The sequence below is a fragment of the Sminthopsis crassicaudata genome, chromosome 3 (genome assembly GCF_048593235.1).
Source record: "Sminthopsis crassicaudata isolate SCR6 chromosome 3, ASM4859323v1, whole genome shotgun sequence".
Lineage (NCBI taxonomy): Eukaryota > Metazoa > Chordata > Mammalia > Dasyuromorphia > Dasyuridae > Sminthopsis > Sminthopsis crassicaudata.
The window spans coordinates 567921064-568065242 of NC_133619.1; positions in this window are offsets into that span (position 1 = coordinate 567921064).

The window sequence follows — 144179 nt, forward strand, 5'->3', positions numbered from 1 at the left end:
AGAGCAAGTGGGCTCAAACTTGAAACAATTGCTCCAAAGCATTTATCCCACAAAATTAACTTTCCAATGTGGTACAACCTCTGAAAGACTTGTTTGCTTGCTCTAGAGCATAGTTATTGGGTACAGGCCTCATCTCTGATAATCTGGGTCATGTCACTCATCAGGGTCACACTGATGCACAAGGCTCTGTATGGATTTCAGGTCTTAGATCTCTGAAGAACTGCTCTTCTAATCTCTCAAAACTACTAAGATCACAGCATCTCCAATACTCCTTCAACTAAGAGTAGGAAAGAATTGTATGCAAGCAACATTAAGGTCATGGGCTCATTGATTGTAACTCTAGTGGAGAAATAAAGACCTAAGACTTTTCCTTCATCAAGAAGTTTATAGTAGAGTAGTACCTTGGTACTTGTTAATTGGATTTCAGAAGGCACAACATGTGGCAGAAATGATGACTACCAAATGAATTTTTCCCTTAGGGAGAGCATCTCCAACTTAATCATCCTTCCTCACCCAGTTCCCCAAAGGAGCAAATGGGTCTTCCAACTTGCAGAGAAATAAACCAGCTCCAACCCAGTCCAGCCAGGCTCCTCTTTTCTTGATCCAGTTCACTTTCTGAGAGGAATCATGACCTTTATACCCTCCCCACATACCATATCAGCCAAGCTTTCTTGAGGGTATGAGCAAAGCTGGATATAAAGGTGAAGACTACAGTCCCACACCCTCACCCACCCACTGGTCTGGTCACTGCCCAGGGCTCAAGGCTGTCAGTAATCCTGAATGCTATATCACCACCTCCACTTGGACTCCCTGCCACTGCTGCTCCCACCACTATCACTGCCCCTGCTCCTGCTCCTGTTAATCCTACTAACCACTCCAGTCCCTTCCAGTACTACTGTTTTGAATGCTGTGAAACTATAAGCTGCATCCACATCATCCTACAGTAACTGTCCTGTGACTTGCCCACCAACATTCACAACCTCAGCATCATGGATTCCAAGCTGAATGTCTTATATCCTGCTGCTTTCCCTGCCTTCAGTGGGGTGGAACTACCCCGTGCAGGAAATAGTAATAGCAACAGGGACTCTTCAGTACACCTGGCCAACCTCACATACTTACTACTCACTCAAGACAATGTCCAAGGAGGAGTGCCAATCAAGCATCTAGTCCTGAAGCATTCTTTTTTTCTCAATAAAATTAATTAATACCAGATTCAATGAGTTTTAAAGCAGACAAGTGCTAAGGGGCCATTTTATTTCAACTTCTTCACTAAAATGTAAGATAAGAAAGAGATAATAAGCACACCCAGTTCCAGGTGAACACCTACCCAAAAGGCCCTCAGAAGGTAAACAGATAAGAAACACTCAGAGAATAGGAGACAGAGAAGTTACATCAGACAAAACAAGCTACACATATTCATAAGGACTGGGCTCCCATTGACCAGTCCCCTACTGCACTCACAGATTAAAATGTAGAAGATATAGAAAATTTCAGCTCTGTGTGTGTGTCTGTGTGTGTGTGTATGTATGTATGTATGTATGTATATAGATACTAAATCTGATGTTTTAATCTAAAATATTTTTTTGGAATAAATTTTGAATAACATCTTTCCTTTTCATGTGCTTCTTCCTATTTACAGAAGAATGAGATCTTTCTACTTATTTGAAGCTATCTAGTAGTGGGATCCCAGCTAATTCACATTTCACCGTTTATGACTACTTTAAATATGACCTCATGGAGTAGGAGATAGGATGGGACAAGATAGGGAGGGGTTACATTTCTAATGACTAGGATACTTATGTCTGCACTCAAAGAAATACCTGCCTGGACTCCGGTACATGGCCATCTCAATTAGTTCATCAGCAAGTTCCTTGGTGAGCTGCAAGTTATAACAGAGTTTAAAACTCTTGAGAGATATTTTATCCATGCCATGGCAAAGACCTATGAACTCTCATTGATCAGCCCTAGAATAGACTTTTCAATCTAGAAACAAATCTGCTGCAAGCCATCAGATGCAGAGTCCCTCTACCCTGAAGAGTACTTGGAAAAGGCTGCCAGACTCTTATTTTTGAAAACTCCTTTGTTTGGGCTCTTTACAGACTGCCATCCTTTTGTTTATATTTATAGTTGCCTCACCCTCCTTCATTTCAACAACCTTTCTTAACATGCTACAATTCCCATGTTTACAGATTATTTTTCAATGTTTGCATTTTCCAGTTGACTGCTTCTTGATGAGTTATTAGGAGGCACCATAGTCTCAAACTATCTCTAAATCTCATCTCAAAAAAAAGGGACTTCTGGAAAACTTAAGGAGACAAGAAATCTGGTTCTTAGTGCATGAATTCTCATTATTAGTTTTAGAGTCATAGTGTGGCCCTTCCCAACCTGGCCTGTATGATTTGGGGTTCATTTTACTTTGGTGATGGTGTTAGTGAGAGAAAGAATGCACCCTTCTATACGTGATGACATTGCAAATATCACTAAAATTATAATCACCTAGACCCTACCAAGTTGATACTAGATGGGCTACTTGGAAGGAATTCCTGGTTTTTGAAGGTTATATCAGAAGACCACAAATTATTGCAGACTTTACTGTAGTGGGAAAGACTCATATATGGTCCTGGCAACAGACTAAATCTGCTTTTTGAGAACAATTTTAACTAAGCAAAGAGAGGCTCACTGCCAGCAAGTGGATTATTGAGTCACTTTGGTGATTTATTCTTTGTTAACTCATAGAATAAAACACAAAAAAGAATATCCCTTCTTCTGTAGCCCAGGGATAATGGCAGAAGGTGTAAAGAATTGTACAATATTTTATCTGTTTCCTCCTGGGAAGATAGACATGTACCATGACATTTCTTTGGGAAGATACAGGAAATACCTCTGGTTCCCAAGTGATTAGGGTTTCCTCCAGAGTACTGAAAGTTAGGGAGAAGGATAGACACCTGTCAAAAGATCTGTAAGATGCATTTGAATTTTCTCTTTATAGAGAACAGGAAATGATTGCAGAAAAAGTTGGTGAAGGACTTCTTCCACATACCCAATTTGCGAGATAATTACATCAAAGTATGATTTCTCTTGTGCAGCAAGAGAATTGTATAAATATATTGATATATTTTGGATTTAACATATAGTTTAACATGTTTAACATATATTGAATTGTTTGCCATCTAGGGGAGGGGATGGGGAGAAGGAGGAGAAAATCTGAAACACAAGATTATACATGGATCAACGCTGCCAAATTATCCATGCACATGTTTTGAAAATAAAAAGCTTTATTTAGAATTAAAAAAAAGAGAGAGAGAGAGAGAATTACATCACAAATCTAAAAGGGGAATCCCTAAGCCTCCAGGGAATTCATATGCTTGTCTTCCCAAAACCTTTCCAGCACTATTTCTACCTTTTGTCCCATCTTCTAATTTGTTAGGTGCAGTTAAAATCTGTTTTAATGTGCATTTCTCATCATCTTGAGCACATTTTTTATCCTTTATAGTTTTGTAACATTCCTTCCTTTATCTATTAGGAAATAGTTTTTGAATTTTGTATTTGTATCAATTCCTTAAATGTCTTGGATGTTAGACCTTTAGCAGAGATAGGTGATGCAAAGACTTTTTCCAGTTTAAAATTTCCCTTATCTTAGATACATTGATTTTGTTCAGGATGTTTTTCAATTTCATGGAGCTGAAATTGTTTTCTTTTATCTTTTTTAAACTCTCTATATATATTTGGATAAGACATTTCCCCTAGCCATAGAAATGGAAAGTGTTTTATCCTATTTTGCTCTATTTTTATTATGATTTTTTATATTTATATGCCATTTCTATTTGTCATGAATCCTTTCTTCAAGATGAGGAAGTATTAGATAAGAAAAGCAATATCACTAAATATAAATTGATTGTATTTTAACAGATAGGAAATGACTAGTTATCAAGGTGTAAGTGAGTAATTTATACATTAGATATCCATAGTCATATTAGGGATCTATTAGGAAAAAAGATGAAATTAAGTATCAGACTAGAATAAATAAAGATGAGGAAAAGAAAATGCAAAGAGATGAATTACTATCCTTTTTTAAACATGCTGTTGATATCAAGAAATGGAAAATGAACCCCCAAAAAGATATAAATATAAACTAGAACTTTTTTACAATGAAGTTTAACAAATATAAGTCAATACATGACACACACACACACAAAAAAAAAGGACCTCAGAAATCACTTCACACATTAAATTCATGATCTCTTTCAAGCAAAAAGATAAAGGAGCCAAGGTTAACGTTGGTTTAGAGCAAAATGTCAAACTCCTGGCCCATGAAACTCTTGCATTATTAACCCCAAAATATAATTGGAAAATATTTAACAAAATAAATAAAAATGCAATGCAACAAAAATAATGTAAATTTTCATTTTTCTAAGTCAATATGCAGCATATGTGTGTGTGAATCTGTGTATATGTGTATGTATACATATGTATGTATATACTTTGTGATGTCTCCAACATTTGATATGAAAATAATCTACAAGTACATTGAGGCTATCTTTAAAGGAAGTATGAGAAGGTTAAAAAATAGCATAACATTTATAAATTACAATCTATAGTAGACCACATATACTAATTCCATTGAGGGCAAAGGGCAAGGAAAATGGGATTTCATTGCTAGTCTTTGTTGACTATGAGAAAACATTTGATTCTTTAAAGTAAAACTTATTTTTAATGACTTTTCTCTAAGAGATTTTCACTGAGTTGTATATTAAAACCATACAAAATTCTATGAAAGATAAAATATTTGTTAAATAACCTGATTCTCAATATCAATCAAGATAAAAAATTAAACATGTTAGTTTTTTAAAGTGTTTTATTTTTTCTTCAGTTACATGTCAATAAAATTTTTAGCATTTATCTCTTGCAAAATTTTGCATTTCAAATTTTTCTCTCTCCTCTCCCTTCCTCTGAAGATGGTAGGCAGTTTTATATAGTTTATATACATAAAACCTATTTTCATATTAGTCACAGTTGTGGAAGAAGGAACAGAGCATAGGGGGAAAAAAGCAACATGAAAAATAATAAAGTGAAAAATTGCTTTAATCTGTATTCAGAGACCATCAGTTCTTTATCTGGATATGGATAGAATTTTCCTTTGTGAGTTCTTTATACTTATCTAAGATCATTGTGTTGCTGAGAAAAGTTGAGTCATTCAGAGTTGATTATCACATAATATTAATGACATTGTGTGCAATGCTTTTTTGGTTCTGTCATTTCAATTTGTATCAGTTCATACAAGACTCTCCTAGTTTTTATGAAATCTGTCTGTTCCTCATTTTTTGTTAAAAAATAGTATTTAATTATATTAATATATCACAGGTTGTTCAGCCATTTCCTCATATTCTCTCAATTTCTAATATTTTGCCACCACAAAAAGGGCTTTTCCACATTTAGGGCCTTTTCCCTTTTTATGCTCTCTTTGGGAGACAGACTAGTAGTGGTATTGCTGAGTGAAAGGATATGAATAGTTTGTTTTCTCTTTGGGCATAGTTACAAATTGTTTTCTAGAAAGCTTGGATTAGTTGATAATTCCAACAATAGTGAATTAGTGTCCCAATTTTTCCACATTTTCTCCAACATTTATCACTTTCCTTTTTGTCATATTTGCTATTCCAATAGAGGTGAGGTAGTTTCTCAGCATTTTTAATTTGCATTTCTCTAATCAAAAATGGTTTAGATCACTATTGATCCCAGAAATGCAAATTAAGACAACTCTGAGATACCACTACACACCTATCAGATTGGCTAAGATGACAGGAAAAGATAATGACAAATATTGGAGGGAATGTGAGAAAACTGGGGCACTGGTGCATTGTTGGTGGAGTTGTGAATGGGATCCAACCATTCTGGAGAACATTTTGGAATTATGCTCAAAAAGTTATTAAACTGTGCATACCCTTTGATCCAGCAGTGTTACTATTGGGCTTATATCTCAAAGAGATATTAAAGAAGGGAAAGGGACCTGTATATGCAAAAATGTTTGTGGCAGCCCTTTTTGCCTTGGCTAGAAACTGGAAATTGAATGGATACCCATCAATTGGAAAATGATTGGGCAAATTGTTTATGAATGTCATGGAATATTATTGTTCTATAAGAAATGACCAGCAGGATGAATACAAAGAAGCTTGGAGAGACTTACATGAACTGATGATAAGTGAAATGAGAAGAACCAGGAGATCATTATACACTTCAACAACAATACTATATGAAGATATATTCTGATGGAAGTGTATATCTTCGACAATGAGAAGATTCAATTCAGTTCCAATTGATCAATGATGGACAGAACCAGCTACACCCAGAGAAAGAACACTGGGAAATGAATGTGGACTACTTGCATTTTTGTTTTTCTTCCCACGTTATTTTTACCTTCTGAATCCAATTTTTCTTGTGCAACAAGAGAACTGTACAGATGTGTACACATATATTGTGTTTAAGATATACTTTAACATGTTTAACATGTATGAGATTGCCTTCCCTGGGGGGGAGGGAGGATGTAAGGAGGGAAAAGAAAAGTTGGAACAGAAATGATTGCAAGGGACAATATTGAAAAATTACCCATGCGTATGTTCTGTCAATAAAAACCTATAATAAAAAAGTTATTTAGAGCCCTTCTTCATATGCCTATAGATAGCTTTGATTTCTTTATCTGAAAACTGTCTGTTCATATCATTTGACTATTGAACAATTGAGTAATAGCATGCACATGCATTTTTATAAATGTGATGAAGTTCTCTATATATTTGAGAAATGAAGCCTTACCAGAAACATTGACTATAAAAATTGTCTCCCAGATTTCCATTTTCTTTCTAATCTTTTTTTTTTCTTGCATTTTCTTTTCTTTTTTTTTTTTTTATTTATTTTTATTTTATTTTATAATTATAACATTTTTTGACAGTACATATGCATGGGTAATTTTTTACAACATTATCCCTTGCACTTACTTCTATTCAGATTTTTTCCCTTCCTCCCCCAAACCCCTCCCCCAGATGGCAAGCAGTCATATATATGTTAAATATATTACAGTATAATTTAGATACAATATATGTGTGTAGAACCGAATTTTTTGTTGCACAGGAAGAATTGGATTCAGAAGGTAAAAATAACAGTTTACATTCATTTCCCATTGTTCCTTTTCTGGATGTAGCTGGTTCTTTCCATCATTAATCAATTGGAATTGGATTAGCTCTTCTCTATGTTGAAGAAATCCACTTCCATCAGCATACATCCTCGTACAGTATCATTGTTGAAGTGTATAATGATCTTCTGGTTCTGCTCGTTTCACTCAGCATCAGTTGATGTAAGTCTCTCCAAGCCTCTCTATATTTCTCCTGTTGGTCATTTCTTACCGAGCAATAATATTCCATAACATTCATATACCATAGTTTACCCAACCATTCTCCAATTGATGGACATCCATTCATCTTCCAGCTTCTAGCCACTATGAAAAGGGCTGCCACAAACATTTTGGCACATACAGGACCCTTTCCCTTCTCTAGTAGTTCCTTGGGGTATAAGCCCAGTAGTAGTATAGCTGGGTCAAAGGGTATGCACATTTTGATACCTTTTTGGGCATAATTCCAGATTGCTCTCCAGAATGGTTGGATTCTTTCACAACTCCACCAACAATGCATCAGTGTCCCAGTTTTCCCACAGCCCCTCCAACATTCATCGTTATTTGTTCCTGTCATCTTAGCCAATCTGACAGGTGTGTAATGATACCTCAGAGTTGTCTTAATTTGCATTTCTCTGATCAATAGTGATTTGGAACACTCTTTCATATGAGTGGAAATAGTTTTAATTTCATCATCTGAAAATTGTCTGTTCATATCCTTTGACCATTTATCAATTGGAGAATGGCTTGATTTCTTATAGATTAAAGTCAATTCTCTGTATATTTTGGAGATGAGGCCTTTATCAGAACCTTTAACTGTAAAAATTTTTTCCCAATTTGTTACTTCCCTTCTAATCTTGTTTGCATTAGTTTTGTTTGTGCAGAAACTTTTTAATTTGGTGTAATCAAAATGTTCTATTTTGTGATCAATAATGGTCTCTAGTTCTCCCTTGGACACAAACTCCTTCCTCCTCCACAAGTCTGAGAGGTAAACCATCCCATGTTCCTCCAATTTATTTATGATTTCGTTCTTTATGCCTAAATCTTGGACCCATTTTGATCTAATCTTAGTATGTGGTGTTAAATGTGGGTCCATGCCTAGTTTCTGCCATACTAATTTCCAGTTTTCCCAGCAGTTTTTGTCAAATAATGAATTCTTATCCCAAAATTTGGGATCTTTGGGTTTGTCAAAGATTAGATTGCTATTTTTATTCACTATCTTGTCCTGTGAACCTAACCTATGCCACTGATCAACTAGTCTATTTCTTAGCCAATACCAAATGGTTTTGGTGACTGTTGCTTTATAATATAGCTTTAAATCAGGTACACTTAGACCACCTTCCTCTGACTTTTTTTTCATTAGTTCCCTTGCAATTCTCGACCTTTTATTCTTCCATATGAATTTTGTTGTTATTTTTTCTAGGTCATTAAAATAGTTTCTTGGGAGTCTGATTGGTATAGCACTAAATAAATAGATTAGTTTGGGGAGTATTGTCATCTTTATTATATTCGCTCGGACTATCCAAGAACATTGAATGTCTTTCCAATTATTTAAATCTGACTTTATTTTTGTGGCAAGTGTTTTGTAATTTTGCTCATATAATTCCTGACTCTCCTTTGGTATCTTTCTAATCTTGATTACATTGACTTTGTTTTCACAAAGGATATTTAATTTAATATAATAAAAATGATCAATTTTGCATTTTATAATGCTCTCTATCTCTTGCTTTGCAATGAATTCTTCTCCTTTCCATAGACCTGACAAATAGACTTTACCTTACTTTTCTAATTTGTTTATGATGTCAACCCTTTATACCTACACCACATGCTCAATTTGACCATTTTTTGGTACACAGTATGAGATATTTATTTATCCCTAATTTGTGTCCTACTGTCTTCTAGTTTTCCCAAAATTTTTGACAAATAGTGAGTTCATATCCCCAAAGCTAGGATCTTTGAATTTATCAAACACTAAGTTACTCTGATTATGGACTATTATGTGTGGTTGTGTTGATTTCATTTATCCAGTTTCAGTTTTAATGATTACTGCTTTACAATATAGTATGAGATTTGGTATGGCTAGGCCTCTTTCCTTTGTATTTTTTTTTCATTAATTCCTTTGTATTCTCAATTTTTTTTTCTTCCAGATGAATTATGTTGTTATTTTTTCTAGCTTAATCAGATAATTTTTGGTAGTTTTATTGATATGGCACTGAATAAATAAGCAAAATTGTCATTTTTTGAGCCACTGATATTTTTACAATTGTTTATATCTAACTTTATTTGTGTGAAGAGTGTTTTATATTATATTCATATACTTTTGGCATTTGTCTTTGGGATTTTCTCATTAATGGCTTGTTCAATTTCTTTTTCTAAGAGGAGGTTATTTAGGCTTTATATTTCATAAGCTGTAAATCTAGGTTACTTATGTTTTTGTAAATATTCATAGATTTCACTCAGATTGTCAGATTTATTGGCATATAATTGAGATAAATTGTTCCTAATGATTACTTTAATTTCTTTTTCATAGGTAGTGCTTTCATTCTTTTCATTTTTAATACTGAATATTTGGTTTTCTCCTTCCTTTTTAATCAAGTTAATCAATAGTTTATCCATATGATAGTTTTTTTTTCCTTCTAGATTTTATTAGCTCAAAAATAATTTTGTTTTATTTTTTTTACTTTCAATCTTATTAATTTCACTTTAATTTTCAGTATTTACAATTTGGTGCTCAATTGGGAATTTTTGATTTGTTCTTTGTCAAGTTTTTTTTTTTGTTGTTTGTTTTTGTTTTTTTTTTGTTTTTAGTTTCATGCCCAATTCATTGATCTATTCTTTTTCCATTTTGTTGATATAAGAATTTAGAAAACAAGTTTTCTCTATTTGTTAGAACTGCTTTGACTGCATAGCATAAATTTTGGTATATTGTCTCATTATTATTCTCTTTAATGAAATTATCATTTCTGTGATTTGTTCTTTGGCACACTTATTATTTAGGATTAAATTTAGTTTTCAATTAAAATTTAGATTATCTTTCCACTATGCCTAATTGATTGTACTTTTTATTGAATTATGATTTGAAAGAACACATTTAGTATTTCTGTCTGTTTACATTTGATTTTGAGGATTTATATCCTATTACATGTTCTATTTTTGTGTAAGTGACATGTGCAACTGATATAATGTATATAATTTTCTGTTTCCATTTATATATTACTTCTCTAAAATTCTACTTACCTTCTAAATTTCTTTTTTTGTTTATTTATGGTTGGATTTATTGAGTTCTGAGAGGGAACAGTAGAGCTCTCCCTAGTTTAATTTTGCTACTTCTTCCTACAATTCATTTAACTTTTTCTTTAAGAATTTAGATGCTGTACTCTTTGATACACATATGTCTAATATTGATATTGCTGCATTGTCTATAGTGCTTTTTTGTAGAGGGATAGAACTGAACAAATGCACTTGGATAATGGAGCACGTGAGGCTAATTGCCAATTGGACAATTCTCTATTGCCACATGTTTGGAGGATGACCCTCCCCAACTATTCTGTGCTGGCTGGATCAGTGGGTGTGGACAAAGAAAGGGAAGTGACATGAGTGGTTGGAGTAGGAGGAGGAAATTGATTCATTCTCTTGGCAGTGGAGTGAGAGGAAGGAGGTGTGGAGATTGCTAGATCTAACCCCCTGACTGGGACCACCTTTTATCGTAAGGTAGTTTCCTTTCTTATCTCTGTTAATTAGATCTATTTTTACTTTGAGATCAGGATTGATGCCCTTGCATTGTTGTTGTTGTTGTTTTTTACTTCAGCTGAAACAAAATAGATTCTACTCTACCCTCTTACTCTTTTGTGTGTGTGTGTGTGTGTGTGTGTGCGTGTGTGTGTGTGTGTGTGTGTGTGTGTGTATCCCTCTGCTTCAAGAAACACTTCTTGTAAACAGCAAATTGTAGTATTCTAGTTTTTGATTCATTTTGCTATCCACTTCTGTGTTATGGGAAAATTCATCAATTCACCTTAAGTGTTTTACCTACAATCATACAATTATTAAATATTGGAGACTGGATTTCATTTCAAGTCTTTCTTGACATCAAGATCAATTCAGTATCCATTAGACAAAAGTACTTGCCTCAAAAGGAAGGAATTATACAAATATATGTTAAGTACCTACTATGTGCCAAACACTGTGTTAGATGCTTTAGAAATATCTCATATCCTCACCACAACCTTGGAAGGAGGTTGCTACTATTTTCAACCCTATTTTACAGTTGAGTAAACTGAGGCAGGCAGAAGTGAATTATACACAACCAAAAAGTTTCTAAGACTCAACTTAAGTTCAGATCTTTCTGACATTCAGCCCAGCATTTTATTGATTGTACCGCATAACTGTTTTCAACAATTTATAAAAACGGGCTAAATTATCTTTGGAACCCAAGTTTCCTTCAAACAAAGGCTCATTTTAAAAATAGTATTCCTCAATAAATATCATATGGTTTTAAGATATATAATGACACAGCCTCCTAATAAGAAAAGTTAAGGACAATCCAAAAGGAAAAATGAAGTATAAGATGCAACAAACTACCAACATGAATTGTTCAAATGAAAAACTATAAAAGATATTAGAGATGTATACAAGTTGAAGATAATATGAGGCAGTATTGTCAGAAAATGAAACTTAAGAATAATTGATGTATTACCTAAATACTAAACTTTTGTTATGCACAAAATTTATAGAAAATTGGAGGAACGTCCTTAAAGCATTAGGTGAATATCTGTGGGGGAACATAAGGAGGACTATTGAAAGAGATATATCTATTATAAAATGTCTCTTGAGTATTCATAATAAAAGTTGAATTTATGGGTTGCAATTTGCATCATGCTAACAAGGCAATATTAAAAAGTCCTCTCTGACCTTATGGAGCTTTACATAGGTAACACTGAGATAAAACATTATTTACTATACCACTAATAATAACAACAGACAATACATAAGTACATAAAAAAGGAACAAAGTGCTATATGAATACCAAGGGGAAAATTATTATTGCTCAGAGGGATTGAATAAGGCTTCATGGATAAGGTAGCCTTGAATTTGGGCTTTAAATGATAGTAATTCAATAAGTCAGGAATGGAAGATGGGTACTGGGAAAAATAATATAGTCATACATAATAATATGAGCAAAGGAAGATGCAGAAGTGGGACAATTGGTTTTGTTTGTATAAAAACTTTTTAAGTTAATATAATTAAAATTATATGTGTAGTTTTACTGTTTAGACAATACATGCAGTATCTAGGGATTGTTATGAAGTAAGGTTTAAATGAGGCTAGAAAAGTAGGATGAAGTCATATTATGGAGGAATATGAAATTTATTCATTAGACAATAAAAAGTTCTCAAAGCTTTAGAACGCACAAAAGACATGGCCACATCTACATATAATTATTAGAATTCAAATGCCTTTACTATTTTTTTCTCACCAATTCAAAATATTTAGTTTGGCTGGAAGAAAAGGAAGCATTTTTCAAGAAGAGTCAACAATTGCATTTTATTTTCCCTCCTTAGCCAACTCAGTCACAGCCATGGCTTCAATTAGTAATCTCCTTCACAAATGACTGCTAACTCAGTCTATATAGCCCCAATTTCTTCCTTGAAAGTTTCTGTATTTTCAATTGTTTTATGGACATCCTACCTTGAATGTCCCCAGAAATATCAAAAATTGTATGTCTGAAGTTGAAGTCATCATCTTCACCTAAACCTGTGTTTTCTCCCAGTTTCCTTATTTCCATTTATAGGAACATTATTCCAATCACTCAAGTCTGAAATATTGGAGTCACCTTAGACTTTTCCTCCTTCTTTGCATTCAGCTTTCAATTAGCCTAGTAATTTCATTTACAAAATATTTCTCAAATCTATCCCATCCCATCCCTTCAAGTAGAATTCACTCTAGCTCAGACTTTTTTTCTCAGTCAAATAGCTGCATAAGCCCTTTAAGTGGTCATTCTAATTCCAATATCTTCCCTGCAAGAATCCATCCTTTACCCAGTGGGTAAAACAATCTTTCTATTGCATGTATGACTCCATCACTCTTTTCTTCAAAAGTCTGCAGTGAAAGTTTCAAAGAAACATGTGAAGACATATTAATTAATGGAGAATACAATCACAGTAGAAATAACATATAATAACCACATTATAATTCAAACAACTCTGAGAAACATCAGTACAATGATCAATCATCATTTTACCCACCTCTTAAAAAAATGTGATAGATTCAAGATCCATTTTGAGAAATAGACAATGTGGATATTTGTTTTGCTAAATTATTCATACCTTTACAGCATTTAAAAAAATCCTTCCCAGTGGAAAAGGGAGAGGTCATAAAAAGAAAAAAAATGCTTGTTAATTTTTAATAGCTTTTAAGAACTTCCAGAGGCAAGCCAAAATGGCAGAGAGGACACGTGTTCCTTTCTGACTTTCTCCTACAATCCTCACAATAATTACAAATCCCAGCCTCTGAATTAGCTCTGGACCAGCACAACCCATAAATATTGGGAGGGCAACAAATTTACCAGCAGAAGATAAGTTCAAAGAATGGCAGAAAAGTTTTGTTTCAATTGGAAATGGGAGGGAGGCAGTGAAGCACATGCAGCTGAGCACAAATGCCAGCACAGACAGCTTGGATCCTGAGGTGATTCTAACTCCTCAGGGTATAGTGGACTCCACATGGTGGAGAATCTATGGGGAAGACATTATAGGAATCTACAGCAGTGCTGGCTACACTGCCCTGGTTGCAAGCTAGCAGATCAGCAAAGAAGTTATAAAACATCCAACACAAATACAAAAGGTAAATAGTGAACCCCAAAAAGCCAGAATCTCATGGGACCTGGCCATGCCCACCCAGCACCAGGAGTGAGTCAACTGACCCAACATAACTGTGGCCACTTACAGAGGAAGCCACTGCTTATAGAGGAAACTTGGAAAACCTCCCCTGACCTAAAAGCAGACCTTAACTTTAAAAAAAAAATTAGTAAAAAGTAAAGAGAACTCTGATCATAGACAGCTTTTATGGTGAAAGAGAAGAACAGATTTTAAAACCTGAGGATACTAAAGGCAGATTATCTCCAAATAAAACCCCAAAAGATGATATAACCTGGTCCCCATCACACAAGGCTCTCCTAGAAGAAATTAAAAAGGATCTTAAAAGAGAACTAGAAGAAAAATGGGGAAAGGAAATGATAACTTTGCAAGAGGGTTTGGAAAAGGCATATAACTCATTAAAAGATAAAGTTGATAAAATGGAAAAAGAAAGCAACTCCCAGAAAAACAGAATTTGTGAAATAGGAAAAGAAAATAACTCCTTAACAAACAGTATTTGTGAAATGGAAAAAAATCCCATAGAACAAAACAACTCATTTAAAAATTCAATTGGACAAATACAAAAAGAAGCTTAAAAAAAAGTAAATAAAGAAAAGGATTCACTAAATTTCAGATTTGAACAAATGGAAATGAATGACTCAATGAGACAACAAGAATCAGTGAAGCAAAACCAAAAAAAAAAAAAAAATAGAAAGAAATGTAAAATACCTAATTGGGAAAACAACCAACCTGGAAAATAGATCTAGAAGAGACAATCTAAGGATTATTGGATTCTCTGAAATACAGGGTGAAAAAAGAGCCTAAACACAATTTTTCAGGAAATCATCAAAGAGAACTACCTGGATATCATAGAATCAGAAGGTAAAATGACCATTGAAAGAATTCATTGAACACCTACTGAAAGAGACCCCAAAATTAAAACCCCAAGGAATATCATGGCTAAATTTCAAAACTATCAGACTAAGCTAAAAAATATTACAAGCAGCCAGGAAGAAACAATTCAAATACCAGGGAGCCACAATAAGGATTACCCAGGACCTAGCAGCTGCCACTATAAAGAATCAAAGGGCCTGGAATCTGATATTCCAAAAGTTAAAGGAACTTGTAATGCAGCCAAGAATAAATTACCCTGATAAACTGAGCAATTTCTTTCAGGAAAGAAGATGGACATCCAATGAAATTGATGAATTCCATTTATTTTTGATGAAAAGACCAGACCTAAATAAAAAATTTGACCTCCAAATATAGAACTCAAAAGAAGCATAAAAAGGTAAAAAGAAAAAAAAAACCTTAAGAACTGTATTTCTGTTAGGGGTATATATAGAGAGTACATGCATAATCTGATTTTACTGTTATAATATAAAAAAGAAACTAGAAGTGGAAAGGGGGATTGTAACAGAAAAAAAAAAGTTCAGTGGAGATTGCTATAGTTATTGACTATTTTGTCCTGTAATCCTAACCTATTCCATTGATCAGCTTCTCAATTTTTTAGCCAATACCAAATGGTTTTGATGACTGCTGCTTTATATAATATAGTTTTAAATCTGATACAGCTAGGCAACCTTCATTTGCTTTTCTATTCATTAATTCCTTTGAAATTCTTGACTTTTTGTTCTTCCTAATGAATTTTGTTATTTTTTTCTAGGTCAGTGAAATAGTTTTTGGGGAGTTTGATTTGGGAGCACTAAGTAAATAGATTAGTTTAGGTAGTATTGTCATCTTTATTATATTTGCTTGACTTATGCAAGAGCATTTGATATTTTTCTAATTGATTAGATCTGACTTTATTTGTGTGGAAACTGTTTTGCAGTTTTGCTCATATAGTTCCTGACTTTCTCTTGAAAGATACATTCCAAAAGAAGAATAAAAGATCATTATTGATCGCAAAATAGATCATCTTGATTATATTAAGTTAAAAAGATTTTGTACAAACAAAACTAATGCAGACAAGATTAAAAGGGAAGCAATAAATCAGGAAAACATTTTTACATCCAAAGGATCTGATAAAGGCCTCATTTCTAAAAAATATAGAGAATTTACTCTAATTTATAAGAAATCAAGCCATTCTCCAATTGATAAATGGTCAAAGGATATGAACAGATAATTTTCAGATGAAGAAATTGGAACTATTTGTAGTCACTATTAATCAGAGAAATGCAAATCAAGAGATTTACAACTCTGAAATATCATTACACAACAGTCAGATTGACTAAGATGACAGGAAATGATGATGATGAATGTTGGAGGGGATTTGGGAAAACTGGGATACTGATACATTGTTGGTGGACCTGTGAACAGATCCAGCCATTCTGGAGAACAGTTTGGAACTATGCTCAAAAAGTTGTCAAAACGTGCATATCCTTTAATGCAGCAGTGTTTCTACTGGGATTATATCCCAAAGAGATTTTAAAAGAGGGAAAGGGACCCACATGTGCAAAAATGTTTGTGGCAGCCCTCTTTGTAGTGGCAAGAAATTGGAAACTGAGTGGATACTCATCAATTGGAGAATGGCTGAATAAATTATGATATTATAAATATTAAAGAATACTATTCTGTAAGAAACTATCAGCAGGATGATTGCAGAGAGGCCTGGAGAGACCATCATGAACTGATGCTGATTGAAATGAGCAGAACCAGTGGATCATTATACACAACAACAAGACTATATGATGATCAGTTCTGATGGATGTGGCTCTTTTAAATAATGAGATGATTCAAACTAGTTCCACTTGCTCAGTAATGAGGAAACCCATTACACCCAGAGAGAGAACTGTGGGAACAGAGTATGGACCACAACAGAACATTCTCACTCTCTCTATTGTTATTTGCTTGCATTTTTCTTGTGCAGCAAGATAATTGTATAAATATATGCACATATATTGGATACAAAACATATTTTAACATATTTAACATGTATTGTAACACCTGCCAGCTAGGGGAGGGGGTGTGGGAAAGGAGGGGAAAATTTGGAACAAAAGGTTTTGCAAGAGTCAATGTTGGAAAAATTACCCATGATGCATATGTTTTGTAAATAAAAAACTTTAATGAAAAATAAATAAAAAATAGCTTTTAAGGAGTAGCTAGATGATATAGTGGATAGAGCACTGGCCCTGTAATGAGGAAAACTTGAGATCAAATAACGGCCTCGGACATTTAATATTTCCTAACTTTATGACACTGAGCAAATCATTGAACCCCAATTGCCTCACACACAAAAAAAAGAGAAAGAAATTTTCTTTATATCAAGCTAATGTTGAAATGGGTTCATGATCTAGACATAAGGAGTGATACTATTGGCAAATTAGAAGAAAAAATGATAGTCTACCTTTCAGGTCTGTGGAGAAGGAAGAAATGTATGGCCAAAGAAGAACTAGAGTTCATTATAGAATACAACATGAATAATTTTGATTATATTAAGCTTTAAAATTTTTGTACAAGTAAAACCAATGCAGATAAGATTAGAAGGAAAGCAATAAACTGGGGAAAAATTTTTTACATTCAAGGGTTCTGATAAAGCCTTCATTTCTAAAATATATAGAGAATTGACTCAAATTTATAAAAAATACAAGCTATTCTCCAGTTGATAGAGAAATGCATATTAAAACAACTGAGGTATCACTACACATCTCCCAAATTAGTTAAGATGACAAGAAAAGATAATGATGAATGTTGGAGGGGATGTGGGAAAACTGGGACACATAAATTGTGGTGGAGTTGTGGACTGATCCAACCATTCTGAGAGCAATATGGAGCTATGCCCAAAGGACAATCAAACTGTGCATACCCTTTAATTCAGCAGTGGCTTTACTAGGCCTGTATTCCAAATAAATCTTTCCTTTTAAAATTTTTTTTCAAGTTACACTTTAAAAAAAAACAACATATTTTTGTTACATGTGTACAGTCATTTTTTAAAACATAATTCCTTAATTATGTTTAAAAATCTAATTTTAATTTATTTTTCAACAATTTATTTAATTATTTAATTTATAGTTTTCATTTTTAAATTTATTTTATTTTTAATAAATTAAATTTATTTTAAATTAAACATTTAACATTTAACATTAAACATAAACATTAACATAAACAATTTAAACATTAAACATAAACACATAAGAATGTGATTATATTCCTAAGGAGAGAAAAATCAGAACAAATAGGAAAAACCATAAGAGAAAAAGAAAAACAAACAGAAGAAAAGCAAAAGTGAATATAGCATGTGTTTATTTCCATTCAGTCTCCATAGTTCTCTCTCTGAATGTGAATGGTGTTAGTTTATTGAAATTGTCTTGGGTCATTAAAGTGCTGAGAAAAACCAAATGTGTAATAGTTGATCATAGCACAATCTTGCTGTTACTACATATAATGTATTCCTGATTTTCCTTGTTTCTCTCAGCAATGAATCTCTCCTTTATTCTTATTAATAACTAGATAGTAAACTTTTTAAGGGCAGGGATTGTGTCATATTTCCTCTATCATTTTATCCCCTAGCACCCAGAACAGGGATTTTCCCACAAGTAGCTTGTAATGAATTCTGGAGGAACAGAAACAAAATGAATTGAATTGCACTAATATGCATTAACAATTCAAGTAGCAACATTCAGGGCCTCTATTTTTCACCTCACTCCTGAATTTTATTTTTACTGAATTAGTGCAATATAAATCTCTCTTGTAAAACTTTTTTCCCATGGGAATACTTTAAGATGAAATGATTTTGGCTTAGTTTTCAATGTGTTTGAATTAGCAACCCAGAAACTAGGTGCTGTTTCTGGAAATATTAAGAGATTGTGAATTATGAATATAGATCATGTCATATGAACTGTCAGACATTGCTAATGTGTTGGCCAGTTTTGTTTTTTTTTTTGTTTTGTTTTTTGTTTTTTTTTGTTTTGTTTTTTTTTAATTTGCTACAAGGAATATCTTGCTAAATGAAAGAAGGGACATATTTAGAATATAATACAATTCAGTAAACATTTATTAAATGTCTGTGTGCCAGGTACTGTTCCAAACATTAAGATATAAATAAGAAAAACAATCCCTGCCCTTGAAAAGCTTATAATCTAATTGGGAAGGATAGTACAGAAAGGAACTTGAAAAGGTGTAAAGAAAGAAGTGCCAGAGAGTACCCCTCAAAGGGACATGATATTGGATTTGAACTCAAGCAAAGCAGTAGGTAGGGATAAAGAGTTGTCTAGAAATTCTGAGCTTCTGGAATGTCTCCAGGTATGTTGTTCTTGTTAAAGAAAAAAGAAAGTTTTTTTTTTTTTTTTGTTTTTTTTTTTTTTTTTTTTTTTTTTTTTTTTTTTTCCTGAGCAAGAGCAATCTTGCACAGAGCACATAGTAAGTTCCTAATAAAGCATTCTCAAAGGAAAGGAATGAGTGGGGGAAAATATTCCTGCCCTCCTCCACAGGTTGGATTTCAATTCCCATGAATGTCTTTTTTGGTTTATATGAGAAAATAGCTACTATGCATATTCCTCCTTGGGTGCCCTAAATACTGACCCTAAATAAATCCTGATTCCTTTCTTCAGTGACTCACTTAGGGGATGCATAAGGGACATGATTGACTTAGAGTTATACATCATACAAACTTCCTATTTTCAAAATTATTTCAATTATTTTCCAGACTCAGGAGGCCAGAAGACTTTTGTATCAAGTCCATCAATTGAAAAAATGGAGAATAAAATGAAAGAAAGAATTCTTTAAAACAACTATAAAAACAATCTTCCTTCAACAACCCTCCATTGATTGCTCATCCCTCAATAGGTTCTCTCTTCATTTCTTGTTTTGCTAAGACCATTTAGTTCTCATAGCTGCTGTTGTAACAAATAAAACGTGATATATATTCTGGGAACATGTCAGAGTATATGTAAAGGTTTTCAACCCTGCTACATAGATTTTGAAAAGATCTGTAAATAATTCTGTATGTGGGAGACACCTCACACATATTTATTGCCAAGGCAGAAGGAAAGCAGAAGCAGCAGCAGGGGGGAAGTAACATTTTATATATGGCTCAAACTTCTCAATCTACACAAAGCCAAGATCCCCTATTGGTGAAATTGCCAGATGCCAAGCAGAGCTGGCTCTTACCTTTATTTAGGTCATAAGATCATTATCATTCCAGTTCTAGATTTAGGAGATTTAAATGTCATCTAATCCAATCCCATCATCATACAGATGAAAAAACTTAGGTCTAGAAAGATAAGCATTTTTTCCCACAATGTCACATAGTTGTAATTAAAATTGTAATTAAAAGTTGTAATTAAAAGCCACTAATGCTGAATAGTTTCCTCAAGAATTAAGGCTCAATTGTTGGTGGAGTTGTAAACTGATCCAACCATTTTGGAAAGCAATTTAGAACTATGTTCAAAGGGCTATAAAATTGTACAAAGCTTTTGATATAGCAGTGTCACTACTGGATTTTGTATCCCAAAGAGTTCATAAAAGAGAGAAAAGGATCCACATGTGCAAAGTTGTTTATAGCAGCTATAAATATACTATCTATCTATCTATCTATCTATACATATACATACATATATATATATATATATATATATACCATCAGCAAACATCATTTGTAATTAGGATAAACTAGAAGTCTTCCAAGTAAGATCATGTGTGAAACAAGGATGTCTACTTCACCAATATTATTCAACATAGTATTGGAAATCCTAGAAATAGAAATAAAAAGAAAAAGAAGGAAACAAAGTAGGGAATGGGGTAATAGAACTATTTCTTTTTGCAGATAATATAATGCATCAGCATTCCTATGTATCACAAACAAAACCCTACAAGAAGAGATGGTAAGATATGTTCCATTTTAAAATAACTAGACAGTATAAAATACCTAGAAATACATGTATCAAAAGAAAAAATCAACCCAGAAATGGTATCAGATTAAAATAATTGGAGATACATGAATAATTCATGGGTAGTCAGGGTCAATATAATAAAAATGAAGAATAGAAAGTTAAGGGTAGCTAAGAAATTAATAAGAAATGTAAAGGAAGGAGGTTTAGCAGTGTCAGAGTTTAAACTATATTATAAAGTAGTAATTATCAAAACTATCTATTGTGAATATGTGCATGTATGTATACACATATGTATACATAAATATGTTTTTCTTAAATATAGCCTGCTTGGGGGCAAGGCAGAGATGAAAGAGGGAAAAAAAGAATAAAGTCAATAAAGTGCACAGCAGGGAATGAAAGAACAATTTACAAAGAAGTAAAGAAAAAAATGGACATTCATGAATTTTTCTTCCACAAATATAATTTTTAAAAAGGAATGTTACAAATTAGTGCTACTTGTAATTGGAGAAAATAAAATATCATTAAAATAAATAATGATGATGAAATAGATTTTATACAAGTTGCTTTTATGTATTAGGTAGTCTATGAGCTTTTATGATTAGGTAGTCAAGTCATAATATCAATTTCTGGATTAGGGCTCTAAGATCTTGAAACAAAGACAAACAAACTATCCATGTTCTACTTTGTGTTCCAAGCTCAAAATGCTGAGGTCTATTCATGACATAGTGACTGAGAAGCATTCCTTCCCCTTTTTTCCTGCTGAACTGGTGGTTATGGCCTTGGTTGTCATCCTATCAGTTACATCATTTGCCGTAGAGCTCTAACTCTAGATGGAATTGTTTGGTTCATGGGATAGAAGTAAATTTCTTTCCAGAAACTCCTCAGATGGTACAGAGGGCCAATTTCTTGCCTGCTGCAAATCCTCCAAAGAATCATTGGGAGTGAACAGTACTGTACACTAATGTAAAGCATTGCTAATGGAGCACGCTGGAAGTTTTGGATAGGATGCATAGCTTTTTAATGGGAGACATTCATCAGACTAAGCTGACCAGTTCATTCTTCCTTCCTGAAAAGCAATCATCCAGGACTGGGAAACAAAGGCTCCTCCCTTTCTCTCCCATCTCAATGAGTTAGAGAAGACCATCTGGACTACATAAGGGAAATAGAAATGTATGCACAATTTTCTGCCATAAATTTAACACTAGAAATTATAGAGATCATTCAGTATTCTTAATATTTTCTCCAATAAATGTTCTGGAAGGTGTCAAACAAATGATGAACCCAGAGCTTTTCTCCTTACTGATTACTGTCCTTATTTCTTAAATAACTAGAAAGCTAAAAATCAATGGATTCCTTGAAAATATATTTTTTTCAAAGGGCTTTTAATTTGTAGTTAGAGCTGGTTTTATAATGAAGTGGCAGTCTAAGGTTAAAGGCATTGAAATTACATAGCAGATGAAGAAGGACACTGGAAGGCACATTATATTACAGATGTTTGAGAAATCTGTAAATGTTTAGCTTGAAACAGAGAAAATTAAGGGACAACTAGATAGAACAGTGAGCACAGGCTTGAAGATTCTGAATTCCAGTACAATCTTAGACACTAGTTCTCTGACCCTAACCAAAAATCGCTTCACCCTGTTTTCTTCAGTTTCTTTCTCTGTAAAAATGATCTGGAGAAATAAAACGACAAAAAAAAAACTCTCTAGAATCTTTGCCAAGAAAATTCCAAATGAAGTAAGGAGACACAACTCAAACAACTGAACAATAAAAAGATTAAGCAAGTCACAATAAAGATCTTCCAATATTTGGAGGGTCATCAGGTCTAGGAAAGAAGAGATTCCTATGTTGACTTCAGAAGATAGCACTAGAACCAGTGGAAAGCAATTACAGGGGCCAAACATTAGGCTAAACATTCAGGAATTGATTTTTACTTCAAAAGGCAGCAAAATGACACAGTGGAGAAGACCTCATATTTGAGTGTGTTTTATATCCAGATAATATGGTAGGTTCATACAACAATGCAATGGACTACCTTTATAAAGTACTGGGCTCCTTGTCATTAGAAATATTCAAGTATAAACTGAAAGGCCAATGGTTAGAACTATGCAAGAAATTCCTGCTTTGAATGAGAGGTTGGATTAAATAGACTTTAAGGTCCCTTTCAACTATTAAGTGTCTACAATTCTCTGATCTCCCTCACTCATATTACATAATACCTGAAACCTCCCTCCTTGAGGCTCATTGTTTTAGATTCTTTTCTCTCTCTCTCTGAAGACATATTTTTTCATTCAAATATTCTTGGGAGAAATAACACATTCCATAATTCACATTAAGGTGTTAGTGATTTACCAGCTTACCCCATTGGACCCAAGAATGAGTACACTAAAAATGGATATAAAGGGATCAAATATTAATTCATCTATTTTATAGTTTTGACCCAAACATAGCACTTATTGAAGTGAACTACAAAGTCCTGAAATTAAGGAGTCACTTATATCTTCTAATTTTTCACACCATTTATATTGTTACTTCAGTAGAATGAAAAGTATACTCTGAGCTAGGAATCTAAATGGGAACTTAGTCCTACATCTGTCACTAACTACATGACCTCACCTTGGAAAAATCACTTCATTCCTCTGGCTCTCATTTTTGCCATCTGTAAAATGGGGGTGAGGTGAAGGGGTGTAGACTAGCTGGTCTCTAAGGTCCCTATCAACTCAAATTTTATGATCCTACAATTCTCGGTGACTTCTTAAAGTCTATTCCAAGTTCAGATACTATGATCCCATAACTTGGCAATTTCTAAGGTCCCCTCCATTCTGATTCTTAAATTTCATGATTTTCACTCTGCTAGGTCATTGTAAAATGAGCATTTCTTTTTCCTAAGCTAAAGCAACCACCTGTTTCCAAGAACACAAGATGAAAAGGTGTGATCTCTGCTTTCCTGACATGTAATTATTCTTCCAGCATCTGATGGAGAGAAAGAAGTACTTGCTGAGCCAAGTAAGCTATTCTTGAAACTGCTTCTGAGCCAGTCCCTCAAATGAAAAGTCTGGGTTTTACATAAGACATATTAAATACAATGAACTTTATCTTTCAGCCATCTCTTCAGTTAAGAAGGATTTTAGCCTGACCTGCTTTTTTTTTGGAGTTTGAATCTGATAGCTTTCAATCGAAACTATATGTTTTATTTTGGTATATCATCCAGCGCCCAAAAAAACAATTTTCTCTGGTCTCTTAACTGCCAAACTCTCACAAGGCATGCATCCTTTTGTGGTAACATATATCATCTGCAGAGGTGTGCTGGAACCCACTCAAACCTGCTGCTGAGATGCAATTGTTTTATTCAGCATGAACATTTAGACTGTAAATACCTGCAAAAGCTACAAATCAAGCTGGATTGATTATTCTGTTGAATGTCTAGACTTAAGAAAGTGATGGAGAAAATGTTAATAATTCAGAATAAACTTTAGAAGTTGTTAAACATTTACCAGCAAAACCCTGGGTTTCTTTTCTCTTCATGGCATCTGATCATTCGTGTTTCTTCTGTCTGAATCTTGAGTCAGAAGATCTGAGTTCAAGTCCAGAAATTCAATGGTTGTCACATAGTATATTTCATTATTTCTTTTCTTTAGCTCTAAAATAAAGCTAATAAATATTTGTCCTAACTGCCTCATAGGGCTGTGGTGAGTAAAGCTATTTGTAAAGCACAAAGTGTAATACAAATATGAGTTGTTGTCATCATTATTATTGTTGTTCATGACTCTATTTGGTTTTGTTTGGGGTTTTGTGGAAAAGTTACAGGAGTAATTTGCCATTTCCTTACCCAGCTCATTTTATAGATAAGGAAACTGAAGTAAACATCGGGAAGATGAGTCTTCCTAGTTCCAAGCTCAGCAGTCTTTCCACTGTGCTATCTAGCTACCCTAAAAACCAAGAGTTCAAATCTCTACATTAGTTACTAGGCACTAGGCAAGCCACTTAATCCATTGGTTTCCATCCATACAATGAGGAAAATGTTTTGGGGATCAAATTTGAGGATCAAATGAAATAATATATGGAAAGAACTTTTGAAACCTTAAAGTATTCCATTAATGTTATTTATTATGATTGGATATCATTATGGTCTCTTGCACTATAATTACTTACACTGTTGCTCAGTTGATTCTTCAGGAACCCATTTGGGGTTTTCTGTGATTTGCCATTTCTTTCTCCATTCATTTTACAGATGAAGAAACTGAAGCAAATAGGATTAAGTGACTTATCCAGAATATAGTTATAAGTGTCAGAGGCTGGATTTGAACTCAATTCTTGCAGACTTCAGATCTGCTGCTCTATCCACTGTGCCACTTAATATCATCATCCCTCAAGTGTTTACTCTGAATTCATTCCCTTTCAGCCTCTTATTTCAAGAGCATTCTCATTTAGGGATTCTTGTCCTAGTAGCTCTACTTGCTAGCAATTTTAGCACTTCTAAGGGTCTTCCTCTCACCTTTTGTAAAAATCTAAAAGAGGTGATTCCTTCTAGCTCTAACATTCTGTGATCTATATGAACCTCAGTTTCCTTATCTGTCAAATGAGGAACTAGGAGGGAATTAGCTTTATAGACTCCTTGCACTTCTAGAATTGTGATCCTACAAATATAAGATTTTTTGGTGAGGCATTTGGGATTAAGTGACAGCTAGAAAGTGTTAAGTATCTGATGCTAGATTTGAACTCAGGTCCTCCTGACTTCCTCTATCCACTGAACCATCTACCTGCCACCTAAGATTTTTCTAAGATAAATTTAAGAAAAATCTAAGATCTAAATCACTTTCCTCCTTGTTCAATTATTCATTTGGGAAGATCTCATCAGATATTCTTTTTATTTAATATTTTATTTTTCCCAATTACATGTAAAAATAATTTTAACATTCTTTTTCTTTAATTTTTGAGTTTCAAATTCTTTCCCAATCTCTCTCCCTACCCTCCATTGAAAAGGCAAGCGAATTGTCAGTCAAATATTCTTAGGAGAATAACAGTTGACTAATTCACATGAAGGTATTTGTGATTTACCAGCTATTTTCCACCTGACTCAGTAAAATGATGTCAAGGGAAATTGTAAGGTGATACAAGGAACAAGAGAAAATATTCACCTATTCTACAGTTTTGTCCAGGGTTGGCCACATTCATAGCATCCAATTGTAACTCACATAAGAGTTAAGTGTAGCCTGTTTCAACCAAAATTGCTTTGAGCCTGTGTGTAGAAATACGATTGACAAAAATTGTTGGAGGGAAGGGGAAAGCCAAAGAGATTGGGACAGCAACGTGGGTGGGAAAGATAGGAACACTGAAGATGTTACTAATTATTTATACACCTCCTCTAAGTCTCAATGTTCTCACTTGTGGTGAGAGCTCAGCTCATCACCTTTGTCTCCCTCCCCAATTGCCTCCTTCTGAGCCTCCCCTCACAATTGAACCCCCTATTTTTGCCTAACCATTTTCTCCAGTCCCTAAGTGAGAGCCAGACTACAGTGAAACCCTCAGAGCACCTTGAGAAGGACAGGCTCTGGAGACAGAGCTCTCATCACAACCACATGTGGTATTGTTTACCCATGTCAGTTTGAATGATTAATGTGGAAAAATTGCTCTGTGGCTAATAAGACGGAGCTGTCTGTAGGATGGTTTCTTTCTATGTGATTTAAAACAATGCCCACACTGTACATGGCTAATCACAATAACACTGTGGCTGGCACCGTGGGCTCTTCCCTTCACTTACTGCCCACTCCTGTCCCCCAAGACTCCATTTCCATCCAGGGAAGGGAGGGTGAGAGCCCTTTAAACTTTGTCAGTAAGTGATCTGTGAACTGTGGGTGGCAAAGGGCTGGGTGAGAATGCTGGGGAGCAGCAATAGCATTGATGTCATTGGTGACTGGCTGGGCAAGCTGAAGGGCAAAAAAGATGGCCCCAAGCCAAAGCGAATTTTTTGTTTGAATTTTTTTCTTTTTCTTTGGAATAGGAGTTTTAAACAATGTTAAATTTCAAATTACTTTTTAAAAATTCTTCATTTTAAAGTGACTGTAATAGGAAAGTTGAGGACCCTATATGTACTAGAATGCAACTAGAAAAAAAAACACAGCATGGCATAATGAACAGGGAACCGGCTTTAGAGCCAGAAGAATACCCTCCTAATCCTGGCACTGTGTGACCTTAGGTAAATAACAACCTCTCTGGATCCTTTCCTTAAAGAGGGTTGCTTTAGAAAGTCCCTTGGAGTTCTAAATCTGGTATCCCATGACAAAGATGATCAGAGCTATGAAAACTTCAAGGGCTATAAATAATTCCTATCACATTTTGCCAGCATTATCTCTGCCCCTTCCCACATTGTTGAAGCCCACTATTCCTTTTTTTGAGGAAAAAAACAATCTGAATGCTTAGAAGATGGAATAAGCCATTTATCACACTGTCTCTTAATTTCATTTGATTTCCTTGGTTTTTCTATCCAGGGAAGCAATTCAATGATTGATTGATTGATAATTAATTAATGAAGGAGTAAGGTTCATACTTTTAGACTTGGTAGAGACCGGAGATGTCATTGAGCCCAGTTCTTTTATTTTACAAATAAAGAAACTGAGACCCAGAGAATTTGAATGACTTGCTCAAGATCATTCAGGTGGTAAGTGGCACTAGGATTTGAGCTCATGTCCTCCCACTGCAGTATAGTTTTCAAAATGAGTGGGAAGATGGTGGAAGGAAGAGCCCAAGATCTTTCAATATGTTGGATACCTGGCAGAGTGTGTTTTTTTTTAGATGATCAATCCAGTGACCTTTACAGACTTCTGAAGGTTTGTTCAACAGAACTCCCATTTCTATAGCATGGGGTGAAATATTTTCCTTATACCAGTCTCAAAAAAAATTAGGTTTTTATCCTACTTCCACAAATAAGAAACTGAGGGATTGAGAAGTGAGTTGTCCCAAGGCAGGATTTTTCAGCACAGATCTCCAGTCTCTAAATCCGATGCTCTTCCCATCACACCATGCAGCTAATAACCAAAGTGAACAATGAAAGAATAAAAAAGTAACATTTTAATATATAAACATGGACTGCAATATTAGTGGTTCTGCTCATGGTGTAATTTGTTTTCCATTGCTTTGACTGGATCAAAGACTCCCCAAACCTCGAGGTATCTGTATTAATTTAAATAAAATGTGAGAATTTACAAAGACCTGAACTCTACTAGAAACTTCTCAGATTGATCCATTACCAAAAAGTGTCCTAATGCTTTGTGGGGGTTCCCATGAAAGGGGGAAACATTACATTTGACATTTTCCATGGCTTCACTCTTTTGGACCCATGACGTTCTAAGTCAGAGTATTTGTTGTTGGCTGTGAGTCATCCTGACAGGATAATCCTTTGGAATGACGCACAAGGAGATGGAGAGAGAGTATTTGAGGAGTGATGACACTGTCAATTCCTCCATGTATTTTTTGTGTGCCAGCTAGGCAGACTGGGACTTAAATGAGATTTAGTGGCTTTTTATTTTTTCTGTCTTAAGTAAAAGCTGTATTTTCAGTTATAGGAGACAGCCAGAGGCAAAAAGCATAACACTGGCTGGGAAGTTCATGAAGCCTGGAATACAAAATGGAAATGTAAATCTAAATATTCAATCTCTCTTTATGACTTGGAATACTAATAAATAGGTCCTTAAGTTAGCTCTTTGTGAAGTTTGGTTTAGTTCTTTTCGGTATCTTGGACAACCTTTCACAAATGCCTCTATATCTTCTAAATTAGTAAACATAAGCTTAGGGAATAATGCCCCCCAAAAAAAATAAAAATTCTAATTCAGCAAGTGTTGATTAGGCATCTATTATATTCTTGGCACTGTGATGGGTGCCATATGGTACAAAGACAATCAGAACAAGAAGAAAAAATCCCTGTCCTTAAGGAGTTTCCATTCTACTAGGGTATACAACATCTAAATGATTAAACATGTACATATTAACTTGAAAAAGGAGCAAAGTCTAACCAGTGACATTCTATCATAAACCTAGATTTCAGTATTAGTAGTTCTGGCCATGGTATGGTCCACTTTTTATTGTTTTTTATTGCTAGAACCTGGGACCACAGCTACCAGAACTCAAGATGCCTGGATTAATTTGATAAAATGTGGGAATTTACAATTTAATAAGTAGGAGAAGGGTGAGATTAAGAAAGACTAGCTATAGAAAATAGCACATGACCTTACCTTTGAATAAAGGCAGAGATTCTAAGAGATGATAAGGTAGAACTATAACCATGAGTAGGCAACTTGAGCAAAGGAACATAAGCAGGAAATAGAATTACAATTTCAGATTTATCCGGAAGGATTTTAGAATTTGTCAAGAAAAATAATGGAAAACCAGTCTAGAAAAGTACAATGGGGAAACATGATGAGACATCCTTACCTCTAAATGCCCAATAGCATCTATTTTATCAGCTCCATCTACTTTTTATTATATATATATACATACATACATATATACATACATGCACACACACACACATATACACATATATAATGAGAGAGAGTTTTATATGGGTTGTTTTCTCCTTTAGAATATATCCTCCTTGAGAGCAGTCATTGTTTTTTACTTTTTCTCTTTGTCTCATTGATCCTTACCACATCAGCCAGGTCAAAGTATTTAATAAATGCTTGGTGATTGACTGATACTAGAGGTAACAAAATATTTGATGTTTTTCAAGTATCTAAGGGTACTTGATTTTGTTCACTTTTTTAAAAATTCTAAACTTAGCAAGTACCAAATAAAATTCACATTTCCATATATATACTGGATTTCTCTATTATTCATAATTTGCTTTTAAATATGTAACTTCCGTATAACTATGTAACTTTCAAACATCTATTTTTTGTCACTCCTTGTAACCTTCTATGTTTTTCTGTCATTTTTTTAAAAATCCGTTTCATTTTTTTTTATAACTTTCCTTCCTCCCCTCCCTTTTACTGGGTTTTAGTTTGGTGGCTCTTAGTTTGTTGCTTCATATTTATTACAAGGTTTTCTTTTTTTTTTTTCAGTTGGGGAAGAGAAACATAATCCCCACATTTCTGTTCTCCACAGAAATTCCTCCTCAGACTTTACATTTTGCACAGAACTTTGTTTGGAAATATCTAATATATTTATCAAGAAATAGTGGGGTTATGATAAAGAGAAGGCAAGTTTATGGATTATGCGAACTTGTATATCCTTGAGTTCAAGTTTTTTAGGGTCTTGAGTTCTAAAGATATGATATAAAAATGAGTTGCCCATCTATTCTGATGGGTATTTTTCAAATTGGCAGTTTCCTAGAACAGTGATATACAGGTTAAATTTTTTTTTTAAATCTTCTACTGATTACAAATGTTGAGTCATATGCTTGCTATACTATAAACTCCATAAATGAGGTCAGAGATTGTCTTATCTAAATTTGATATCTTTATTAGAAATTAGCACAATGCTCTTGACATAGAACATACTTAATAAATGTTTTCTGTATATCATTGAATCATTCCTCAATGATTAACATACTCCCACCCAGTCATACGATCCCCATTCCAGAGATTCTGGACCCTTTGCTGTTATTGTACAAAATCATTCTCTACCCCCAACTGCCCACTGCCTGTTTCTCATTCCTCTCAGTCCAGACTCTCCAACGACCTACCTAAGAGCCACCCATTCACTTCACTGGATTTAATCAGTCCCCATATATTGAATCCAATTATCATCTCTATAATGATTCTCTTTTAGTCATCTGACCTAATGAAACTGAACTCCATCCTTGCATTTCTAACTGTTTATTAGACATCTCACATAGATATCCCTTATACATCTGTAACATAGACTGCTCTGGCCTTCACTGCCTGGAGGCTAAGCAAGCTAGATTTTTCACCTCTCCCCGGATTCTCTGGAGTCTTTAGGAAGACTGGGGAATAACTAGGTGCTCTGCAAATGACTCCGACCCCACAGATGTTTTTCTCTCAGTTATAATGAATGGAATCCTCTGTACCAAAATTCCATTTAGCCACCAACATTTAGATTTGCTTTTTCACAAAAAAGGTATAATCACAAGTATGCAAATTTATCCAACAAGTGGAGGGCAGAATCCCCCTCTCACTTCAGTCTATGAGGGAAAGAGAATTAGGTCTATACCTTAACTCAGTCCCACAGAACAATCCTAGTTTGATGTCCCCAGGCCCCTTAGCTTCCCAAGACTTCTACACCAGTCTGAATGACTGTGGACAAGATGGTGTACCCATCCCACCAAAATCCTGGCTCTAAGGTCTTCATGGGTCAGACTCCTGATCTATGAGGATCACCTCTAGGATCTAAAACTAAGGAATGCAAATAACACACAATAGAACCTATTTTGGAGCCAGGGCAAAAGAGTCGGAGCAGGGCAAAGAAGGTTCCCTTCTTTCTGGTTCAGTTCATGACATCCTGGCTTTGGATGGACTAGAATCTTCTCCCTCTGGATGCAACAGATAAGAAGTGCTGAAAGTGCAACAAAGAGTGAACTTCAGAGTCTCATCAGTTTTAAAGACATGGGCAGCTAATTAAGAGGCTCAAAGACCTTGGAGCCCTTCAGAAAGATAGAAAACAAAATGAGATACCTCAGAGATTGGCAATGGTTGGTGGGATAGGGGTAGGGGCACAAGGAGGAAGGAAAACCCAAATGAGCTAAAGCCAGATTGCTGGCATTATTCAGTCAGGAAATACTGGTTGAAAGTAAAATAGGTAGAAATCTAAGACATGTAGGTATACAACCCTTGCCAGCTCTGCTGAAAAAAAAAAAACAAAAAAACAAAACAAAACAAACAAAAAAAAAAACTATCTGTGTTTTATATAGAGAAATCAAGCACATTTCAGCAGTGTGAAAATATGAATTCTAGGGTATCACCAAAGTCCCAAAGACCTGGATAATCATCAAAAGAAGTGTTGGTCATGCAGCTGATACCTGCCTGAAACACCCTTAAACTTGGGCAAATGTAAAAAAAAAAAAAAAAAAAAAAAAAGTCATTTGTACCAGGACATACTAGGGATGGAGGATGGTCTTCTTCATTGATTAATTAATTAACTAACAATTCAAAGATCAATTAATTAAATTATATCATTCCCTACAGAAGAGCTGGTAAATTCCCTACTGTGCCACTATTGTAGAGGGAAATCCTGGATCTTGATTTTGCAAGATGGGAAGCCCTATCTCTTTGGTTCTAATTATGCAGCAGTTCATCAAACATGTGGAAAGGCCAGGAGCTCAGGAAGCTTCATCCACCATCCAAAGAGGCAGCATTCACACTTTGGATATCCAGAAAAATGGGTCATTCCTTCCCATGCAATGTCCTGCTGGAACCTCCATGCCCTAAGGCTAGAATTTAATGGTTTTCCATCCTCATTTGCAAGAGGCCACTTTAGAAACAAAAAGAAAAATCTTAATCTCCAACTACATTACTTTGTTCTTATCTTTTCCTAAATCCACTTTGCCTTCCAAAGGCACAATTAACCTGAAGCAAGCTCACTCAGGGATTCAACAAGATTTTTTCTCAACTAGAATGACCCCTTCCCCTAACTTGAGCTGCCCATTTAGCGCCCTTAATAAATACAGGGATAATTTAAACCATGTGCTAGCAAATTGAAAACATGGGCTTTTGAACTATGTATTTTCTTTCTCACGTTGGAGCTCTTCCCTTGAGAAAGATTTAGGCCCCACAATTATGGAAAAGGCAAATCTGTGTATATCTTTTGATGAAGTGTTTTGTGATATATATTTATGTATATATATAATATATATATATACACACATGTGTGTATACACACAGATATTATATATATATATATACACACATATATACATATATATAATATGTGTATATACAAGTATTTAATATGCATCTATGCATATAGTATATGTGGATAATATATATGCATATGTTGTTTGTCTTTCATTCTCAAAAAGGTCCATGACATCAGGGAGGTAATGCTATGACATACAAGTGAATTGGATTGAAGTGAGGGAGGGCTGGGCAAGGTCATCAGCAACTCCTGAGCCATCTGGGTCTGGTAGTCAGGATGCCTGGAGATGGCCTTGGATGAAATGAGAGACTTTGACTTTTCTAAGCTAAAGTCTTCAACAAGTCTCAGTTATGTATATGTAGGGTTTATGTATATGTATGTATATGAATAGACATATACACATATAAAATGCCTGTACATATATAGATGTACACATATAAATAGTTAATACACATATACACATATATAGTACATGGTATTTGTAATTTTTTTTTTTTTACTTTTTAGTAGGAGCTGAAGTATAAGAAAGAGAAGAAGGAAAATGAAGGTACATGATTGGAGTGTGCCATGTGCTTTGGAGAAAGGTGTTCTATCAACCCATATTTGGACCTCAAAGGCTTTTTGATCAATCTATCAATGAAACAAGATGAGAAAAAGATTATGTCTCTAAGGAGTCCAATAAGTTTTTTTTTAATAGTTTTTATTTACCAGATATATGCACAGGTAATTTTACAACATTGACAATTGCCAAACCTTTTGTTCTAATTTTTCCCCTCCTCCTGCCCCAGATGGCAGGTTGACCAATACATGTTAAATATGTTAGAGTATAAATTAAATACAATATATGTATACATGTCCAAACAGTTGTTTTGCTTACAAAAAGAATTGGAGTCCAATAAGTTTTAAAGTTGCTGAACTGTTATGTAACCTGAAGACTATTTTCTACGTGAACAATAGAATGAATAAACACATATATTTGGGAACTATGTATAAGAGATACATATTCAAATACACCACATCAGAGCTCACATTGGTTGTGATTTGAAATGAAGGCTTTACATTGTCACTCAAGTCTTCAGAAACCCATCATCATCTATTACTTAAAATTATAACTTTCAACAAAAATAATGTAAGTGGTAATTCACTAATTAACATCAAGAATCTTGATTTGACTCTAAAATGTCCCTGATGTATTAAAGATAAAAATGTCTCTGTATGATGTTCTTTTTCTCTGAATTAAGAAGAAACATCAAAGAGCTTCCCAGATATTAGATGCTTTACTACAGTTTTGCCTCAGGCTTCTTTCATGTGGAGCCAAGGAAGGTTCACAACTAGCTTTCTCCAGGCAGTGGCCCACAAGACACATCTGGCCCCATCATTTTGTCTGTGGTCAAAGACTTCTCCTGTATACTTTACCACAAATTCTCTGGGGTGCTTTCTCTTGGGAGATAAAGGCTTACATCTTTCCTTTCCTTTCTCATCCCAGTCTGGGACAACCTTCCCCCCCCTACCCCAACAACAGCAAGGAAAAAAAATATTCCTAACAATCCTGAAATAGGTTAGTCTTTACTGATTCAGTACTCAAAAAACTCATTCTAAGCACCAACTGGCCTTCCCTTTCTGAAAAAAAGTAATAAATAGGGTGATCTCCTACTGATGAAGGATTCTTGGCTTCTGGAAAAAAACAAAAACAAAAACCCAGATGTCATTTCAAATAAACTGAATCACCAACCCCCCCCCCCAGAAGAAAGAAGAGAAAATTCCTATTAGGCTTTATGAGACTAAAGATCATTAGGTGTTATTCCCTGAAAGATGGTCATTAGATAGACAGATCTTGAGACTCACAATAATTTCTTCCATCTGGACAACTGGACAAGAGTACTTGTTTGACAAATTTGCAAAATTCAAGGAAATTTGCTTTCTGAGGCACTATTAAGGTTCAAGATGCAAGGGAATAGGTTCATCCCTTTGAATTTTATATGTGGCAGCTACCTAAATTCTATGAGACATACTATCTGATGTGGGGAATGAGTAGGATCATTTAAAAGAGACAATCTTTCAAATATAGCACGAGAGTTTTGGGGTTTTTTTTAGCAAGACTTTCAGCTTGTTTCAGATAAGAATCCAAATTCTGCACACAGTGCTCAGTTCAGAATACTTTTCTTTTTCTGATAATTTGCTGAACTAAATTGGATAATACTACGACATAGTTCACTGGCTACTAAATAAAGTTGGGATGTTTCCATTAGCTTCTGTGGTAAATATACAGTTGCAGAAAGCAGCTTCTTCTGACCTGTTTTCCTAATATTGCAAGAAGTCTGTAACCTTTCAAAAACAACTATAATCAGAAAAGGGCCAAAAGATTGACATTTATAAATGACTTAGATATTATAATTGGGAATGAGGAACCTATAAAGTTGAGGAAGTGCCTCTGACACATCACTCAGTCAGTTACTGTACAAAGTGGATTAATAAACACTGGTGGAGCCTGAATATTTTTATCTAGTATCCTTTATTGGTTGACCTGGAAAGTTATAGAAAGTGTACTACTTTTGATAATAAGGTGGTCTCACAACTTCTGCTGACTTTTATACCCATTGATGCTATTATCACTGTTTATATGGTCACCAATACAAAAAGATACTTCTTCTCTTTTCATTTCCTCAAATTGTTTTGCCCTTATTCCTAAAATGCACAAAATGATGGATTCCTAATATATATATATATATATATATAAACTGTTAGTGGTGTCCATAAGGCAATTAAAAATCTTTAGGGTAGCTGCCCCTGAATTTAAGATTATCTGGACTAGTAAATGTTTCTGATTTTCTGTAGGCTAGTTTCTAACCTTTACTTTTCTGTCTATAGAGGCAGAGTCCCTGATATTATTCAATTAGTCACAATTTGGCCAGCCAGCAATTGGCTATACGACCTCAAGAAAGCTATTTAACTTCTCTGAGTCTCAGTTTCCTTTGTATAAAATAATAAAGTTGAACTAGGTGATCTATAAAATCCTCTTAGCTTTAATTTTCAGATGAAGAAATTTGAAACTATTTCTAATCAAAGGCGTTCCAAATCACTATTAATTAGAAAAAATGTAAATTAAGACAACTCTGAGATACCACTACACATCTCTTAGATTGGCTAAGATGACAGGAAAAGATAATGTAGAATATTGGAGGGGATGTGGGAAAACTGGGACACTGATACATTGTTGGTGGAATTATGAACAAATCCAATTATCTGGAGAGCAATTTGAAACTATGCTCAAAATGTTATCAAACTGTGCATACCCTTTGATCCAGCAGTGTTACTCCTGTGCTTATATCCCAAAGAGATCTTAAAGAAAGAAAAGGGACACACATGTGCAAAAATGTTTGTGGCAGCTCTTTTTATAGTGGCAAGAAACTGGAAACTGAGTGGATGCCCATCAGTTGGAAAATGGCTGAATAAATTGTGGTGTATGAATGAAATGGAATACTACTGTTCTGTAAGAAATGACCAACAGGATGATTTCAGGGAGGATTGGAGAGACTTACATAAATTGATGCTAAGTGAAATGAGCAGAACCAGGATATTATACATGACAACAACAAAACTATAAGATGATCAATTCAGATGGACGTGGCTCTCTTCAACAATGAGATGATTCAAGTACCACTTGTTCAGTGATGAAGAGAGTCAGTTACGCCCAGAGAGAGAACTATGGGAACTAAGTGTAGAACACAATATAGCATTTTCACTCTTTCTGTTATTGTTTGCTCGCATTTTTGTTTTCCTTCTCAGGTTTTTTCTTTCTTTCTAGATCTGATTTTTCTTGTGCAGCAAGATAACTCTATACATGTGTACACATATGTTGGATTTAACATATATTTAAACATATTTAACATGTATTAGACTACCTGACAAATAGGGGAGGGACTAGGGAGAAGGAGGGGAAAATTTGGAACAGAACGTTTTGCAAAGGGTCAATGTTGAAAAATTGCCCATACATATGTTTTGTAAATAAAAAGCTATAATAATAACAAATAAAATAAAATAAACAGAAAAATTCACAATCTTATCACAGTAATCATAATAACATTTATGCAATGCTTAAGGGGAAACACCATGTATGAAATTAGGAAGATTCATCTTCCCAAATTCAAATTTTCCAAGTTCAAGCACTTCCTAGCTAGGTAAAAACCCTATTTGCCTCAGTTTCCTCATCTGTAAAATGAGCTGAAGAAGTAAATGGCAAAATTTCCAGTATCTTTACCATAAAAACCCCCAATGAGGTCACAAAGAGTTGGATACAACTGAAAAACAACTGAACAATAATGTTTTTAAGACCTACAAAGTGTTTCACATATATTAGTTCATTTAATTCTCATAATAATCCTGGAGGATGATTTTCTCATTATCTCCATTTTACAGATGAGGAAACTGTGACTATGAAGAGTTAAGTGAATTATCTGACAGTTTGTTTAATAAATGGTAAAACTATATGTATAGCAAATAGTGGTTTTGAACAAATTTCTTTATGATTTATTATCAGTAAATAAGTAAATACTTATTTTTTTACATCTATATACTTGGGATCACACAGATATTTCTTGGGTAAAAAGGGCTCATGAGTGAAAAAAGTTTAAGAAGCCCAGCTTAATGGATGATGAAATAAGCTTTGATCCACTGATGCCCTCTGCCCCTTTACTTAAGATTTCTCCCAGTGGCCTTGTGGTCTAATGAATATGTTTAAAAAAAATTTTTTTAATTAAAAAAAAAAAAAAAAAAAAAAAAAAAAAAACAGAACTGACTGCCCAGTGAGTGATGTATTCTGCATTTAGCTGCAGTTCTGAAATTCCCATGGGTATGGAGAAGACTCTGTTTCATCTCTTGGACATAAAACTATCAGCTTTCTCTTTCAATAAAATAACCTCCCATTACAAAGTGAATGTGCAGACAATGACTAACCGGAGGCAGCAACCACTTCACTAGGACCTGAGACATCTCTAACCCCCAAAGGAAACATATCAAGTTTCAGGAGAGTGTTCTGGCTCCAAAAGGTTGGAGGCTCAGATCAATCTGGTTAGCACACAAATTCCAAAAAAGAAATAAAAATTCCAGCAACTACATTAATAAAGTCCAAATGTCCTTTCTCCAAACAGTAGCCCTGAATCTAGTGGAGGGTCTTATATGACTGTGCATAGTGTTGTGATTGGATTAAAAGCTAAATTAAAGTTGGAATTTTCTGAGAGTCACACATTCCATCACTGCTATTATCCTCCCATACACACACACACACACACACACACACACACACACACACACACTCTTCTTATTTTCCCAAATCTTTGAAAACTCTTGGATTTTACTCAAGCAGTATCTGTGATGGTGGTCATCTGAATGACTAACCCAATAAAATACATCATCATTCTGACCTGGAGATCCATTTAGATTAAGAAGGCTAACTATGGCAAATCCTGTTGATTGGTTCTAATTTGTAGACCATAGTAATTCTTCTGAGAACATTTTTATGCACAGATAATTGGTTTACTTTTTTTATATATTTTTCATCATGTGGTAGTATCAAAGGGACAGCTGAGATTTGGTTATGAATCTTGGTTTAAATATCAACACCTATTATTGTCTTTCATAATAATCTAATTCTTAGCCACAGGATAATTTATAACAATATCTCCAGTGCTTGAGACAGTTCCTTGCATGTAGTAGGTGCTTAAGAAATGTTTCTTGACTGAGTTGTTGAGATTGTTTCTGAATGTGTTAGAGGAAACAAGACTGAATTTGGTGCATTTTGAGATCTTTTGGACTAGATATGGGTAGAATCAATCAATCAATGAGTCTTTATTAAATTCTTGCTTCAATTTAAAAAAAATCATTATAAAATTTTACAAGTAATTGGAAAAAACAAAATAATTTAAATAAAAATGATAAAAATACTAACTTCTTGTCTTTTCAATGAAAAGACAGGGAGGAAGAAAAGAAGGGAGAGAATTTTAAACTCAATACTTAAAAAAACAAATGTTAAAAATTTGTATGTGTAATTGGAAAAAAATAATTAAAAAAATAAAAATACTAATTGTTTACCTTCTCAGTGAACAGGGTATGGACAGGAAGGAGACAGAGAATGTGGAACTCAAAACTTAAAAAAAAGGAATACTACCAATTATACATATAATTGTAAAAGATAAAATATTTTAGTAAAAAGATAAAATTTGGTTCCTACTGTGTCATATACTGACCTATATATACTGGGGCTACAAAGATAAAAATAAAAAAGTCCTTGTCCTCAAGAAGCTTACATTTTACAGGGGGGAGATAACATATTACTACTACTCCTATTAGTAATAATAACAATAACAATAATATCTAACATCTATATGAGGTTTACCATGTGGCAGACGTGCTAAGCATTTTAAATTTATACATATTTGTAAGTGTATTCAAATTCATAAAAAGCAGTTTGGGGATCGCTAATAGCTGGGATGATTAAAGACTTCATAGAAGTTGAAACAAATTGAATTTTAAAGAAAATTAGAAGCAGAATTGAGGAGACAATAGGCTCACTACAAAAGCATGAAGAGAAGGGAATGAAATTTTGTATTAATAAACAGCACAAACTATAGTATGACACTTGGAGCAGAGAAGGTAGGAAAAGTAGTTTGGGGTGCATTGTAAAAGACTTTAAACCACATTGTTTGAGGAATTTATGTTTCATCCTAGAGGTAATTGGGAGCTACAGGAGTTTATTTAGTAAAATGACATAGATCTAGGCTTGAAGAAATGACTCAATAGCCACATAGAGGAAATATTGGTAAAAGAGAAGAATTGTAATAGGAAAACAAAGTGAGACACAGTTATAATAATCCAGTAAAGAAGTGAAAAGAGATGGAAATAGGATGGTGGTCATTTGGGGAAAAAAGAGGAGGTGACAGATAAGTGAAAGATAAGATTTAGCCACTGATTGGATAAGCAAAGTAAAATACAATGAGGAAAGAGATATGATTCCATTGTTGAGAATCTGGGTAATTGAAACAATAGTATTGCCTCACCAAAATAAAAACATCCAGAAGAAAAATGGATGGACAGGAAGGAGAAAAAGAGATAATGAAGTCCAATTTAGATGTGTCGAGTTTTAGTTTTAAATACCTACAAAATTTCCAGGACAAGATGTCTTTAGTTGGTCTTTAGTTGGTCATGAGAAACTAGAGATAAGGAGAGGGACTGGGATGGATATAGTTGATAAGGTAAAAAAAAATAGATTCATGACAAAGTGGGCATAATTCTCAGTGAGATGATAAAATATGATCTTCATACATGAGACATCAGCATTTTAGTTTAAAAGGTAATATAAAAAAGAAAAAAATATATATATATATATCCACGAGGAGATGATGTTAAGCAATGCCAAATGCTGCAGAAAGATCAAGAAAGTTAAAGACTGAATAAAAGGTCATTAGATTTGTCAGTTAAGAGGTTATCAATAACTTTGAAGAAAATGGTTCCAACTGATTGATGAACTAAGTGGTTCTGATATGGACTGAAGAAGAAACTGCTTGATTTAATAGGAACAAAGACTTCCTTCCCTCTGCTTCTATCCACAATTTCTAATTACTTTTAGAAATTTTCACCCTAAAGAGGGTCAAGAGTCTGGTACTTAAAAAACAATACCCTCAACAGAAATTGCAAGATTTATAGCTGTACTCACAAGGTAAAACTTGATAGAATATAATTCAGTTTGAATTGAGCTTATTAGGTCATGGCTTTCTGACAAAGTCTCATTGATTATTTTAACGGATCTCTATTAAGATTTTTCCCTTAAGATACATTATGGTTTGTGAAATAAGTAGAAATGCCATAAAGTAGAGTACCAACTTTTGAATATCTTTTGTATTAAAAAAGAATATTCTAGTGTCTATTAAATGATATTTACAAATACTCAAAAGTTTAGTCTAACTAGACCCACTGGAAAAACAAAATAGTTAAAGGATTGCCTATATCTTTACAATGACATCCATTTGCATAGACAGGCCATTGAACTGGGCCAACAGATTGTGTATATTTGACAAACCAAGCAGATGAACAAATAATTGGAGAAAGAAGATAGTGAATGACAGAGAAAGACAGATAGACAGACAGAGAGACAGATACAAACAGACATACAGAGAGAAAAAGAGACTCATCATTGTCTCCAATAATTCATCATGCAGCAAAATAGAATTAACTGTGAAACGTACTCCTGCTCAGTACTACTGGAACCCTTCTCTTTGTTATCATGATTGTAGAGAGTCTAAAGGGACACATTGGAAAAATGCTCCTAGAACCTCTACTTAAGGAAAGCCCAATAACTTCAGCTACCACATTATCTCCCATCCCCCTCCAGAACTTTATTATGCCCCTATTCTGCTTCCTTTTTTCAGCTTCTTTTTATGTGTTGTCTTTCCTTTAGACTGTGATCTTGAGGCAAGTTCCTGCTTCACCTTTGTTTGTATTCCCTGTATGGCGTGTGATGAGGAGGGGTAGGACTCGAGCCGATGGAAGACCCCACGTTCCCTGTGATTTGCAACAAACTGGTAAGAATTGGGTTCTGAAACACCTTGCTGAAGTCCTCCCCATGGCCCACTGACTCATGCCGCTCTTTCATGTTCATGCTCATATTAAACAAGGTGGTGATGGGACCCCCGGAAAGGTGTTGGTTGGTGTAGTGGTACCATTCATTGGGTTGCTGCCTGTGGTCATGCCATACCCTGGGCTGCTAGCCAGGGACAGGTTCTTTTTCACCATGTCTTCAACTGTTTCTGCAATGAGGGACAGAGCTGGTGTGTCAGCCTGAATGGTTTCAGCTGTACAGTGTCAAACACATAGTAGACCCTTAATGTTTATTGAATAATATATATATATATGTGTGTGTGTGTGTGTGTGTATGTGTGTGTATGCACTTTTATATGTATGAATATAATAATAGTTAGCATTTATGTGATCCTAAGCTATACCTAGCCATTGGACCTAGATGGCACTGGAGGGTAAAGTGAGGCAGGTGACCTTATAGAGCCCTCCCTCAATTCAATCCAATTCACTTGCATGCCATAGCATCATCTCTCTCTTCAAGAAAGGTCAAACAACAAAAACCACAATGTTCACTATAAGCCATATAAAGCACTGTACCAAGTGTTTTTACTCACTATAAGCCATATAAAGCACTATGCTAAGTGTTTTTATTCACTATAAGCCATATAAGGCACTATGTTGATTGTTTTTATAATTATTATCTAATTTGACCATCACAACAATCTTGGAAGGTCGGTGGCATTATTTTCCCCATTTTACATGAGAAAACTCAGGAAAATGAAGTTTGTCTGGTCACATAGCTAATGAATATTTGAGGACAGATTTGAATTCAATTCTTCTTGCTTCAGGTCTAGCACCCTTATTTGCTACACTACCTATGTGCCCTCAATATATATATATGTATATATATCTATATGTATGTATATATATATACACATGTGTATGTATGTGTATATATTTATATGTACATGTATATGTATGTATATATACACACACACACACACACACACACACACAAATATTTAGAGAAGTACATTTTTGTGGTAGAAAAAAAATCTGTCAACAAAGTGGGTATCCATAAAGGCGAATAGTCCTTGTAGTATTAGAATGTAACGTCCATCATGCTGTTTCCTAACACTTGAAAAATAACACTCAAGACACAGACCACAAAAGTCTTAAGGCTAAATTCACAAGGAGCATCTTGACAGGAGGTAATGAATTCTGAATTAACTAAGTAAAGTATTAGGTAATAGGCAATTTCTTTCTTGAATTTTCTGTATACCTATATAGTACCTACTATACTGGCTTGACTGGCACTTTATAGATATTAAATATTTGGGGAACCCAATTGAAATTTAAAGTATTCTTTTTAAAAATTTGTTTATTTTAAATTCACATTGTTTTATGAATCATGTTGGGACAGAAAAATCAGAGCAAAAGGGGAAAACCATGGGAGAGATAAAAAAAAAACTGAAAAAAGAAATGAACATAGCATGTGTTGATTTAAATTCAATCTCAAAATAACTCTGAGGTACCATCTCATACCTCTTAAATTGGCTAAGATGACATGAAAACCAATGATAAATGTGGGAGAGGATATGGGAAAACTGAGACATTAATGTATTGTTTGTGGAGTTGTGAAGTAATCCAACCACTTTGGAGAGCAATATGGAACTATGCCCAAAAAGCTATCAAACTGTGTATACCCTTTGACCCAGCAGTACCATTATTGGCTCTGTATTTCAAGGAAATCATTAAGGAGGAAGGACCCATATGTGCAAAAATGTTTATGACAGCTCTTTCTGTGGTAGCAAAAAATTGGATAAGAAGTGGATGCCCATCAATTAGGGAATGGCTGAACCAAGTTGTGGTATATGAAAAAATGGAATGTTATTGCTTTATAAAAAGGATGAAAAAGCTGGTTATAGAAAGGCCTCAAAAGATTTACATGAACTGATGGTGAGCAAAAAAAGTAGAACCAGAAATACATTGTATATAATAACAGCAAGAATGTGTGTTGATCAACTATGGTTCTTCTCAATAGCTCAGTGATCCAAAGCAATTCCAATAGACTTTGAACAGAAAATGCTTCTGCATGCAGAAAAAGAATAAGGAGCCTAGATATAGATCAGCACATGCTATGTTCACTTCTTTTTTCTGTAATTTTGTCTCCCCCATGGTTTTTCCCTTTTGCTCTGATTTTTTTCTCTCCCAACATGATTCATAAAGCAGCATAATAAAAATAAATAAACTTACCATAATAAAAAAAAGATTTACACTGTCTCCTTAGTGCTGATTTTAGAAAGGCCTGGAAAAAATTTACATGAACTGATACTGAGTGAAAAAAGCAGAACCAGGAATACACTGTACACAATAGCAGCAAGAATGTGCGATGATCAACCATGAAAGATCTGGTTCAGCAATCCCAAGACTTTAGATAGAAAATCTGCATTCAGAAAAGGAACTATGGAGGCTGAGTGTAAATCAACACATGCTATATGTGTGCATACACACACACACACACACACACACATACACATATACACACATATACACATTTGGCTAATTCCAAATTGCTTTTCAAAACAGTTATGTTCACAGCTCACCAACAATCAATTAGAATGCTTCTTTTTCTATATTCTCACTTTTATTGGTTTAGGGCACAGTAAGATCATTAAGAGTTTACTTATAATTCTTTTATGAACTGTTCCTATCTTTTGACAACTTATCTACTAGGGAATAGATCTTCCACTTTTCTAAGAATGGCATCCAGGGGATTCTCCTCACTTTCCATATACCTGCTTTCTCGGACTTCATTATCTCCAAGAACTCATCACTCTCCAAGACTAAATCAGCTTGGAAAATCATGCTTCTTTGGATCACGTACCACCCCCACCTGTGTAACTGTATCATGTCCCTTAAGAAGACCTCTGATTTTGCATCTTTTATTTATGTGAGGCCTTCCCCAATAAATTGTGAACTTTCTGAGCACAAATATTCTTGTTTTTTGGTTTGTTTGCTGAGACAATTGGGGTTTAACATAGGTACGTCCAAGGTCACTTAGCTAGGAAGTGTTAAGTATCTGAGACCAGATTTGAATTCAAGTCCTCCTGACTTCAGTGTCAGTGCTCTATCCACTGTGCCACCTAGCTACCCTTGAGGACAAATATTGTTTTATGCTATATATATTCACATACATATATGTAATGATATATATATACACATATTTAATTACATATATATGTATATATAAACATATATATGTATATATATACACATATTTAATTACATATATATGTATATATAAACATATATATATATATATATATATATATATATATATATATATATATATATATATATATAGCACTTTAGCATATTTTATATCGCTGGCATTTATTTCAGTGTCTGGGACTTAGTAAGTGCTTAATTTTTTTTTTAAAAAATGCTTAGGATTGACTGCTTATTCATTGGGAAATAGTTTTTTTTTTTTAATCTTACATATCTCTAAGTTTTCTATGCATCATAAATATCTTTTTTTAATTTATTTTTTTAATTTTATAATTATAAATTTTTGACAGTATATATGCATGAGTAATTTTTTTATAACATTATTCCTTGTATTCATTTTTTCCAAATTTTCCCCTCCTTCCCTCTACTTACTCCCCTAGATGACAGGCAATCCCATGCATTTTACATGTGTTACAATATAACCTAGATACAATATATGTGTGTAAATCCAATTTTCTTGTTGCACGTTAAGTATTAGATTCCGAAGGTATAAGTAACCTGGGTAGATAGTAGTGCTAACAATTTACATTCACTTCCCAGTGTTCCTTCTCTGGGTGTAGTTGTTTCTGTCCATCATTGATCAACTGGAAGTGAGTTGGATCTTCTTTATGTTGAAGATATCCACTTCCATTAGAATACATCCTCTTGTATTCTGATGGAAGTGGAAATCTTCAACATAAAGAAGATCCAACTCACTTCCAGTTGATCAATGATGGACAGAGGTAGCTGCACCCAGAGAAGAAACACTGGGAGGGGAATGAAAATTGTTAGCACTAATATCTGTCTGCCCAGGTTGCATGTACCTTCGGATTCTAATGTTTATTGTGCAAAAAGAAAGTGATATTCGCACACATGTATTGTACCTAGACTATATTGTAACACATGTAAAATGTATGGTATTGCCTGTCGTCGGGGGGAGGGAATAGAGGGAGGGGGGGTAAATTGGAAAAATGAATACAAGGGATAATATTATAAAATATATATATATATATATATAATAAAAAAAAAAAAAAGAAAAAAAAAAAAAAAAAGAATACATCCTCTACAGTATTGTTGTTGAAGTGTACAGCGATCTTCTGGTTCTGTTTATTTCACTCAGCATCAGTTCATGTAAATCTTTCCAAACCTTTCTGAATTCATCCTGCTGGTCATTTCTTACAGAGCAATAATATTCCATAACCTTCATATACCATAGTTTACCCAACCATTCTCCAATTGATGGACATCCATTCATCTTCCAGTTTCTAGCTACAACAAAAAGAGCTGCCACAAACATTTTGGCACATACAGGTCCCTTTCCCCTTCTCAGTATTTCTTTGGGATATAAGCCCAATAACAGCAATGCTGGGTCAAAGGGTATGCACAGTTTGACAACTTTTTGGGCATAGTTCCAAATTGCTCTCCAGAATGGCTGGATTCTTTCACAACTCCACCAACAATGCATCAGTGTCCCAGTTTTCCCACATCCCCTCCAACATTCCTCATTAATTGTTCCTGTCATCTTAGCCAATCTGACAGGTGTGTAGTGGTATCTCAGAGTTGTCTTAATTAATGCATCTTAAATATCAAACTTTTATCAGATATATTTATATGTTTTTAATTCTCCCTGACTGTCTTAGATTTATTAGTCTTCTTTGTAATTTTCTTCATAAATTAAATTGAAGATTAAAGTACTTCATCTTCCTTCAAAGTATTGCTTATTCCATGAGATCTACCTTGATTCCCAAAGCCATCTCACCATTCAGTTACTAGCACTTTTTAAAAATTCTTCATGAAATAAATCTTGCATTTCTTTCCCTGGAACTCAAATGCAAATACATGCTTGTGCAAATATATGCATGTGCACAAGTTGCACACTACATAGGGAATGCTACTGGGGAGCATGACACTTTGTGGTACATGGCAACCAATCCCTCCCTCATTCAGTCTGGGGTCTTGTCAACATGCTATACACAAACGGTCTCTCATCCAACACTTACTGAACATCTAGAGCTCTGCCGTGCAGAAAATAAGGCCTTTAAAGTAATTCTAGCAAAGGAGCTTTAATAACTGATTTAATAAACTCTTGGCCATTTAAAACACCCTAATGTTTTTCATTTTTCTCAAGGCTCCTACTTATTTTTTCTCCAATTGTAGTGGGTCAGCAGAATGACCTTTCACCCTCAAGAGGCTGGAATTCTGATTCTATTTGGGTCAGAAATGAAATTGAATTCAATTGCCTCAATCTGGTCCCTCTTGGTCACCTGTCAGCCCCATTGTTGGAGGGATTGACAGTTTGGGCTCCGCAGAGGCCCCCAGTGCCGAGAGGAGGAGAGCTGCAGGTCACGCCTGAGTTATTACCCTCTCAGTGAACTTTCCCAGACTTGGCCTGGTGGGTGCATTAATTTTTCTCTACCCTTTCACACATTCCTCAAGTGCTTAATATGTTTTTGAAGGTGAAAATGAAAGAAAGGTCTTGTAATAAACTTCCTGAGCAAATCAAACTAGGTACCTATTATGACTTAAAAACTTATGTCTGCCATGGAGCTGGACCATTCCAGATATTGTCATGATTAGGCTTTCCACAAGAAAGCAAAGGGAAGCCCAGGTTTTTTTTCATTTTGTTTTTGTTATTATTCATTCCTTTTTAAAGAAAAAAAAAGGTTTAGTGGAGAGTAAGATGTCAGCAAGTCTTAATGGTAGCTAGTCCCAAGACCACAGAAAGACTTACTTGTAAGTGATCCCATTTTTAAAAAACAATATGAAACTTCACAGGAAAGCAATATAACATTAAGAAATACTCAGGAGATATGTTTTGTGTCTCCAGAAAGCCAAAAACTGCCTTTTTCACTCATTAGTTCACTTTTTTCCCCCAAGTCCTGCCCAGAGAGAACCTTAATGTATGCTCAAAAGCGGTACACTCTGTGTGTTCTCAGAATTACAAAAAGTAGAGTGGATTTTTCAAAAACATAGAGGAGACTAGAACTGTGATTTCATTCATATATGGTATTCCTGGGTAAAAAAAAATCCCATTTCCAAATATTGGTGGACCAAATCATCAATAAATATGTATTAAGCACATACTAAGTGCAAGGTACCATGATAAGCACTAGGGAGATAAAAAGAGGCAAAACACAGTCCCTGCCCTAAGGGTTTATCATTTAATGATCAGGATTCTTCTGCAATTTGCCATCTTAAAGAGCTGAGGAGAACTAAGAATTCAGGGGGTTTGTCCAAAACTCATAGTCAGGATGTGTCAACAGTGAGACTAGAACACCTATCTTCTTGGCTTCAAAGTCAGTTGAATAGGGACTAAGTGATGGTGTCTCTCTAGAATTTTGGCTTCTCTTCAGATCATGCAACTCTGGCATTTTTTAAAAAGCAGTGCTCAGAATAAAATCTGAAAAGAAAATTTTTCCAAATGTACATGGTAAGAATTATTTTAAGGTGGGAGATGAGAAATATCTTGGGAAACTGAGTCTTGTTAAAAAATAGGCATTTCTATAATGACTGTTGAGGGAAATACAAGCTTCTTTTATCAAGGAAGAAAGAAAGAAAGAAAGAAAGAAAGAAAGAAAGAAAGAAAGAAAGAAAGAAAGAAAAGAAAGAAAGAAAGAAAGAAAGAAAGAAAGAAAGAAAGAAAGAAAGAAAGAAAGAAAGAAAGAAAGAAAGAAAGAAAGAAAGAAGGAAGGAAGGAAGGAAGGAAGGAAGGAAGGAAGGAAGGAAGGAAGGAAGGAAGGAAGGAAGGAAGGAAGGAAGGAAGGAAGGAAGGAAGGAAGGAAGGAAGGAAGGAAGGAAGGAAGGAAGGAAGGAAGAAAGAAAAGTTGTGTTGGGACCTCTAAAGTTTGTGTAAATTAAGTCTCTCTGTCTCTGTCTCTGTCTCTGTCTCTCTGTCTCTCTGTCTCTCTGTCTCTCTCTCTCTCTCTCTCTCTCACTCTCTCTCTCTCTCTCTCTCTCACACACACACACACACACACATACACACACACACACTCAAATGAACTGGCAATCTCATTCATTTGAATACTTTAATATAGATCACAATCCATTCATATCATTGCCCATGTCCTCCCATAATTTTGCCCAAGGGAGTCCACACAAGATGCTGAGGTCTTCTTCACTTTCTCATGATATAAACCTAGATAACAATGGAGAAAGTTGGCTATATAAATGTCATTCCTCACCTTGGTCATATGAATAATCCCATTTTTCTTTTTCTCAGACATTTCCCTAATGATATTTTCTACTTCTTTGACTTCTGCTTCTACTGTTCATCTTTAAAGTGACTATCCCCCTGGAAAAGCAGAAATGGTCTTGCATGATTTTTTGTTATCAAACTAAAGACATACAAAAAGACTTCCTTGGATTTTTGTCACCTCTCCCAAGACTAGGCTCAGAGAATGTTGACTTATTAACAGTATGGAATCTGTAGGTGGTTGTTTTGGTCCTCCTGACCCCTGGGGATTGTTAAGATGAAATGGTACCCATTACTACACATTTTCAGGATTCTGATGAAAAATAATCTAGTATTGGGCAGGTTTGTAATGATATTTCACAATAGCAACCTCAAAAAAGCAACTTGGGACTTAAAAGAGGTTCTTTTTATAGATACTTCCGTAAAATGCAAACAAATACCTTTGGGACAATTTGGGGGTTTTATGATATAGCAGAGCTATCCATCTGAAAACCCATTAGAGGACAATTGCTAGAAACTATATGTAAACAAGCTATACTAATATGTTCCCAAGGGGTATTTTGTCTTCAAAAGAGAAAGAAAAAAGATGAATTGTTTTGAGTACCAAGATTTATATTTTAATTTTTTTTCAGGCATCCACATGATATATAATACAGGGTGACAAATCACTAGCTATACATTGCAATAGATTTTCTCCCAGGGATCCCTAGACTTCAAAGGCATTCATGGATAGATTGGATGGGGAAAATAAATCTTTATTTTCACTAACTTTTAATTTCCTTAGTAATCCTATGTATCTTATTTTATGCATTTAAAAATATTATGTGGATATAGAATTAAATAGCCTGTACCTGGATAAAAAAATTTTATTGTCCCCAGAAAAGATATTTTCATTTCCTAGCAAGCTATATATTTGAAATATAACGAAGAACAATGCCATTTCCCCCATCCATTACAAAAATGACTTCTGAAATGACTGCTGTCTGTCTTTTCCCATTGACCAGAAACTCCACATAAACCAAGCTCACTTGAGTTTTTCTAATTTTTAATTGCCAAAGTACAGGAAATAAGGGAAATACATAACAGATATTTTATGGGAATAATAATTTATACATTTGTCTATGAGTATATATTATACACATGAATATGTGTATTCTATATGTATGCATTACATATGTTCATATAGGTATATATTATTTATGCAAATATTGTGTATATATGTGCATGCTATACATGTATGTTTATGTGTGTTTATTAGGAATAATAGTAGTTGATGCCCCTCTGATGTTTGTCTCCTAGAATCAGAGGATGGGCCCAGCTGCCCCTGTTTCTCAGGTTCTGACATGGTCTGTTTAAGACACACTGGAATCTGAGTCAAGCTAAATTGCCCTGTCATTACAGGGCCGCTGATCTCAGCATACCCCCGCTGATCAGAAATGTGTCAGTTGTTGAACTCCTGAAAACCAAAAATGCTAGTGCTCCAAAATGCCCTTTCATGTGGTCCAAATGCTCCTGCTTGTCTCAGGGCCCATGGTGCCAGGGAAGGGGCAGCAATAGTCACCACCTTTGCCAGCTGTCCCTTTGTGAGAATTCTGCACACAGCAGGGATGGGGAAATTCACTTTATCTACGGCCAAGTGAGTGGCTTGCTTTTTGTAAACATGTCTTAAGGCCCTGCCTCTTATCTTTACGCCATGTTATTCCTCTCTAGGGAATGACTTTAAGAATTATTTCACCAACTTTATAGGAATTTTGACAAGAAACTATTCATTAATCATTTTCTGATCTTTCCTTTGACTGTAGTTGATACATGTGATGCTGCTTGAATGCTTATTCAACTGCCAATAAAATGTATTTGAATCTCCAAAAAGAATTATCCAGAATGAAGACATGGCACATATTTTGATAATTCATTTAAGCAATGAAGGTCATGTATCTGGTCAGTATTCCTTTGTGTTTTTTTTTAGTACAATTATTTTTCACTATTTTATTTTTTCTCCTTTTATTCTTTTTTTTTGCTATTTGGTATTGAGAAGCAAAATAATATCAAATGCACAGATACAATCAAATTAAATACAATATTAAAAAAAAACTATTGACTATATCTAGGCCAGGGCGGAGGTCACTGTAATGGCTGTTTGGAGAAATGTCATGTCTCTCATCAATCCAGTTATTTTGCCTCCTGGGGATTTCAAAAGGACTCCCTCACCAACAGCTAAGGCTCATAAATCTCAGCAACTAAAGAGATATATGCTGTCATCATCATGATCACTTTCTTTTTAGATATTAAAAGTATCTCCACACATATCTATATTGTCTTTATAAGAAGATATGACCTAAAATCCTATACTTGGCAGCCAAATTTTTAATGGTATTTCTCTAAACATATCTGAGGATTAGGATATCATAGTTCAAGAGGCTTTTTCCATTCACTTTAAATTTCTAAATCCTTCCCCAAAAAAGCTACCTTCCATTTATTCTACAAGTATATTGTATATGTTATTAATATTTATTCTGTCTTTCTCATTAGAATCCAAATTTATATACATGACTTAAACATTATGGAAACATGGAAAAAAGTATCTTTCAGAGATATGGTTAAGGGAATGGTTTATGAATCAAGCAAGGATTACATAAAATTTTTCAAGTTTCTGAACAAATGAAACTATTACAAATAAAATTAGAAAGGGATGGGGTAATATTTATGGCAAGTTTCTCTAAGTCACATTTCCAAAATATATAAGGAATTAATTTATAAGTATGAGAATAAGGGCCATTCCCCAATTAAAATGTTGTCAAAGAATATGAACAGGCAGCTCGAAATTACAAGATATTTCTAATCATGTTTTTAAAAGCTCCAACTCACTAAAAATTAGAAGATGCAAATTAAAGCAACATTGATGTTTTGTCTCCACCCAAGTTTCTCAACTTGACCCCCCCCCATAAAAAAAGAGAGAAAATGTCAAATGTTAGATGAGATCACAGGAAAACAGAAACATTCATTTACTACTAAAATGAAAACGTGAATTGGTCCAATAATCATGAAAAGCAGTTTGAAACTATGCTTCTAAATTGTGCCCACTTTTGGACCCATTGTTGCACTATTGAGCTTATGCTCCAAAAGAAAATAGAGAAAAAAGAAAATTACCTATGTTCACAAAAACATTTGTAATAGGCTTTTTTGTATTGGCAAAGAACTGAAATCTAAGAAAGTAACCATTGCTTGGAGAATAAATGAATTGTGGCATGTGAAAGAAATGATAAAGGGAGTATTTTCATAGAAACCCGAGAAGCCATTTATGAAATGATGCAAAATAGTTGAGGACTAGGAGAATAATTTATATTGCAACAACAACATTATAAATATAAATAACTTTGAAAAAATGAAAAAGTCTTACCATGTAATAATTATCCAGAGGACCAATGATAAAATGCTTTATGTACCTTCTGACAGAGGTACAGAATAAGATTCAAGGTACAGAATAAGATGTATATTTTTTGAACATGGCCAATGTAGGGAATTCATTTTGCTTGATTACACAATTTGTTATGGGGGTTTTGCTTTGCTTTCTTTTTAATAAGGTAAAGGGTGGGAGAGTAAGAAAATAGATTTTTGTTCATTGAAAAAAATAAAAGAAAATAATTAGAGAAAAATTAGGTTTCTTGAGGATAAAAAGTGATTTTAGGTGGGTTTGAGTATCTTTATGGCCTTAACTAATAGCACAAAATAAACTCTTAATGAATGCCTATTGATTGATCATCTGACAACAGAAATAGTCCATCACTAGAAACATATGCAAAGCCTTTCCAGTTTGAAAGGAACTGCCAGAGTTGGTGCTTATGGAGAAAGACCACAAATAAAGAGAAGCTAGAAAGGAGAAAGGAGGTCTATTCTCTTGGGTTGTGGGGAATAGAGCTAAACCTCTGGTGAGGAGATGAAGAGGGAGTATTTTTTAACTTAAAGCACTATAAAATGTCAATTATTATTATTATTATTTAGCCCAATAACAGTAGGTTACAATCCTAAACCACAATGTTTTATTATTCCCTAGTCATTGGGTATATGGATTATTTCCAGTATTTTGTTTTTGTATTAGTTATTATGAATAAAGCTGTTGCAACTATTTCTGCATAACTAGACCAGAAGAACAATATAATTCCTCTTTGCTAATTTCTTATATGCTTTGCAGACATTACTAAGTGGAGATTATCCATATATTGGCTTCCAAATATATTCTTCCATTAGGACGCCATATACATTTTATACATACACACACACATACGCACACACACACACACACACACACACATACACATTTACATATTTCATTGATATAATGAAGATAAGGACTTTATGGTTTTAGAGATTTATTTATAACATTAAGGGGTTATATAGGATCATGATCCTATATATTTCACAAGGAACTTGAACCTAGATCTCTCTAGCTATGAAGTTAGCTTTCTGTCCACTACTCCATTCTGCTTCTCATATTGAATTTTAAAGTTTATAAAGAGCTCTTATATCTCTTTCTAAAGATAGCATTATCTCCATTTTACAGATGAGAAAGCTGAAGTTCAAAGCTGTCACCCAGGTGAGCAATGGTAGATAAAATCAGGTTTCTTGATTCCAAATGCAAGGCTGTTTTTGTGAAATCCCATTGCCCTCATGAAAGTCAAGAGCATAGAATGAAATAGTGATGATAATTAGGACTGAGGGGGTTTGGGGGAAATAGCTGAGCAACTGTGCTACAATTCTACTGGTCAAGTAGATATTTTCTAGAAATATGGTGGCCTCTGGTAATTTTTTAAATTGTTCTTTGATTTTGGGTTCTGATCTGGCAGTTAACAAAAATTAAGGTGGACATTTTTTCCCCATTCATGTTCACAGACCTCTGAAATCCTCCCACAAACTCATTAGGATTCTTGTTGCAGTCAGAAAATCAGTATTCACTATAACATCTTGATATTTCGATGGTATTTTGACTTGCACATGAACTGGATGTAAGAAAGGCAGAGTTGCACAAAGCTGGCAGTCTCACTCTCTCTTCCAAAGTCATCAATATCCAGTGGCAAGACAATTTACACACACAAAAAAATGTCCATACCATAGAGACTCACAAATATAAGTAACACATTATTTACAAGAAATAATGATTTCTTATCTATGCATTATTCAAGAAAACTGAGATTATGTGGAAGAAAAAATGAAGTTAAAAGTAAAGCTTGAATTATCATTAATTCTCCAAACAAAATGCTTCACAAATCTCAGCTGTCTTCAAAGTCTATCTCTCTCTTTCTATCCACAATCCCCTGGTATATTGTCTCAGACAATCCAGAAATTCAGTCATGTGGGGAAAATAGCCAGGCCTTTGGTTCTGAATAACTTGCCTCCTGCTCTGGAAGATTAAGGGCGCCTCATTTCACATTGACTGAAGTTCACACTTGGAATCAGTATATATAGTATTTCATTGAGCTTTTTCTTTTTTCCTTTATGTTCCTTTTATTTTAAATTAAATTTCGTTTAGTCTACTTATATCTAGCCAAAAACCCTTCAGCAATAAATGGAATGGACACTGTTCACAACTCTTCAAGTGCTCTTATCAAATCTCCAAGAGCCTCAGCTCTGCCTGGGACAACTCTCAGGGGAACAATGTTCTGGTCCAAGCCATATTATCTCATAGAGTCCTTGCCTCCAGATGATTAAATTCTATTCCCTGCTTTTCAATGATTTTATTCAACAAATATTCATTAAATGCCTACTATGGACAAATGAAATGGATGAAGGCTATTTGCTGTCCAGATTGTGACATGCAGTTGGAAGGGTAATCTATAGAACACATCCATAAGTTACAAATACCTTGAACAGAGACTATAAATAAATGAGTTGGTCCAAAATTGAAGAAGTATAGATAAGTATAGACCAGAAGACATTTGGAGAATTATGCAGTGCTTTCAATAACCCCTAGTTTCTTCCTAAATTAAAAATCCACTTTGTTAATGCCAAAATTCTTCTAATAATATTATAGGACTATAGTTGTAAAAGAAGAAAACTCTAAAAAACCAAATTGTGAGTGATCTCTATGCTTGAGTAAATCCCAGGGCTCTAACCTGGTTTCTCTCTTCATTTTTTCTCTATTCTTCTTTAGCTCCCTACTAGTTCCAGTAACATTCCTATGCAAATGAGCCCCCAAACTCCATATTTAGCCTAGTTTAAAGCCTTGAGGTTCATCTACAGAAAGGGGGAGAGATATAGATGATGAACAAACAGAGGGCAACCAAGAAGTAGCAGAAAGTCATTTAAAGTAAAAAAAAAAAATTGGAGAGAATGATATCAGGAATGACTATGGATTTGATTTAACATTGTTTAGATTCCTTCCAACTCTTAAATTCTGTGATTCTGTGGTTCTACAAGAATCTAGAGATAAGAGTAACTAGGAGGAGATGGTCAATAGCATCACATGTTATGGAGAGGTCAAGAAGGATGTGCACTCAAAAAAGAGAACATATTTTTCAATTAAGTGATTATCTAGAGAGAATTGAATAATCAGAACAGGTTTAATTCAAGGTGGCACTTGGAAAGAGTTTTCTTTTTTTTGGGGGGGGGAGAATTTTGAAGGAAATGACCAAGGGAAGATGATGGAGAAGTCAGAAAATTCCAAGTTCTCCAGATTCCTCTTCCTCCCCCCAAAAGCACACAAATACAAAATTATGCCTCATAACAAATATAGATCAGTAAAAAACAAATAAGACTTGGGACAGAACATGGGTCCTCCTGGGATAACCTGAGAAGACCAGAGGAACGACCCCATGACTAGGGTTTAACCAGTTTAAAGTGTAAACACCTCCAGGCTAGCTTTACATCAAGAGCAAGCAGGATACCCTGGAAATAGCTGGGTTTGGAGGTAGTCTCTGTATGAACCACAGACATTCTTACCACTCAGACAGCAAGAAAGTAACCGAGAAACAGAAGTCTAGCATTCTAAGCATAGAGCTGCCTACCTGCTTTAAAATTCAATGGAAGAAAGATGGTGGGCTAGGGGAAGTCACCCCACTAATTTTCCTAATATTCCCTTCAGAAAATTTTAAAATAACTCTTCAAATCAAATTTTGGAGAGGCAGAGTCAACAAAAGGTCAGAGCAAAACATATCTGTAGCCTAAGACAATTTATAAGGTTGACAGGAGATGTGGGAGATGGCCCATAACATGATAGCAGCACCAGTCTAAAGCTTTGGAGGCAAGTACAACAGCAATAGCAGAAGGTTTGGGAGCTCCAAGACAAAACAGTGAGAGGGTTAAACTACTCATCAGGAATACTTTTGGTGGACCTAAGTGCTGCGGCGCTTATTGGCAATTCTATTGTCCATATGCAATTCTGGTCATAGTTCCAGGAGAGAAAGGAGTGTTGGTGATAAAGCACAAGGCAACAGGGACCTTGGTCCCAGTTCCAAATCAAAGAAGAAGACTCGTACTTGAGGCTGCAGCAGTGCAGGGGAGTTGATCACTATTCCAGTTCTAAGAGTTGTGCTAAGCCTGTGGCTTCAGAAAAATACAACCTTCGAAGTCCCAAAAATTGCTCTCCAGAACTATCTGTGAATAAAACAGCAGCATGAAAATGCCTGAAACTTGTAACAATGTGTCCCCACCCCCAGATAAGCAGAATCCAACTTCAACTAATGTTCAAAACCTAAAAGTAGGCTGAGGAAATGAGCAAACAACTAAAAAGTAACTTGGTCTTTAAAAAGCTATTATGATGGCAAGTAAGACCAAGACATAAACTTAGAAGACAACAATGTGGAAATTGCTATAATGGAGTCTCAAAGAAAAATACCAATTGTACATAAACCCAAAAAGAATTTCTGGAAGAGTTAAATAAAGAAATAGGAATGATGGAGAAAAGAAGTGAGAAAAGATTGATGCTAGAAAATAAAAGATACTAAAGAAAATATCACCTTAAAAAGCAAAAGAGGCACAAAATTCACTCAAGCAGAATAGGCCAAATGAAAAAGAAGATACAAAAGTTCACTGAAGGAAAGAACACCTTTAAAAAAAAAAGCAAATTTCTCCAAATGAAAAAAGAGGTATGAAAGCTCACTAAAGAAAACAATTCCCCCCAAAATAGAATTGGGCAAATAAAAGCTAATAATTCCACGAGACATTTTGTTCACATAGAACAAAATAATAAAAATGAAAAAGAAAAGAAAATGTGAAATTTATCATAGGAAAAACAACTAATTTGAAAAACAGATCAAGAGAGAATTTAAGAATTATTGGACTTTCTAAAAGCCATAACAAAAGAAAGATCTCACCTTTCAAGAAATAATAAAGGATAATTACCTTGATATCTTAGATCCAGAGAGTAATATAGTAATTAAAAGAATCCCCTAACCATCTCCTGAAAGAGATCCCAAAATGAAAACTCTTAGGAATATTGTGGCCAAATTCCAGAGTTCTAAATCAAGAAAAAAATATTGTAAGCAGAAGGAAATAATTCCAGTATTAGGGAATCACAGTCAGGATCACACAAGATTTTGCTGCTTCCATGATAAAGGAGCAGAGGGCTTGGAATATGATATTCCAAAAGGCAAAGAAAGTAAGATTACAACCAAGAATAATTTAACCAGCAAAACTGAATATAAATTTTCAGGGGGAAATTGGTGTTTAATGGAATAGAGGACTTCCAAGTACAACTGATGGAAAGACTAGAGCTAAATAAAAAAAAAGTTAAAATTCAAACATAAGACTAAAGAAAAGCATTAAAAACATAAATATGAAAGAGTAATAAGGGCCTCAATAGAATTAAACAGTTTACATTCCTAAATGGGAATATGATACATATAACTCTCAAGGACTTTATCATTATTAGGGCAGTTAGGAGTCTATATAAAGATCATGGGTGTGGTCAATTATGTTGGGATAATCACAGAATAACAATTGATAATGATGATGATGATGATGATGATGATGATGATGATGATGATGATGATGTAGTGGTTAGAGTTATGCATTGGGAAAAGGAAGAAGGAAAAGGTAAAATGTGGAAAATTTTCTTACATAATAGGACATGCAAGGAAGAGCTTTTATAGTAGAGGGGGAAATTGGAAAGGGGGCATTGTAGGCAATTATTGAACCTCACTCTCACTGGAATTGGTTCAAAAAGGGAAGAATAAACACACACATTCTGTTGGATATAAAACTCTATCTTACCTAATAAAGAAATAGGAAAAGAAGAGATAAAAGATATAGGGCAAGGAGCGGGGGGGTGGGGTGGAGAATAATTAAATAATAAAAGAGAAGGAAAGGAGAGAGAGAGAGAGAGAGAGAGAGAGAGAGAGAGAGAGAGAGAGAGAGAGAGAGAGAGAGAGAGAGGCATAAACAAACAGGCTGGAGAGAAATAGTCAATAAACATAGCTAAAAGTGAATAGGATGATATCATTCATATAATGGAAATGGTCAACTATGAAAGACTTGGCTATTCTGATCAATATAGTAATACAAGACAATTCCAAAGGAATCATGATGAAAAAATACTATCTACCTCCAGAGAGAGAAGTGATGAACTCTGAGTGCAAATTGGAGTATAATTTCTTGCTTTGTTTTACTTGTTTTTTGTTATATGGCTAATATGGGAAAATGTTTTACATGATTTCACATGAATAATTAATATCATTTTACAAACATTTCACATGTATAGTAAATATTATTAGTGGGTGAGGGAGAGAGAGAATTTGGAACTCAAATTGCAATAAGAAAAGAATGTTAAAATAATATTTTAAAGACAAAAATGATCATTAAGGAGTTTCAGTTGAGTGATGGCAGAAGACAGATTGTAAAAAGTTGAAAAGGGAGAGGAGAGAAAGGGGAAGCAAGGAGTATAGTTTTGGTATGTTTTTCCTGGGCTGAGAAGAGAGGTAAAGTGATTATTTGATGTAGTAAGGAACTGTGAAAGTATTTAAAGTTAGGAGATACTTGGGCATTTTCAAAGTCAAGAAAGAAGGAATCAGTAGATAAAGAGATTGCAACTTGGAAAAGTGAGGTATAATTGGAGAAAGTGGAAGAGGTTCAGACCAAGGGCACATATGGAGGAGTTTTCCTTGGCAAGAAGGCCACCTCATTATCTGATACTAGAGGAAAAGAGAAGTGAGTGAGTCATGATGTCAAGAGATTTTAAGATAAAGGAGAGGAAGTTTCAGAAAGAATGACCTTAACTTTCTCAGTAAAGTATAAAATGTGGCCCCCAGATGAGAGAATGATGATAGAGTAAGGCATAGTGGGCTAAAGTAGAGAAGAGAAGGTTTAGAGCCTCTGTGAAAAGTGAGATAGTGATTCAATTAGAAAGAAGTGAAAAAATGGACTTCTTGTAATGAAAGCTCTCTTGAGTTTAATAACAAATTCTTGTGCACTCACTTGGCTCAACTTCCAAGCTTCCTCCAACTTTGTATAACAGCACCTAAATAGAAGTGGTGACCCAGAATTGAGGTTCAGAAAAGAGTTTTGACAACAGGACAAGGGTGAGAGGAATTCAAGAGTACATGGAAATATAAAAATGAAATGGTAATCTATATGGTCAAGAATGAGAAGGAAAGAAAGTAAAATCAGAACAAAAGTAATGACCTGAGAAATTAGTAAAAAATGTAGAGACTGAAGATTGCTATTAACTTATTACTGTTATTAAATTTATAATTAAAATTATTGTTATGAAGAGTAAGTTTAAGAGGGACAAGGTATAAGAATGTAATAATATTACATGATTATGGTCAGCTAGGGGAATATCAGAGTATTTGATCAAGGAAATAGAACCCCAATATTTAATGGTAACAATATCATGACCATCTTTCTTTCCTCAACTACTTTATATTTAATTATCTTATGCTTATCTTACATTTATTTGGCATATATATATATATATATATATATATTGCACATTTAGATAGATATACAGATAAGTAAATACATACTATTTTATATATGCATATATGTCTGTGTATGCTCCCTTGATTAAATGTGAGCTCCTTAAGAGTGAGTTCCACTTTTTTCTTTATGCCTAAACAATATATGACAAACAACAGGCACTTAATAAATGCTTATTGGTTGATTAATGTGTTGTCTCCTCTTATTAGAAAATAAGCTCCTTCAGAGAATTTCTTTTGCATTTATATTGGTATCTCTGATATTTGGCATATAGTAATCACTCAATAAAAGTTTTTTCATTCAGTCCTCTCCAATAAGACACCTGAATATTTCATACACGTCACCAAATCAATCTATCTTCCAGGTAACTTAGATGGAAATTCTCCCCTTAAATTTAAATCTACTACCTAAATTTTCCTCTTTATTTCTTACACCACAATCCTATCAGTCAATCAGGATTAAACCTAGGAGTCATTCTTATTATTTACTTTAACTAACCCATCTTATATTTAATTAGTTGCCAACTCTTATTGATTCTACTTCCACAACCACCTTTACATCCTCTTACTTGGACTATTGCAATATCATCCAAGTTGGTCTAGATTGCACCACTTTCCTAAGGAGGCTGAATATAAATCAACACAAGCTATGTTCACTTCTTTTTTATTCTGGTTTTTTTAATCTCTCCCATAATTTTTCCCTTTTGCTCTGATTTTTCTCTCCCAACATGATTCATAAAATAATTTATGTTAAAAATAATAATAAAAAAAAAGATTCCACCATTTTCTCCCTTCACCACCAATCCTCCACGTCAACTGCCAAAGCACATTCCTAAAACATAGTTCTGATTTTGCTTTGAGAAACTTCAATGTTTTCCTGTTTTCTCTAGGATACAATATATAAACCTTGATTTTGGCATTTAAAACCCTTTGCAATCTGGCTCCAATCTCTCTTTCCAGATTGAATACACCTTATCGAATTTCATGCACTTAAAGTTCAGGCCAAATCAATCTATTTGTTTCCTAAATGAAACGTTCCATCTTTGGAATCTTTGTCTTTGCATAGGCATCTTTGCCTTTGCATTAGTTGTTCCCACGCTTGAAATGTGCTCCATCTTCATCTCTGCTCCCTAGAACTGCCAGTATCCTGCGGGCTTGATCAAGTGACACCGAGAGCCCTTTCCCGATACCCCCTAGTAGCTAATAAGTAAAAACAAACAAACAAAAAACACCCTCAAAATAACTTTGTACATAGTTAGCTTTTATTGATCTGTGGCCACATTGTTTCCTACAAATAAAAGGTAAAGTCCTTGAGGACAGGAAAATTTGGTTTCTGTCTTTGTAACCCCAGAACTCCCCAGAATTCTTGACACATAGTAGGCATAATAAATGCTTACTGAATTGAATTGAATTTACTAAAAACAAACAAATAAACAAACAAACTAGAGCAGGCATTCAAAAGGAAACAATGTACTAAGAGAGCAGAGGTAGAGATAGACTGTGGAGGGATAGAGTGTGAGGTGGACAGGGATGGAGTTATGTGGAGACATAGCAGGGAGGGAATGCTTGGTGACTCAGAGAAGAAACAGTGGCTGAGAAAGAATGGGCAGATTGTAATCAATATAAAGAGTACTCAGAGGGGCAGCTAGGTGGTGAAGTGGATAGAGCACCAGCCCTGAATTCAGGAGGACCCGAGTTCAAATCTGATCTCAGACACTTGACACTTCCTAGCTGTGTGACCCTGGGCAAGTTACTTAACCCCAGCCTCAAAAAAAAAAAAAAAAAAAAAAAAAAAAGAGTACTCAGAAAAACAATGAAATTGCTAATCCATCAAAGTATCTCTCAAAGTTTGGAAATCACCTAATCTGGAAGGAGTTAGAGGTAGATAAGATGGAGGAGAAGCATCACTGATAAATAAAGACAGGACCAAGATAAATTTCAAAAAGCCATTCGTAAATCTGTCTTCTTGCATTGCTCCCTCAGATGGAATCACATAATATCTAAAATTGTTACAGACATATCTATTGATAGAGCCTCACAATTCATCTGTTACAGATTAATGACAAATCACCACACCCTTTTTTAAAATCGATTTTGTTCACTCATGCACCGAATTTAGATTCCCTAATCTCCTGAAATGGTCACTAGTGTATTTTCTTTCTGGACTACATTCCTTCCTAAGAAGTCTAATCAAATCCCACAGACAGGTGGGGTTGTATTCTCTTTGCTATACATGCAACACATGTGAACCTTCACTTGTAATCAGTCTCATCCCTTATGATCTTTTTTCAGGTATGTAGGCACCAGTCAAAATCTTTATTTTGCTGTTATTTTATTCCAGATATGTATATAGGCTGCTAAATCAGCTGGCACACTGAGCCTTTTTATCCTTATCAATAACTGTATTCAGCTCTTCTTCCTCTGATTCAGCCAGTACTGTGAACATGCAATTTCCATCAGCATTTGGGCTGCAGATAATTTTTCATTTCTGTCCAGAAGGCCCACTGGAATTGGCCATTACATTGGAACCTTCATGTTTGCTGGCAGCCAGGAGAATAAAATTTATAGCAGTAAATGGAAGCTGAATTCTTCCATTGGCTTTGTGCTGAACAGCTCTGTGTTGGCCCTTTCTTAATTGTGAAAACAATATGTATAAAATTCTGCATTCATCAGCATTTTCTTATAACCATTTCCACCTGGACAAAAAGACATGTGGGATGCCTATTTACATAACTGTATTGTCCCCTAAATAAAAATGTAATGTGCAGAAGATGACCTAGGATGACATGAGAAATCTGTACTAAATGAGAGATAGATAGATGATAAATGGATGAGCAGATGGATGAATGGCAGGACAGAGGAAAAGAGGAAGAGGAGATGGAGATGGAGAGAGACAGAGATAGAGAGGAAAAAGAGAGAGAGAAGAGAGAGACACAGAGTGACACAGAGAGTGAGAGAGGAAGAGAGAGAGAGAAAGAGATAGAGGAGTAAATCGATTGATAGATGTAAAGACATGAATAGATAGATGAAGAGAGGGAGGTAAGGATGAAGGAATGGAAAGATGGAGGGATGGAGGGATGGATAGATAGATGAATAAAAAGAGGGATGGATGGAGGGATGGATAGATGGATATATATAGAGAGAGACAGACAGATAGATGGACAGACAGACAAAGGACAGATATATTAAACTCATTCAAAAGCTAATTTTGAAAAATGGGCCAATGTAAGTAATGAGAAAATCCTCAGCTGTTGGCTTTTGCATCTTATGCCCTTTGTACCTATTAAGTTCAGTCAATAGTTAACATATGCTTGTTTAATTGAATTGACTAGAGCAGAGCGTCTAGTGAGAATAGTGTTCCAGGAAAGAATATAGATCATGGTGGGACAGGACTAGCTAAAGTGAATAGCTCTATTAAGGCAGAGATTCTGCCTTGTATTTCTCTTAACACTTAGTATACCTCTCAATACACCAGGTCCTCTATAACTCTGTGGTGAATTGAATGATCTTCCCTCATTTCTACTTAAGAATAAGATCTGGTAGGGACAGCTAGGTAGTGCAGTGGACAGAACACTGGCCCTGGAGTCAGGAAGACCTGAGTTCAAATTCAGCCTCAGACACTTAACATTTCCTAACAAGTTATTTAATCCCAATTGCCTCACAAAAGGAAAGAAAAAGGAATATAAGTGGACCTAAGATTTCAGTGGTATAAGGAACTCTTGGATGAAAAACAATCACAACACTAATGTAGGTCATCCCCAAGTCTATAATTTATACATTTTTAGAGGGTAGCCAGCCTGGACCCTTGAAAGGTTGAGAGACTTGCCTAAGATCATACAGTCACTTTATGTCAAAGGCAGGACTTGAATCAAGGTCTTCATGGGTTTAAGATAGTTCCATTTACCACATCATGCTGCCTCTTATTTCCAAAATGAAAATACAAAATAGTATTGGAGAATGGAAGAAATACAGTGAGATTGTTTCTGTTTCACATCATCCTAGATTCAGAAAGGGAAGGGAACTCAGATACCCCATAGTCTGACCTCATATTTTATAAATGAGGCAATTTAGGATGCAAGGAGGTTGTGACTTGTTCACCAGAGGTGAGTGTTCATTTTATTTGAATCCAGATTTTTTTGACTCTAGGTTCCTAGTGTTTTTTTGCCTGTACCATGTTACCTCTCTTATTGTATAAGTTGAAGAAAATGAAAGGACAGGAAATCTATATGCTTTTCATGGATGTCCATTAAGAAGCAGTGGGACAATTTCAAGCAGTGAGACAATTGGAAAAATGTAGAACAATATCCTCCTCATCTTCTTCTCTCTTACTTCAAGCACTGATTAATAGCATTTTTCTGTCAAATTTGATTTTATGCATGCCAGAATAGTAAATTTAATTAATTCGTTAATTGATTTAGTCATCAAAAGCATTTATCAATCATCTACTATGTACTAAAGATCAAAAAGAAAAAAAAGAAAGGAAAGGAAAAGAAGAGAAAGAAGAGAGAGAAGAGAAGAGAAGAGAAGAGAAGAGAAGAGAAGAGAAGAGAAGAGAAGAGAAGAGGAGAGAAGAGGAGAGGAGAGGAGAGGAGAGGAGAGGAGAGGAGAGGAGAGGAGAGGAGAGGAGAGGAGAGGAGAGGAGAGGAGAGGAGAGGAGAGGAGAGGAGAGGAGAGGAGAGGAGAGGAGAGGAGAGGAGAGGAGAGGAGAGGAGAGGAGAGGAGAGGAGAGGAGAGGAGAGGAGAGAAGGAGAAAAAAAGAAAGGAAAGGATAAGAAACAATTTCTTCCCTCAAGGAGCTTCCATTCTATCATTAGCTATAAAAAGTTTACCAGCATTGAATTGTGTCAAGCTATTTGAAATTGCTCAGAACCTTCATTCTGTGTGTGTCTCTCTGCTTCAAGCACATTTCTTGCTAACAGTATATTGTAATATTCTGTTTTGGGGAGAGTTCATCCCATTTACATTTCAGTGATTAGTAATAACTTTGTACATAATGTACATGATGCATAACTGTAATTCAAGGTACCAAGAAGACTAAAGTTTGTAAATCTCTGGAGTTTAGGAGTCCTGAGCCACAATGGCTTAAGCTCATCAGCTGTTCTGTCCACTGCACCACCTAGCTGTCCCCACCAGTTCTTATTCTTAAGTAGAAATGAGGGAAGCTCATTCAATTCACCACAGAGTTATAGAGGACCTGTTGTATTGAGAGGTATACTAAGTGTTAAGAGAAATTCAGGGCAGAATCTCTGCCTTAATAGAGCTATTCACTTTAGCTAGTCCTGTCCCACTATGATCTATATTCTTTCCTGGAATTTAATAGGGGGGAGCCAAAAGAGCTGGTGGGAGGGGATATACCAGGGTTTCTAAGGAGGGACAAAACAATCCAGTTCAGAAATGGAGTAAGACAAAGCTTCCTTGCCAATCAGTAGAGAGATTGGGCCACTAAGTAGCCCAATATTTTTAGGCAGGGTAAGATAGGGAACCCAATCTTTTGTTAATTAATTAATTAAATTTTAAAATAATTAACTCAAAAATATGAATTACTACAATTCATATTTTTCATAATACAATTAATACATTTACTACTATGGTTATTTTAGCTTGACCATAATAGCAAAATAATAGAAACAAGTTCACTTAGTAAGGAAAGTACATGTTGTCTCTCATCTTGGACATTAATAGTAAAATCAAGTTGAGGGATTGAAATAAATATTTAACTAAGTGAAGCATACTCAATTGTAAAGCTATGAAGTTTCTATTAAAAATATTTTTGTTAATATTCTGTAGAAGAATATATTCACAAGTATTTAACATTTTAATAAATGTTCCTTGGTTAAAGGAACTGATTGACTGATCCACTTGGGTATCCAGACTCTGTTCTTAGAACTTTGTAGAAGCTGCTAGATTTTTTAAAAATGAATTATTTAATTTATATAACAATTCAGAGTATAGAAGTACTGAACAAGAAGGAAAACATATGGCCTGGAGCAATAAACTGAGTGTCAGGAGAGATGAAGGAATAAATCTTCTGAAACAGAAGGCTAAAGGAACCTTACAATTTTGTAAAGTAATATATGTTTCCTAGAGTCTTCAGGTAGTTGATATTTATGTATTTAGGGTATCTTAAAGCTTATATGTGTACAAATATATATATATGAGCTTTATGTTAAGCACCTTTGAGTATCCACATCTAGAGATAAATCATACAAATTAAGAAGTATGTATATGAATATATAATATATACTATATAAGTGTATTTCATCTCTATATATACACATGTGAATATATGTACATATATGTATACATACATGCATGTGTGTATATGTGTGTGCATTTTTCTTGCATTTTTTATTTATACTTCATGAAATGTCAACTTTATGAATGCTGAGTTTCTTCTACTCCTATTCCAAATTTTATTTAGAATCACATCATGTTTTACACTGTTATCTACCAAATCTGAAGGATGCAGTGTTTTGTTTAAGAAAATATTCTGGATTGGGGTGGGGGGATAAAGTAGGGAAAAGGAAGCACAGGATCTCCAGGACTCAAACAGTAGATATATTCTGGCAATAAAGTTAAAGATATTTGAAGTGGGGGATGGGGGTGGGGGAGACCTCAAAGCAATAACTCAGACATGAGGGTTAGTAGCAGAGAAACTGTTGCTCTGTAGTGAGTTTCTACCAGAGAAGGAAGCTGGTAAGACAGAGACAGGGGTGAGACTGAGAGAAGCACTCTTAGGCAGGTGTCCCCAATTGCTTTTCATATCAGAGTTCTTGATTCAGTCTGCATTTCAATATGGGTCACATAGGTAACTTACATTGCCACTCACCCTGGGCACCTCCTAAAAAGTGAAATGTGAATCCCTAGGAAACTGAACTATTAAGAGTGCAGAAGCTATTCTGTCACATTGGGAAAGGGGATGCCTGTGCCTTGAGAAGTCTAGTCTGTGTCCTTGCTAAAAAATCAAACCCCTCCATTTCTTTTTTTTTAATAGTTTTTATTTACCAGATATGTGCATGGATAATTTTACAACATTGACAACTGCCAAACCTTTTGTTCTAATTTTCCCCTCCTTCCCCCCCCCAAGATGGCAGGTTGACCAATAAATGTTAAATATGTTAAAGTATAAATTAAATACAATATATGTATACATGCCCAAATAGTTGTTTTGCTATACAAAAAGAATCAGACTTTGAAAAAGTGTACAATTAGCCTGTGAAGGAAATCCAAAATACACGCGGACAAAAATAGAGAGATTGGGAATTCTATGTAGTGGTTCATAGTTATCTCCCAGAGTTCTTTCGCTGGGTGTAGCTGGTTCAGTTCATTACTGCTCTATTGGAACTGATTTGATTCATCTTGTTGTTGAAGATGGCCACGTCCATCAGAATTGATCATCATACAATATTGTTGTTGAAGTGTATAATGATCTCCTGCTCCTGCTCATTTCACTCAGCATCAGTTCATGTAAGTCTCTCCAGGCCTTTCTGAAATTATCCTGTTGGTCATTTCTTACAGAACAATAAGATTCCATAATATTCATATATCACAGTTTATTCAGCCAATCTCCAATTGATGGCATCCACTCAGTTTCCAGTTTCTGGCCACTACAAAGAGGGCTGCCACAAACATTCTTGCACATACAGGTCCCTTTTGCTTCTTTAAGATCTCTTTGGGATATAAGCCCAGCAGTAACACTGCTGGATCAAAGGGTATGCACAGTTTGATAACTTTTTGAGCATAGTTCCAAATTACTCTCCAGAATGGCTGGATGTATTCACAATTCCACCAACAATGTATCAGTGTTCCTATTTTCCCACATCCCCTCCAACAATGAGCATTATCTTTCCCTGTCATTCTAACCACTCTGACAGGTGTGTAGTGGTATCTCAGAGTTGTCTTATTTGCATTTCTCTGATTAATAATGATTTGGAGCATCTTTTCATATGGCTAGAAATAGTTTCAATTTATTCAAGTGAGAATTGTCTGTTCATATCCTTTGACCACTTATCAGTTGGAAAATGTCTTGGTTTCTTATAAATTAGAGTCAATTCTCTATACATTTTGGAAATGAGGCCTTTACTGGAACATTTGACTGTAAAAATGTTTTCCCAGTTTATTGTTTTCCTTCTAATCTTATCTACATTAGTTTTGTTTGTACAAAAACTTTTCAATTTGATATAATCAAAGTTTTCTACTTTGTGATCAATAATGATCTTTGGACATAAATTCATTCCTCTTCCACAGGTCTGAGAGGTAAACTATCCTATGTTCCTCTAATTTGTTTATAATCTCATTCTTTATGCCTAGGTCATGAACCCATTTTGACCTGATTTTGGAAACACCTCCATTTCTTAGAGAAAATGTAAATGAAAGAAAGAGCAGACAGAAGAATAGGAGTAGCAAAAATGGACCATAGGAAAGCAGTATGAAAATCACAGGTCCCTTGCATTGTTGGCCCCCCTAGATAAAGGGGCAGGAGCAATTGCATTGTAGTTATGAGTCTTGGAAATGATTATCTAACAAACGGGATTGGCTGGCAAAGAATGTGCCTCCCTCATAGGGACCAGCTATGTATCTGATCCATCAGTTATTCATATTTTCCAAAGGAGTATAAAGATTGTTAGCATCCTCTCTATTTCTATAGTTATGCTATTTACAAATACTAGTTATTAGTTACAATTAAGGAAATTGAAGGCCAACATTCAAAACCTGATTTTGCAATTATGTGACAATAAGTGAATTTAAAGTATTCTAATTTATAAAATGGGGATGAAAATACTTGTCCTGTCTGCCTTAATGTGATTATAAGAATTAGCTAATTAGAGCATTTGTTAAACACTTTCTATGTGCAAGGTACTGGATTAAACAAGGAAAAATAAGTATAAATACTTTGAAAACTACAAGATAAGATAAAGATAAAAACAATCATAGAGATTGTCCATGTTTCCCAAAATGAATGATCAGTTTTTTTTAAAGAATTAGAACAGAACAAAAATATTATTTAATACTAAAAACATATGAAATATAATACGATAAGGAGTTTCCCTTGAGTAGCATCCAATGTTTGAGTAGCAATTAAGGGGAAATAAAAAAAAAAGATACAGTATAAGAGAACTACAGAAGTTACATTATAACAATTCCAGCATAGACAAAATGAACAATAGCCAGATACATGTTTTGGGTATGGGATGAGATGATGACATCATAACATCTCTAGGTAATAAGCTCTGGTCCCAGCGACTCGATTCTGAGAAGCTGCTCCTAATACCAATCCCTCCCATTGGATTTTGGTTTTCACTGCCACTTACCTACCCCTCAGTGGAAACCAAGGCAAATGGACACAAAAGGAGGCTTCTTACTGGGGACAGCTGCCTGCTCTTAATTTAAAGCTTCCTAGGTCTGTCTGGTCCATAAAAGACCAGAAGCCAAATGAAAGGCAGAGCACAAAGAGGAACAAGTATTCCTGCCCTTGAGTGTTTATTTCTTCTTGGAAACTTTATCAAAGAGAGGCACTATAGTATAGGGGATAGAGTGCTGTGCTGGTCTTGGAATTATGAAGACCTGGATTATACTCCTCCTTCACACTGGTCTTGGAATTATGAAGACCTGGATTATACTCCTCCTTCACACTAGTTGTACAGTAAATAGAATATTGAAAATCAGGAATTCAGGAAGACTCACTTCATGAGCTCAAATCCATCCTTAGACATTTACCGACATTTACTATTTATTGACACTGGGCAAGTCTGACTCAGTTTCCTCATCAGTAAAATGAGCTGGAGAAGGAAACAGCTAATCACTTCAGAAACTCTGCCAAAGAAAACTCATGGGGTCATAAAGAATTATGGAAAATGACTGAATAACAACAACTCTGACTAATTGGGTGACCCTGGCAAGCCATTTAAAATCTCTGAGCTTCAGTTTCCACACCTATAAAAGGAGGGTGTTGCAATTTATGGCACCAAAGGTCCCTTCTATCCCTACTTTTTTTTAATTATACGCACCTATGAAATGGATAATAATATATGACCTAGGCTTCTCTGGGTATGCAGAGGCTTCTTGGGCAAGCCCAGTGTGCCTCTTGTAGAATCTGCTGTGTTCCCTACCATGTCAGGGGAGCAGCCTCCTTTGGTTGACTCCCTGGATTTTAAATGCCTTAAAAGCAGTTTGTCACTCCTTTCCACCATTCTCTCTTCCACAGCTACTCTTATCTTCTTATCTTGATTTTTAACATCTCTGAGGCTATACTTTCCTTAGATTTCTGTAATCATAGTCAGTTTTCAGATATTACAGTGATGGGAATAATGCCATTGTTGTCACCATTAATGTATTCATATGATGTTATATCAGCATGCCAGAACTCTCATATTAATCATGATTGTACTGCAGACAATTTTACAGACAAGAATGGAAAGATTCAAATATGGTGTTTTAAATTGAAATAATGTTTTGTGTTTCCAATGTTCCAGTGGGACTGATAACTAATATGTAGAAGTAGGCTAGAGCAAGCAAATGCCAAAAAATTAAATTCTTTTGGTTCCTACTTACTGAAGTAAGAGTAATTTAAAATTTTCACTTTCTCCTTTATTGCCTTATTATTCTTTAGATAGAATAAATGAGTGAGACAAAGATAGAGACAGGGAGACAGAAACAGACAGAGACAGAGACAAAAGGAAGGGGGAAGAAAGACAGACAGATGGACAGAGACACAAAGATAGAGACAGAAAGATCGACAGAAACAGAAGCAGAGACAGAGAAATATTTTGAAATTAATAGTTTTAGAGTATCCACTATTTTGGTAAAAAGAAGATTTAAAAAATTTGTAAAACAAAACCTAAATAAATGCTTCAAATTCTGAGGTGTTTTGAATACATTTTATTCATAAAATTTATTCTCTCTATAACCCATTAGGGGGTAGCTAGGTGGCAAAGTAGATAGAATGCTGAACTTAGAATCAGAAAGGGATAAAGTCAAATCTAGTCTCAGACACTTATAAGTTGTATGATCCTGGGCAAATCATTCATAATTCTGTTTACCTTAGTTTCCTTAACTGTAAAATGAATTGGATAAAGATTGGAAAACTATTCCAGTATATTTGCCAAGAAAATTCCAAATGAGGTAATGAAGAGTTGAACATAACTGAAAACAATTGAAATAACTGAAAAAGAACAAATTACCTTTGAATATTTTGGATTAACCAGTTATTGATTAATCAATCTTACTGCTTTCCAGAAAAATCATAATTTCTTTAACCTTTTCTCACCTAAGTCTAATATTCAATGTTTGAATATTTTTATTGCTTTCTTCTCAATTTACTTCTACAAGTAGTTATTAGGTACTTGCTATGTAAGTACTAAGTGGAACAATGGATAAAGTGATGTTCCTGGAGTCAGAAAGTCCTAGGTTTAGATCTGGCCTCAGACACTATGTGACTCTGAGTTAGTCACTCAACCCTTTTGACTCATCTATAAAATGAGATGGAAAATGAAATGGCAAACTTCTCGAGTATTTTAGCCAAAAAAAAAACAAAATAACATAAAACAAAACCCAAAAACAAATGAATATGACTGAACTACAATAACAAATGTACCAGATACTGATATATGCTGACATAAAGAATTTAAGAAAAAGAAAGAGAGGTAGAAATAACGGGTTACATTTAGGACATTTTAATTTTCAGATGAAATATGATATATCTCTTAAAATGAAGATATTCATAGGGAAAAGAGGACTGAAGGGAAGCTCTTGACATCTATATTACTTTTATATTTTTACCTCCAGGATCCAATTCATTGCCTAGCACATAGTCAGGGCTTAATAAATGCATAGTGCTTAATTATTGGATGAATTCATAACACTGAATTCTATTGTGTTTTCTAGAGCCCCCAAGTTTTTAAGGTGCCAAATGTATTATGCACACTGGGGTGCCCAAAAAACCATCCAGACTAGCTCTTTGGAGGATCTCAGGACCAGCCCAAGTCCTTGGTCTTAGTGGAGGAGTAAAGAAGGCAGAACCACAAGACTGGTCAAAGATGAAGTTTATTTCAAGTCTTCTCAGCCCCTAAATACCTTAATATGATTACATCCAGATAGCACACTGAGCATGTGCCAATTATAGAACCATTATATCACTATATCACCACAGCACATTGCACAAGTGTTAACTATAAGCACCCTTCTATTGATATGTAAATGCATCTTTATTGTAAGTATCCCTTGCTTCAAGTAGAACACAGATGGTCAAGCCCTCCTTGATTTCTCAGGAAAGGTAAGAGGAACCAAAAGGAGATGGGGAGCTGAATCAGACATTGCCAGCAGTTCCCTCTGGGTTAAAGGGTCTTATACCTTACCCAGAATTCTTCCACTATCTGTGGCCCTCTTAATCAATGCATGTTGTTTAACTGGTGGATAGAAAAAAAATAGCATTTTTATTCTTCTATTCTATCTTCATACCTCCTCTTCCCTGCAACCAATCTAGAATACTTAATAATTGCAGAGTTTAATAACTGTTTTTCCATTCATTTTTCTTATTTCAGAGAAACAAAATAGCTTAAAAGTCAAAATTTTTCAGGGGTTTGGACCTTTGAATCAGTGTCTGTTTAAAAGATCGGCAAGGTTTAGGAGGACCAATAAGTCAAAGTCAAGTGTTGGCCTGGATCATCTCTGAGAAGGATCTGAGTGCTTTCAAAACTAAGGTTCTCTCTGAACCTCTTGGGCCTGTGGCTAGTCCTTTAGACATTCTGCTCTCTCTTCATTCTGCCAAAGTGAATAGAAACAAGAGATCTATAATGGCAGAATTCCATATTTACCTCTGCTACCAACTAGTTGTTGGTCATATATTTCACTTTCCCTACCTTGGTCTTTCTTTACCTATTAAAAAAAAATAAAAAATAAAAAAGGCTCTGGGTTGGATAATCTTCAAAGTGCCTTCCACCAATAAAATTCTGACTGAGTTAATAAATAATAGGGGGATGGCTTTATATAGTGGAAAGAACATTGGTTTCCCGTTCTCAAGCTTTGGCCCTATGACTCTATGAATCATGGATGGCCATGAATGCTGTATATTTGCAAAATACTTCATGAGACTGTATTATTTAGTATCTCAGACATGACCAGGCTTCAATGCTGCTTGCCTGCCTGCCTTCTACCCTCCACCCCAGTCTTATCATAGTGACAGTATTACTTCTCCCCATGTTTTTAAGACACAAGAGAATTACCCATCCATGAGATTTTCACTGAAATGCATTATTTGTGGCAAAAGTTGGAGCTCTTGTTAGCATCTGAAAAGAACAACGAGAGAAGAAAGAAAAAACATGTTAAGGTCAGAAGGGGGTAAAATTAAAAAGGCAGGATAAATCTCAGACTCCTTCTACATGGGACTGCTGGTTTGGCTGTTCTAACTTTATTTGACCAATCAATTTAGTCAAACAGTTTCAGTATTTTTTCCCTTCACTGAACTGTTGTTTGATGAACTAACTGAATCAATTCACTTTTGGACTTGGAATTAAGAAATTGTCTCAGTCAGAACGATCAGAGTTCAAATCTTGCCTTTAACACTCAGTGGCTAGAAATCTAGAATCAGAGATAGCTGGTAACTTAGTAGAGAGAGCACTAAGTTCAGAATCAGACCTAAGTTCAATAGCAATGTGATCTTAGGCAAGTCACTTAATTAATATCTGCTTCCTCTACTGTTAAAATGGAGATCCTAATAATACCTACCTTGCCCAGTTGTAAGGATCAAATGAAATAATATTTATCTTTTAAAAAGGCACTTAGTATAATATCTGGTACACAGTATGAGTTTAATAAATGCTCATTTCCTTCTATGGACTATTTATTTATCCTTCTGAGTTTCAAGCTTATCTGTTAGAGAAAGATAATAATGGCTAAAAAGTAGCTATAAATATCTATCTTACAGGTTTCTCTTGGAATATCAAAGTGAGATAATTAAAATGATTAGAATTTAAATAGAACATGTAAGTTTGCAAAGGGTTTTGCATTCTCTAATTTGAGATATAACAATCTATTCAGATTGAAAATGGATTTTTAATCCCTTTTTATACTCAAATTGATAATTATAAATGAAGATCATATTTTATAAGTATTAATAGTGAGCAAATATGTCACAATTAAGACAATTTATTTCAATTATTTAAATAAGAAACTGAAATTTTAAAAATTGGAAATGGAATGAAAAAACAATTAAAATTGAAAATTTTAAAATGGGAAATCATTGATTTTGGTGTCAATTAAAAACTAACATAAATATCAAGTACAATAATTTTATTCAGAAGTTTAACAAAAGTAAATATCCAGCCACAAGACCAAAAAAGCCTACAGATTGTCTTATTCCACAAATATCTGACAACTTACTAGAGATGGCTACCAAAGGCAACACTAGCTTAGCATATAAACTTTTCAGTAAAATCTTCAATGATGACAAATAATCATGAGCAACATCATCTCATAAATCAGACACAAACAGTGAAGGAAAAGACCAGCTTTAAAAATGTGTCAAGATCCAAATAAGCAAAATCACTACAGAGCATTAAAGGATAAAAATGGAAAAAGCACTACAAATAGAAAGTAAGTGGAGAGATTTATCTTCAAGCCATTTTAACAACTTACTTGCTCCATCAAAAATGACATAACCACAGTACTGTACCACAAAATTATAATTCCAAAGAGTTTAATTGTAGAGTGCCAGAACTCTGGAGAAGTATACTTGAAACAAGGTGTTAACACAGTGGAATTGATGATATGATGGTTCTCTAGTTCACGTATATATTTAGTACTTAGTATGGTGATGTAATGGCTCTCTAAGTTCACACATAATCAGTATGCTTTAATGATGTAATTACAATAAGCTATATAAAGTCCAACAAGGACTGGAAGATAGACATTTCATCTTTGACCAGCTTCATGGTGGCTGTCCTGCCTCCTACACTAAGATAAAGACTGGACCAGAATAAAGACTCTATTCTTGACCATTCTCATGAGGTCTATCCGGCTGAGACCAAGACCCATCCGAAGGACCTCCAGAAAACTAGACCAAACATTACATTTAATGAGCATGGTCTATCTTCTGTTACTAAAGGGACAAAAGATTAGAATAGCAATTGAAGAATTTTGTGCTGGCAGCATTAAAATTGTGAAGACACTGAGCAATCAATATACAAGGCAGCTGAAGGTAGAGAAAATATCAAAAGCATGGGGTAAATAATCTCAGACCTTGTTAATACTAAAAAAAAATGACTAAGAGTATACCAATAACTACTAGTATATAAATATGTATTACACACATAAATGTGTATAATATATACATATATCTGTGTATCTATATATAGATATAACACAGATATTATATATATATATATGCCTATTCATCATCTGTACAAAACCTTTAAGAAAGTTACCCATACACAAATTGAGGGTATTCCTAAAGAGGACATTACTAGGGAACAAGCTGGTTTTTGCAACAATCAATAATAGACTACTTTTTAAAAAACATTTTATAAGTAACTGAAAAAAAATTGACAATCTAAAATGCCATTGTAACTATTTATTAATTACAAAAAGGCACTTGATTCTTTGGAACAAAAAGTCATCTTACAAATTCATCTATAGCATTGTCTTTCATCCATATCAATATCAAATAGTATTTATTGAAACACATTAAAAAGAAAAATAATATTGTTCAATAATCAAATGATAATAAACATCAGGCAAGGCACAAAATTAGGAAGGAGTAAAACATGTTTGTCAAAAGCCCAGGTAATAGGAGAATCCAGGTCAAGGACAGAGTCCCTAAGAATGGTGATATCCTCTAAAAGCTCCTATTATTTGAAATAGTATTTTACTTTTTCACCAATTATATGTTAAAACAATTTTTAACTTTTTTAAGTTTTAAGTTACAAATTCTATTTCTCCCTCACTCTTTCCTCTCCTTTCTCCCTGAGACTGTAAGTAATCTGATATAGGTTCTACAAGTGTAATCATGTAAAACATTTCCATATTAGTCATTTTGCCCAAGAAGATTCAAAAAGAAAACAGAAAAATAGCATGCTTCAATCTGAATTAAGACAATGTCAGTTATTAAGAGCTGCTCTTATTTTTCAATGATATTCTGATTGTCTTAAGCCATAGAATATCACAGAGCCTCCTTGAAGAAGTCTACAATCACTGAAAAAAAAAATGGCTTGCCCATTCACAATGCAATAACTAAATGGATGAAATGTGTCCATTATACATATTAGGTATAAATTTGGATCTTTTTTCCCAACAATATCTGTGTCTAGGACAGACAGTACAGATGGAAAATGATTTCAGCCTAGAGCTGAAAAGGAGGAGAAGAGCTTAATGAATTTCTGTCAAAAAAACAGTTTTATTGACCTCAGGTTTCCTATGAAAGCAAAGGTTTATCTTTTCAATGTTAACATTTTATTGATGTCAGTTAGATATGTAACAGTATTGCTTGACCTCAGCAAAACTAAATCTGAATATCATGCAGAGATCAATGGAGAAATGAGTGGTGGATTATGTAGGATTCAACAGTTAACAATGAGGTATATCAAAGGAGACCAGGAATCAATGATATCATCAAAGAATTAATTAGGTCTTTCTGACATTATTTTTTCATAAAAACAAAATAAGGATTTGTATATAATATGAGAGAGACAGACAGACAGAGGGGAGGAGATAGGGAAGGGGAGAAAGAAAGGGAAAAGGTGGAGAGAAGAGGACAGGACAGGACAGGAGAGATGACAGGTGGGCAAATCATTTATCAGCCTCCTAAAGAAATCAAGGAAGACCTCTAGCATGTTTGATGAAGACTCTATGATGAAGTTTTGGAAGAACATAGATAAGATTTCATGGAATATTTTAGAAACAATCTGCATTGCTAGAGAGAATTCCTGAATTGATAAGATCACAAATGTTTTATTTCAGTGTTTTGCTGATGAAAAAAGATGAAATAATATAGATAATATAAAACATTTGTAAACTCTAGAGAGTTATATAAATGTTAGTTGTTTCTTCTATTCAGTAAGAATGAATTAAGCACCTACTAGGTGCCAAACACAATAGCAATATACAAAATATACAAGATGAAAACAAGATAGTTCCTTGCCCTTAAGGAAGTGAAAAGGCTTTTATAGAAGTAGCTTAATCACACATGAACAATCAACTTAGTCGATGAGACATTCCCTCACACCTACCTAAATCTACCTAATTCTTGAAGGGTGGTATGTCATTGATAAAATGGACTATTGTGCTATTTTTATCTTCCTTTACAATCAAACCCCTGCCTCTGGTACAACTATATAATATTCATACGGTAAGCTGGCAAGCCACTGTTGCTTCAGTTATCACCTAGGAAAATTCCCAAAGTGCACATTACAATCCAAGTTATTGACATCTCCCCTAATCTGAACATCCATTACAGTTAATTTCAATTAATTCCTGCCACACCCCAATCTCTTTAATGACTGGTCAGGTTCTAGTTATTTTTAAAGGGGGAAAAAAACGGCACAAAGATTACATGATTTTTCCCTTTCAGTTTTTGTGTGTAGTACAGGCTTCCACTTACTTAAAAAGACATGTTTTCTTACTTAAATTTCCCCTTGAAAATACACAAGGGTTTAAATTAGAGGGGGAGGGGTGATACTATTTTTTTCTTTTTTTCTTCAAAACACAAAAAGCTTTGCCAAAATCCAAAATGTTTGAAAAATAGGTCAAGGAGTTTTGCAAAAGCACTGGGTTTTCCCAAATGCAGTTAGAACTGTTGATCCCATGGAAAGGTTGTTCCATACAGATTTCTTCATTTCACATCCCTCATTGTTATGTGTTTGATCACTAAGGAAGAATGCTATTTAGCTGGGTAAGGAACAAGTACTTGTGAGAACTAGGCAAGGGATCCTGAGTCTGTAACTTTGGACAGATCCTCTCTTCTCCAAGACCTCAATAAATTAGAATAGAATTAACAACCTATGTCAGAGCTGGGAGGGAGGGAAGCTTAATATATGTCTCAAAGGCTGATCTTTATCCTATTACAGGATTTTTTTAAAATGCAAGTGCAAAATAGTATTTCTCCAATTCTTACTGGCAAATTCAGGCACTCAATTTTCAAATATGTTATTCTCAGCACTATGCATGATCTATGTACAGTTTTGAAAAGATGAACTTAATTTTCTGATGGCTAGAATTACTGCAGTGTTCATAAGGGCCATTATGATTGTTTGCCCATAATGCACATAATATGCTGGTAAAGAAGGTATGGGAAGGGGAAAGTAAGAGGAAAAGAAAGAGGGATAAATGGGACCAAAAATAAAGTAAGTGAATATGCATCATAATCGGATATCTACAACTTAAAAATTGTTTACTCTAACCTCAGTTCATAGAGGAGGGATTAGAGAATGACTTGGCTAAGATAACAAAGCTAGTCTGTGCCTAAGTTAGAATTTGAACTCACATCCAACACTTAGCTATTGTGCTGCTTTTTCTCCTATAAATGAAAAAGACGTGTAGAATGGGACTTCTTAAAATTTCTCCACTCAGGACCCCTTTTTGTCTGAGAAACTTTTACATGAACTGATCTCAAATCTGAGCCAAGGTGTTTCTGGCAGGTTTGTGCATGTGTAAAATGTGCATGTTATATGTTCAGAAACAAGGCTGCAGAGACATTTCATGATGCAACACAGGCAAGTGCTGCCAGAAACACCTCGAAATCATTATGCTTGATTTTTAATTAATTTTTGATCATTGCATTCAGAAACCTTTCTCTATTACCAAAGTTTTTCACAACCCTCACATTCAGTTATACCTCAGGATTGCAATGAACAGTTTAAGAAACTTTGGTGTAAAAGAAGAGGGACTCTTGTTGATAATGATAGCAATGATATAGTTAACATTGACAAAGCACTTGGATATCTAGGTGACACCACAGTGCATAGAGTGCTGGATCTGATGTCAGAAAAACTCTTCCTAAGTTCAAATTTAGCCTCAGACACTTACCAGTTGCATGATCCTGGGCAAGTCACTTTACCCTGTTTGCATCAATTTCTCATCTACAAAAAAGAGCTGCAGAAGAAAATGGCAAACACTACCGTATCTGCCAGGAAAATCCCCAATGAAATCATGGAGAGTTGAACATGATTGAAACAACTGAGCAAGAAGACAGAGTGATCACTGTGCTAGGCATTGTGCTAAGTGCTTGATTTTTCCACCTCTGAATAATCAGGAATACCCTCCATCTTCTTTTCTACTCACTTAATTCCTACTTGTTCAGCTTCCAACTTAACATTCCCATGAGTTCTCTATCATTGGCTTTCCTGCCCAGACTGCTGTATCCCTCATCCAGATTTTCAAAGTATTCACTATCTTCACCACTCATGGAATTATGGATTTGAAAGTTGTCTTGGGGATCATCTATCTATTTCCTTCATTTTACTAATGAGGAAACTGAGAACCAGAGAAATTGACAATTTTCTCAAGGTCAGCTAAGCCGAAAGTTATAGAATCTGGATTTATATTGAGATCCTCTGCAAACCAGGGACTTTTTCCACAGCACTGTGATTTTTTTTGGCCTTTGTTATACAATGCCTTGTACTATTTTTGTGTGCATTTGTGCTTTGTGGGGCCCCCTCTCCTCCCACCGATTTATAAACTCTGAGAACAAGAACTGTGTCCTATTCCTCTTTGGCACACCTAATGTGGGGCCTCACATACAGCAAATGCATGCTGATTGATTTAACCAAATACAATATATACTAAAATCATAAACCGGGAAACTGACATGGTTGGAGTTTGTCCTCTCAATCCCTTGAGGACATCTCTGCATTCTGGGTATATTGGATCAGAGAATTTATTTTTGCTACTTTCCAATCAATACAAGTATCTATAGGTTTGATCCTTGGGGATTACTGACAATCAAGATGAATGAATGGGCTCAGCTGCCAATCATTCATTCTATGTTTAAGACCTTGCCAGAGATTCCTTCGCCTCATTAGGTCTGGCATTCTCCTGACTGAGTAGTTGGCTCTCGACATTTGAAAACAATAAACCTTCGAACAATAACTTGGAGTTGGTTTTTTCTGGGATCCTTTTCCTTTGAAACATCCAAATAGCTTTCCATCATATCAGGGGTCCCAGAGCAGAGTCAGAGAACGCTTCAGCAGCATTGGCTAGCCTAGCCAAGCCATGCTCCAGAAAGCACAGGTCAAGCTTTTCATACCTGCCACAGAGGCTGCTAGGTTGCAGGGAATCAATGAGCTAGGCATGTGTGCTGTGAAGGCTGCTGAGTTTTCCAGCTGTGTTGTTCACTGTTATGTGTTTTTAAACACAGTTTCCATTGTCCCAGACTTCTTATTTAAGAATCTTCATTGTTAACCCATTCCCTTCACAGAGTTTCTGCCTGTTCATAACAGGAGGTTTACCCCTTCCTCTTGTTACCTTCAGAGAGCCAGAAAGATGTTCCTGTCACTTGAAATAATTGACTAAATTAAAAGATGCTTTCACTTGTCAAGCTAAAAAGAGCAAAAAAATTAGCATTTATATTTATAACATGGAATAAAGAATAGAAATATTTGCAGAACATTCCTAGAAATTCTCAGTGGGAAAATAGCAATGATCACAATTGTTTGCAACTTCACAAATGGGAATAAATGATCACAGGCAAGATCTATAATCCAAACCCAATCAGGAAACCACATAAAGCCCAATACCTCACCATGCCCATTCAGAAAGTTAATAATAATAATAATAATAATAATAATAATAATAATAATAATAATAAGTCAGTTCAGTCAATGAAAAAAATTATTAAGCATTTACTCTTTTGAACCTCTTCTCTCCAGGAACCAAGAAGGTAGAGGAAAAGTAGCACCTCCAGTTCATGGGAATGTGTTTGGATTTTTGTTCTTGTTTTATTTTCTCAATAAACATCCCATTATAAAAGCTAGTTAATGTTAAATACTAAGCAGTGATTTCAAGGAAATACCAACTGATTAATTATATTGGGAAAATACTGAAACTCATAAATGATAGTACAGAAGAACTCATTTGTGATTGATATCAGAGAAAATACACTGAGTGGAAGCTCATGCCAGTAGCATTAGAAATAATCTAGTAATCCCTTAAGAATACTACTAAAACTCCAAGAAGGTATCATAATAATAGCTAGGTTATTAGTAATAGTATTAGCTGAACTCTGGAGATCCAACTTGCCTGTGCTAGTATAAGATGAGTAAATTGAGGGCCTATAAATAAAATCCTTTAAAAAATTGAGGATTATAATGTTTGAAAAGGCTTTCCCTGATCCAATCATTCTGGAGAGCAATTTGGAACTATGCCCAAAGGGCTATAAAACTATGATGCAGCAGAGACACTACTGGGTCTGAATGCCAAAGACACCATGAAAGAGGGAAAGGATCACATGTAGCAGCTCTTTCTGTGCTGGCGAGGAATTGGAGACTGAGTGGATGCTCATCAGTTGGGGAATGGATGGCTAAACTATAGCCATATGGATGTAATGGAATATTATTGTTCTATAAGAAATGGGGAGCAGGCTGATTTCAGAAAAGTCTGGAAAGACTTACATGAACTAATGTTGAGTGAAGTGAGCAGAACCAGGAGAACACTGTACACAGTAATAGCAAGATTATATGATCAGCTAGGGTAGACTTAGTTCTCAGCAATACAGTGATCCAAAACAATTTTAATAGACTTGGGATGGAAAAATGCATCTGCATCCAGAGGGAGAACTATGGAGACTGAATGTGAATCAAAGCATAATATTTTCACCTTTTTGTTATTTGCTTTTTCTTTCTCATGTTTTTTCCCTTTTGTTCTGATTTTTATTTCCCAAAGTGCCTAATATGGAAATATGTTTAAAACAATTGTACGTGTATAACATATCAGATTGCCTGTTGTCTTGGAGAGGGGAGAGATAAGAGGAGAAAAATTTGTAACACAAAAATAAATGTTGAAAATGATTTTGTATGTAATTGAAAAAATAAAATATTATTGAAGGGGAACTTTTTTATCTATTATGTCAGAGGATTTTCTCAATACTATTGTGTGAGGTAGGCAAAATAGGTATTATTTCCACTTTACAGATGAAAACATATAGGTTAAGTAACATGATTACCTAACTAGTCAATGTCATTCATATTTTAAAACTTAGTCTTCTTCCCAAGTTCAAGGGAAGAAATGGCCAGTAACTGGCATTAGATCATTTTCAGAAAGCTTGGATCAGAGAGTAGGAGAACTTGGTCCTTCATATTGGTCAACATGTTACTCACTCCCATTTCCCCTGATAGTCATGCTCTGATTTTTAGAAGATTTGTTCAATTTTGCATTGCTAACAATTTATTATACCAATTTGCTAGGGAGGTGAGGGAAACAGATTCCCTGGGACTAGAAGAAACTCAAAGGATTATTGATTAATTACTACAAGGGACCTCAAGGATCCTTTAGCCAAATATTCTCTCTGCCTTTTACCAATAAGAAAACAGACCAATTGGAATACAGAGTCACAGAAATAGAGCCAGAGCCAGGATTCAAACTTCATCTTCTGACTCCAGATCTGGCAAGTTGCCCCCTGCCCCCTGCTCACTTTATCTTTTGAAGAGAAGAAGGAAATAGGTGTTTCCTGATCCCTATAGAAATCGATTGATTTTTATTGTTTTTGTTCAGAGGCATACGCAATAAAGGAACACAGGAGCAAAAGGAGTGGAAGAGATCAGATCTGTTAAACTTTCTTCTTTCCCCAAAGATTGCCAAACAGGAAACACATTTCTGGTTTCTCAGAGTTATTTCCTGATAAATTAGTCCTTTGCAGAATTTTCAGAAATTCTCAAACATCTGGATGTTAATATTTAAGTGTTTTTTGTTTTTGTTTTTGTTTTTTTGTTTTTTGTTTTTAACAAATGTCACACATTTCTTCCAGGTAACAATGCTGAGATGCCCAAAAAAATCCATGTCTGTTCACCCATATAATATATTAAGAGTAAAATGTTATACCTACTTTTATGGGAAGTTGGAAAGAACACTAATAGGAAAGAAAGAGGAAATTTGGAAAGAGAGAGATCTATTATAAATATATATATATATATGCATATATATATATAACATACATACACATCTATACACAGGTTTATATCTGTATATATGTATGTATACATGCATATACATATACATATGGGTATATATACATATATTCATGCTGTAAAAGAGACTAAAACATACAGAAATTGCATCAGTGTGTTTGGCTGAGGGGGCAGAATAAGCATTTATTTCATGCCAGACAAACAATTTATAAATTTTATTTCATTTGATCCTTACAACTCTAAGAGGTATTTGCTATTATAATCCCCATTTTACAACTGAGGAAACCAAGGCAAACAGAAGTTAAGTGACCTGCCCAGGATCCCATAGCAACGAAGTCTCTGCAGCTAGATTTGAACTCAGGTTTTCCTTATGCCGGATCCACTACGGTACCACCTAATGGCTTCTGGGACAGTTGTGTTGGCGTATGATGGAAATACTTGGGGAGACATGATAATCTGTAACTGGCTCCAGCCAGCTAACCACATGGGGAGACAAGGCTTTCAGAAAGGCATGAATCATCTCTGGTTTAGTTCTTTCAGATGCTCTGTTTGTAGTTAGACTCCTTCACTCACATCGTCTAGTGAGAGACAGTACTGTAAGGGGAAAGACCTTGGGGCTGCCTTCCCACTGAGACCACATGAGAAATAAACCTAAGCCCTTGGCGTCTGCCGTCTCCATCCTGGACGAAGCGATCCAGTCTCATTTGTCCAGGAAAGCTTCCCAGCATCCCATTGTTTCTAAGTTTGGATTTTAAGATCAGCACAGAATGCAAGCCTGAAAAACAAGGAATGATCTTGAGAGTGACCCTAAGGACCTAGCCCAGAGGTAACTAAGACAACATATATATATAGAAAAGACACCCACAGACTCTTAAAGTATCTTAGAACAGTTATAGGCCTACAAGAGTGCATTAGAGTGCAAGAATACGTTAGAACAAACTCCCTACAAAAGGATGACAAATCTATTTTTTCCACTGGGGATTATTCTGGTTTTTGTCTGTGTGTCCCCAATTCCTAACACAATGACTGATAAATAGAAGAAGAAAATTAGGACCAAGAAATGGAAATGATAACGAGGATGGAATTTCTTTTCTCTCTCTTTTTTTTAATGTACATATGCAAAAATGCAATGAATTAGCTTAGAATATAGTGAATTCCTTATGACATAGGGAACAGTAATATGCTTAATAAATACTTGTTAATTGATTGAATCTAAATTTCTTGAATGCAGAGAGATTATTTCATTATTTATATCTGTGTCCCCAATGCCCTGCACAGGGCCTAGACCATAGCAGGTGCTTACTAAATATTTATTGATTGATTAATTGTGTATCACTTCTTGTAAAAACCAGATGCCTTGATTTGGCTAGAACTGATGTCAATCAACAACTTGGGAAATATCTTGGGAATCGGAGTTTTAGATTGATAAATAGGAGGAAATCCATCTGGATAAACGATTCTCCAGAGGACTAGATGAGAAACCACAAGGCTTTGTTAAGAATTGTCAAGGATCTTTGTTTTAGAGGAGCTGACCAGAGGAGCGGTCACATTACACCCAGACCAGACCAGGAGCTCAAACAGTAGAGTCACATCACCTTTTCACCTACACAATACCTAACCCAGGTTATTATTATTCCCGTGGTCTTAAGCATTTATCTTTAAGTAGCCAATAGTCTGGCTATTTTGTAATGTCTGGCCAAATAAAAAGAAAGAGACTGTGGGAGATAAGTTTGTGTGTGTGTGTGTGTGTGTGTGTGTGTGTGTGTGTGTGTGTGTGTGTGTGTGTGTTGTATTGTGTGCTAATTATAAAAGCAATAAAAGGGAGGGAAAGCATGACTTTTTTTAGGAGAGCATATTCCCCTGCCCTCACCATCTATGGAGATCTTATCATACAAGTGCTGGTGTGTCTCTGAGAAGGGGCTTTGTGACTGCTTACTGTGTGTATTTTCATGTATTGTTTTGGTTGCCATGGCTGCTGAACTAAGCATTCTTATAAAAACTAGGCTGGCTCAGCCAGTGCCTCCTCCCCCCAACCCACACCCCAATGCAGGCTTAACTCACTTTAGAGTTTGTAAAGCAGACTGATTTAATGGAAAGTGTGTTGGACTCAAAGTACTAAGTGCCAGGCACTGTGCTAATTCAGAGATACCCAAATTTGAATCTAGCCTCTTATACTTATTAGTTATAATGGTCAAGTTATTGGGTTAATCAACAATGATTTTTTACTCAAATAGGACATGGTTTATTGTGTCTTTCTATGTCTCTCTGTCTTTCTCTCTCTTTCCCTCTTTGTTTCTGTTTTTCTCTTTGTCTATCTCTCTCTCCCTCTCTTTCTCTCTTCCTTTCTCCTCTCTTTCTCTTTCTCTCTCTTTATTTTTGTTTCTGCCTCTGCTTCTGTCTCTCTGTCTCTATCTGTCTGTTTCCCTGTCTCCCTCCCTTTCTCTCTCTCTTTCTCTCTTCCTCTTCCTCTCCCTTTTCCTCTCCCCTCTTCCTTTTTCTCTCCTCTCTCCCTTCTCCTCCCCTTCTCCCTCTACCTCTCCTTCTTCCCCTTCCCCCTCCCCCCATCTGTATGCATGTCTCTCTGTGTGTCTCTCTCCCGACCTCAGAAAAATCTCTAGTTTGTTAACTTAGACTTCACATCTAGAGCTTCCATAAATGAAAGTAATGATCCCATGTCACATGGGTATGCAATGTACAATATAGTTACCAGATATAGGATGGACTTTATTTCATCCCACAGAAAATGTTTAAAATGTAAAGAACTCAAAAGTACATGAAAAATACAAAAACTATCAAATATAACTTATACTCATGAACTTTTAAAATACAGCTTGTTTATAATTTAGAGTTATCTTTATGCTATCTTTGAAATATAGGGATGCCTTGATGTTTAAGTCTTTGAGAATCTATCCCTTTGAAAACATTGTCCAGAAATGATTTCCTCACTCTATTTGGCTCAGCAGACTCTTCCCTCAAAGTAATCCTGCATTTTTTATTTATTTTGTTAAGTATTTCCCAGTTACATTTTCATCTGGTTCTGCCACACTTGGAAGTGTTGCATGACAAATTGCAGGTGTTTTATATTTCTGGTTTAATAGATTAAGTGCCAACCTTTGGAATTAGGAAGATCTGAGTTGAAAATGACCTCTCAGTGCCCCACTCAACACTATAATAACTAGAAGCTGGGAGGGTTTCCTCATCATGAGATGGAGAGCTTATGAATATTTATCTCCAGTTTGCAGTTGTTGCAACTGAGCAGCACTGCAGTTACAAGTAGGATAATATATTCTCAAAGAAATATTCTGAAGAGAATTTTATGGAAATAGCCACCAATGCTTGGGTCACCAATTTCTGTCACCAAGGAGAAAAGGAGGTGCCATTTTAAGAGATCTCATCAAAAAGAACCAAATTAATAGGTATTTGCCAAGATAACTGATTAGCAGCTACAAAAAAAAACTCCTCAATATCAGCTTAAATGTCACTAGCCCTTATTATAAAGCAAGTAAAGCAGAAGTGAAGCAAGAAATGAACTAGCTGCTACTTGTCATAATGAGGAGGAAAATAGCTTAAAAACTCTGCTTCCAAGAGACCCACCTATTTGTGTTTGAGGAGAAGCAATCAGTTGTAAAAGAAACACTGATCAGGGAGTCAAAAGACATGAAGTTAAGTTGATTCTGTTACTAACTATCTGTGTTACCTTGGAAAAGTGACTTTTAAGTGACTTTAAAATTATAGTGCCTCAGTTTTTTTCATCTATAAAATCAAAGGTTTGGGTCAGGTAGATCTCTAAGTTCCCTCATAGCTTAACCACTATTACTTTATTATGTATCTTAGGGCTGGTGGATAGCTATTATTTGTGCTTTGTCATCTGGAAGTTAAACACTAGTAGGAGGTGTGCTTTAATTATTATTTATCCTACTCCACTGCACAAAAGTTTGAACTGTGTACTTGGAAATACAAAATAGTCATGAACTCATTGGGTAGCCCATACTTGTACCTCCCAAGGAAGTGAAGAAGAATCATACTTTAGCATTTTAATCAACTATAAAATGGGGATAATAATAGTATCTACCTCACAGAAGCAAATGTTGTGAGAAGCAAATGAGCTAAAATTTGTAAAGTATTTACCACAATGCCTGCATGTAGTAGGTGCTTAATAGGTGCTTGTTCCATTCTTCATTTTACCCTTCTTTATTTGGTTAAAATCCCAAATAATATTAAAATGATTAATATGGGAGTAATTATGAAAAATGAATACAATAATATGTTGTTGATTGATGTGTGAATTCCTACAAATGTTACTTAAAGAAGCTAGGAATAATGCCTTTGACACAGATTCTAATGCTAGGCATAATAACTCCACAAAATCACTGATAAAAAGATAAAGACTCCACATATACAAAAATATTTAGAATAGTATTTTTTATTATACCAAAGAACTGGGAACAAAGTTGATGGCCATCAATTGGAGATTGGTTAAACAAATTTGATATATAATAGTAATGGAATATTATTATGCTAGAAGAAATAACAAATATAATGAATACAGAGAAGCATGGATGCAAAGGAAAGTAAACAGAGCCAAAAATAATAAAATTTACACAATGACTACAACACCATATATGGAAAAAACAATAAACACAAAAGAATCGAAAATGAAGGCTATAAAATTACAAAGAATAAGTTTGGTTCCTCTCCAGCTGCAGGTTCCTGACTAGTACAATAAGGACAATTAGATTAACTGGGAATTTAAGTGTTGTTCTGAGGCCCCTCCACCACTGATATTCAGTGTGCTAAGGGCCTTACCAGTTCTGACATTCCATGTTCTAAGCTCCCTCCCAGGTATAACATTCTATGTTCTAAAATCTCTCCCAACTCTGATATTTTTCTACTTCCTTCTAGCACTGATACTTCATGACCTATTTATGGGAAGAGTTACTTGCCTTACAAAAGAGTACAAAGAAAAAAGTCAGTCTCTCTCTGACTGGTCCACTACAGTATAAGCTCTTTTTGCTCTGTGACCAACAAGGGAAGTAGCCAATGGCTTCATAATCCTCAAAAATCCCAAGGCTGAACTAGTTAGTACAATATCAGTCAAAATCAGGAAGGGAAACTCTGAACATAATTTGTACAACTCTGTTATAGTCATCATGTATATTGTTTTCCCAGTTCTCCTCTCTTCACTTTTCATTTCTTCATATGTCTCCTCAAATAAAAACTTATTTTTAAATGAAACTAACATACAATAGTCTGCACAAGGTACCATCATTTTTTGCCTTAAAAATAAGACCAAATAATCTAATTGTCACTAAATTCCACTATGTTGTTTAAATATTTTAAAAGTTATTGATATACTGTTTTATATCATTTACCTTTCCATTTGTATCTTTTCCTCTCTCTCCCAGAGAGCCATTCTTAAAAAAAAAAAAAAGACTTTTTAGCTAAAAAGGAAAAGAAACAAAAAATAACTGCAACCAATTCTCTTGAGAAAACAAAAGAAATCTGATTTTTTGTGTAGTGTTATATGATAGTGGACTCCTGATATCTAAAATGATTCTGAGTTTGGGGTTACCTCTTCTGAGTTTTTTCTATCTAGTCTTGGAGGTCACTTTGTGGGTTTGAAAAGTTCGGCATTCCTGGGTTCTTTGGTCAAAGATGATTGGCAGCAGAAGAAGGCTTTGGTTTCCAATAACTAACCTGGATCTCTTGGAGGAGATTGTTACCAACAAGAGGAGAAGAATTCCAAGCTTTGTCTCAGCTTCAGAAAAGATATATATCATGCAATAAAGCCAATTCAGCAATCTGAGAAACTTTTATGTTCTGAAGAAGTTGAAGCCTCAAATTCTTTGCTGTATGTTAATATAGTTGTTGCTGTTTCTTATTTAATTAACTATTTTAAGTCTGTCGATGTACACTTGGGTTTTATATTTATTATTATTGATCCCAAATCTGATTCTGAGTATGTTGAAGGAGATTCTAGATATGAGCTAAAACTAAAGCTTTAGTTAAATCGACCAGCCAGAGTAGGGATGTGATTAGTCAAAGAGTATAAGAAAAGAGTCTAATCCCTTTTATGATGTCAGACATCACCACCCCCAGGTCTGGACCCAATATACATATTTCCAAAGAAGAGAAGTAAGAGAAGGGGTACAGAGTCCAAGCTCCTCAGATCCTGAAATGTTTTTAACGTTAAATCCACAGCACTGTAACCACAAAGATTGCTAACAAACTAAAACTGAATAAAACAAAACAAAAATTGGATGCGGACTATTATAACAATCAAGTTTATCCTTCAAGAAGAAAAATGATATCTCTTCTTTGCAGAGATGGGAGTCTATGTGTGTGGAACACAGCAGATGCTGTCAGACTTGACTGATTTTTTTTTTTGTTAATGTTGGTAAACTGCTTTTCTCTCACTTTAAAAAGTTCTCTGTTACAAGCAATAACTTATTGAAGATAGGATATGGACATATTTGGAAATAAAGTTGATATTAAAACAAAAGATATCAATAAAACTTTAGAAAATGAATAGCTCTTACAGATACACATTTCTTGTTACAGTTTCTTGGTACTCAAAGAAATATAGATGTGTCTTTAGTTACATAAAGACTTCTAAGGACTCTAAATAATAAAGAATGGTTTGATCTCAGTGAAAATCCTTAAAGTTATCTTCCTGCACATCCATTGATCTCTTAGTACATTCCATTCTGATGATACAAAAATATGAAAGGCTAGAATTCTACAATGAAGCATAACTCCAAACTCATAATAATGAAATATTTGGCTATTTGCTCCACATCTGGAGCCCTGTAGACAAGCATCCTAATAAAACAAATAAAGGAGTCTCTTTAAATCTACATCTTTTCAGCAAGATTTGCATGAGTATTCCCTTAAACCTTATTGTTGGGAGTTTTTCTGCATTCACTGACCATTGAGTTCACAAGAAATTTGTAAGCGAAAACAAAATGAAAAGGCAAGTAGATGGAGCTCTGTTTTATTGAGGATCCTCTAAGCACTTCCATGCTCAGCATCTTAGAATTTCAAATCAGGAGGCACTAGAAATGTCACCTTGTTCGACTTATACTCAAACAACAATCCCTTATATAACATCTTGGATTTGCTTAAATCTCCTAAAATGAGGGGAAACCACAATATAACAGTAACAATAATAAGAATAACAATAATTATAGCATTTACGTAGCACTCTAAATTTTATAAAGTGCTTTATCCACTACCACCTTTGATCTTCAAAAAAAAGCTATGAAGTAGGTGTTATTATTAGCCCTTTTTAATACATTAGAAAGCAATGACTGAATGAAATTAAGTCACTTGTCATGGTCCTAGAGCTAGTAGGACTCTAAGGAAGATTTCAGACTTTGGTTTTCCTAATTTCATTTACACAGTGTACCATGTCCTTGTCACCTGGATAGCTACTAAGTAGGAAGTTTATTCTCACAACAAACCTAAATCTGCCTTTTTTACTTCCAACTATTGATCCTAATTCTGTCCTCTGTGACAAAGGAGAACAAATTTAATCCTTCTTTCATATATGAGCCCTTCAAAGATTTGAAAACTCTTATCACTCCTGCCCCAGACTTTTTTTTCTTCATATTAAATATCCTTATTTTTTTTCTCTCATTCTTCAGAGGCTATATAGACTTCAGTTACCCAACCAGCATATGGAGCAGAGCAGAGCACATAGCAGGTGCTTAATAAAGGCTAATAGACTGATTTTATTGTCCTTGTAATCTGGAATTGTTATTCAATCAGTTTCAACTTTTTGTGACCCCATGTAGAGTTTTCTTGACAAAAATACTAGATTGGTTTGCCATTACCTTCTCTAATCCATTTTACAGATGAGAAAACTGCAGCAAACAGGATTAAGTGACTTGTCCAGGGTCCCACAACTAGTGAATATCCAAAGCTAGTTTTGAACTCAGAAAGATGAATTTTCCTGACTCTAGAAGGCCCAGCACTTTAACCACTGAATCACCTACCTATCCTTGTCTGGATTTATTCTGAAAATAGCAGTGTCCTGCCTAAACTGTGGCACCATAATTGAGTGTATTTATTCAGAAGTCACCTAATCTTTATCCCTGATTTTTTATAAATCCTCTGGTCTCTAGACTATAATTAAAAGTCAAATAAAAATAGGATTTAGCACACAAATATTTACTTTACATGCAATTTCCAGAATAAATACAATGGTAAAACAAGGTTGATCTACATTTGCTTTCATACTAAAAAGAGCAAGTAGGTCAATATAAAGATATTTTATTTCTTCTGTCCAGCCTTGCAAGACTCTCTTTGTAGAAGGGGTATAATGATAATAAAAATAATAATGATAGCACTAGAATGTAACAGTCAGAAGGGTCATGAATTCCAAGCCCCCACCCAATGCAGGAATTCCTTGTATGACATTTCTGACAGGTGGTCATTTGGCCTCTGCTCAAGATCAGGCAACACCTTCCACATAGATGAGGAATGCTCTGTTCCTGGAATGAGTAATATTGCTTTAAACCTGGCTCAGCAACCTGTGTTCAGAATTCATGGTTTACAATTCTCATTTAGTGCAGCCCTGATCTTCTTTCCTGGGGGCTGTCTGAAGTCTCTGAACCAGAAGAGTCAGAACCAAAGAAAGAAACAAAACTGCTGTCCTCGGTGACATAGAAGATATACTCCACTGAGCTGAAGTCGCTGCTAATAATGACCATGATATTATTCTTATGAGGAAAGGGAAGAGCTGGACTGAGGGTATTTAAGAATGGACAGGTGTTTTCAGGACATTGTGGGATACATTCCAAAGTGAGTCCAAACCCTCTCCTCAATAGGGAAGATATTCTACTGTTCTCTACAAATCCCTGACTCCTCCAGTGACAGTCCAAGATGGTCCAGAAAAACTGGCCTCTTGCTGTTCCACACATAAGACATTCTATCTTTCTTTTGAACATCTTTGCATTGTCTTCCTGCTTTCCAAGTACATCCTCTCCTGGAACTCAGCTCAAATGCTACCTTCCCCATAGAGACTTTGTTCATCTCTTCTTTCCTGCTTGAACCTGCTAATGCTAAAAGAATATTGTTGTACAGTTGATATTCAGTCCTGACTGACTTTTCTTGGCAAAAATATTGGAGTGGTTTGCCATCCTTTTCTACTTCACTTTACAGATGAGGAAACTGAAGTAAACAAGGTTAAGTGGCTTCCCTAGGGTCACATAGTTAAGAATTGTCTGAGGGCGAATTGGAACTCAAGAAGAGAAGTCTTCCTGACTCCAGGCCTGGAATCTATCCACTGAGGCACTTAGCTGCCTAAAACAGTACCTAGCATTTCTTTTGACTGAACTATACAAAGATAGTTTAAAAGAACTAGAGATATTTGACTTAGAGAAGGAATTTCTTAGGAGGAAATTACAAGTGTTTGCAGCAATGTCATGTGGATGAGAAAGGGAGAGACGGAAGAAGGAAAGGGAGGGGGAAGGAAGAGAGAGAAGAAGAGAAGAAAAAAGGAAGTAAGGAGAAGAAGGAAAGAAAGTGCCTTTGGGCACACAACTCTGACATTCTTTCATTTGCCTCTCCAAGGAAATCTTGGGAATGTCCCTTCCGTGCAGTTGCAATTTAATTACATCTTCTGGTTCCATTTATAATTTAAATGTTAATATGACTATGATTCAATAGTGTATGGGATCACTGGTCATTGGTCAAATATTTCATATGTAACTGGACTTGCCTTTGGAGCACTACCAGTTTATCCAAATGGAAGCTTAGCTGAGCATGGCATGCCTCTATTTGAGATACCTCCATGTGAGGAAATCTTGAGTATGTCCCAAAGGCAAACCCATATAGAAATACACCCATATACATACATCTGTATATACATACATACATACATATATATGCATATATATATACACACATATATATTGTATAAAAACTAAATAAGTTTTTGGAAAAGGTCCATGGATGTCCCTTTTAACTCTGAGATTATTTGAATTGAATTGAATCAATTGAATCAAACTCAATGAGCAAGATGACTTTAAGAAAAAAAAACCATTTAAAATTATGAAATTTTCAGATCAGCTAGGTAGTGCAGTGGATAGAACATCAGCCCTAAAGTCAGAAGGATCTGAGTTCAAATGTGTCCTCAAACACTTAACACTTCTTAACTGTGTGACCCTGTGTGACACTTAACCCCAATTGCCTCAGCAGAAAAAAAAAGAAAAGAAAAAAAAAGTAGAATTATGAAATTCTCTTTATCATCTACTCCTTTTTTCTGCCATTATGTAATCATTTGGAAGTAGAATAGGGCCTTAGAACAACAAAAGTCTTCTGATCTTCATAACTTCTCAAACCTCTCCAAAAGCGATAAAGCTATTTCTACTATCTCCATGGAACATGTTACCAAGAACTCCTATGCGGTAATAACCATATGAACTAAGAGCAGAGAAAGCTTACCTGTAATTATTAATATGTTCATTCAGCATCCCTTTCCCTACTAGTTACCATGCTCTATCAGGGTTTCACAAGCTAACCTATAGCAATAATTGAATTCTACCCCCTGTTTTCCTCCCCTCACTGCAGAAAACCAATAGAAGTTTTCTCTGAAAGAAACTACAGAATGGAGAACTAAGGAACAAAAGGAACTGCAACCAGATGATTGCATATGTGTATATAGTAGGTCCAAAGCATAAAGGCCCAAAGTAATAGAAAACAAAAGAGAACATTGTCATGTGCCCAGCAGAATATCATCAGGGAGGATTCAAAATTCATAACAAAAAATGACCAAATCAAGAAAGTATATACATATTTTCGTTAACATTATAACATTATACAATTTTCATTAACAGAAAAAAATTCTATTTATGAGTGTCCATCTTTACTTCCTTGTAATTGTTCTTTGATTCTCTGCTGTGCAATTTTTTTAATTTTACATACACACACATACACACACACACACACACACACACACACACACACACACACACACACACACATTTTTCCTCTCCCTGCTGACTCTTTCCTTTAATTCTGCTCCTTAACTTGCCTTGCCATTACTTAATCTCCCCCCACTCAGGGATCTCTCCCTTGTCTTCTTCCCTCACATTTGCTTCCCCAAATGTAGATTTTGGAGGGTACTATATCTTTCATAGTATACATGTAGTGTTACCTATAAACCCATTGTTGATGTGAGGAGTTTTCAGGATTAGGAGTCATCTACCCCCCCTAATATTTTTGTGTCTGTTATTCCTCTGCACCTTATTTGTATAATCTGATTACTATTTTAGCCATTATTCTGCCAATCTTTCTTTTGAGTTGTTGTATTATTGGTGTCAATCTTTTTTTTTTAAACACATTCAGTCTCCTTAAGTCCTTTTTTCTGGATGCAGATGGCATTTTTTGTCCAAAGTCTACTGGAATTGGTTGGAATCATTGAACCACTGAGAAGAACCCAGTCTTTCATAGTTGGTTAATGAACATTCTTGCTGTGGTTGTGTACAATATGTTCCTGGTTTTGCTTGTTTCACTTAGCGTAAGTTCATGTAAATCATTCCAGGCCTTTCTAAAATCAGCGTGTTCATCATTTTGCATAGAACAATAATATCCCATTACCTTCATATGTCACAATTTGTTCATCATTACCCAAATGATGGACATCTACTCATACTCACTTTCCAATTCTTTGACACCACAAAAAGGATATAAATACATAATTTTCATATGATGAAACTAAAGTCATCTATAGTCATATGAAAAAAAAAATGCTCTAAATCACTATTAATTAGAGAAATGCAAATTAAAACAACTCTGAAGTACCACCTCCCACCTCTCAAATTGGCTAAGATGACATGAAAAGATAATTATAAATGTTGAAGGAAATGTGGGACAACTGGGACACTAATACATTGTTGGTGAAATTGTGAAATAACCCAAACATTTTGGAAAGCAATATGGAACTATGCCCAATAGGTCTTTTGCACCTCCTCATGTCTCATTAAACCCTCCCTTTCCTTTTTTTTCAGTACAGACCAGTATCCACCCCTTAATGTCTTTTTCTTTGATTCACATCAGAATCCATTAACAACCACACCCTCATCCATGTGATACCTCTCTCTGTCTGCCCCAGTGACAGATACAGTTCTCAAGAGTTAAGATATTGTTTTATCACATAGGGATGTGAACAGTTTAACCTCCTATTTATTTTTCTGTGCTTCTCTTATGCCCTGTGTTTATAGATTAAATTTTCTGTTCAGTTCTGGTGTTTTTCAAAAGAAATGATTGAAAGTCTCTTACTTCATTAAAGATTCATCTCCTTCCCTGAAAGATGATGCTGAGTCTCCCTGGATAGTTAATTCTTAATTGTAACCCTAGTTCCTTTGCCTTCTGGAATATAGTATTCCAGGCCCTCTGATCCTTTATTGTAGAAGCTTCCAGATCCTGCGTAATCTTGACTGATGCTCCTTGATATTTGAATAGTTTTTGTCTGGCAGCTTGCAATATTTTTTCCTTGATATTGTAGTTTTGGAGTTTTTCAACATTGTTCCTTAGGGTATTCTTCTTGGGATCTCTTTCCAGAGGTGATTGATGGATTCTTTCAAGGAGTAGTTCCCCCTCTCTTTCTGGAATATCAGGGCAGTTTTCCTTAAGGAACTTTTAATGAATGCTATCCAGGCTTTTTTTTTTTTTTTTTTGGTCATGATCTTCAGGTAGCCCAATAATTTTTAAATTGCCATTTCTAGATCTATTTTCCAAAGCTGAGATATTTCACATTTTCTTCCATTTTTTCATTCTTTTTAGTTTGTTTGATTGATTCTTGCTGTCTCACAGTCATTGTCTTCCGTTTGCCCTGTCCTGCTTTTTCTTCAGTTTGCTTTTATCTATCTTTTTTCATTTGGTTTATTCCACTGTTTAAAGAGTTATTTTCTTTAGACAATTTTTTTCCTTTCTTTTCCAAACTGTAGATTCTCTCATGCATAGCTCTCATTTCTTTTATCAGTTTTTCTTCTAACTCTCTCATTTGCCTTTTGAAATGTTTTATGAGCATTTCCAAAAAGCCTCTTTGGGCTTGAGAGCAATTTATCTCACTGTTTGATATTTCTTCTGTGGATATTCTGTCCTTGTCTTTTATGTTTTAGTCTTCCCTGTCACCATAGTAGCTTTCTATAGTCAATGTTCTTTTATGTTTCTTCCTCATTTTCTTTTCTTTTATTTTGGTATTTCCTCTTTTTTTTACCTTTGGGGTGGAGCTCTGCTCCTTGAGTAAAGATGGTGCTGTCCCAAGTTTCCTATGCAGCTCTGAGCCTTTGCTTTGAGTACAGGGGCCCCTTGGGTCTGCAGGGGATAGCTCTGCCTGCTCTGTTCAGGAAACAACCAGGTTTCCCAGAGTATGCCTCCTGAGCTGGGAGGCTGTTCCACTGATTTTTCTCTTCTACTGAACCAGGACTAAGAGTCTTAGTTGCTGATTTGCTGTGATGAAGATCTTCTCACAGGCTTTCCCAGAATTTCTTACCTAGGTGAAACACCCTTTCACCCCTGTGAGACTGACCTTTCTTGAAGTTTTTCAGTCTATCTTGAGTTGGAGAGTGGTTTCATTCTATCAGACTCTATTCAGAAACTTGGTTTTATGTGATTTTTGAGGGAAACTCAGTTCTCGCTTTTTCAATGGAAATGACTGAAAGTCTCTTACTTCATTGAAGATTCATATCCTCCCCTGAGTGATGATTCTGACTCTTCCTAGGTAGTTAATTCTTGGTTGTAATCTTAAGTCCTTTGCCTTCTGGAATATGGTATTCCGGGACCTCTGATCCTTTACTGTAAAAGCTGCCAGATTCTGGGCAATCCTGACTATCACTCCTTAATATCTGAATTGTTTTTGTCTGCACCTTGCAGTACTTTTTCCTTGAGATTATAGTTTTGAAGTTTTGCAACAATGTTCCTTGGGGTTTTCCTTGTCGGATCTATTGCCAGAGATGATTGATGGACTCCTTCAATTAGTATTTCCCCCTCTGTTTCTAGAATATTGGGGCAATTTTCCTTAAGGAGCTCTTGAAGAATACTATTCAGTCTCTTTCTTTGATTATAGTCTTCAGGTAGACCAGTAATTTTTAAACTGTCTTTTCTGGATCTATTTTCCAGGTTAGCTGGGTTTTTTTTCTATGAGGTATTTCACATATTCCATTTTTTTTCATTCTTTTTAATGATTTTTGTTGTCCCACAGTCATTAGCTTCCATTTGCCCTGTTCTGGTTTTTAACATGTGATTTTCTTCAATTGGCTTTTGTATCTCCCTTTTAATTTGATTAATTCTACTTTTGAAGGTGGTGTTTTCTTCAATGGATTTTTTTTTTTTTTGCATTTGGCCAATTATATTTTTTTGAGGAATTGTTTTCTTCAGTCAACTTTTCCTTTCTTTTCCAAGCTGTTGACTCTCTCATGTATACCTCTCCTTTCCTTTCTCATTTTTTCTTCTACCTCTCTTATTTGCTTTTTAAAAAATTTTTATTAGCACTTCCAAGAAGACAATTTGGGCTTGAGACCAATTAATGTCACTCTTTGAGATTTATTCTGTAAACATTATGTACTCATTTGAGTTTGAGTTTTGGTCTTCCCTTTCTATGGTCAATGTCTCTTTTCTGTTTTTTATTCATTTTCTTTCCTTTTCTTTTAGTATTCCCTCTTTTTTCACTTCTATGGTTGAGTTCTGCTCCTGGGGTAAAGGTGGTGCTGTTCCAAGCTTGCTGTTCAACCCTGAGTCTTGGCTTTGAGTACAGGGGGCCCTTGTGTTTTCAGGGATCTGTTTGCTCTTTTCAGTAAGCAGCCTGATTTCCCAGAGTTTATCAGAACCTTTAACTGTAAAAATGTTTTCCCAATTGTTTTCCCAATTTGTTACTTCACTTCTAATCTTGTTTGCATTAGTTTTGTTTGTACAAAAGCTTTTTAATTTTATGTAATCAAAATTTTCTATTTTGTGATCAATAATGATATCTAGTTCTCCTTTGGTCAAAAATTCCTTCCTCTTCCACAAGTCTGAGAGGCAAACTATCCTATGTTCCTCTAATCTATTTATGATCTCGTTCTTTATGCCTAAATCATGGACCCATTTTGATCTTATCTTGGTATATGGTGTTAAGTGTGGGTCAATATCTAATTTCTGACATACTAATTTCCAGTTTTCCCAGCAGTTTTTGTCAAATACTGAGCTCTTATCCCCAAAGTTGGTATCTTTGGGTTTGTCAAACACTAGATTGCTATATTTATTCACTATCTTGTCCTGTGAACCTAATCTATTCCACTGATCAATTAGTCTATTTCTTAGCCAATACCAAATGGTTTTGGTGACTGCTGCTTTATAATGTAGTTACTAATATGTTTTGCATCCCAAATAAATCAAAGAAAATGGGAGAAATCCTCTGTGTACAAAAATATTTAAAGCAGCTCTGCCCATGGTGAATTAGAGAACTGGGAAAGGGTTAAACAAGTTACAGTATATACTTTGATAAAATATCACTAAACTGTAAGAAATGAAGAAGTGGATTTTCAGAACTGATACAAAGTGAAGTGAGCAGAATAAAGAGGATGCTGTACAAAGTAATTGCAACACTGTAACTATAATCAATTGTGAAAAATTAACTCTGAGCAATACAATGATTCAAGACAATTTAAAAGGACTCATTAAAAAATACTATCCATATCCAGAGAGACAACTGATGAATTTTGAGTGCAGATTAAGGCACATTTTTATTCACTTTGCCTTTCTTGCTTTTTTATTCTTTCACAGCATGGCTAATGCAAAATATGTTTTTTTCATAATTCCATGTATATAATTAGTACAATATTCCTTGCCTTCTCAATGGGTGAAAAACAGGTAGGAGGAAAGGAGAGAATTCAGAATGAAAATAAGTTTTTAAAATTTTTAAAAATTTAAATGGGAAAGAGAACCAGTGGAAATAGAGTTTGGCTTAAAGAAAATTACTCTTTAAAAAAACTGAAGAGATGAAATACTGAATTTAAAGAAAAAGGAAAAAAAAGTATAATTCAGAAGAAAAACTATTACAGATACATGGAGAAAAATATGAATCTTAGTCTTATAACTTTAAATATGGATGATTTAAAATTTGAAAAATGACAGTTTGGATAAGAAAACAAATCTCAAAATCTCATAGGAAATATAATGTTAAGATTACAAGGTGAGAACTCAGGTTGTCTAAACAATTCTCTAACTCAGAATTCACACCTTTGGTTGGGGCCTTTGAAGGGAGTTTACACCTTTGGATTTTTGGGGGAGAGTTTACATGTTTAAAATAAGTTTGCACCTTTAAGAGGAGCAAGTTCATTGGTTGAAGTATTTCTCTCAGGCCCCGCTGAGTTCTCACATGCCCATTCTCTGGGAGAATAAAAGAGGCAGCATTGAGCCTGGAGTTAGTCTGACTAGGAATTTGAGTTTAGACAGTGGTCTGGAAGAAGAGTCTGGCTGGAGGCTCCAGAAGCTTCCTAAGAAACCTGCTCACAGAGGAAAAGATTTTACAAAAAAAAAGATCTCTTCCCAGAGAAAGATTATAATTGAAGAAACGACAGGACCCTTTACAATATAAAGATCAAGGCATCCAAAAAAGAAATATGATGGAGCAGCTAGGTGGCACAGTAGTTAGAGCCACATCCTCAAATCAGGTAGACCTGAGTTCAAATTTGGCCTCAGAGACTTAACATTTACTGGTTATATGAGCCTGTACAAGTCACTTAACCCCAATGACCTCAGTAAGAAAGAAAGATGAAGTAATACAAAATTTACTATGCATCAGATGAATACCCCCCTAAACAAAATCAGGAGTTGGAATCATAATATCAAACAAAAACAAACAATTATAATTTTAAAAAATAAATAGGGAAGTCACACTATGCTGAAAATAACCATAGACAACAAACTAACACTTAAATATGGATTTTCCAATTGCATTAGCATCCAAATAAATAAAAGAAAAATAACTTGATTACATGATGACAGTAATCATAGAGGCATAAAACTAGCAGATTTTAATGGCTCTCACATTTTTTAACAAATTTAAAATAAAAATAAATAAAGGTAGGAGAAGACTATCTAGGGAGGAGAGAAAATGACCAACAGTGTAGAATGTTGCAAGAGGTATCAAAGATGATCCAGATTGAGAAAAGGCTATTCAATTTGACAATTAAGAGATTACTGATATTTTTAGAAATAACAATTTCAGTTGAATGATGAATTTGGAAGTTAAATTATATAGAAGCAAATGAAAGGAATAAAGGTGGACTTACTAAGTGTTAATTGCTTCATTAAGTCATTTACCTTCAAAACAGAGGAGAGATATAGGAAAATTATTAACAGGGATGGTCAGATCAAGTAAAGGGTCTTTGACAATTGTAAAAGAGAATGGTGTGTTTATAGATAGCAGGGAAGGAACTAGTAGATAAGGAAAGACTGAAGAATAGAAAATAATTGGAAATAATAGCAGAAGCAATTTGCTGAAGAAATTGAGGGAATTTTTTGAACAGTTATGAAAGAACTGTTGTTTGTACAGCTCTGGGTGGATATCAGAGGCAGCACAGGTTTAATTCCCATAACATGTGAGTGACCAACACTTGGTAATGAGGATAAGGGTGAGGCTGATACATTACATTTAAATGGTGTTAGTGTTTTATAAAGGACTTAAGCTTACATTTTCTAATCTGTTCCTCACAGAAACTTTGTCAAGTAGTCAAGAGAGGAATCAAAGGAACTGAGAATTGGACCTTGGAGATCATTTTATCTATCTCCTCATCTTACAAATAAAGAAAGTGAGACTGAGCCAGGGATCTAGCCCAAGTCTTCTGTGTATTCAGTGTCATGCAAATAATAGGCATTCAGTAAATGAGTCTTGAGTTAAACTGAATTGAAATGAATTCTAGCTCCAAGTTCATTGTTCTCTTCACTAAGAGCCCAGAAAAAATTATTGTGCAAGCTAAGTTTGTCTTTGGCTCTCTCTTACCTTCCATTATCAGTATTCCCTTCTCATTCCCCATCTCACAAAATCCCTTGCAGTGAAATTTTACTCAAAGTTGAAGGTTAACTAATTCCTGTGATGGTGTTCTTGGTAACTAAGTCTTTACATAAAAGGACTAAATGGAATATTCCAGTTGAATGATGAATTTGGAAGCCAGACCACACAGGTTTTATAAGCAAATAAAAGGAATAAAGGTAGAAAGACTGAGTGTCAATAGTTTTATCAGGTATTTTACCCTCAAAAGGGAGGCTAGATGAAGGAAAATTGATAGTAGTCATGGCCAGATAAAGTAAGGGCACTTTTTTCTCAATCATCTTATTTTGATGGATAGCTCCACTTTCATGATGTTGGGGGTGACCCTAAAAGATACTTCTTCTATAAGACAACTTTTCAAATACTTGAAGACAACTGTCATGTCCCGCAGAAATATTCTGGCAAATGTTTTAACAAATGACCCTCTGAAGGAAAAAAAAAAAGTATGTATGATACATTTTAAAGTTTAACCTATATTATTCTTGATCTATGTTATGATTGTGTAATCTATATTATTATTATTTAATTATATGTTCTCTCCATCTCTAAAAAAGAAAAAAAAAGTATGTCACCCTTTAAAGTTTAACCTACATTATTATTATTATTATTAATCTATATTATGATTATTATTCTACATTATTAATTATATGTCCTTTCCAACTCTGAAAAATAATGATCCTGGCTGTCCTCTTCTGTGTTCCATCCAGTTCATTAACAAACATGAAGTAGATAGAACCTAGCACAATAAGACTACATACACACACACACACACACACACACACACACACACACACTGCTTTCTCCTGGATACAATGCTTCTCTTAACACAGACTTGTTGTTCAGTCATTTTTTTTTTGGTCACATCCAATTCTTTGTGACTCCATTTGGAGTTTTCTTAGCCAAGATACTGACATCATTTGCCATTTCCTTCTCCAGTTTATTGTACAACTAATAAGTTGTGTATTAGGTCAGTTAGGACAGATTTGAAATCAGATCTTCCCAGCCCTAAACTCTCTCCATTGCACCACCTAGATGCCCTAATGCAACAAATACATGTCCTAATGATAATTCATATTGTACAATAGAGTTCTTTTAACCCTCACCCCCTTTAGGGAAAACCTGAAAAGTTAGCTAATGCATAAATTTTAAGTAATATTTCCTTGAAGCAGGGTGGGAGGACTGAAAAAAAAGTGGAAAAGGGGAGTTTAAACCTTTTCATTAGAGACCAAACTCCTCCAGGATTGAATTCAGTACATGGGCATCCAGAGTATATAAGCTCTTTAATGGAGAAGGGAGTACATGAAGTATTCCAGCCTTTTTTTTTTTTCACAGTAATGGTTCCTTAACATTATTGAATATAGGCATGTATGGTATCCAGAAGTGTGTGTGTGTGTGTGTGTGTGTACCAATTCCAAAAATAATAGAACAAATGTCAGAAGATACTCAATTCACAAGAGAGGTAACTACAAAATTCTGGTAAGGGAAGAATTCAGAGGATGAACTTTTTGAACACAATAGTATTGGGGAAATTGACAGTAGAGGGAGGAGCTTGAAGGAAAGAAAAAAGTCATTTGCTTTAAAAAAGTCTGTCTATTTAAATTGCATGATTATTGATAAATGTAGTACTCCAATAATTCCAAAAAGCAATTCCATTCACCTGCTGCATATTGTGCATTTGTCTTTGCAAGAATATCATGCTTGTGTACACATTATGATCCTTCACCAACTCCTAGCAAGTATAGCTTGACAAATGACTAGAGCTGGGGTGTAGTTTTGGATTTGCTGAAGCCCAGGTGATCATTTTAAAACCTTAGATCTTTGGATAACAGAGTTTAAGTTGAGGAGAAACTTAGGTATCAGTAATCAATGGAAAACAGAGATGTCCTTGTTAATAATCTTCCAGTAAAATTGAGATTCAAAAAAATGCAATGTAATTAAATGGAAGAACCAAACAAAAATCATGTGTGTATATGTTACCAATTATATCTTAAGAGTATTCTCCTGAGAAGAGTCATTGTTAGGGATGAAAAAGATGCTAATCATAAGATTGTAGGAGCAAAGACTTAACATTAACAGAGAAAATATAGATCATGTAGTCAATCCCCTCCTTTTAAAAATGAGGGAACCCAAGCTCTGAAAGCCAAGGGATTTGACCAGGGTCATACAGTAGTAAGTAGCTGAGTTGAATGTTAGGTTAATTTACCAAATTATGCAGCCATAAGGAGCTCTTAACATATTGTCCATCTGTATTTTTTGGCGGGCAATTAGCTCTGTGCTCACAGTGTGCATTGTAAATTTATATCCATCGCATCAAAAAAAAAAAGGGGGGGTGGGAATCTGTGAATTCATTCAATGTGAAAATCCCTCCAAGGATAGAATCTAGCAACTTCTCTGGGATTTATAGTCTTAAATGGAGTCCTGAAAGATTAAATGAAATTGCCCACCATGGTCAGAAACACGATTGGAACCCCATGTTTTCTTAATTTTAAGTTCAGCTTCCTATCTATTATGTCCCTCAAACATATACATACACACATATATTTATTATGTATATAGATATATACACACAGAGACATAGATATGTATTTATATACAGCACACATGTGGGTATTACATATACATGTAAACATACATATATGGGTGTGTACTTATACATGTTATATGCCTGCAAAGCAGTAAGCAGAAATATATTCTTGTGTGTATCATTTAAATGGAGCAGCATAATAATAGGGATCATTAGAAACATACAAATTTAGAATATTTCAGCAGCATAAAGTAGTAGAGAGAGAACTGGCTTAACAGTCAGAAAGTCTTGTTCTCTGGGTTCTGTGTTCAAATGTTATTTCTAGTAGTAACCACATAAAGACCACCAGCCCTTCAGTAAAGCACCTAAGTTATCACTTAAGTAACTTTCTAAATTAAAATCTTCAGAGCAGGTGCCGTTATTCTTTGATGAAGGAGTTTCCTCAGTAGAAGCGCCCTCTGCTAACAAATCTAGTCAAAAAGCGATTTTAGAATTCAGCCACAGAAAAAAAGTAGTCCCAGGGCGTTTAGCTACTGGGTAGCAGAGCCCAGGCAAAATCTTGACTCTTAAATCTAGTGCTTCCCCACCACCGCCCCTCCCCCCAAGAGTGCCTCCTTTCTAAACCCTTGCATCCCAACAAAGAAAGCCATCAATTCCTCGGGAGTGTCAATGCCCCTATTGATTCCAGGAGTGACCATACCCGGTTCACGCTCTTCATGTCAATTCCAGCTGGAATGATAGAATGATAGGAGCCCCAAACTTTGACTTATGCAGCTGAATAGGCTATTGTTCCACGAAAGTGTGTGGGCCGGGAGGACAACAAACCGCTAAGTGTCAGCGGGTGGAGCAAACATTCTCCCTTTTCCCCCCAACGTAATTTTTGACGTAAGGAGCCTTGCCCCCAATTTTCCTTGCAGATAGGCACACTGGTGGTCATGGCAACTGTCATGCTCAAAAGCTGCCCTGTCAGGAGCTCTGAAAAGCCTGAAGACATTTGTATTAGAAGGCCATAGCCATGCTAGTGGAGGCTTAAATGCCAAAGCAGCCGGCCTTCATCCAAATGAAGAGCATCGACATTTGTGTTCCATTAAACCAAAATTAATAAGACTCCAATAGGAAGAAAGCAAAGGGGACTGGGTTTTTTTTGTGTATACAGCTGTGTTATGAAGTAATACGGGGAAGGCTCATATGAATAATGATTACACATGTGTGTTCAATTTATTTCTTTTACTTTCCTATATAGTCGCCTTTAACCCTTTTTCTCTATAGGTTTTTGAGGAATCAATCACAGATTTCACAGCTGGCCAAGACAGGGGTTTTGACTATTCCTTTCACATTACAGGGCCCCAATACACTTCTATATTTAAAAGCCACTCTGGGTCACTGGTAAGTTATACTTTGAAAAATGGTCTCTTCCTTGCTGACTAAGTACATGGGTCTGGTGGTTTGACTTTACCAAGGGGGGAAATAAATTTTTTTTTAAAAAATCCATGTCTATAAACAATGAGTCTATGAATTAAAACATAACATGAAACCTGCTTTCAGTCTAGTGAATGAGGTTGGGGGGGGGGGGATTGGAGAGATCTCCATGAAAAGGGCAGATTCTCCTCAATTGATAACTCTTTATTCCCTCTTTTTACTGATCTTCTGACTCAATTTTGTATGATAGAGGTTGAATCATGGTTCTGGTGTATGTTTTCAGATGAAAAGAAAAAAAAGGAAAGAAAGATAAAGAGAGAGGGGAAGGAAGGAAGGAAGGAAGGAAGGAAGGAAGGAAGGAAGGAAGGAAGGAAGGAAGGAAGGAAGGAAGGAAGGAAGGAAGGAAGGAAGGAAGGAAGGAAGGAAGGAAGGAAGGAAGGAAGGAAGGAAGGAAGGAAGGAAGGAAGGAAGGAAGGAAGGAAGGAAGGAAGGAAGGAAGGAAGGGAGGAAAAAAAGAAGAGAGATAATTAGTGATCCCCAATCTAACAATTTATCACATGAAACTGAATGAAGCTGGTTGTATGGGTTTGTATCACTTATATTTGCTCCTGCTTTCTACCAACAAATTTACCTTGTTTATTTTAAGAGCTAACAACAAGGAGAAATGGGGGAAATAGGTCAGATTCTAGTGTGCTCATATCAATTTTGACTCTACTCTATCTTCATTCTCCATAATTCTTCAGCACTTACTCCCCCACTCTGCCATTCTTGTTTGAAAATCCTCCATAATATTCTTCACTGCTTTTTAGTACTACACAGAGTTTGGGGGTTCCTCTACTTACTTCCATGGAGGCTGGATTCCCATCTTCCTGAGAACTAAGCTTTTTCCATCACCTCTAGTCCCCAGCCTTTCCCTTTCAGTGTATCTTGCATTCACCTGTAAAGTGCTTAGTACAGTTTCACAACATAGTAAAGTTTCTGCAACATAGTATAGAAACAAATGCCCCTTCTCTCTCTCTCTCTCTCTCTCTCTCTCTCTCTCTCTCTCTCTCTCTCTCTCTCTCTCTCTTCTCTCTCTCTCTCTCTCTCTTTCTCTTTATAAAGCTCTTATTATCTCCACTGACTTCCATCTTTCCAGGCTGAATTGAATGTTGATCTTAGGCTTGTTGACTCGGTAGAGGTAGAGAACAGAAAACATTTATCTTGCTAGATGTAATTATAAAATAATAGTATGTTATGTTGTCTACACTCACATGTCTAATTATGGAAGCCTAAAAGTAAAAAAGTTAGCTTGGTCATTATGTGGAAGGATATCACACAGGGGCAATCAAAATGTAGTTTTATTGACCATTCAGGCAAAGGGAAGGAAAAAAGAGAAGAAGAGAAATCTGTGGATCCAAATAGTGAAATAATACTCAGAAATATATAGATATATAGATAAACTCAGAAATTCTTAGTTTCCTCTAGATATTTTGGGAGGAATTTATTCCTCCTTCCAACTTTATAATCAAAGGGGAAAGGCAATGGAAGGGGATAACTGATTTGTATCAAAGTAGAATCAGTCCTGGAAGTCCTAGAAAAGGCATGATGTACAGGATAGAAATCAAGCAGAGGATATGGGAAATTTTAAAGAAATTGTCAATAGGATATAGGGCATATATTATTCTATTAAATATATTATTATGTTATTCTATTAAAATATTCCCTAAGTAAGAGCATTATCAAAAATAATACATACTGAATAAAATTTTCTTTATAGGAAAAATCTTTTGAAAAGTTTCTCCAAGATATATACAAGTCAATATGCTGTATATAAGATATAATATATATATATATATAATATACTATATATATGTAAAATAAGCTATAAAAATACTTCTGGGGAGGGAAATTTAAAAATAATAAAGGGAAAGCTAAGAAGGAGAAAGAGGAAAGGGAAGCAAATGATCATAACAAGAACCTTTATTGACTTACCCTGTAATGGTTTGTAGGCATTGAAGCTTCCTGACCTCTTGCAATATGAGTCTTTGCACTCAATATGGTTGTATGACTATCCTGAGTAGATCTTAACCTTCCACAACTGCAGCAGATGATGTGGCTTCTGATTCTTGAAGATTGAGAATTATTTTGGTCTTGTTTTGTTTGTTTAGTCATTTTTCAGTTGTGTCTGACTGACTTTCCCGAAATCTTAGCCACTCTGAGATGTGTGAAGTGATATTTCAGAGTTATTTTAATTTAAATTTGTCTAATCAATAGTGATTTAGAATATTTTTCATATTGCTGTAGATAGCTTTAATTTCTTCATCTGAAATTGTCCATAACTTTATCAATTTATCATTTTTCAATATATCATCATTTGTCAATTGGGGAATAACTTGTATTCTTATGTATTTGACTCAGTGCTCCATATATTTTACAAATGAGGCCTTTATCAAAACTCTTGGGTATAAAAATTTATCCCCAGCTTTCTTTCAATTTTGGCTGCATCGATTTTGTTTGTGCAAAACCTTTGTAATTTAATGTGCTTGAAATTATACAATTTACATTTCAAAATGTTTTCTAAATGTTCTTTGGTCATAAATGCCTTCTCCACAGATCTGAGAGGTATATTATCTCTTGTTCTCCTAATTTGCTTAAAATATAAACTTTTATGTCTAAATCATGAACCCATTTTGACTTTATCTTGGTATAGAGTGTTAGATGTTGGTCATTATCTAGTCCCTACCATTCTATTTTCTAGTTTTCCTAGCAATTTTTATCAAATAATGAGTTCTTATTCCAGAAGCTGGAATCTTTATCAAGCACTAGATCACCATAATCATGAACTATTGTGTCTTGTGAAACAAACCTATTCCACTTATCTACTACTCTATTTCTTAGCTAGTACCAAATGGTTTTGATGACCATTGTTTTGTAAAACAGTTAAATGTCTGATAGAACTACACTAACTTCCTTTGTTTTTTTGTTGTTTTTTTTTTCATTAACTTTCTTGGAATTCTTGACATTTTGTTCTTCCAGATGAATTTTGCTGTTATTTTTTCTAGTTCTATAAAATAAATTTTTGACAGTTTGATTGGTATGGTAATAAATAAGTATATACATTTAAGTAGAATTGTCATTTTTATTATATTAACTTAGTCTACTCATGAGCACTTGATATTCTTCCAGTTGTTTAGATTTAATTTTATATTTGTGAAAACTGTTTTGATATTTTTCCTAGTACATTTATTTATTTATAATGTACATTACTTTATGAATCATGTTGAGAGAGAAACATCAGAGCAAAAGGAAAAAACCACAGGAGAAATAAAAAATAGAAAAAAGAAGTGAACATAGTATGTGTTAATTTACATTCAGTCTCCTTACTTCTTTTTTCTGGATGCAGATGGCATTTTCTGTCCAAAATCTATGGAGATTGCTTTGGATCACTTAACAACTGAGAAGAACCAATGATCATACATTTTTGCAGTTATTGTGTACAATGCATTCCTGGTTCTGCTTGTTTTGTTCAGCATCAGTCATGTAAATCATTTCATGCCTTTCTAAAATCACTTGTTCATCATTTTTTACATAACATTCCATTATTTTCATATAATATAACATGTTCAGGCATTCCCCAATTGATGGGCATCTATTCATTTTTCAGTTCTTTGACATCACAAAAAGAGCTGCTACAAACATTTTTATTCATGTGGGTCCTTTCCCTCATATAAGATTTTCTTGGAATATAGACAGAGTAATGGCACTGCTGGGTCAAAGGTATGCACGGTTTTATAGCCCTTTGAGCATAGTTCCAAATTGCCTTCCAGAATGTTTGGATTATTTCACAACTCTACCAACAATGCATTAGTGTCCCAGTTTTCCCACATCCCCACAACATTTATCATTATCTTTTTTCTGTCATTTTAGCCAATTTGAGAGGTATGAAGTGGTACCTCAGAATTGTTTTAATTTACATTTTTCTAATCAATAGTGACTCAAAGCATTTTTTAATATGACTATAGATGGCTTTAATTTTATCTGAAAATTGTCTGTTCATATCCTTTGACCATTTATCATTTGGGGAATGACTTGAATTCTGATAAATTTGACACAGTTCTTTCTATATTTTAGAAATGAGACCTTTATCAGAAACACTGGCTACAAAGACTTTTTTCTAACTTTGTTTTAATTTTGTTTCTATTGGTTTTGTTAGTGTAAAAACTTTTAAATTTAATGTAATCAAAGTCATCCATTTTACCTTTTTTAATGTTTTCTAGTTCTTCTTTGGTCACAAATTCCTCCTTTCTCCAAACATCTGATAGGTAAATTATGCCTTGTTCTCCTAATTTGTTTATGGTATAATCTTTTAAGCCAAAATTATGTACCCATTTTGACCTTATTTTGGTATGGTGTATGAAATGTAGGTCTATGTCAAGTTTTTGACATATTATTTTCCAGTTTTCCCAGCAATTTTGGTGAAATAGTGAGTTTTTATTCCAGAAGCTGGAGTTTGGGGATTTGTCAAATACTAGATTATTATGTCTTAATTATTATTCCAAGTATATCTAATCTATTCCACTGATCTACCACTCTATTTCTGAGCTAGTACCAAATGATTTTGATGACTGCTGCTTTATAATATAGTTTAGGTTTGGTATTGCTAAGCTACCATCTTTTGTATTTTTTTCAATTAATTCCCTTGATATTCTTGATCTTTTGTTTTTCCAGATGAATTTTTTAAATTATTTTTTCTAGTTCTATAAAATAATTTGGCAGTTTAATTGATATGGCACTGAAAAAAGTAGACTAATTTGGGCAAAATTGTCATTTTTACTATATTAGCTTGACCTATCCATGAGTAAATATTTTTCCAGGTGTTTAGATCTGACTTTATTTCTGCGAGAACTGTTTTTTTAATTATAGTTCTTAGATTTGTCTTGGAAGGTAGACCCCCAAGTATTTAACTACAGTAATTTAAAATGGAATATCTCTTCCTGTTTCTTGCTGATGGGTTTTGTCTGTAATAAATAGAAATGTTGATTATTTGTGTGGGTTTATTCTATATACTGTAAATTTGCCAAAGTTGTGAATTGATTCTCCAAAATCTCTGGGCTACTAGGAACCTCTCTCATTTCTTTCTTGTTTGTTTTGTGGTTAAATTTGTCTGATTCTGAAAGGGAAGTTTGAAGTCCCCCACTAGGGACTTCCTATTCCCCTCTAGAATAGTATTGCTGTCTATTTCTTCCTGGCATATTACTTGATGCATACATATTTAGTATTGTTACTATTTCATTGTACCCCTGCTTTTTTACTTCATCTGAAACATAATAAATTCTGTTCCAGACTTTTACTTTTATCTGTATGTGTTTTTCTGTACCAAATGTGTTTCTTGTAAACAAGATATAGTAGGATTCCGTTTTTAATCCACTCTGCTATTCATTTTCATTTCATACTATTTTCTCTCCAGTATATTCTTTGTTTTCTTTCTAACCTGTCCTTATTGGTTTTTTTTAACCACCCTACCCACTACCTTATCTCCTATCACCCCTCCCTCTTCTCTTAGTAGTATTTTTGTAACTCTCTCCATCCACTATCTAATCTTTTATTACCCCTTCTCCCCTTTCTCTAACCTTTTCCCCTAATGTTTCTGTCCTCCCTTTTATCCTCTCTTTTCCTTTTATTTTCTCTTCTTCACCAACTTCTTTATAGGTAAATTAGATAAACTTCCATAACCAAATGAATGATTAAATTATTCCTTTTTAAAATCAAAACTGATAAGATCAAGCTTCAGACAATTCTTATCCCCCTATCTTCTTTTCCTCTATTGTAATAGGTCTTTTGCACCTCTTCATGTTAACTAATTGTCCCATTATACTTTTCCTTTCCTTTTTTCTAGTACAGACTTCTTCCCACCCTTTAATGTCTTTGTCTTTGATGTCATCACATCAGTCCATTCACAACCACACCCTCAGACCCCCCTCTATCTGCCCTAGTGACAGATACAGTTCTCAAGAGTTAAGATATTGTTTTCCCATTTAGAAATGTGAACAGTTTAGCCTCTGTTTACCTTTCTATGATTCTCTTGAATCCTCTGTTTTAGATTAAATTTCCTGCTCAATTCTGTTTTTTTCAATAAAAATAATAGAAAGTCTCTTACTTCACTGAAGCTTCATCTCCTCCCCTGAAAGATGCTATTGCATCTCCCCTGGGCAGTTAATTCTTAGTTGTAACCCTAGTCCCTTTGCCTTCTGTAATATAGTATTCTAGGCCTCTGATCCTTTATTGAAGAAGCAACCAGTTTCTGGGTAATCTTGACTGATGCGCCTTGATATCTGAATTATTTTTGTCTGGCAGCTTGCAGTATTTTTTCCTTGATATTGTAGCTTTAGAGTTTTGCAACAATGTTCCTTGGAGTTTTTCTTGTGTGATCTCTTTCCAAAGATGATTGATGGATTCTTTCAATAAGTATTTTCCTCTCTGCTTCTAGAATATTGGGGCAATTTTTCTTAATGAACTCTTGAGAAATGCTATCAAAGCAATTTTTTTTTGGTCATGGCCTCCAGGTAGGCCAATAATTTTTTAATTGTCTCTACTGGATCTATTTTTCAGGTCGGCTGTTTTTCCAATGAGATATTTCCCATTTTTGTCCATTTTTTTCATTCTTTTTTGTTTGTTTGACTGATTCTTGATGTCTCACAAAGACATTGTCTTCCATTTGCCTGCTTCTAATTTTTAATGTGTGACTTTTTTCAGTTAACTTTTTCCATTTGATTAATTCTACTTTTTAGTGAGTAGTTTTCTTCAGACAATATTTCCCTTCTTTTTACATACTGTTGACTCCCATTAATACCTTTCAGTTTCTTTCTCATTTTTTCTTCTACCTCTCTTATTTGCCTTTTAAAATCTTTTATTAACACTTTCAAGAAGCTTCTTTGGGCCTGAGACCAATTAACTCTTTGAGATTTCTTCTGTGCATATTTTGTCCTCATTTGAGTTTTTGTTTTGGTCTTCCCTGTCACCATAGTAGCTTTTTATAGTCAAGGTTCTTGTCTGTTTCTTGATTATTTTCTTTCCTTTTCTTTTGGTTTTTCCTCCTTTTTTTTTTTTTTTTTTTTTTTTACCATTATGGTTGATCTCTGCTCTTGGGATAAAAGGGACACTATCCCAAGCTTCTTGTGTAGCTCTGAGCCTTGGCTTTGAGCACAGGGGACCCTTGTGTTTGTAGGTGGTAGCTTTGCCTGCTTTGTTCAGGAAAACATCCTGATTTTCCAGTGTTTGCCTTTTGAGTTGGGACTGTAAGTTCCCCACTGGTTTTTCTCCTTTACTGAACCCAAACTGAGGATCTTAGTGGCTGATTTACTGTGGTTAAGATCCTCTCACCAACTTTCCCAGTCTATCTGAGCTGGGCTAAACACCCTTTTCATCCTAGTGAGACTGACCTTTCTTGAAGATTTTCCAATCTATCTTGAGCTAGAGAGTAGTTTCATTCTGTCAGATTCTGTTCAGAGGAATGGCTTCATGTGGTTTTTCAAGGGAAACTTGAGAGCTGGAGCAGCTTCCTAGCTTTACTCTACCATCTTGGATCCACCCCAAAAACTCATGAAAAGTGTTTTGAAATTATGTTCATATAGTTCCTGTCTTTCTCTTGGCAAGTAGACTCCTTAATATGCTATCTACAGTTATATTAAATAGGATTTCTCTTTCTACTTCTTGCTGCTTGCTTTGTTGGTAACATATAGAAATTCCAATGATTTGTGTGGATTTATTTTATATGCTGTAATTTTATTAAAGTTGTTAATTGTTTCTAGTAGCTTTTCAATTGATTCTCTAGGATTCTTTAAGTATGCCATCATATCATCTGCAAAGAGTGATCATTTTATTTCCCCTTTACTTACTCTAATTCCTCCAATTTCTTTTTCTCCTCTTATTGTTAAAGCTAACATTTTCAGTACAATACTGAATAGGAATGGTAATAATGGGCAATCCTGTTTCACTCCTGATCTTATTGGGAATGCTTCTAGCTTATTCCTATTACATCTAATGCTTGCTGATGGTTTTAGATAAATGCTACTTATTATTTAAAGGATAATTTCATTTATTCCTATGTTCTCTGGTGTTTTTCATAGGAATGGGTGTTGTATTTTGTCAAATGCCTTTTCTGCATCTATTGAGATAATCATGATTTTCTGTTAGTTTTGGTTTTTGATATGGTCATTTATGCTGATATTTTTCCTGATATAGAACCAGCCCTAAATTCCTGGTTTAAATCCCACTTGATCATGGTTATAAATTGTAATAATCTCTTTGCTAATATATTATTTAAGATTTCTGCATCAATATTCATTAAGGAAATTAGTGTATAATTTTCTTGCTCTGCTTTGTTCCTTTCTGGTTTAGTTATCAGCATCATATCTGTATCATAAAAGGAATTTGGTAGGACTCTTTCTACCCCAATTTTTCCAAACAGTTTATTTAGTATTGGAATTTGGTGGCATTCACTTTTAAAATCATCTAGTGCTGAAGATTTTTCTTTAAGAAGTTTATTGATAGCTTGTTAAGTTCTTACTAAGTGCTAAGTCAGTACTTAACAATTCTCTAGTTCACACCTTTGGTTTTGGCCTTTAAGGGGAGTTTACCCCTTTGAACTTCTGAGGAGGAGTTTACACAATCTTTAAAAGGAGCAAGTTCATTGGTTGAAGTAATTTTCCCACAAGCCCTTGAGTTCTCACATGCCTATTCTCTGGGAGCATAAAAGAAGACAACATTGAGCAAGGAGTTAGTCTATTCTGGGACAGAGTTGGAACGGCACTCTGGAGGAAGAAGGGTTGAGTCTGGGATTGAGTTGAGACAGCAGATCTCCTCCCAGAGAGTGATCGGCAGTTTTTGGAGACAACAGAACATTACAATAGCTTGTTCAATTTCTTTTTCTAAAATGGGAATGTTTAAGTAATTTTTTCCTCATCTGTTACTCTGGGCAACCTATATTTTGGTATGCATTCATCAGTTTCATTTAGATTATCAGATTTATTGGTAAAAATTGGGCAAAATAATTCCCAATTATTTAATTTTCAGAATTTCTAATTTGGTATTTAATTGGAGCATTTTATTTTTTTTTCTAGTTTTATTAGTTGTATGCCCAATTTATTGCTCTTCTCTTTCTCTGATTTATTAATGTAAGCATCTGGAAACATAAAATTTTCCCTAAGAACTGCTTTGACTGTAACCCATAAATTTTGGTATGTTGTCTCATTATTGTCATTCTCTTTGATGAAATTATCTATTGTTTCTATGATTTGTTGTTTCACCCATCCATTCTTTAGGATTAGATCATTTAGTTTCCAATTAATTTTTTATCTATTTTTTCCATTATTACACATATTTTTACTAAATCATGATCTAAAAAGGATGTATTTACTATTTCTGCCTTCCTACATTTGATTCTGAGATTTTTAATGCCTTGGTACAAGGTTAATTTTTATGTAGGTGCCATGTACTGCTGAGGAAAAAAAAAAAAAAAAGGTATATTCCTTTCTATACTCATTCAATTTTCTCCACTTTTCTACTTTTCTAAAATTCTATTCACCTATTTAAGTTCTTTCCCATTTTTTTTTTGTTAGGTTTATCTAATTCTGATAGAAGGAAGTTGAGAATCCCCACTATTATAGTTTTGCTATTTCTTCTTGCAACTTACTTAACTTCTCATCTAGGAATCTGGATTCCATACCAATTGGTGCATATATGTTTAGTACTGATATTACTTTATTATCTATGGTACCCTTTAGCAAGATGTAGTTTCCTTCCTTATCTCTTTTAATTAAATTTATTCTTGGTTTTGCTTAATCTGTAACCAGGATGCTACTCCCGCTGAAGGATTGTAAATTCTTCTCCAGCCTTTTACCTTTTATATGCATGCATCTTTCTACTTCAAATGTGTTTCTTGCCAAAAAAAATATTGTAGGATTCTGGCTCATAATCCACCCTGCTATCTGCTTTGGGACGAATTTATACCATCCACATTTATAGTTAAGATAACTAACTCTGTATTTTCTACCATCCTATTTTTCCCAAGTTATACTTTTTCCTCTCCTTTCAGCCTTTCCCTTCTCATCAGTGTTTCACTTCTGACCACCACCTGCTTCAATCTGTTTTTTTTCTTTCCATTTATCTTTTTATGCATATATTGAGCTTTTGATCAGAAACAATCAAAAATCCTTTATTTCACTGACTGTCCTCCTTTTCCCCTGAAGATAATGCTTATTTTTCTGGGTAATTGATTCTTAGTAGTCCAAATTCCTTTGCCTGCCATAATATCACATTCCAGACCCTTCCATCCTTTAATGTGAAAGCTGCTAGGTCTTGGATAATCCTGATTGTAGCTCTTATCAAATGGATAGGATATAGGCCATTATATTAAGTAAGCATAGGGACTGCCTCATTAAGTAACAAGAAGCAAAATATGGTAAATATTGTGCTAGACCTGACCACCTCATGATGTCACTGATCTTCTTTGAAAATAAAGGGTGAGGGGTAGAGCCAAGATGGCAGAGAAGGCACAAGTGAGATTCTGAGCTCCTCTCATACCCTCATTACCAATTTTTACAATCAGCCTCAAAAATAGTGCTAGACTGGTAAGGTTCATGTAGATTGGAAGTACAACAACACACCAGCCAAAGATAATCTGGAATATCGCAAGAAAAGGTTTGTCCTGAGTGGTGGGAACAGACCAGTGCAGGGCAGGGATAGAATCGAGAGTGGGGATGGACTCTGCAGTTGGAAGGTTTACATAGAGCTCTCTACTATAACCTGACAGTTTTGCTTTGGTCACAGAGTAGTGGAGCCTAGGGTAGAAGGTACTCTGAGGGATGCCAGAGCCTAAGAAGATCTGGCTGCGCCCACCCAGGACTGGAAGTGACTCAGTGCAGACCATAACACAGCTCTTCATGGCATTCTGCAGCTAGGGGCTCTTGTTGGGGGACAGTCATAAACCTGTATGACAGGGGCACAGCCCAGGGCAGTCTCTCATCTGCATAGTGAGGGGCTCAGCCTGGGAGAGTGGAATCTCCCCAGCTTGACTGTGCTCCCCAGGCAGAGACTCTTCCAGTGCTAGGAAGGATAGGGTGACTGCTAATACTCAAAGAGGGCATTTGTGGGGGGGAAGAAGTGGTACTTTTGCTGCTTAACCTCTAGCCCCAAGGCAGTTGCTAATCTTCACAGTGGGGCTCCTTGAAGGGCACTTATACAGCCCAGCCATTGATACCCAGGCCTAGTCACTTCCTTGTGGAGCTCTTCCCAGAGCACTCCCGCAGCTCAGCCGCTCCTTGCAGCCCTTGAGAGGATAGTTACTGTCCATATACCCATCCTTGCTCTGCAGAGGAAGCTGGTAATCTCCTTGCCTTGAAGGCAGACCCTAAAGGCTTTTGAAAAAATGAGTAAAAAAGTGAAGAGAACAATTGATAACTTCTATACAGAAAGAGAGAGGGTTTCCAACCCTGAGGAAACTAATAGCAAACAGCCTCTAGACAATACCCCAAATAATGCTCACCTAGAAGAGACTATTAAAAATCTCAAAAGAGAGTTAGAAGAAAAATGGGGAAAGGAAAGAGAAACTATGCAAGAGAGTAACAACCTCCTGAAATGTGAATTGGAAAAGGTAAAGAATTCACAGGAAGTACAGGGAAATAGCAGGAAAGTAGGATCTGTGAATTGGAAAAGATAAAGAATTCCCAAGAAAGTAGGATTTGTGAATTGGAAAAAGAAAATAACTCACTAAAAAACAAATTTAGTGAAATGGAAAAAAATTCTATAGAGCAAAACAACTCATTTAAAAACTCAATTGGAGATATAAAAAAAAAGTAAAAAAAGCTAATGAAGAAAATAACTCATTAAAAATTAGAACTGAACAAATAGAAATGAATGATTCATTGAAACACCAAGAATCAGTCAAGCAAAACCAAAAAAAAAGTGAAAAACTGGAGAAAAATGTCAAATATCTATTTGGCAAAATGTCAGACCTGGAAAATAGGTCTAGGAGAGATAATCTGAGGATTATTGGACTTCCCGAAAATTATGATGAAAAAAATTTCCTAGATACTATTTTAAAGGAAATCACCAAAGAGAACTGCCCAGAGGTAATAGAACCAGAAGGTAAAATAGACATTGAAAGAATTCATCGAACACTTTCTGAAAGAGACCCTAAAAAGAAAAAACTCCATGGAACATCGTGGCAAAATTTCAGAACTATCAGACTAAGGAAAAAATATTACAAACAGCCAAGAAAAAATAATTCAAATACCAAGGTGCCAAAATAAGGGTTATTCAAGATCTGGGTGTCTCTACATTAAAGGATCTAAGGGCCTGGAATCTGATATTCTGAAAGATAAAAGAATGGAATGCAGTCAAGAATAAACTACTCAGCTAAGTTTAGCATTTTCTTCCATGGAAGAAGATGGACATTTAATGAAACAGATGAATTCCATTTGTTTCTAAGAAAAAAACCCACATCTAAATGAAAAATTTGATCTCCAGCCAGGACTCAAGAGAAGCAGAAAAAGATAAAAGGAACTCTTGAGAACTGTATTTCTGTTGTGAATATACATTAAGACTATATGTAAAATTTGATTTTACTAATATACCAAAAAAAAAAAGGGAAGTAGAAATGGAAAGGGGATAGTCTCAGAAAAATGGAAAAGGGGAGATAAAAAGAGGGAAACTACATCCCACAAAGAGGCAAAGAAAACCCTCATATCTGAGGGAAGTTAGAGAGAGGGAGGAACATTGTGTGAATCTTACTCTCATCAGTATTGGCTCAAAGAGAAAATAATTGACATATTTGTTTTACAGAGAATTCTCTCTCACCTCATTAAAAAGGGGGAGAGGAAAAGGGAAAAGAAAAGAGTAATAAGGGAAGGATACAAGAAAGGGAAGGGGATTTAAAGGGAGGAAGGAAGGATACTAAAGAAGGAGGGCTGTGTGATGCAAGTGGGGCCCATAAGTTTAATACTGGGGAAGGGGTTTGGGAGGGCAAGGGAAAAGGCATAATCTGGGGATAAATGATGGCAGGAAATACAGAATTAGTAATTTTTAACTCTAAATGTGAATGGGATGAACTCTCCCATTAAACAGAGATGGATAGCAGACTGGATCAAAAGTCGGAACGCTACAATATGTTGTTTACAGGAAACACATTTAAAGCAGGGAGATATATACAGAGTAAAGGTAAAAGGCTGGAGCAGAATCTATAATGCTTCAAATGAAGTCAAAAAAGCAGGGGTAGCAATCCTTATCTCAGATCAAGCAAAAGCAAAAATTGATCTAATCAAAAAAGATAAGGAAGGAAACTATATCTTGCTAAAGGGTAGCATAGACAATGAAGCAATGTCAATACTAAATATATATGCACCAAGTGTTATAGCATCTAACTTCCTAAAGGAGAAGTTAAGAGAGTTCCAAGAAGAAATAGACAACAAAACTATAATAGTGGGAGATCTCAACCTTGCACTCTCAGAATTAGATAAATCAAACCACAAAACAAATAAGAAAGAAATTAAAGAGGTAAATAGAATATTAGGAAAATTAGGTACGATAGCTCTTTGGAAAAAACTGAATAGTGACAGAAAAGAGTATACTTTCTTCTCCGCAGTTCATGGAACATATATAAAAATTGACCATATATTAGGACATAAAGATCTCAAAATTAATGCAGGAAGACAGAAATAGTAAAGGCTTTCTTTTCAGATCATGATGCAATAAAAACTATATTCAATAAAAAGTTAGAGATAAATAGACCAAAAAGTAATTGGAAACTAAATAATCTCATCTTAAAGAATGATTGGGTGAAACAGCAAATTATAGACACAATTAATAATTTCACCCAAGATAATGACAACGATGAGACATCATACCAAAATTTGTGGGATGCAGCTAAAGTGGTAATAAGGGGAAATTTTATATCTTTAGAGGCTTACTTGAATAAATAGAGAAAAAGAAGATCAATGAATTGGCCTTGAAACTTAAAAAGCTAGAAAAAGACCAAATTAAAAACCCTTAAACACTAAACTTGAAATTCTAAAATTAAAAAGAGAAATTAATAATATTGAAAATTTTAAAAAAAAACCTATTAAACTAATATATAAAAACTAAGAGTTGGTTATATGAAAAAACCAATAAAATAGATAAACCTTTGGTAAATCTGATTAGAAAAAGGAGAGAGGACAATCAAATGGTTAATCTTAAAAATGAAAAGAGGGAACTTTCCACCAATGAAGAGGAAATTAGAGAAATAATAAAGAGTTACTTTGCCCAACTTTATGCCAATAAATTTGATAACTAAGTGAAATGGATGACTACCTCCAAAAATATAGGCTTCCCAGATTAACAGAAGAGGAAGTAAATTGCTTCAATAGTCCCATTTCAGAAAAAGAAATAGAACAAGCTATTAATCAACTCCCTAAGAAAAAATCTCTAGGACCAGATGGATTTACAAGTGAATTCTACCAAACATTCAAAGAACAATTAGACCCAATGCTATATAAACTATTTGAAAAAATAGGGAACGAAGGAGTCCTACCAGGAGATCATTATTAACTTCACCAACAATACTATATGATGATCAATTCTGATGGATGTGGCCATCTTCAACAATGAGATGAACCAAATCAGTTCCAATAGAGCAGTAATGAATTGAACCAGTTACATCCAGCGAAAGTACTCTGGGAGGTGACTATGAACCACTATATAGAATTGCCAATCCCTCTATTTTTGTCTGCCTGCATTTTGGATTTCCTTCACAGGATAATTGTACACTATTTCAAAGTCCATTTCTTTTTGTACAGCAAAACAACTGTTTGGACATGTATACATATATTATATTTAATTTATACTTTAACATATTTAACATGTATTGGTTAACCTGCCATCTTGGGGGGGAGGAGGGGAAAAATTGGAACAAAAGGTTTGGCAATTGTCAATGTTGTAAAATTACCCATGCATATATCTGGTAAATAAAAACTATTTTAAAAAAAGAAAGAAAGAAAAGAAAAGAAAGGGTGAGGGGAATGGAGCCAAGATGGAAGACATGTTTTTTTTTTCTGAACTCTTCCTACAACCCCCACAGCAACAGCAAATCCAGATATTGAATTAGTTTTGGAATGACAAAACCCACAAACTTTGGGAATGTAACAAATTACTAGCAGAAGATAATTTTTTTTATTATATATATATATATATATATATTTTATAATATTATCCCTTGTATTCATTTTTCCAATTTACCCCCCCTCCCTCTATTCCCTCCCCCCGACGACAGGCAATACCATACATTTTACATGTGTTACAATATAGTCTAGGTACAATACATGTGTGCGAATATCATTTTCTTGTTGCACAATAAACATTAGAATTCGAAGGTACATGCAACCTGGGCAGACAGATATTAGTGCTAACAATTTTCATTCCCCTCCCAGTGTTTCTTCTCTGGGTGCAGCTACCTCTGTCCATCATTGATCAACTGGAAGTGAGTTGGATCTTCTTTATGTTGAAGATTTCCACTTCCATCAGAATACATCCTCATACAGTATTGTTGTTGAAGTGTACAGTGATCTTCTGGTTCTGCTCATTTCACTCAGCATCAGTTGATTTAAGTCTCTCCAGGCCTCTCTATATTCCTCCTGCTGGTCATTTCTTACCGAGCAATAATATTCCATAACCTTCATATACCACAATTTACCCAACCATTCTCCAACTGATGGACATCCATTCATCCTCCAGTTTCTAGCTACAACAAAAAGAGCTGCCACAAACATTTTGGCACATATATGTCTCTTTCCGCTCTTTAGTATTTCTTTGGGATATAATCCCAGTAGTAGCGCTGCTGGGTCAAAGGGTATGCACAGTTTGATAACTTTTTGGGCATAATTCCAGATTGCTCTCCAGAATGGCTGGATTCTTTCACAACTCCACCAGCAATGTATTAGTGTCCCAGTTTCCCCACATCCCCTCCAACATTTGTCATTATTTGTTCCTGTCATCTTAGCCAATCTGACAGGTGTGTAGTGGTATCTCAGAGTGGTCTTAATTTGCATTTCTCTGATCAGTAGTGATTTGGAACACTCTTTCATGTGAGTGGATATAGTTTCAATTTCTTCCTCTGAGAATTGTCTGTTCATATCCTTTGACCATTTATCAATTGGAGAATGGTTCGGTTTCTTATAAATTAGGGTCAGTTCTCTATATATTTTGGAAATGAGACCTTTGTCAGAACCTTTGTTTTTAAAAATATTTTCCCAATTTGTTACTTCCCTTCTAATCTTGTTTGCATTAGTATTATTTGTACAGAAACTTTTTAGTTTGATGTAATCAAAATCTTCTATTTTGTGATCAATAATGATCTCTAGTTCTCCTCTGGTCATAAATTCCTTCCTCCTCCACAAGTCTGAGAGGTAGATTATCCTCTGTTCCTCTAATCTATTTATTATCTCCCTCTTTATGCCTAAATCATGGACCCATTTTGATCTTATCTTGGTATATGGTGTTAAGTGTGGATCCATATCTAATTTCTGCCATACTAATTTCCAGTTTTCCCAACAGTTTTTTCCGAATAATGAATTTTTATCCCTAATGTTGGAATCTTTGGGTTTGTCAAAGATTAGATTGCTATAGATGTACCCTTTTTTGTCCTTTGTATCTAATCTGTTCCACTGATCTACCGGTCTATTTCGTAGCCAATACCAAATGGTTTTGGTGACTGCTGCTATATAATATAGCTTTAGATCAGGTACACTTAGACCACCTTCCTCTGAGTTTTTTTTCATTAGTTCCCTTGCAATTCTTGACCTTTTATTCTTCCATATGAATTTTGTTGTTATTTTTTCTAGGTCAGAAGATAATTTTTAAGATCTTCAGAAACCATCTGTTTCAATCAGGCATGGAGGGAGGAGAGCCAAGTGCAAGCAGGCTAAGCACAGATGCTGAGTGCATTGAGCACAGTCCTAGTGTGGACTCCACACCAGAGAATCTACCAGGAGGAATCTACTGCAATGTTTACTTCTTGCAAGCCAGTACATCAACAAACCAATTATAAGAAATCTAACAGAAATATGAAGTGCAAATAGTGAACCCAAAAATACCAAATTTCATGGGACCTGGCCACACCCACTTAGTACCACCCTAGCACAGCAACTACCACTTGTAGAAGAAGCCTGGACAATCTCCTCATTGCCCTAAAAAAACAACCTCTACTTTTTAAAAAATTGAGCAGAAAAGCAAAAAGAACTCTGACCATAGACAGTTTTTATGTTGAAGAGAGAAGAACAGATTTCAAACTCTGAGCTCACTAAAAGCAGATTGTCTCTAGATGAAGCCCCAAATGATGATATCTATTGGTCCCCATCACACAACTCTCTTGGAAGAAATTAGAAAGGATCTTAGAAAGCTAAAAGAAAAATTGAGAAAGGAAATGAGAACTTTGCAAGAGGGTTTGGAAAAGAAAACACAGAAATTATCTGAAGAAAACTCATTAAAATAGATTTAATGAAATGGGAAAGGCATATATCTCCTTACAAAATAGAATTTACTATTGTAAAATGGAAATGGAAAAAGAAAACAACTCTCTGAAAAATAAAATTTGTGAAATGGAAAAAAAATCCAAAGAACATTTATATATATTTTTTCTTTTCACTTACCTTTTTATGCTTATATTGAATGTTGTATTTGGAGAGCAAAAAAGATAAATGAAGAAAATAATTCACTAAAGATCAGAATTGAACAAATGGAAATGAATGACTCAATGAGCATCAAGAATCAGTCAAGCAAACCCCCCCCCAAAAAAAAGGAAAGAAAGAAAAAATAGAAGAAAATGTGAAATACCTACTTGGGAAAACAACTGACCTGGAAAATAGATCTCGGAGAGACAATCTAAAAATTATTGGACTTCCTGAAAAGCATGATTAAAAAAAGAAACTACACATTATCTTTCAGGAAATCATCAAAGAAAACTGACCTGATTTCTGAGAATCAGAAGATAAAACAGCCATTGAAAGAATTCACCAGTCACTTCCTGAAAGAAACCCTAAAATTAAAAACTCAAAGGAATAACATGGCTAAATTATAGAACTATTGGACCAAGGAAAAAAAATATTACAAGCATCCAGAAAGAAAGTATTTAAATACCAAGTGGCCACAGTAAGGATTAACCCAGGATTTAGCAGCCTCCACCTTAAAGGATCAAAGGGCCTGGAATCTGATATTCTGAAAGGCAAAGGAACTTGGAATAAAGCCAAGAATAAATTACTCCACATTTTCTTTTAGGGAAGAAGATGGACAGTCAATGAAACAGGTGAATTTCTGTTACCAGAGACACCTGCTAGTGGATAATGAGGATCTAATTCTGTCCAGCAGAATAAACCCCTTCATATGAGAGGATGATAAAAATACAAGGGAACTGAGAGGGAGTTACATTCTCTGACCTCTGTCCTCTTCTCTCATGCCTCCAATTTATTTCATTCCTAATCTACAAGCAACATCTGCATTAGTAAAGGATGATTTGCAATTCCTTCAGGGGTATTATAATTCACAGCTGTGGGGGCTTTTGGAGAAATAAGCTGCCCTTTCATATTTAGGCATGGTTCTTAACAAATTTCATTTATTTCTGCTGAAAAGACCAGAGCTGAACAAAAAAATTTAACTTCCAAATATAGAACTCAAGAGAAGCATAAAAAAGGTAAAAAGAAAAAAACTCTTGAGAACTATGTTTCTATTATGGATATACATGGATATTGCAGGTATAATTTGATTTTACTGTTATAATATATTAAAAAACTAGAAGTAGAAAGGAAATAGTACTGGAAAAGGGGGAAAGTGAAGGTAAGATGATGGAAATTACATTTCATGAAGAGACAAAGAAAAACCTTTTATAATTGAGGGAAAGAAGGGAGGGAGATAAACATTGGGTGGATCTTATTATCATCAGATTTGGCTCAAAGAGAGAATATTAGACATATTTGGTTTTACAGAGAAACTTCTCTCACCTTTTAGGGAAGTTGTAGGGGAAAAGGAAAAGGAGAGAGGGAGGCTAATAGTAGGGAAAAGAGAAATATTAGGGGGAAAGCATAAGAAAGGGAGAGGGGCTATAAAGGAGGGCTGCTTGAGGCAAGTGCTGGTCAGAAGCAAAATAGTAAGGAGAAGGGAAAGGGGTAAATGAAAGAGAAAAGAATAAATTGGGGCAAATAAAATGGCAGGAAATATAGAATTAGTTGTTTTAACTGTGAATGTGGAGTGAACTCTTCCATAAAACAGAAGTAGACAGCACACTGGATTAAAAGCCAGAATCCCTCAATATATTGTTTTTAAGAAACACATTTAAAGCATAGTGATACATACAGAGTAAAGGTAAAAAGCTGGAGCAGAATCTATTATGCTTCAGGTAAAGTAAAAAAATCAGGGGTAGCCATCCAGATCTCAGATCAAGCAAAAGCAAAGAAGGATTTAATCAATACTAAACATCTATGCACCAAGTGGTATAGCATCTAAATTCCTAAAGGAAAAATTAAGAGAGATGCAAGAAGAAATAGACAACAAAACTATAATAGTGGAGGATCTCAGCCTTGCTCTCTCAGAACTAGATAAATCAAACCACAAAATACATAAGAAAAAAATTAAGGAGATAAATAGAATATTAGAAAAGTTAGGTATAATAGATCTTTGGAGAAAATTGAATGGATTGGGATAAGAATTTACTATTTGACAAAAACTGCTGGAAAAATTGAAAACTAGTATGGCAGAAGATAGGCATTGAGCCACATTTAATATCATATACCAAGATAAGGTTGAAATAGGCTCATGATTTAGGCATAAAGAATGATATTATAAACAAATTAGAAAAAATAGGATAATTTGCCTCTCAGATCTGTGGAGACATCAGGAATTTGTGAGCAAAGAAGAACTGGAGATAATTATTGATCATAAAATAAATAATTTTGATTATATTAAGTTAAAAGGTTTTTGTACAAACAAAACTAATGCAGACAAGATTAGAAGGGAAGCAATTAACTGGGAAAACATGTTTACATTTAAGTGTTCTAATAAAGGCCTCATTTCTAAAATATATAGAGAATTGACTCAAATTTATAAGAATTCAAGCCATTCTCCAATTGATAGATTATTCAAAGGATATGAATAGACAATTCTCAGATGAAAAATTGAAACTTTCTAATCATATAAAAAGATGCTCTAAATCACTATTGATCAGAGGAATGCAAATTAAGACAACTCTGAGATACCACTACACACCTCTCAGATTGGCTAAGATGATAGGAAAAAATAATAACGAATGTTGGAGGGGATGTGGGAAAACTAGGACATTAGTGTCCTAATCCATTGTTGGTAGAATTGTGAACGGATCCAACCATTCTGGAAAGCAATTTGGAATTATGCTCAAAAAGTTATCAAACTGTGCATACCCTTTGACCCAGCAGTGTTTCTATTGGACTTATATCTCAAAGAGATCTTAAAGGAGGGAAAGGGATCCACATGTGCAAAAATATTTGTGGCAGCCCTTTTTGTAGTGGCAAGAAACTGGAAACTGAGTGGATGTCCATCAATTAGAGAATGGCTGAATAAGTTATTGTATATGGATGTTATGGAATATCATTGTTCTATAAGAACTCTGTAAGAGTACCAGATGCTCAATGAAATGAGCAGAACCAGGAGGGCATTATACACTTCAACAACAAGACTATATGATGGTCAATTCTGATGGATGTGTCTCTCTTCAACAATGAGATGATTCAAACCAGTTCCACTTGTTCAGTGATGAAAAGAGCCATCTATACCCAGAGAGAGGACTGTGGGAGCTGACTGGTTCACAGCATAACATTTTCACTCTTTTTGTTATTGTTTGCTTACATTTTATTTTCTTTCTAGTTTTTTTTTTCTGGTTTGATTTGATTTTTCTTGTGCAGCAATATAATTACATAAATATGTATACATATATTGGATTTAACATATATTTCTACCATGTTTAACATATTTTGTATTACTTGTCATCTAGAGTAAGAGGTAGGGGAAAAGAGGAAAATTGGAAAATAAGGTTTTGCAAGGATTCATGTTGAAGAATTATCTGTGAATATGTTTTGAAAAATAAAAAGCTTTAATATAAAAAAGAAAATAAAGGATGAACCAAAAAAGCTTGAAATCAGGAAAAACCCATCTGAAACTTGATAGCTTATCATCAAGTCACTTAATCTCTTTGCCTTAGAATTTATCCCACAGGACTATTGTGAAATTCAAATGAGGTAATGCATGCAAATTGTTTTGTAAATTTTAAAGCACTATTTAAACATAAGTTATTATTGCCTACTTTAGGGAATAGATCAGATCATTTGAGAAATCTAGGTATTTCTTTCCTCTTAACAAGTATTTGTTGTGATAATAAATTATATAATGGAGTAAACCTTCATCTTATAAGAGACCTTGTCTACCATGGCTAAATCATTGGGAGATGGGGAGATCCCTTTTATTGTAACCTAAGGTTCTAGCCTAGTAAATGGTTTAAGATTATGATTATTGGTGAGAGAATGGTTTAGTTACACTGTGTGCCTGAGTGAGGAACTGTTTGTAGAAGATGTTCAATCCTTGCAAGAATATATTTCTGGTATATGCTCATTTGTATTAATTCTCTGATTCCTGTTTTCTCCCTGTTTGGACAAATGGGTATATTCGCTGTTCATTATTTATGATGATCTTTTGTGTAACTAGCATTTGTTAGAAAGGTACCCCTTTATAAGAAGAATAAAGAGGCCAGCCTTGTTCCAATCTCCCTCCCCCTCAGGAGTAGGAATAGTCTCTTTAGATATGAATGAGTAAAACTCAATTTATACCTTCGTGCTAGTCACATTTAGATTTGTTCATGGGGATATACTCATAATCTACATGAACAACACATGCACATTCTATACATGTGTTTTCTTACAAAGAGAAGATTTGGGAATGGTAAAGAAACTCACAGAAAGAAGAATACAAAATAGTGCAAAAATGGAAAAATCATTAAATTTGCAATGGGAGGACCCATTCCTCTGAGCCTCAATATCCCCATGTATAAAATGAAAGAGTGAACCAGATAATTTCTATGGCACATCAACTTTCAATATTATATTTTAGGTTGTAAGCTCATTGAGAACAGAGACCTTTCTTTTTATTAATTGTATCTCTAGCACTTCAGCATGGTGTCATAGTCATAGTTGTATAATCAGTGTTTATTGGATATTATCTTAGAAAAAAGAAAGGAATGCAAAGATGGAAGATAGATTATTAGAAGAAAATAGAGACAAAAGAAGGTTATAAATAGCAAAATCCTCTTTTTCCTCATTCCCAGTTCTGATGTTTGTCTTATCTCCCATTAATAATTGAGCAAAGATGGGAGAAAAAGAAAAGGGAATAAAAGGAAGGATATTTGAAATTGAGGAAGAGCAAGTGAAAGAAAAAGAGGAGAAATAATGTTAGAAGCTCATAAGATCACATATTTAAAGCTGGAAGGAATTTCAAGGTCATTAAGACCTATTCCTTTATTTTTACAGATGAGAAAACTAAGCCTTAAAAATTAACTTGAACTCAGGCTTTCCTGACTCTGGGTTTCATTCTCTAATGAACAAGAACAAGAATCAGAAAGGAGAGAAAACACTAACAGGTAAGTAGTTGGGGAAAAGATAGAAAATAGCTGAAATGGAGACAAAGAATAAAAATAAAATATAATAAAAAGGAATACCTCATTCTTTATGAGTGTTATAAAGAGTCTTATACATGTTTTATTCAATGACGTCTGGGGGGAAATTAGTTTTCTAGTGTATTTCTCATGGGTATTGAATCCAATGGGCTTTTCAAGGAGCTATTTGGGTTCATTATTTGACATAAGGAGGTCTTGGGTTTATAGTTTTACTGTTAGATTCCATTCTATTATCAAAATAGATGTTATTTGGCTCAAATAACATAGCCTAAAACATAACTGCTAGCTCTGGCATAAAATATACCCAATTAACCTATACTGATTGAGCCATGTAAAAAGTAACAAAACCAAATTATAGCTGGATGATATTTAAAGTAGATACATATCAGCCTGATTTATATATTACCATTCCATCTTTACAATACCATTTTCTCAAGCTAACTGTTGTTTGTCCTTGGTGGTGTATAGCTAAGAACATTTTAACTAGCATTCCTCATGCCAGGAATTCTCTCCCTCCTAATCTCCAGATCTTTATTCCCCTGGTTTCCTTCATGTTCCAGACAAAATATCACCTTCTTCCACATGAGTGCTGTTTGTTGGGTGAGTGGGTATAGCTCTGTATTTCTCTCCCACCTTCATCTATTGAAGGATGACTCTGACTCTCCTCTTCTTTTTCTTCCTCCTGCCTTCTCACTTCTTCCTCCTCCCCTCCTCCTCTTTCTTCTCCTCCTTCTCCTCTTCTTCCTCCTCCTCCTCCTTCTTCTTTTTCTTTTTCTTCTTCCTTCTCTGTCTCTCTGTCTTCTCTGTCTTTGTTTCTCTCTCTCGGTCTCTGTTTCTTTATATCTTTATCTGCCTCTCTCTTTTTTTTTGTCTTTGCCTATCTCTCTATCTCCCCTTTTCATTTATATCAAAAGACAATTATCTGCAATATGTATCAATAACTCTGACCAACCCAGTGTTCACACATAGGGTAATAGAACAGACTCTTAGGTCTAGGGAATTCTTACTAAGTAATACATATCGATGATAGCTTCATATTGGAACAATGGCCTCACTGTCCATATAAGTGTGTAAGGAAGCCTTGAAATAATGAAAGCTCTTGAAAGACTAGGACCTTGGGAAAAGAATAATCAACCCAAATCTATGGTCATTAGAAATGTGGTAGAATTTTTAATCATCAATATGAGTTAATTACTCTGACTTTCATGTGTGAACAGCAAATCCCAAAGATGATGAAATTACAAAGTAGATGGGGAAGAATATCCAAATCAAGGGATGTTTTTGGGAGACATTAGATCTTGCCAGAAGGACCACTCATTAGATGACTCAGAAGTGGCTCCCAATGACCCCATGGCAGAAATGAATTAAAGACTAATAACTTAAGCAGGCTTGGACCAACGAGAGTATGACAAATAGTGAACTTTGTAGAATTGGCAAAATAGGGGACCACCCAAAAATGCTGCATAAGTGGCTGGAACTCTTTTAGGGAGGACCCCACACATCAAAAGATAGGAAAAGGAAGTTCAATAAAGCAGCTACTCCAGACTAAGACTGTGCCATGTATAATTGGCTATTTTAAACAAAAACCTGTGGACTGGGGTGTCTAGACTGCAACGTGAGATACTGGCTTGAATAAAGACTTTGTATGAGACAAATTATAATTAGATAACCCCTTTTCCTACTCCTTAAGTAATATATTCATTATATAGTGTTGACTTCCAGGACCTCAGGATTATGAGGGAGATCAGAAGTATAGTCTAGTCTAACCCATAAGTGAACACAACCTTGACTAGTGATTATCCAATTGCAACTTGAAGATCTCCAGTGCAAGGAACTCACTTTCACATAGCAGGTAAGAGTAAAAGGCCAGATTTGAACTTAGGAAGATGAGTTTTCCTTACTACCAGTACAGCACTTTATCCAGTGCTCCAACTTGCTGATTTAGGACTCAATATTAGGGTTAGTCTATGCCTGGAGAAGGTCTAGCCTGGTCCTGTTGTTTTCTTATGGTATTAAATGTTGCATTGGTCCAGGATTTCAAGATGGGCTAAGGACCTGCAAGCTTTCAGTGTTCTGAAAGTGGTCTAGTACATGTCAAAATATGGTTGCTGCCCCTCCCTCTACCACCCAGCTCTACAAGTTCCTGATCTGAGCTTGGCTCTGATTTAAAAAAAAAAAATGCTGCTGAACTCAGGCTCTATTAACTATGTAGAAAGTTCTGTTGAGCTGTGGGCTGGGATTCTTGCTATAATTATTCCTCTGAAAGCTGAGCTAGATTTTGGAAGTGAGATTCTGCTCAGTATCTAGGAATTGAGTCCCACCACTGCTGAGGCTAAATTCTGAGCTTTGCCTTTCTCTGAACTCCTCAGGGACTCTTTATGCAGGAAGAACACTGCCCTGCTCAGGTCCCTTCTCAGTCTGCCATGGATATGTGACCCAGAACTGGGGGGGTTAGTTATTTCAGTCTTTTCATGACCTGGTTTGGGGATCTTCTTGGCAAAGATACTGGACTGGTTTGCCGATTCCTTCTCCAGTTCACTTTGTAGATGAAGAACTAAAACAAACAGAATTAAGTGACTTGACAAGTTCAAACAGCTATTAAGTGTCTAGGATCAAATTTGAACTCAGGAAGATGTCCAGCACTCTATCCACTGTACCACCAGCTATCCACTATGCCATCTAACTGCCCCAGAACTAGGTAGTGAGTAACAAAGCTGTCAATTCTTACCTATTCCGTGGATGCCCATCAACTGAGAAATAATTGAACAAATTGTGGTACGTGAAGGTAATGGAATATTATTGTTGTACAAAAAAATGATGAACAAGCTGATTTTAGAAAGACCTGGAAAGATTCATAGGAACTGATACTGAGTGAGACAAGCAGAACCAGGAATACTTTGTACACAATAACAGCAGGAATATATGATAATTCATTATGAAAGGCTTGGTCCTTCCAAGTGGTTCATTGATCCAAGGCAATCCCAACAGAATTTGGACAGAAAATGCATCTAGAAAAGAACTAAGGAGATTGAAAGTAAATCAACACGTGGTATGTCCACTTCTTTTTTTTTTTTTTTAATCTCTCCTATGGTTTTCATCTTTTGCTCTGATTTTTCTCTCCCAACATGATTCATAAAGCAATGTGTATTAAAAATAAACTTACTACAATAAAAAAAACAAAGAAAAAAATGTATCTATTCCTATCACAGAGTGCCAGGATAGGTCCAGAGGTGCTTTCACTATCTGAGACTTTCTCTTCTTCTAATGCTAAGCCTTTCCCTGGGTGCTAAAGTGCCCACAGATAGTATGCTGCTGGTCTGACCTAATATCCCCAGATCTATTCCAAGATGGACTGGTTCAATGACTCCCTGACTTTTTCTGGAATCTCCATCAGGATTCAGTCTGGCACATTTTCTAGATCTTCTTGGAATCTTTTGTAGAAGCTTTTTGTAGAAGACAGATCATTGCACTGCTTTATAGTATTCGTAATCTGTCCCCATCTTATAATTGCTTCCAAGTTTTTCTCTCTATTGAACTCAATCTGCCTAACTTCTATTACAGAGTCCTGTTTTTGTCTGTTGGGCCAAGCAGGAAAAGCCCAATTCTTCTGCCACAAAACAGCCCTTCTCACAGTTAAAGCCAAATATCATGTTTTCCCTAATTATTCTTTTCTCCTGATTCAATGCCATTGCACTTTTGATTTATTGATATGCCAATATTGGAAATAATATATTCACAGGACTCTCACTAAGTCCATCCTGGGTGTGACAGTTAGGACTTTCTTTCTTTCTTTCTTTCTTTCTTTCTTTCTTTCTTTCTTTCTTTCTTTCTTTCTTTCTTTCTTTCTTTCTTTCTTTCTTTCTTTCTTTCTTTTTTGTTCCTGAGAGTGTTGCTAATATAGCAGACTTAAAATCTAAGGGAGATCTATATCATTAAACAGTCAACTGTCTTTCCTGGGGAAGGAAACAATGATTTTTCAACATTCTCAGTTAGTATAGGGAGACAAAATCCATGATATCCTTTACCTTTATTTATCTCTCTTAAATAAAGATTTCCTGTCTTGGACTTCTTATAGCACCTTGCTTTGCACTACCAGAATATACTTAGCATGTAATATTGTATATGGTAGTTTCCTGTGTTTTATGTCATAATTAAATTACTGTTGCCATTTCTACTAAAAAGTAGCAATCAACTGCTCTATTGCTCTACTCATAATCCTTGTAATTCCCCCAACTAAAACTCTTTCAGCATTCCCCTATATGTGTTGTGTCCCTCATCAGAACGGAACTTCTTGGAGAACAAGGATTGTCTCACTTGAACAATTCTATCGCTAGATCGTAGCACAGTGCCTGACATGAAGAAGACACTTTAAAATGATTGTTTCTTTCTTCCATTCATTCATTCATTCTCCTACTAGACAATAAACTCCATAAAGACAAGAATTTTATGTAAAATTTGTACCTTCCTCAGCACCTAGCACCATGTTCTACAAACAGCAGTCCCTTGATAATCAAATGAAATAATATTTGTAAAGAATGATTGGTATAAAGTAGATGCTTAATATGTGACATTCAACTATGAAAGATTTGGTTCTTCTCAGTGGTTCAGTGATCTAAGGTAATCCCAATAAACTTTGGACAGAAAATGCCATCTGCATCTGGAAAAAGAACAATGGAAATTGAGTGTAAATCAGCACATGCTAGGTTCACCTCTTTTTTCTTTTTTTTTTTTTTTTTTTCCTCTCCCATGGATTTTTCCTATGTTCTGATTTTTCTCTCCCAACATGATTCATAAAGCATTGCATATTAAAATTTAATTAATTAATTAAGTAGGCTCTTAACAAATGCTTATTCCCCTCTTTTTTCCTTTAATGTTTGTTGAATTTAGAAAAGACTCTCCAATTACCCAAAGACTTATCACTCCTCTCATCTGCCTGTTCACATAGGGTATCATATCATTCCTTTGGGTTAGGGCAGCAAGACTCATTCTGAAAGCCCTGCTGACAATTCAGAAATTCAAATTCAGAAAAGATTCCTAAGCCAGTCACCTTCAAAGTTGGAAAAAAATTGGTAAGCTTAAATGAGGAGCTCAAATGAGGAATAGGCTGAGCACAGTGAGCTCTCAGACAGCTGGCATTTGCCTAGAGCCACTCTGGCTTGGCTTTTTACCCCAAAGAGAAATCTGCATCTTAGAGAATTATTGTTCTGTGCAGATTGGGATCTGAATCCACCAAATGTATTTCATCAAGGACTTTGATTTAAAACCTGGGTTTCAAACCACATTTCTGAAGGGGAAAGGTCATTTTCTCTTTCATGCAATGACTCATTGTACAGCACAAAATCGAGTTCACAGATTACTGGGGAGAGCATTTACTAGTAATTTGCAACACATTATCATGTGAGGATCAGATTACCGCTAAGGATTCCCTCGTAAAACAAGCCCTAACTTTTATTGCATTTTTTTTTTAGCAAAATATTTGTTCTCTTCCTCTGTGTGACTGCAGTCACATGCCTTGGGAAGGACACTGGGAAGGGGCGGGGAGGGGGGGGGGCTCAGAGGAAAGGCGCTTAGTGGGGGAGGGATTGGCATTTAAACCACTTTAAGGTTACAAAGATGAGTCAGTCCAGAATGTAGTCCTTGTCCAAGGGGATTAGCATCCCAATTAGTGGCGACAGAGTGTGGGTGTTCATGGAAGCAGCTGTGAGGATGGAGCACTGGAGGATGGGAAGAGCAGGCTGGCTCTAAGAAAGGGATTGGTAGCTCACGGGTCTCACCCCTGCATCTGCAGCAGGGAGATAGTTTTCCTGCCTCTGAGACCTTTGTTGCTATGGATAACATGTCCAACTGCTAATTCCAGCCTCCAGAAGGCCTCCTGAACAAAGACCACTCTTGCTGCCTCTGCCCTAAGTGGCCAATGAGGGTTTTGTGCTATTTGCTTGTATCTGACTCTTCAAGATGACATTTGGGGTTTTCTTGGCAAAAATACTTGAAGGGGTTTGCCATTTCCTTCTCCAGTTCATTTTAGAGATGAGGAAACTGAGAGAAGCAGGGTTAAGTGACTTGCCCAGGTACATCTGTATAATCACTTAATTTTAAGCAGTCCTAAACTATGATGGAATGGGCAAAGTGCTAAATCTAAAAAGAGAGGACCTAAATTCAAATTATGTCTCTCACTCTTGTTACCAGTGGAACCTGGGGCAAATAAATCACTTAATCCTGTGGTCTCTCTCCTCATCTGTAAAATATGGCTGTTGAACTAGATCAGTTCTATATATGTGCAAATATATGTGTGTGTGTGTGTGTACATATATATTCTACATATATCACCTTAAGAATTAAACAAAAAGTTGTCTACTCATTATGTTTATATTGTGAAAGAATGAATGAATGAAAAAGCACATACTAAATAGATAGTTTATGTAAAGTACTATGCTAAGAGCTGGCGATACAAATATAAGGAAATAAGACAGTATCAACCCTCAAGGATTAGAAATATAGATAGATATGTGTTTGCACACATCCATACATGTATGTGTATATGTATATGTATATATACACATATGTATATAGAGAATATTTAATTTCATTTTTTACTTTAAATTTATTTTTTTAATTCTTAAGAATAAAATTAGAATTTCCATGTGTATAATAGAACCAAAAAAAAAAAAAATGAGACTAGAAATTCAAATCTCTGTTATCTTTGACTTGCTTTCTTTTTGAGTACATCACAGAATCACATAACTTGAGAGTCAGAAGGGATATGGATATCCTCTAGTCAATCCAGTTAATAAAAGAATATCTCTAATAAATAAATAATAAAATCAACATGTAACTTTCAAAGATTTCCTGTTTCCTTAGACCCTTCCTCCTATTCTTTTCTGTGTACTTTTTATACACTTCAGTGACTTTCTTTTCTTTTTTTTTATTACTCCACCCATCCCACCTAACTTTCTCCAACAAAATATAAAACTCTCATATAAATAAATTTCTACCCTAGCCATATTTGAAAATATGCCTCATTCTCCACTGAGTCCATCGTTTCTCTGCTCAGAGGTGAATAACATATTTCCTTATCTATCCTCTGAAAGTGTGGTTGGTCACTTCATTGAATACAATTCTTAAGTCTTTCACTCAAGTGATTTTGAACAGTGTTATTGTTAATCACATAAACTGTTCTTTGGTTTTTGAATAGAGGTTAGATTCTAATAGAGAAATAAGAGACATGTAGATAAGGGGAATGGTGGCCAGAGAGTAGTGTTTTCGACAGGCAAACCAGTGAATCATGACTGGAGTCATAAGGCAAATTGTTGGCATGTGCTTTCCAGGAATGGCAGTGGTGATTTGAAATCTGAATTAGAAATCTTGGAAGGGATGGGAGGAGAGACAGGGAAAGGGATACTTCAAAGCATGTAGAGATGGTTTCAAAGCTGCCTGGTGATTTTGAGAAGAAGCAGGATAAAGGGAATCCTCATCAATCAGATTCTAAACCACAGAAGTGGGGAGCTCCAGTGTTAGTCAGAGGCAAAGGCTCCAAGTATAAAGGATAATATTTAAAACAACTATTAAAGTATGAAAGTTCTTACTGTTGCTATAGAAATATTCGAGTGCCTAAATAGAACAAGAAAAGAACTTTGGTTTAATGAGATCTATTAAAATATGTGTATGAAGTAATGTAATTTTCAGATGGGGTTTAAGCAGTTTGGAGCAAAGTATGAAGTATTAGGAGGGATTCTAATCACCTTGTAAAGATAATGCCTCATATATAGGTAAACAGTTTGATGGTTTAGCCTTCACAACTGCTTCACTTTCTTATCTGCTTTTCCATCAAGACTTTCATATCCTTTTCTTACAGAAACTTCTCACTAAAGTAAGAAGTAGAATTCAGAGCAGTTTGGCTCTTTAACTACAATATGTAACTTCCCTTCCTTCCCCACAATTACTTTGTGTAACTCTGCTTCATTTAATCCAATTCATGTGTAAGTCAAGACATCACCCTCAAGATGTCATTGGTCCTCTTCAAGTTAGAAGCAAAAACAACAGTCCATCCAAACACAAGACAAAGTTTCAAAGAAACAAAATGTTTTGGACAATTGTCTTGGGAATTCAGAGCTGCAAAACACTATGAATGCTCAGCTTATTTGAATATAACTGATTTAAGACTACGAAGAAAGACAGAGAGAGAGAAGGAAAGAGAGGGTCAGAGAGACCGAGAAAGAGAGGGTCAGAGAGACCGAGAAAGAGAGAAAAGAGAGAGACAGAGACAGAAAGAGAGAAAAAAAGAGAAAGAGAAAGAGAGAGAGAGAGAGAGAGAGAGAGAGAGAGAGAGAGAAAGAGAGAGAGAGAGAGAGAGAGAGAGAGAGAGAGAAAGAGAGAGAGAGAGAGAGAGAGAGAGAGAGAGAGAGAGAGAGAGAGAGAGAGAGAAGAAGGGAAGGAGGGAGGAAGAGATAGAATTCATACGCATATTTGCAAGCTGAAGTACAATTTTTAAAATTTATCAGTTTCATTTGGGTGAGTAGTTATCTTTTTTAAGTGAAAGGTGACTCACTGAAAGACAAAATACTGATTTAAGTCACTGAAAGATATGGAAGTTATGGGAGGTAGAGGAATACAGGAGTTTGAGGTTAGAACCTAGAAAAGAGATTGAAGACAAGATAGAGTTGAAGAACCAACAGTAAAAGCATCTCAAAGGCATCAACTATCTGATTTGTAATTGGATGAATAAAGGCTGCACTTTCAGGTATTACTTCAGCACCACCTCAAGCTTATCCAGAATGAAACCTCTGCTAAGTGTATGTTGGGGATACCCTGTCAGTGAGTGGGGGCAAAACTCACAATGAAGAATTTAATAAAGACTTTGACAGGTAAACTGTAACACTTGAGGTCAACTTTCTAACACTATTGAAAATGTCAAGGCCAAGATAAAGGATAAGGAAGGCATTTCCTCTGATTAACAAATGATGATTTAAAAAAAATAATGTGTCAAGCAGATATAGATGGATGGACTTTGTCTGACAATAACATGAGCAAAGTCTCCTTTATCTTGTGCTGAGACTTTGAAGTAGTGCCAGGAAGAGGAAAAGAAATTTTAATACCCTTCCCCCATCCCATCTCACCCCAAAAAGTAAATATGAACGAGAGGGAAAAATTAAGCTTACTCTACTTACATAGATGCGATGATGAGAATATCAGAATTAACCATGAGTGTAGAGAGTACTCTTTTGAAGAATAGCTAGCATTTAAATAGCACTTTAAGATCTGGAAAGCACTTTAGAAATATAACCTCACCTTTTCCTCACAACCTCAAGAGGTAGGTACATGAGGAAACTGGCAAGGCAGATAGAATTTAAATGGCTTCACTTAAGTCATACAGTTAGTAAGTGCCTAAATAAGAATTTTAACTCAGTTCTTCCTGACTGCAAGTCCAACATCCATCCATTGTACCACTTAGCTACTGAAACCATTCTGATGATTGTGGTAAGGGCTAACCCAAAGTTTCTTAAACTTTTTTTCCATTTGTAAACCCTTTTTGGCTGAGAATTTTTTAAATGACCCCAAGTGTGTATGTATATATACACACACACATATTAAAAAAAAACAAATTAAACATTTACTGATGATAAAACATAATTTTGCAACCCCACATTCAGTTACAAGAACCCAAATGGGGCTGCAAGCCATAGTTTAAAAACCAGGGTCTAACATTATTGCAAGACCAGAGATAAATAAATGGGTATATGTTCATTTTTTCACTTAACTGAGAGGAAAAACTATAAGTTTCCTTTTTCTCCCTCCTTTTCACTTGAGAGGGAAAAGCAAAAAAGGGAAAGAAAGATACACTGCTTTGCTATAAAAAAAGACATATTTTGATTGCCAGAAGAATTCACTTGAGTTGTGTGAAATGGATTCTGTTGTGATTGAACAATACAGCATCCACGTGAGGAAATAACCAACAGGTTGGTCTATAAAGCCTAGTGATATACATCCAGATTAACTTTGCATTCTCTGGCTTAAAAATTGCTATTTATATTAAGAAGTAACATTTTCTAAATGTTCTTTTAAGAGTAGTTGTAAATTAAAATAGATTATAAATATTACATTTCATTTTAGAAGATTTATCCAACTGAGGAACTTCATAGCAGTTAACAAAGAAACTGAACCAATGCCTTCAAAGTCTGAAGTCCAGGTTTATGAGTTAGTCTTAGTACATGGGTTTTCCTCTTTCATGTGTTTCCCTGACAGTTTCCTGTGTATTCCCATTCTCCCTTACAGATACTGAGTGCATTGGTGAAAGAGTATGGCTCAGGTTTATATGTAGATGGTTATGCAATTTGTCACTTGTGTAAATGCTTTAATATATAAGTATCTTAATTCTTACTTGCCTTGTTACTTAATAAATGGTTATGTTTAATAACTAAAATATTATTGTTGGGAATTATTGGATTGTATAAATGCAATGCTTTGCAAGTTGTCTATATCTATTGTAACCTGGGACAGTATATAACATCATGAATGGCTGCTTGTGTGAATAGAAAAACACTGGTGGGAACTCTGGAACTAGAGTGGTAAATAAGAGATATATATTTCCTTTTATTATAGTAACTATTAGGACTCTAAGAAAATTTAACTGTAGCCATGTGATAGTGAATTCTTTCTGGGAAGGATGAAGTTGGGTAAGAGTAGTTTAAAATGAGTATGGCAACTACTATCTATATACTTTCTTTGGAGAGGTAATGTTACATTATATTATGGAGGTTGTCCCACCACATAACTATCACATTTGGATAAGCATTGTCCCTGCCCTTATGGAGATTCAATATATTGGGGGCACATGTAGTCAAATAACATTAACATAAAATATTTTTAAAGTGTATGTGTAAGCAAAGCACTATGTGAGTCAGAGGGGATTACATAATTATAAAGAATACTTTGGGGCTTGAAACATGCTCACAGAATCACAAATGCTGAGGAGAGGGGACATATGGTATAGTTTTTCCTCTTTCCCTTTTACAAAGAAATTTTTAAGCAAAAGAGAAAACTAAGTTGTTTTCATACAATAAAAATGTTATGTGGAACAAGTATATTTTGATATATACATAATTTCATATGTAATGTTTGGGAGAATAAAATATTACTAGCACTGACATTTTTCCATGAAATCTTTATTCACATGATAAATAACTAGTTTGCAAATGCTGGCCTAATATTACGAATTGTGACTTTGGCACCAGGGACTATCTGGCTCATTCTTATCTAGAGCCTTTAAGACCCTAGAGAAGGCAAGGTATTCCATTATAATTCAGCCATGAAAACTGCCAAGATCATGCACTCCAGGCTTAAAGGAAAGCCTGCGATAAGTCTAATGAAAATCAGGCATCATGAAAAGAGTAATATTCTCATCTTTGATCATCACTTTTCCTCCAGCGCCAGCTCTGGTTCCTGATTTCTCTTGGTGTGGTAATGGCACCATAATTGATCTAGTCACTGAGATTCAAAACACCAGTTATAGCCATCTCCCTCTCCCTTGCCCCTCACATCCGAAACATTTCCATATTCTGTTTATTCTTTCTCGGAAATTTTCTCATGTCAGCTGCTTCTTTCCTCTTCCCACTGGCACCATCCTATTTCAGATCCCCTTTACAACTGGACAATAAGATTGACATTGTCAAAACTGCACTTTAAGAATATAAATTTGTCAGCTGTGCACTAAATGGATTGGAAAGGGGAGTGAATGGAAGATGAGAATCCAGTGTAGAAGCTGTTGCAATAATTTCAGTGAAAGTTGATGACATCTAACTAGAATCTTAAAGCCAATTTATTCTACAAATTTCTGCCTAATTGATATTTCTCTTACTCTATATGTAGTAAAGCTGAACTTCTTCTTTTTTTTTTTTTTTCATAATCTAGGTCACTCAAAATCACTACCTCCTCTAGCAAAAAACTCTTTCCTACTACTTTCCCAAAACTCTAGTCTCCATCCATCTGTCCTATTCTTCCCCCAGTCCTTCCTCTCCATAGTCTATCTTTCTTTTATAAACTCAGGCCTATCATTCTATTTTAACAATCTCTCCATCCTCAAACTCTTCTTACAGTCTCTCCATTTCATGGCAGTAAATGGAGTCTGACTTTTTTTTTCTGCTGGTCTATTACTTCAGGTCATTGGAAACTTTACCCTTCCTCTGGAAGAAAATTTTTGTTCACTTCTGTTCACTTCAAATCCACATTCTCACACAACACTGCCCCGCAAAAACCCTATTGTTCTCATTTAATTAATAAATTTTCATTTCTTTAGCACTTTGACAGTCACACTCAGCTTTCTCATTTCTTGCCAGTTTGTATTCCTTTTTGCTACTTTTAACTTTTTTATCCTCCTTTTGCTTTAGTTAAAATTCATTTTTCCCATTTTGCCTGAGTCTTCTCCCCTAGCTTAAGTATTTCTCATCCCTCTTCAATTTTTACTTGAACCCTACCAAATTTCACCTGCCCTTCACTTTCTTATCCTCCTTTCTTTCAAGACTTTCACCTGCTTCCTTTTCTTACAAAAACTTGCTCTCACTGAAATAGGAAGTAAAATCTAGGTCAGTTGGCTCACAAAGTATAGTGTATAGCTTCCTCACCTACATGTTTCTTCCTTCTTTACTCCTGACTACTCTGCCTTATTTAATCCCAATTCACATTCAAGTCAAGATATCACTATCAAGATGTCATTGATCTCCTTCAAGTATGAAGAATGAACAATAATAGCACTCCAGTTCAAGCCTGGAATGTATTCCTTTACTTTATTTTACCCATTTGCCTCTTTTTTACTCTCATTTTGGTTTTCATGTTTTAATCTTTCCAGAGAGATTCTACCTCAGACATTTTGAAATGAACTATTTACAAGTCATTCTTCCTAAGAAGCAAATGTTTTGAGTACTAATGTGCCTGTGAGACTCAACCTCCCACTGGAACTTATGGGTTCGCTATTATTATTCAGGAGCCAATCTTCTGAGCAAGACAATGACCCCAATCAGAGAATAAAGACACCAGAGTCCTCACATGGATCTCCCAAGTCTCTCTGCAAACATTGACAAGTCTAAAGTGCAGGCTGACAATACACAGCACACACACCAAAAAAAGGCCGCCTCCCGTCTTCTGAGAAAAGGCGTTATTGCTGGAATTATTCATCCTTTGTTTTCCAAGAGGACCAGTGACTTCATGGGATGATTCCTATGTCCCCAACAGAGATGCTAAGGCAAACAGGACTGGGTCTACCACTTTCTCCTCTAGGGCATTTCCTTGAGTTTTACCACCTTCAGAAAATGACAGAATTCCAGAGTTGGATATCACCTCAAAGACCAGCTAATCCAACCCAAAACTGCTATTTTAACCTGGCCAGCTAGTCATCTAGACACTAAAGAAGTCTGTACTTCCTAAGGCAGTCCATCACTCTTTACAGTAGTTCTAACTGCAAGGAAGTACTTTAGCATCTGTAGACTTCAGTGACATAGGTTTCCTGTTATTTATTGCATTTCATTTGGTGATTCACATTCTTGGGTTGCTGCTATCTTCACCTGAGCTCATATTATAGTTTCTCAAGTAGAAATTCGACATAAAGAAATAGAGACAGGTTACGGTAATAGAGAGAAAGAAAAGGAGGGAAGGAGAAAAGTAACTATGCTTGGGAAAAAAAAGAATAGAGCAGGTTTTTCCCCTCCTGCCAAAAAATAAAACATGAAAAAATATAGAAAAAGAAAGAAGGAATTAATGAAATGGTAAAAGAGTAGTTAGTTTAGATTGATGTGCTTATACAGTTCTGGATGAAACAGAAACAGGGCTGTATAGGGTTGAAATTTCTTTGTTTTTAAGCACTGGACTAAGAGTAGGAAAACTCGGGTTCTATCATTTCCTCACTACATGGATTTGGGCAAATCAATTCCCTTCTCTGATACTCAGCTTCCTCATTTTCTAAAGGAGGAGGTTTTTAGGTCTGTGTCCCAAAGAGATCATAAAAAAGGAAAGATACCCACATATGCAAAAAGTTTGTGGCAGCCCTTTTTGTAGTGGCAAGGATTGAGTGGATGCCCATCAGTTGGGGAATGGCTGAATGAATTATGGTATATGAATGTTATGGAATATTATTGTTCTACAACGAACTTTAAGCAGGATGATTTCAGAGAGGCCTGGAGAGACTTACATGAACTGATGCTAAGTGAAATGAGAAGAACCAAGGCAACACTGTATATAGCAACAAGAAGATTATGTGATAATGTCCATATGATGGACATGACTCTTTTCAACAATGAAGTGGTTTAGACTAATTCCAATAGACTTATGATGGAGAGAGTACCTCTGCATCCAGAAGGAGGACTATGGAGACTGTACGTGGACCACAATATAGTTTTTTCAATGTTTTTATTGTTGTTGGCTTCCATTTTTTCTCATTTTTTCCCTTTTTGATCTGTTTTTTCTTGATAAATGTGGAAATATGTATAGAAGAATTACACATATTTAACATACATTGGATTACTTACTGTCTAGGTGAGGGAGTGAGGAAAAGGAAAAAAATTTGGAATGCAACATTTTGCAAGAGTATTAAAACTATCTTTGCATATATTTTGAAAAAAAAGCTATTGTTTAAAAAAGAAAATAAAGAGATTAGAACTAAATTAAGCTGTATGACTCTAAGTAGATATCTCACAGTACCACAGAGTGTAAACTACACATATACCCAATACACAACACACATATCCCATTGTTCCTACCTCACTGGTTCTGTAAGTAGATATTGTTGTTTTTGTTGTTGTTCATCCTTTATTTTCAAAGAGAACCAATGAATCATAAAGTGATGTCTTGGCTCAGGCATGAATTGGATTGGAGGGAGGCAGAGATGCACAAAGTTGTCAGTCTCACTATTTCTCTTCCAGAGACTTTGAAATCCAGTGGCAAGACAAAAGTCAAGATAAGTGATGATAGCCTGAGATGTAGTGGATGACCTGGACATCTTGGAAATCTGACAAAGGTCTAGAACTCCATAGAGCTTATTTCAGGCTTCTTGGAAAAAGGAACACATTATTCTCATACACCCATTCTGTCAGGGAAAATCTTCTCATGTTTGGGGTAGACATCCCCTTAATTCACCAATTAGTTTGATGTCTATCAGTTACCCTCAACCTGGTTTAGCCCATCTTCTGAGGTGGATATGGCCAACAGTTTCTTAGAACCATAGGGGAGAATTGAGGGACAGATAGACATGAGCAGCCCTCACACCCAAATGCTAGTTCATTCCATATAACCTAAGAATAGGTGCACAATAATATGAATAATGAGTAGTCTGTGTATCCAAAGTCACCCTGTGATCCAATTAACCTCTAACACATGTCTGAAGAATAAAAATCACCAATTCAGTACTCCCATGTGCACTTTTGAAAATGTAATGACCTTAGTTGTGTAATTCTAACTACAGCTCTAAGCCATCTCTGAGGTTTCCCTGGAACTGGCAGGCTTTACTGGCACAGAAAACATTTCCAAACATGCTCTGGATCCACTGCATGTTATGAGGTGTTAATAAAACTGTCACTTGAAGTGTTTTGGAAGCATCTCTGCCTTTTGGGTTGATGTTATGCTAATGCAGGGTGAAGATATATTACTAGTATAATCATGGATTCATTTTAAGGCATATTAAAAAAACTTATTTTCCCAAGATGCTCACTCTAGTCAATGTTCCCTAAAGACTAAATATTTTTCATAGACCCTTAGCAGCGCATAATAAATAATGAAAAATGCAGTATGATACTCTCACGTAAAAATCAAACTTACTTGGGATTTTATATATGTGTATATGTATATCATATGTGTGTATGACAACATGAACCAGAAGAATTATATATTAATACACACATATCTGTGTATCTTTTAAAAATAAAATTTATTGCAAGCTTTTGTTTTTATGTCACCGATGTTCCCACAATATGTCTTTCTTAGCCCTTCCCAGAGATCCATACTTTATAATAAATACAAAAAGAGTTCAGCACCAGCCAACAGGCCCCCCAAATTTGATATTATATGCAATATTTATATATATAACTATTCACATGCTATGTAGCCATGCATATATATATATTAATACAATTTGATTATGAGGTCTATTGAAGTGTTTTTCCCATCCCTTTCTATGCTGCTATCTCAATGGAAGTAACACAACTAAATTTCCAAAGTTTAGCAAAACTAGCCAACATACAAAAAAATAAAAAGGCTGACATATGCAATATGTATGTATCCATTATACATATATACAAATATATATATATACATATATATATATACACATGCATTTCCATTGATAAAAGTTATTAGATCTACTGAGGCACAACTTTGCTATTCCATTAATTGCTGTTACTCTCTCAAAGTAAATGATAACTGACTTTCCAAACAAGATTGTTCTTTAAGAATAATACTCATATTCTTATGCAAATTTCCATAGACCATTTTTTTCAAAGCGTAGTCCTCCAAAGAGATTGGATTTAAATGTTCTTCTGCTCAGGCAAGTATATTAGAACCTGAAAATTTAGATGGGAGGAAGAAAAACATCATCAGGCAAAGTCAAAAACATTAGGTACCACCTATGCATCCACTTTACCCAAAGATTATCCAGAATACCTTGCAGCTCTCCATTTATCTATAGATGGATTTCAATCAAATTCAGTTCAAATCTGGCCTGAGACAGTGATTTTGGGGAAAGTCATTTAACCCTGTTTACCTCAGTTTCCCCATATGTAAAATAAACTAAAGAAGGAAATGGCAAAATAATTAAGTGTATCATCCAAGAAAATCCCAA